This window comes from Balaenoptera musculus, chromosome 4 (genome assembly GCF_009873245.2).
Source record: "Balaenoptera musculus isolate JJ_BM4_2016_0621 chromosome 4, mBalMus1.pri.v3, whole genome shotgun sequence".
Taxonomy (NCBI): domain Eukaryota; kingdom Metazoa; phylum Chordata; class Mammalia; order Artiodactyla; family Balaenopteridae; genus Balaenoptera; species Balaenoptera musculus.
In genome coordinates this window covers 10,220,314-10,363,946 of record NC_045788.1, presented here as the reverse complement: position 1 = coordinate 10,363,946, position 143,633 = coordinate 10,220,314, and the positions used below count along the sequence as shown (strand labels likewise).

The 143,633-nt window shown below is 44.1% G+C and overlaps 3 protein-coding genes across 8 annotated transcripts; 2 read left to right on the top strand and 1 right to left on the bottom strand.

The window, feature by feature from the left end:
- The first annotated feature begins 4,155 nt into the window (after window positions 1–4,155).
- Window positions 4,156–44,493, top strand: GALNT15 (polypeptide N-acetylgalactosaminyltransferase 15). Of its 4 annotated transcripts, none has more exons than XM_036851904.1 (10): window positions 4,156–5,374; window positions 21,382–21,548; window positions 22,948–23,152; window positions 27,515–27,682; window positions 33,634–33,778; window positions 35,070–35,264; window positions 35,997–36,128; window positions 36,498–36,602; window positions 40,492–40,635; window positions 43,220–44,493. In XM_036851904.1, exons 1-10 carry the CDS (start codon window positions 4,683–4,685, stop codon window positions 43,364–43,366), a joined length of 2,100 nt encoding a protein of 699 aa, XP_036707799.1. In that variant the 5' UTR covers window positions 4,156–4,682; the 3' UTR covers window positions 43,367–44,493. The 4 variants fall into 4 exon arrangements, with proteins under 4 accessions (XP_036707799.1, XP_036707800.1, XP_036707802.1 ...); XM_036851905.1 differs by having other exon boundaries at window positions 33,634–33,751; window positions 43,220–43,555; XM_036851907.1 differs by lacking the exon at window positions 43,220–44,493 and having other exon boundaries at window positions 35,997–36,115; window positions 40,492–40,625.
- Window positions 44,494–82,285: 37,792 nt separating this feature from the next.
- DPH3 (diphthamide biosynthesis 3) lies at window positions 82,286–87,389 on the bottom strand. 2 transcript variants are annotated; one of them, XM_036850386.1, is made up of 3 exons: window positions 87,140–87,373; window positions 86,530–86,604; window positions 82,286–84,781 (listed from the first exon to the last, which is right to left on the bottom strand). In XM_036850386.1, the coding sequence occupies exons 1-3, from the start codon at window positions 87,245–87,247 to the stop codon at window positions 84,716–84,718; spliced, it is 249 nt and encodes an 82-aa protein (XP_036706281.1). In that variant the 5' UTR covers window positions 87,248–87,373; the 3' UTR covers window positions 82,286–84,715. The 2 variants fall into 2 exon arrangements, with proteins under 2 accessions (XP_036706281.1, XP_036706282.1); XM_036850387.1 differs by lacking the exon at window positions 86,530–86,604 and having other exon boundaries at window positions 87,140–87,389.
- A 218-nt stretch (window positions 87,390–87,607) lies between these two features.
- Window positions 87,608–143,390, top strand: OXNAD1 (oxidoreductase NAD binding domain containing 1). Of its 2 annotated transcripts, XM_036850384.1 has the most exons (9): window positions 87,608–87,963; window positions 98,357–98,513; window positions 100,329–100,446; window positions 100,758–100,821; window positions 115,787–115,893; window positions 127,730–127,871; window positions 141,164–141,406; window positions 142,154–142,262; window positions 142,936–143,390. In XM_036850384.1, exons 2-9 carry the CDS (start codon window positions 98,501–98,503, stop codon window positions 143,088–143,090), a joined length of 951 nt encoding a protein of 316 aa, XP_036706279.1. In that variant the 5' UTR covers window positions 87,608–87,963; window positions 98,357–98,500; the 3' UTR covers window positions 143,091–143,390. The 2 variants fall into 2 exon arrangements, with proteins under 2 accessions (XP_036706279.1, XP_036706280.1); XM_036850385.1 differs by lacking the exon at window positions 98,357–98,513 and having other exon boundaries at window positions 87,611–87,963.
- Window positions 143,391–143,633: the final 243 nt, after the last annotated feature.

The following is a 143,633-nucleotide window of genomic DNA, read 5'->3' as shown; positions in this document are numbered from 1 at the left end:
GGCTCTAGGTACCCACAGTAACAGCTGCCCTGATGACATGCTCTTCAAAGGCTGCCTTACCTTCCCTATCTCTCTTCCCCTCTCCCCTCCATGAATAAACTACTTGTTCAGTTTTTTTGTACAGTAACAAGACTTCGTAGGAATGATGTTCTACAAAGTTGCTATGAATACTGAATTAGCAAATACAGAACCACTGCTCCCTGGTCTTCTGGTCAACCAATCAATACATAACCTTGTTTTATGTTTATGTTCAAAGACACCTTAATATATTTAATATTTAATATATATTGTGGATTCATTAACATTGAACTCACGGCCAACAGCACTAGAACTTACGCCGGAATGAAGCTCATCTAACAAGTGCATTTTCCCCGTAAGGCTCATCACAGCCTTCTATGCTTACGACCCTAGACAGCACTTCAGCACTAGGCTTGGGGGCCATTTTAAACAGCAAAATCACCAACACAAAGCACAAAAAATGTGTAAACATAGCACTAGATAGAACAGGATACTTGATTATAATACGAGAGCTGGAACAAGGTCAGAGTGTCACCTGTGTGACCTCAGCTGGGAATGTGCACATCACATAAGTCAACATTTTTGCCACTCTGCACTCGTCCACAAATGATTGTGAAAGTGACACAGGTATTAATTTCGAGGTTACAAATAAATGGTAGCAAGTAGGCAAATTCACAAAACCAGAACGCATCAGGATCAACTATACCCCAGAGCCCGCTACTAGGGGACTCCAAATGAAGACAACATCACAGAAGTGCTTTCCCCCTCAAGTAATTCAGAGGCAACTAAAAACCCTGGAAGAAATATAAAACAATAGTTTCAGGAATTGTCGTTAGGTAACAGGGAGAGCGATCCCTGAGAGAGGGGAAACAAATGACGTGAGACCTGTGAGTGTGTTGCCTGGAGACCGTTTCCAGGCTACAGCGCAGGAAGGGGATCCCAGGTGGAGCGGGGTGTGGCCCTGACTTGAGCAGATAGAACTGGGAGACTGGGGAGGCCGAGGGGGTTAGAGCATGCAAAGCAGAGGCCTGGGGAGCAGAGAGCTACACACAGAGAGCTCCGGAGATTTGCAAGGATCCCAAGTCTTCACAGGAGTTCTGATCAGAACATGCCTGTGGGAAAACAACTCAAGGCCAGAGAAAGAACCACCTAAAGGAGCAGAAGGAAGGATCCTCAGAGCTCACACAGGGTGGGGAATAGTCAGTGCTCCCACCGGCGAGAGTGGAAACTCGTAATTCATGGGGCGTCAGGCCGAGTACTCAGAACGTCTTGCTTCAGTAAAGTGGGGGAAAATTGGCCCTTAGCTAAAGACTGCTCAAAGATCAAACCATTTGACCTTCCAGAAAAAAAGCTCAACAATATTTATAGAAATACAAACATATCCAATATCCAGCAAGATAAAATTCACAGCATCTGGCATCAAATTTAAAATGACTAGGCAGGCAAAGAAGCAGTAAAAGGTGACCCATAATGAGGAGCAAAATGAATAGAAACAGATCAAGAAGTGACACGGATGAGCATCTTACTCATCGAGTATTGAGAAGAGCCATGGAGGCACGGAGAAAGCAGAGGGGATGCAGACAGGCAATGCCACATGTGGATGGAGGGGTTCTGATGGGAAAAGGTGGGTTGGGAAGCTCTCCCTGAATAGGCGATCTTGGAGTTGACATCAAAGTGGAGAAGTGAGCCATGTGGCTGGACTTCTGGGGAAAGAGCCATCAAGCAGAGGGAAGGCCAGGTAAAGGCCCTGAGGTGGGACGAGGCTGGCGAGTTGGAGGCCAGTGTTACCGGAGACGGTGGAGGAGGGCGCTCTGCCCGAGGGTGGAGACTGTGCACCCTTAGATCTCCGAAAGCTTCCTGCAATCAAAACTCTCCATCCTATCATTCTCGTTAACCCCCAGATATCCTTACATTCTAAACCACGTCTCCCAGAACACCTACCTCTTAAACCTGGAAGTCATACAGTTCCCACCCCCAGGACATCCCAATGTGGGATTTGGAAAATACAGTCCAATCTGGCAATTCCTATGAGCTGTCCATCGGGCGCCATGCTGGGCTGTCGAGAACAATCGTTTAGGACCCACTCTTTCACCTCTGACTCTGAGTGGCTTCAGGGAAAACAAATGTGAACACACACACACACACACACACACACACACAGGCTGGAAGCAGCAACTGAATCCAAAGGAAAAATACTTTTTCCCATGAGATGTTTATGCTCACAATTTAAGATTAAAATCAAATCAGAAACAATGAGCAATTCATCCAGGAACCCTGCAGTGACAGCCCTCCCCACCCCACTCCTGGTTCCTCGTCAGACATCAGGAGGGTGGCATCTCATGGTGCCAGCTACCCACCCTCCATCAGTCCGGTCCACCTGATGCCCGAGGTCTCTGAGCTTGCTGGCTGCCCTCCTCTCTCCCGTCTCCATCACTCCCTCCAGGATCTTCAGGCATCATCTATGTGCTGCTGGCGTCTGGCTGTTTATCTTCAGGCCAGACCTGTCCTCTGACCTCCAGCTATCATATATCCCCATGTATCCATATATCCAGCTGCCCACCCTTCCCCTCCCCTTGGCTATTGAAACGCCATCTCCAACTATGCGTGTCCCCAATGGAACCACTGCTTTCACTGCCCTCTCCATGCTCCCAGCCTTCCCCATCTCCTTTGATGGCAACTTGATTCTTCCAGCTGCTCAGACCAAAAACTTGTAATCATCCTTGACTCATCTTTCTCTCACACTGGACATTAATTCACCAACCAATCGTATAGGTTCTTCCTTAAAATACGTCCCGAAGCCGAGCACTACCCCACCTCCAGGGATGCCCTTATCATGTCTCACTGCAGTTAACACCTCAGTTGGTCTCCCTGCTTCTGCCCTGTTCTCCCCCACTGTCTAACCTCAGCATAGCAGCCAGAGTGGAGCAGTTAACATCTGAGTTGACTGTGTCTGTCTTCTGCTTACAACCCTCCAAGGGCTCTCATCATACTCAGAGGAAAAGCCAAAATCCAGACCTTAGCCCCCCAAGGTCCTAAGTAATCCCCCCTCTTACCTCTCTCATTCCATTCCCACCCTGCCCACTCTGTTCCAGACACACAAGCCCTCTGCGGGTCCTCAAAAGGCCAGGCATGCTCTTGGCCTCAAGACCTTTGTACTTGCTGTGCTCTCTGCCCCAAATGCTCACCCCACTGAGCTGCCCGGTCCTCCTCCTTCACAAATGCTTCTGAGAGCCCTTCCCTCACTCAGTGTCAATTGTCAACCCCAGTCCCTGTTCCCCAGCCCCCGTCCCTGCTTTATTTTTCTCCTTAGCCCTTATCACTGTCTCTCCCACTGTATATTTTATTTTTTTATTATTATTTTAAAAAAAATATTTATTTATTTATTTGGTTACACCGGCTCCTAGCTGCGGCAGGCAGGCTCCTTAGTTGTGGCTTTTAGGCTCCTTAGTTGAGGCATGGATGTGGGATCTAGTTCCCTGACCAGGGATCGAACCCAGGCCCCCTGCATCGGGAGTGTGGCGTCCTAACCATTGCGCCGCCAGGGAAGTGCCTCCCACTGTATATTTTAATTATCTGTCTGTTTGTTTGTCTTTCCCACTAGAATGTAAGTTCCATGAGGCACACGTTTTGCTGTTTCATTCGTTGCTATACCCCAGTCTCCAGGATAGTTTTGGCACCTAGTGAGTGCTCATCAAAATTCATTGGTTGAATGAAGGACATTTACAACTGAAGGAGCATGCCCCTCTTCTTCCGACTCCCCCCACTGCCCAGCGACCCCCCCCCCCCACCTTCTCAGAGGCCAGTGCAGAGCAGGCATTCAGATGCTGTTGTGGGCAAGAGGGGCTTGTGACAAGAGCATCTCCCCCAGCTCCACTCCTTTTCAGAAGGATGAGGACGGTGGTCCTCAGAAGGGGAGGGAGGGTCCAGCCTAGCTTTACAGCACCACCTGCGGGAGGCTGAGTGTGCAAATAGCCAGCGAGCTCCCTGCATTTCCATCCCAGGTACAGCCTTCCGGAAATTGGGAGGGAATACTCTTTCCCGCCCCTTTGGGTGGGGAAAGAAGCCTTCCTGTGAAGGAGATTCAAATCAGAACTCCTGGGATGTTCCTGTTGGGTTTGGTCCTAGCGGTGACGGCGTTTGTTTTCCCCGGAGTCGTGTTCCTCGGGTTGCACAAAGCCTGGGAACAGTGAGGGCATTAGGACCAGGAGCAGGGCGCATGCCTGCCGCGTCTGGCAGACCTTCTCGGGCCGGCTGAGCGGGGAGCTATGTGTGAAAGGAAATTAGGCTGCTGCCGGCTTCACATCTGTTGAGCTGACCCGACCTGCAGGGTCCAAAAGAGGACGGCTGTCAGCTTTGCCAGACTGAGGACCCACCGGCTACCCCCAGACATCTCATAGCAGCCTGACAATTCGTGCAAGGGGGGGGGAAGCGAAACACGTGGGACTAGACCCCTGAGCAGAAAGGAATCAGTATTTTTCCCAAAGAGGAAAAGGGCATCAAAGGGTGGGGGTGGAGGGAGGCGCAAACAGTTCAGTCTGAAGTCCCTGTGAACGGGCTTTTGGAAGGCAATTAAAGACGTCCGCTCAGAGAGGACCTGGGCTGGGACTTGGGTCCGTGGCTTTCTGACTGTGAGTGGAAGCCGGTCTTACACACGCTGCTGGCAAATGTCAGCCGGGGAAAAAAGGAGCAGGTTAAGTGACCGGCACAAAAAACTTCCAGGTGGACCCAGGAAGCCCGGTTCTGCTGCCAGTTCGGAGGAACCCGGGGCAGGAGGACACAGTGAATTTGAACATGACCTGTTGCGTCTGGCAAGTTCCAGCCACATGCTGGTAAGGAAGCGGTGCAGGCGTGGACCCTGCAGACCGCAATTCCTGCTGCTCCTCCTGCTGCTGGGATGCGCGCTGCTGATGCTGGCCGCGCTGCGCCCTCCCGCGCCGGCCCTGCCCCAGGCTGCCCCAGCTCGGGTCGCCGAGCACAGCCCCGAGGCCGGGTACCGCCTGGACTTCGGGGAATCCCAGGAGTGGGCGCTGGAGTCCAAGGACGAGGACCAAGAGTACGGCCCCCTGGAGGACCTGCCGCCCTTCATCTCGCTGCGGGAGGATCAGCTCCTGGTGGCTGTGGCCTCTCCCAGGGCGAGAGGGAACCAGAGCCAGGGCAGGAGAGGTGGCAGCTACCAGCTCATCAAGCGGCTGAGCAGGAGGCCGGACGAGGACGCCCCAGAGCGGGACTGGGCGGCCGAGGAGGAGGATGCGGCGGAGGCATCTGAAGAAGAGGCGCTGACCTCGCTCAGCCTGGAGGAGGCGCTCAGTGCGCGCATCCCCCTGCAGAGGGCGCTGCCGGAGGTACGGCATCCGCTGTAAGTAGGCCCTTGCTTCTCCTTCCCCCGTTCCTGGAGGGCAACCGGCAAACTCAGGGATGCGGACTTTCTGCATTCTGCTTCCACTGCCTTAGGGCAGCGCTTCTCCACGTGTGGTCCCTGGCCCAGCGGCAGCATCCCCTGAGGACGTGTTAGAGATGCAGAGGCAGAAGCCCTGGGTGGGGTCCAGCGATCTGTCTTTAACCAGCCCTCCAGGGGAGAACCCCCGTCCTAGAGACAGAAAAGGAGGAACTCTTCCTTGTCCCTTCTCACCCCGTCCTGGGTTCTAGTCCTCTGTCTCTGTGGATTGTCAGGTCAAACAGCTTTATCTCTATAACCCAGAGGGGCCTAGAGTGGGTGTTCTCCAAGACACTTCCAGTTCCAGCACATTTTAATATTATGATTGCTGGGTTTACTTTTATTTTGGATGAAGGTAACAATTGCAGCTAACCTTTATGTGGCTCTTGCCATGTGCCCGACTTTAATCAAAGAGCTTTTCATGTATTGACTCAAAAATCCTTACAACTTATAATGATGGGTGCTAGCACTACTATCATGCCTATTTTATGCATATGAAAATGAGGCACAGAGAAGCCAAGTGACTTGCCCACAGTCACACAGCTAGTAGGTGCCAAAGCAGGGATTTGCTCCAAATTGCCTGAGCCCCCCACTCTACGCCCCCTTCCTTAGTCGGCGAAACTAAGGGGACAGGTCCAGGACCCAGGATCTAGAATACTGCACTCATGCAGCCTGACCTGGCGGGGTGGCCCCACCCCCAGGAGGCAAGCTGGGAAGTAGGATGACATACAGGCTGTGCCCAGGGAAACGGTGGGCTCATCCTGGACTCCCTGCCCTCCCCACCATTACCATGGCAGGTCCAGAGGAGGGGTCTGGTTACCAGCATCCAGGGGCAATGCAGCTGGGTAGTTGGGTGACTAGGTCCCTTCCCTATAAGCACAGCTCTTCCCAGAGCCCAGAGTTTCCCGGGAAGCAAAGCCATCCTCCAGCCCTCTGGGTGGGAGGATTGGAGTGAAGCAGCAGTTGGGAGCAGGACCACATACTCCTCAGATCCCTGATGGGGCTCCTCTGAGCCTGGCCACTCAGCCGTTCGCCCTCAGGGGCGTGCAGATGCAGTCGCCTGGAGGGTGAAGCCTCCTTAGACTGTGTACCTCAGGGCCTCACCCATGTCACCATAGCCCCAGCCCTGATGCTCCGACTTCAGGTCTTGGCTGAAACAGCTCTTTTCAGGCAACTCCCAGACCCATCCAGGCCCCGCCCCCTCATCACAGTTTTGTGCTCTCTGCAGCCTTAATTCGTAACACTCATGACAACCGAAGCTAAATGGTCATTGATGTATTGGTTTATTCAGTGCCTGCTTCCCTTGCCATGCAGTGAACCTATAGTCCCAGCACACAGTAAAGAAACGATTGCTGAATGAATCAATATATCATTTCCCAATTCTTTTGATACATCTTTTCATTGGCCTAGAGCAAGGATGTTTTACCAACCAGGCACACGGCCTCGATCAAGAGTCTCTGGCTCCCAAAGCTGTGAGTGTGTGTGTGTGACTCTGTGTGTCTGCATCGTGCAAGTGTGGGTGAATTGTGTTGTGCGTGTGTCAAATGGATGCTGTGCATGTGTGTTGTGTGTAGTGTGTTAGTGGTGCCCGTGTGCCTGGTGCCTGTGTATGCTGTGATGTGATGTGCACGGGTGCGAGCTGTGTGGTGTCTTGTCATGTGTGCATGTGTGTTGTTGATATGTCAATGTTCATGTGTGTATGCATCATGATTGTGTGACACGTGCACGTATCATATATGTTGTGCACATGGCATTGTGCCTGTGTGTTGTCATGTGGTGCTTGGGTTGTATGTTTTTGTGGTGCATGTGTCATGACTGTGTGCACATGTATGATATGTATGATGTGCTTGTGTGTGTGGTGTGTTTTATCCAAGCGTTGCGTGAGTGGTGTGAAGGGCATGGGTGTATTGTGTGTGTGTGATTCATGTGTGTATGTTGTGTATGTTGTGCACGTGGCGTGATGTGCACCCCTACTGTGCTTGTGTGCATGTGTGTGTGCTGTGATGTACGGCTTGTTTGGCGTGTTTGTGTGGTTTGCGTACATGCGTATTTGTTGTGAGTGTGCTGCACGTATGCATTGTGTGGTGTGTGCTCCGTGTGTTATAAATGTGTTGTGCAAGCGGTGCGTGTGTACTTTTGCAAGTGTGTTGTCTGTGTTATGCTTGTGGTGTGAAGTGCATGGGTGAGTGTTGTGCATCTGTGTGCATGTGTGGGTACACTGTGTCATGCATGTGACGTGCACGTGTGTATGTGTGAATGCGCGTGTGTGCACCACTTCTGTGGGTGCCTCTTCCAGCCAGGGTGACCAACTAGTCTCAGTTTGCCTGGACTTTCCCATCGCAGTAACCCCTCGGTCCCAGGCTAACCGGGCCGGTAGGTCTCCCCGCCCAAAGCTTGGCTCTGTCCGGCAGGGTGTGGCGCCCTCTTCTGGCCACAGCCTGTCCCTGCAGCCTGTGTGCCCGGCCTGAGCCCCCAGACTCCCCTCCCCCAGAGGCACACAGGCACTGGCGCCGCCCCTTCCTGGCAGGCTCCAGGATGCACAAGGGATTCTCTGCAAAGTAAGGCAACAACCCTCCCTCCAGGGTGCCAGGACTCTCCTTCTCCCATCACTCTATTTATTTATTTTAAAAAAAAATTTTTTTATTAGAGCATAATTGCTTTACGATGTTGTGTTAGTTTCTGCTGTACAGAAATCCGCTGTATGTATACACATATCCCCTCCCTCTTGGACCTCCCTCCCCCCCATCCCACCCATCTAGGTCATCACAGAGCACCGAGTTGAGCTTCCTGTGCTTTATAGCATGTTCCCACTAGCTATCTATTTTACACATGGTAGTGTATATATTTCAATCCTAATCTCCCAATTCATTCCACCCTCCCCTTCCCTCCCTGTGTCCACATGTCCGTTCTCTACTTCTCCGTCTCTATTCCTGCCCTGCAAATAGGTTCATCTGTACCATTTTCCTAGATTTAAAACTGGGCCCAAAAACAACCCATAAAAGAACAGCCATCTCTTAAGCACCTACCCTTTGTGTCTGAGGACACTCTTTATGCCCACCAGATTGCGTAGAGCCTGTTTCTCAAATTTCAACACGTATGCAAATCGCCCCAGGCATCTTGTGAAAATGCAGAGTATGTTGGTAGTTGGCCAGGGGTGCGGCCCCAGATGCGACATTTCTATCAGGTCCCAGCACTGATGGTCCAGAGACCACAGTTTTAAGCAGCAAGGGACTACATCACTGGTTCCCAAAAGTATGTGCATATTAGATTCCTGCAGATTGTTTGTTTAAAACGTAGATTTTTCAGACTCCATCGCTAGAGACTATCTGTGGCTCTGAGTTGGAACCCAGCGATCTGAATTTTTACAAGCTGATACTAGACAGTTTGGGGAACCACTGGTATAGATGGTGAGTGGAGAGGTAGTAGGGTTCTGGAAGTTTCCATGAAGGAGTTAGTTCTGGGATTGGAGAATAGAGAAGAGAGGCAGAAAGGAACACAGTCCCCTTCATGGCCCAGGGTTTTATACTTAAACACAAATGTCAGGTCAGCTGTAGCTGGCTGCACGCTACCTGCTTGTGCCAACTTACAACTTGTGTTTACCGTTTGGCCCGTGTTTCCCTGGTTTATATGCCCGCAACTGTGACTAAATCATACGCCCATAGAACAGTGGACCTGGGGTTGAATTCTGGACACCACCTCTTACTGTGTGACCTTGTGTAATCACTCAACCTCTCTGAGCCTCGGTTTCTCCAACTGTAAAATGGCGATGATAATAACACCCTTGCGTAGGGTTGTGGATCAAATGAGATGAAGTGTGTGCTGATTCCCCCCCACCAGCGCCCCCCCCCCCACCCAGTGTTCAAGTCCAAACAGAAGATGCCCTTATTGTATTCTCTAGCATAGGACCTAGGAGTGAGTTGGAAAGAGGGAGGAAGATTGGAGCGGGCAGCTGTGGGCCTCACACCACTGTCCTTTCTCTGACCCATGAGTTATTTTCTGCCCCTCCAGCTGCTAAGTCATCACAAATTTGGCAGCACATCAGAATTACCTCGGAAGTCATAAGAAGGACTCCTGCGCGGGTCCCACTTTCAGGGATTCTTATTTAGTTGGTCTGGGGTGAGGCCTGGGTAGTCGCCTGGTAGGTCCAACGTGCAGCCAGGGCTGAGAACCAGGGCTGCGGGGCACCAGGCCCTCCCCCGCCAGTGGGGGCAGGTAGGAAGGAGCATCTCCTCCTCTGCTCCCCCCCTCCCCCACCTCCTGCCCCCAGAGGCCACTTTGGCAGGAGCTTTGGTGTCAAGGAGGAGGGCTGTTGCAGTCCACAGGGTCAGGTCAGTTCCTGGTGGGCAGCAAGACACCCAGGATGGCTTTGGCACCTGGGCTGCAAAAGAGAGGAGAGGCAGCTGACAGGGCATCATCAGTAAATCTGGGAGAGTGGGCATGGCCCCTTGGGGAGGGGTTAGTCGCCTGGGGCAGAGACTGGGGGCTGGCGCCCAGCTCATCCCCTTCCGGCAACAAGAGAGGGAAAACAACCCAGTATGTGTGGGACTTGGCCAGCCAGGTGTCGAAGGGAACCCACAAGCACCAAACCCCCGAGTCCAGCGTAGCCACGGCCGGGAGCGGCGCCTCCCTGGATCTCCACCCTGGATCCGGTCCCCACAGTGGGGTTGTGGTATAGACAGAGCTGAGTGTGACTCTTTGAGATCGATTGCACTTACGGTGCCCAGTGCAGTGGGGTCTTGCCTTGTGCTTCGGGCCAGCCTCGGGGGTTAGATCAGAAGCGATCAACCTGCATCTTATCTTTTTTTAATGACTAGGGAAAGCTGGTGTTATTTGCTGCAGTGCCACTCAAAGTGTGGGCCTCAGACCTGCAGCATCAGAAATGCAGAGTCTCAGGCCCGCTCAGACCTACTGCTTGAAAAACTCTGCTTTTAACAAGATCCGCAGGTGGTTTATGTTCATGTTAAAGTTGAGTGAGCTGATGAGGCCTACGGTTCACAGCCCTGCCTGCATGTGAGGGTTTTGTGAATCATCACGGCCAGGCTCCCCACCCCCAGACCAACCAAGCAAAATACAACTCACCGGGTCTCGCTCCCTAAGTGATTCTTGTGTGCAGTCAGGCCGGGAGCTACTGATCTAGGTTCTCTGAGGTGAAAAGGAACAGAGACACTCATGTGACTGCAGGTGGCAGGGTTACTTCGAGTCTTCCCAGGGAAGTAAGGAGCAGGGACTGTCCAGGGAAGACTGCAGGCAGTGCAGGAAGGGGACAGGAGAGAGACTCACGGGTCACAGTGCTCCTGGGATTGTGCCTTCCTGACGTCCTCCGGCAGCTGGAGGCCCGGCACTCACTCCTGTTGCAACTTCCCTGCTGATGTCCTGCTGATGTCTTGTCCTCTACTCAAGCTGTCGTCTAGCCCCCACCTGTATCAGCATCACCCGGGCGCTTGCTCACTAGAGATGCAGACTCTCGGGCCCCACCCCAGACCTCCTGGACCCAAAATCTGCATTTATGGAGATGCCGGGTGATGTGGGTGCCTGTTAACATCTGAGAAGCGCCGGGCTACCTCTTGGCTTCTGCTGCCTCATCGTTGGCTTACTGCCCATTCTGTGAGCTGCTACCAGCTGCTGACCCTCGCCGTGTGTCTGAATATCACCTTGAGACCAAGGATCGGTCTGGGGCAGCTGGCCATTCTTGGGGCAGCTGTCCCTGTTAGGGGCAGCTCTTGCGCCAGGAGCCTTCAGTGTTCAGACCAGAGACTCCTAGTCGGTACCCATCTTTAGTCCAGGGCTAAGGAGCCAGGATCAGAGCAAAGCCAAGGGTGCCTGGAGCCCCTCAGAAGGAGGCTGGGAGACTTCAGAGGACTCCCACAAAGGGAAGGGGATTGCATGCACCCTGTGTGACTTGTCTCCACTGTGGCGAGTGACAGGCTGCCAGCCTCAGCCTCACCTACAGGCTCCAGCCCTTCCGCATTTCTCTCTCATCTGTAAGCTCCTTTGTCCATCCTTCTAAGGCATCGTCCGTAGGCTGTGTCCCCAGCCGCTCCCTCCCCAGGTCTGGCCTGGAAACTGGTGTCCCCGAGATGAGCTCTACCAATTAGAGACACAATGGGCTGAACACTGGGGTTTTCACAGAATGCAGGAAGTTGGTATTATTGTCCTGTGTCTATAGACAGCCAGCCTATACCCCCCTTGAGAGCAAGAATAGTGTCCATCTTCATTCATTGAATAATTATTTGTTTAGCGACTATTAAAAGTGAGAAGGTGAGCAAGTCCTAGCCCGACCCTCAAAGAGCTCAGGGTACACTGAGGGAAGCAGACAAGTAACCAGCTGTTACATCGCTGGGCTCAGGGCTGAGACAGGGAAGCCCATCTCAGTGCGGGGCCTCTGCTGATTTGGTAGGAGCAGGGGGTCAGTCACTCCAAACCAGCTTTAGAAAACCAGGCAGAAACCTTTCTACTCTGGCCAGGCAAGGGAAGGGCAGGAGAGGGTTTGTGTCCCAGCCAGGCCATCTGGTGCACTGCCGTGACTCATTCTCTTCAGAATCAGCCTCCAAATGCATGTTCTGAGTTCGCGGGGGACCCTGGAGCTGCATGAAGTGAGGGCGTCCATCTGTGTGTAAACACAGACGCAGGCTCTCCTGATCTTGGAGTGTGAAGACATAAAGTTTGCACTCATTGAGCAGCTCTCCTGGGCCTGAATGATCCCTTTTTATCCAGGCAGCAGCCGTGGGCTGGAGAAAGGTCTCAGACTCCCTGTGCTGGCTAATTAAGGGATATAAATAAATAGCAGAGCCAAGATTCAAAGCCACATTGATTTGATTCCAAAGCCCTGATTCAAAGCCACATTGATTTGATTCCAAAGCCCTGGGTCTTTCCTTCCCCACCTGCTGCCACTCAGAAGATGGACAAATGAGGTCAGGGTGGGCTTTTGGACACTTGTGTGATGTATACAAACTGAGACAGTAAAATATTCACCAGGAATATGGTTGAAGGACAAAGAAAATGCCTCCATTATTTAATAGTGAAAACATGCATTTCTTCTTGGATCCCTTCATGAGTACCTGGTGACACTTGGACACTGCTTCACAATGTACAAAAGCTGTTTCTCTGCCCCGCCTCATCCACCCCCCGCCCCCCCCAGCAAAGCCGTGGCACAGACAGAGCAGGAAAAACATCCCCACTTGACAGAAAGAACCCAGGTCACCAGGGGAGGGAAGTGACTTGCCCAGGGCCCCTGCATGGACCACTTACCTTTTGCTCTCTTGTTTGTTTACCTACCTACTTTATTCCCTCAAATGACTTGAAGATATACTATGAAATAGAAAATTGCTATTAATATCATGTTTAGTCAAGATAAAGGGAAGTATACTTTAGAAAATCTTTCCTTCCTTTCCTGGTACAGGCCAAGCCCCTTCCCACCTCCAGGCCTTAGCAGAGGCTGTGACCTCTGCCAGGAACACCTCTCCCCACTCACACACCTTCTCTGACTGTGTCCCACCCACCCTCAGGTCCTGGCTTCAGTTGTTGAATAATTCTTCAGTTTTCTGTTTAATAGGATATAAACTCCATGATATCAGAGGCTATCTGAGTTTGGGTTCCCCCAAAGCAGACCCTAAGGACAAGGAGTTGTTTTGCAGGTGATGCCTGGGAGGCCTGGTAGGGGACAGGGAGGGTGGAGCAGCCAATGAAATGTGGGTTTGCAGGCAGTTACCTCTGCAGGCAGCTAGAGCTCAGCCCTGGGGGGAACCTGGGAGACAGCATCTCGCTGTTACCCACCCCCAACCTTAGGGTCTGGGTTGCTGGATATTAATACACCAACTCATTTTAGTCACTGACTGAGGGCAGCTCCCAGGGGTGGAGGGAGGTTACTCTCCACCTCTTCAGGCAGCTGGTGCTTAAGGAGAGCATCTCTGGCAGTCAGAGAAAATGCTCCAGCAATTGGAAGTCAGGCTGTGCTGTATTATATGATATCCCCAAGGGGATATGGGCAGGGCACCACAGATTCTGCTTCAAGGATTTTATCTACTTAATTCATCTTCCAGTCCTCACACATAGTAGGTTGTCAGTCAATATCAGTTAAATGACTGGATAGAAAGATGGAAGATCAAGATCAAAGAGAAAATTAGAATGAAAATAAGCAACCAATGACTAAATATCCTACTTCCTTACTCTGAGCTTCCTGGCAGCCAAAGTGAAAAAGGAAACATGATAAGTATCATGATCATTGTTGCTCAGGAAGAGGAAACACACCAGGTCCTCAGAGGAGGAAAAGCTTTTCCTGGCACATCTATCTGACAGGAATTTCCCTCCAAAGTTGCGTGGAGGGGATAGAAAGTGCTGGAGGAGACAATTCCCCTCCAAAGGTGTTACAGAGACTGTAATGCAAAGCAGGTGTCCTGAAATGCCTTCATGTACTGTTCTCTGATCAAAGCCGAGAGCATGATGTCAAGCAGAACTCCACAGAAGCAAATTTCCAAGGCAGCCAAGACAGTGGGATCAAAGTAAGTTGCTTTCTGAGGACTTTACTGAATCAGTGTAGACAGTCCAGAGCTTGTGATGAAACCAATGGATTGCATGTTCTTCAAATAACCATCCCCCCCCATCACAGTCACTGTGATCTGGACATCAGAACCCAAGCCTCATGACTCTGAATCCAGAACATTCTGTTAGCACTTCAGTCCAAGATGGTTAAGAGCACAAGGTTTAGAGTCACACTGACCATCAGCAATTTGCTGTGCAACTTTAAACAAGTCACTTAAGCTCTCTGGGCTCTAATTTCCTCATCTTTAAAACGGGACTGTGTATCCATTATCTAGTGCTGCATACACATGACCTCAAAATTTAGTGGCTTGAAAATTGGACGTCATAAAATTTTTAAATTTTGTGCTTGAAGAAAGTGAAGACACAAACCCAGAAATGGTAGAAAATATTTGCAAATCATATATCTGATTAGGGATTTGTATCAGAATATATAAAGGACCCTTACAATAACAATAAAAAGATATCCGACTTAAAAATAGGCAAAGGATTAGAATAGACATTTCTCCAAAGAATACATAGAAAATAGCCAAAAAGCACATGAAATGATGCTCAAATCATTAGTCAGTAGGGAAATGCAAATCAAAATCACAGTGAGGTACCATTTCACCCTCACTGGAATGGCTAAAAAAAACCCCAGACAATAACAAGTGTTGACAGGGATGTGAAGAAGTTGTTGGTGGAACATAGAATGGTGCAGCTACTTTGGAAAACAGTTTGGCAGTTCCTCAAAATATTAAACATAGATTTACCACATGACTCGGCAATGCCAGTCCTAGCTCTATACCCAAGAGAACTGAAAACTTGTTCACACAAAAACTTATACATGAATGTTCGTAGCAGCATTACTCTTAATAGCCAAAAATGGAAATACTCAAATGTCCATCAACTGATGAATGGATAAATAAAATACAGTCTATTCAAACAATGGAACATTATTCTATTCAAACAATGGAACATTATTTGTCAGTAAAAAGAATGAAGTACTGATACAGGCTTCAACACGATGAACCTTGAAAACATTATATTAAGTGAAAGAAGTCAGACACAAAAGGCTGCATATTATATGAAGTTTATAATCTTTAAGTAGTCCTCTAAAATAACTCTACTTCTTATCCTCATTTTACAGATGAAGAAACTGAGGCCTAGAGAGGTATTCAGGCCCTTGGGAGGCTTGCAAGAAATAATAATAACTAGCATGTATTGAACTGTTACTTATGAGTAAGGCACTGGTCTAAGTACTTTGTATGAATTAACTCATTTGATCCTTCCAACAAACCCATTTTACAGATGAAAAATACTGAGGTTAAGTAAAATGCATGCTCAAAAAGGACTTACTGGAATCAAAAGTATTTCAAAAAATAACAATTGATTACTACAGATGTGACTGGTTCTGCAGATCTGGAAATTGTTGAAAGGAAAGATGGTTATCAGAGAGCTTATGTCGCTTGTCCAAGTCACACAAGGACAGATCCAGGATTTGAACCCAATGCCAAAGCTTGATGACACATATGGACTCTTCCTAAGATGCCCTGAACTGTCACGGTGTTTGAGCCCTCAGGGAATCGCATGCCACATCCCCCTTCTCCACGCTGTGCTACCACATGGGCCCATCTGCCCATCCCTATGAGACCCAGTGCTGCCCATGGGCTGATGACCATGGACCGCAGAAGCCCAGGCATGTATCCAGAGCCCTTCCTTCCACAGGGGTCTACACAGCCTGCACTGCCCACAGGCCCCTGTGCCTGCTCACCCCGCCCCCCAGAAACAAAAGAATCAATCCTGGTTCCTCTGAAGAGCATCTCCCTGGCCCCGAGACACAGGCCTCGCCACACCTCTGTTGATGATACTTAGCACTGCGCTCGGACCACGGTGAGAGCACTGGCCTTCCCGCGGGAGCCCACGCCGCTCGGCCCTGAAAGACCACGGTACCGCCACGGCTATTTCCAGTTCACGGCTCCTGGCAGTTCTGCGGTTGCCTGAAGAGGTGTTCCAGCACCACCTGTTTATGTCTTGGAGGCCGTGTGAGCATCTTTCCACGGGGCAGGTGAAGGGTCCTCTCGGAGCTGGTGCCAGGACACCTGCCTCCACGGCTCAGGGAGGTACCGCCCTTGGCCTTGGAAGAGCTTCCAGAAGCCCATTTGCCTTTCAAAGTCCTCGCAGCCTATTTTGCTCATCCCAGCCTTGCCTGTCATCTCTTCACCCACCTCTCTCACCAGGAAGAGAGAACACAGTTCTTTCTATGCATAAAACCTAGAAAACCCTAGTGGAGGGAGAGGAGGGGAGTCCTATGAGATTCTCTTTGAAACCCCTGCTCCCCTGGTTGGTCCCCTTCCCTTCCCCCTCTCCTATGCAAAGAAGAGTCAGGAACACAGAATTTCAAGGCTGGAAGAGCCTTCGTGATCCACCCTGCAGTGATAATACCTCCTCTGATCATGGCAGCGAGTACTTACACAGCGCTCGGTGCCAGCACTGTTCTTAGTGCTTCGTGAAAAAGCCGTCTCATCTTCACAGCAGCCCTGCAACACGGGGGCTACTGTCACCCGCCTGCAGAAACCAAGGCCCCAGGAAGCCACGTTACTTGTCCAGGGTCATTTGCACAGCTAGGAAGTAGCGGGGCTCCCGCGTCCACAGCTGAATCATCTCTGCAGAGAATGTCCTGTGAGGCCAAAGAGAGAAAGTCGGTTGCCCGGGGTCTCCAGCTCTGTAGCCCAGCAGGAAGCTCCCCCATCTCCTGACTTTGAGGAGTGAGATCTTCAGGAACTGGAGCCTCAATCAGATCTTTTCTGGGGATGGGGTTCCTGCTGCACGCCAGACCCTGTGCCAGGCACTTGTTTCTTACAGAAGCTTTGAAGTGGGTGCTGTGGGCGTTCCCAGCAGGCAGAGGAGGAAATCCAAACTTCTGAAACCGTTCAGAAGCGTCTCATGCTATCCTGTGAAGTGATTGTTGAAAGATAGCTGCATCTTACAAAGACTATCATAAATACGGGACACATGCTCATTACGTCCTGTCTTTTTCCAAGATAGCTATAAAAGAGCCACCGTCTATCAGGTGCATAGAATTATTCTTAGATTCTCACAACAGGCCCAAGGGGTAAATATTATTATCCTTATTTTTCAGATGAGGAAACTAAGGCTGATAAATATTGAGTATATTACCCAAAGAAACTCAGGGAGCAGCAGGGGGGAGATTCAAATCAAAATTTGTCTGATTCCGAAGTCCAAGCTCTTTTGACCACCATTCTACAAGGACACATGCATGTACACAGACAAAAACACACAGACACACAGACACAAAGACACACACACACAGAAGTGTTGTTTCCTGTCCCCATATTCTATAGATTGGGGTGGAGAAGGGGCCAGGCCCCGGGGAAGGTATGGCTGTGTTCTGCCCTGAGGTGATGAACTTCAGTCCCTCTGAATCTGCACCCATGGGAATCCCATATGCAGCCCTCCTTGTCCCCAGACTCCTCTGCTGTCTGACTTGGAAAACAGCCAGCCTCTGAGCAATCGCCCAAGTAATGTTTTGGGGTTTTTCTGTACTCACTGAGTCCACTGAGGCAAGATTTCTTTTCAACAGCCGTTGGAGGTCCCCATCTCTAGAACCCCTGGATCTGCCAATACATACAACCACACAGGAAATGCAGAACACACAAAGGAAAATTTGAACCTGTTTGTTTGTGAGCAGATCTAGAGCAGTTCTGGGGGCAGAGTGGAACTTCTCGAACTCAGGTAGGCTGCAGGAGGAAAGCTCCACCAGGGCCTGGGGTGAGAGGAGGGGCTGTGGGGTGGGAGAGAGGGAGGGTAGAGGGGGTCGAAGACTCAGCCGAGAGTGCAGCGTGCGCTGGGGCCTCTCAGTTATCGCCCCAAAACTTCATGGGAACTGGTTCACTTTGGATGTGTTATTTGACCATCCCTGAAATCAAGCTGTCAAGGTTCATGTACAGTGTAGTTCATTATTTTATTCATCTTACGGATGCTTCTAAGGACACTGTCATCTCTTGAGGGACTTCTTTCTAAAGTCCACAGGAATTTCTTTTAGAAATTAGTGCTAGGTGTAAAAACTAGTGAAATCTAAAGGAGGTCTGTATTTGAGTTAATAGTATTGAACGATGTCAAATTCCTGGTTTGGATCATTGTGGATCACTCGGCAAAGCTGGGTGAAAATAACACGGGAACTCTCTATACTATTTTTGCAACTTCTTTTGAGTCTTAAATGATTTCAAATGAAAAAGTTATAAATTGTAAAAAAAAAAAAAACAAACAGTCTAGAAAGAACATGCTTTACCTAAAATATCTGGTATGTAACTTTTCTGATGGTAATAATTCTATTGCAGAATAAACCTCCCATTTTACTTTGGCTACCAGGAAGCTCAGAGTCAAATTTTAACTTCTCTCTAGAAATACCAAGGCCCTTTTGACGTATGAATGTATGTTCTTTCTCCAGATGTTGGCTTTCTACTTGTCAGCTAAAGAAAAATGCACAACCTAAGAGTTGCCAGCTATGTTTTATTTGGGAACCTTACTGAGGACCATAGCCCGGGAGACAGGCTCTCAAATAGCTCTGAGGAACTGCTCCAATGAGGTAGGGGAGGATACATAGGAGGTTTTGCTGAAAACAAACAAACAAACCATGGAGTTGAACATCAAAAGATAACTGCTAATTACAAAACACAGATATCTCAAGTTAATGATTTTAGCGCTTTTCTATGTAAGGGAAGATGCAAAAGTCTGGGCTCATTAAAATTATTCCTTAGATAGGTATCTTAAGTATCCTCTTTTTCTGCATCCTGAATCCCCTCAGGGTGCATTGTGGGTGAGGGAAGCACTGGCTGTTGGCTTGATGACTACATTCTTTTTTTTTTTAGTGGAATGGCAGGCGACATTCTTTGTCCACACACTCTTACTTCTATTTCCCTACTCTTGACTTTTCAGCCTTATTTTTTTCTTTTACCATTATTTTATGGTACATATTTCTTGAGAGTGACTCTAAATACTTTATGAAAAGAAATAGTGTATAAATACAGAAACAATAAGACAATTGTCACAGCTACCTTATGAGATGTTCATGTGCTTTTTTGTTTAATTGTCTAAGATTTCTGTTTTACCATTAAATTAAAGTACTTACCTAGTATCAATCCCCCACCACATAGGATTTTGCCCAGAGAGTCAGGGGCAGGTTTCCAGAGTGTTGAGAGCTCCAGCTTTGGCTGGGACGCACCCGGCAGAGGGATGTCCAGCTGGTGAGCAGCTCGGGCTGACCCTTCAGGTGGCATCTCCCCCGAGCAGGGCCAGCCTCCTCTGGTCATCCCTCCGTGTGCAGCCCCACCAGCACAGAGGCCTTTGGATGCTGGAAGTTTGAGGTCCTTGAGACAACCCCAGTTCAAATGCAAATACTCCTCTGAGGAGGGACCAGTGGTTTCAGCAGCTGCAGCCTAGACAGGAGCGCTCTGGAAGTGCATTTTAGGAAAGTGCCTTTTGTGGACAATGTGAGCCACACACTGCCCCATGGATCAGATTGTTATTAGAGTTCATTCCACTGTGGATTCGCTCAGCGCTCTCAACACACCTGCTGCACAACAAATATAGAGCATCCCATTCACCTGGAGAGGAAAGTGGGACCTGACAGCCTCCGGGCAGAGGCCACACCACGCACCACACCGCCCCACAAGTTAAAAGATAAAAGATAAAGTTTGGGGCTTCCCTGGTGGCGCAGTGGTTGAGAATCTGCCTGCCAATGCAGGGTACACGGGTTCGAGCCCTGGTCTGGGAAGATCCCACATGTCACGGAGCAACTGGGCCCGTGAGTCACAACTACTGAGCCTGCGCGTCTGGAGCCTGTGCTCCATAACAAGAGAGGCCGCGATAGTGAGAGGCCCGCGCACCGCGATGAAGAGTGGCCCCCGCTCGCACAACTAGAGAAAGCCCTCGCACAGAAACAAAGACCCAACACAGCCAAAAATAAATAAATTAATTAATTAATTTTTTAAAAAAAAGATAAAGAGAGGATTCTAAAGGCAGCAAGAGAAAAACAAAGAGTTCCTTACAAGGGAACCCCCATAAGGCTGTCAGTTGATTTCTCTACAGAAACGTTGCAGGCCAGAAGGGAGTGGCAAGATATATTCAGAGTCCTCAAAGGGAAAAATCTGCAACCTAGGATACTCTTCCCAGCAATATTATCATTTAGAATAGAGAGAGAGAGAAAGAATTTCTCAGGCAAGCAAAAACTAAAAGAATACAGCAATACTAAACCTATCCTAAAGGAAATATTGAAAGGTCTTCTCTAAATAGAAAAGAAGTAAGAATCTATAGGAAAGAGAAAATCACAGTTGGAAAGTAAATCACTTAAATAAGCCAGTACACAGATTTTTTAAAAATTAAAAATTTTCTGTTAAAGCAATAATAACCACAATGAACAGCAAAAGAATGAAAATGAAGATGTAAAATCATAAAATCATCAAAATCATAAAATATGAAGGAGGAGAGTAAAGAAATATAGATTTTTTTTTCTAGAATGTGTTTGAGTCTATATCACTACCAGTCTAAAGCAATTAGATATAGGAAGATGAGTTAACATACTTGAAAAACAGGGTAACCACAAATCAAAAATATACAATAGAGTCACAAAAACCAAAAAGAAAAGAACATAAGCATAATACAAAGAAAATCATCAAACCAGAAAAGGAAAAAGAAAAAGAAAGGGACAAAGAAGAAATTTAAAATCAATGGGAAAACAAGGTTAAAATTGGCAATAAATACATATCTATGAATAATTACCTTAAATGTCAATGGATTAAATGCTCCAATCAAAAGACACAGAGTGGGAAAAAAAAAAAAAAAGACACAGAGTGGCAGATTGGATTTAAAAAAACAAGAACCTACAGTATGCTGCCAACAAGAGACCCACTTTAGGGCAAAGGACACACATAGATTGAAATATTGATTAACATGTATTATGTGTCAGATGCTGTACTAGATTATAGGAATATAAAAATAAAGAAAATAGTTTCCCTGCTCCTAAACGGATGATCTTTCACGTTCACAGGACACTTACCATGTACCTCGTTTAATCCTCACAACAGCTCTAAGAGGTTGGTAATATTATCATTCATTCCCACTTTACAGATTAGGACAGTCATCTGCTGAGAATGGTGGTAATAGCTCTCAACTGTTATGGGAGAGGCATGGGTGAACACTGTAAAGAAGCTCTCGGAACCCGAGTCCTGGGAGATAGTGGACAGCACTTCTGTCAGGGTGTAATGGGTTCTCTTTATGTGGAAATTCTGAGAAAACCCAGAGAGAGCCGGTGAGTTGGGAGGACAGCCATTGGCTGAAGAAGCCCCAGCCAGGGCCTGCTGTTCCCCTCAGCGCCCTGCTTCTCTTCCCTGCAGGTGTCTGCAGCAGCATCCTGGAGACAGCCTGCCCACAGCCAGCGTCATCCTCTGTTTCCACGACGAGGCCTGGTCCACCCTCCTGAGAACCGTGCATAGCATCCTGGACACAGCGCCCAGGGCCTACCTGAAGGAGATCATCCTGGTGGACGACCTCAGCCAGCAAGGTGCCCGCGGGCTTCCTCCAGGTCCCCCGGGGAGTGCCTGGACCCTGGGGGGTTCCCATGCACAGACTGGGGTTTGGAACCTGTGCAGGGAAGGTTCCCCAAAGCAGACCTGCAGATGGGATGCAGGCGCAGGTAACTCATTAGTGAAGAGCCCCAGGGGCACTGCTTCTCTGTGAATACCAAAGACGTATTCTGCTGGTTGAATCCTCAGATGCAGAACCCTCAGATACAAAGGGCTGACTGCACTGTCCTTTTATATAAGGCACTTGAGCATCTGCAGATTTTGGTATCTATGGGGGGTCCTGGAACCAATCCCCTCACCCAGATACTGAGGAACGACCATACATTGTTCTTTCCATCTCCACTAGTTTGCTTATCTGGGTGCACTCAGCATGCCCATACACATAGCGTTTCTGATCTTGAATACAAAGCCTAACAAGCTTGCCTCATCCTGTCAGCTCTATAGATTGTCATTCCTAAAAGGATGTTCAGACTTTTGGTCTCAATTTCTTACCTCCCATTTTCTCTTTGACCCACTGCATTGCCCCAGTCACCGCTACCACTGCAGTGAGACCGCTTTGGCCAGTGCCACCAATGACCTACCGGCAGTCACATGAAATGGACCCTCTGTCTTTGACTTCCTTGACCACTGTGTCTTAGGTCAGGTACCCTAGAAGCAGAGCCTGAGATGGGGAATCATGTGCATGTGATTTGGCGGGGGCGGTGCTCTCAGGGGAACACTGTAGGGGAGTGGGGAAAGCAGGAGAGGCAGAGGAAGGAGCTGAACTTAGATGTAGTGTCAGATGAAGTTCAGCCACAGCCTGATCCCAGGGGGAGCTCTGCAGTGTAAACTGCACCTCGGCATCTGTCTTGCCTTGAGGCAAGGGAGCGGGCTTGGTACCCCGGCAATGGTGGGTCATTGACTCTGGCACCTGGGGTGAGGGGTATCATTCTGCATGACTCCCTGCCACTCGCAGGAGAGGTGGTTCCAGTACTCTAGGGCACATCTCCAGGGAAGGCTGCTGATTGCCATTAGCAGCCAACCCACAGCAGCTGGGCACATGCAAAGCAAACCAAATCAGTAAAAGGGATCTCAGGGCTTCTGAGTAGGGCACCAGCAGTATCTGCTTCAACCTCATTGCTGCATTTAGAGAATGTGAGCGAGTTCTCTCCTCTCTTAGTTTTACGACACCATGTCTTTTGGTGTTTACTGGAGAGAATCCTGACCCACCGAAACTAAGGAAGCATTTTACACCTTAGCAACCACCACAATGTCCGTGCTGCTCGGGACTCTTATGCTCACCACAGCTCCCAAGATAGACTGACAATGATCCTAGTGACGGTCATCGCCATCTCGCGGGCTGTGGCATCTGTGACCCCACTGCCCTGTCGATTCCAGGACAGCTCAAGTCGGCTCTCAGCGAGTATGTGGCCCGGCTGGAGGGGGTGAAGTTGCTCAGGAGCAACAGGAGGCTGGGCGCCGCCAGGGCCCGGATGCTGGGGGCCGCCAGGGCCACCGGGGACGTGCTGGTCTTCATGGACGCCCACTGCGAGTGCCACCCGGGCTGGCTGGAGCCCCTCCTGGCCAGAATAGCTGGTGACAGGTAACTCACCCCCGGGGGCTGCAGAGCAGGAGGTGGGAGAGGGAGAAACAGTCCACAGCCTCAGCCACTCGGAGAACACCCGCCCACCGCTGCCTGTGCTGACTGCCAGCTCTAGTAGCCAAGCCAAGGAGTAAGAGTCATGGCCAGAGAAAAAGGAAAATTTCCAAGGGGAAATGGGCAACACCCCCTTAGAGGTATTCGTGGCTCCAGAGGCTGTCAAGAGGCTCAAGAGCTGTTTCCCACTTGAAGACTGGTCTGGGCTCCTGTCTTAGGAACACCTAGTTCTTAAGGTTACTTAGTTCTCAGCCGGGGCTGGGCCTGCTCCACAGGGAGAAGCAAGGTGGGGCAGGGAACAGAGCACCTCCATTCGAGGGCGTAAGTGATGGAAGGCAGTCTGAGGAATCCTGTATATGTGTGTGTGTGTGTGTGTGTGTGTGTGTGTGTGTGTGTGTGTGTGTGTGTGTGCGTGTGTGTGTGCGTGTGTGTGTATGTGTGCGTGTATGTGTGTGTATGTGTGTGCGTGTGCGTGTGTGTGCGTGTGTGCGTGTGTGCATGTGTGTGCGTGTGTGTGCGTGTGTGTGCGTGCGTGTGTGTGTGCGTGTGTATGTGTGTGTATGTGTGTGTGTGTGTGTGCGTGTGTGCGGTGTGTGTGTGTGCGTGTGTGTGTGCGTGTGTGTGTGTGTATGTGTGTGTGTGTGTGTGTGTGTGTGCGTGTGTTGAAAAGCAGCGAGGGGATCAAGGTGCCTCCAGCCCTGCAGAGGGAGCAGCCTTCCTCCTGTCTGATGCCCACAGGAAGCTCTCCAGCCTCCGTCCTTCTCCACACCCCTCAGCAGGCAGAGTCCTGGAAGGGCCAGCGTCAGTCTTGGGGTCGCACCTGAGCAGCAGAGCTCTGGGAAGAGGGAATTCCGAGCTTTTTGCTTCTCAGTATAAGATACTTCTCACAAACACGGAGAATTTGTGTGAACTTCCAAAGTGACTTTACACATTGTAGAGCTGGAGGAACATCCAGGCCTGGGAAAAATAAAGAGGGGTGAGATGAACTAGGGTTCATTCTTCCTTGCGGTAAAAAGTTTGGTGGGTAAGTTTGCAACTGCAGGTAGCTTTTGGCTCTCTGGACAGTGTTGCCTTGGTTGACCTCACATATTTCAGTTAGCTGGTGTTTGTTGATGGCTCCATTGAAACCCAAACGCTTGACCTCCTGGAGCTTAGAAAGGCTTGAGAGAGGATCGATCTCGTGTCTGCCTGAGAGTTAAAACTCAGTTCACAAGTGACAGGATGATGGAGTGAGCCCTCTCCTAGCTCCTTCCAGGTCAGACAGGGAAGCTTTGCTATTTTGTTTTAAGTGAAGTCCAAGAACACCAGCTACATCTGTAGATTCGAAACACAAAGCTAAATATAAGATTTTTTTTAACCACATTTTATCGAGTCCCTAGACTGTAGTTACTTCCTAATTCAGCCCTGGTTGGGCAGCTGCTATGGTCCATGGGAATGAAAACCAAAACAAGGAAACATCTTTCACTTCATTCATTGACATTTTATTCTTTATCTCTATCCAAAATGTACTCAAAGAGGCTTATGATGAATCACTTATGTATCTGGCTAAAATAGAAGGGAAAGGAGATTTCAGAAAGGAAAAGATAGTGTTAGAAATCGGGGATAGGGACTTCCCTGGTGGCGCAGTGGTTAAGAACCCGCCTGCCAATGCAGGGACACCGGTTCGAGCCCGGGTCTGGGAAGATCCCACATGTCATGAGGCAACTAAGCCCGTGCACCACAACTACTGAGCCTGCGCTCTAGAGCCCCCGAGCCACAGCTACCAAGCCCGCGCGCCACAACTACCGAAGCCTGCGCGCCTAGAGCCCGTGCTCCGCAACAAGAGAAGCCACTGCAATGAGAAGCCCGCGCACTGCAACGAAGAGTAGCCCCTGCTCACCCCAACTAGAGAAAGCCTGTGCGCAGCAACAAAGACCCAACACAGCCAAAAATAAATAAATAAGTAAATTTATTTAAAAAAATAAAACATACAGGGAAATCTAGCAAATTTAAGTTTAAAAAGAAAAGAAAGAAATTGGGGATAATACAGTTATTAGAAGTGAGCTTTACCTATGACTGAGCCTCCAGCAAGACAGAGTAAAAAGAGAAATTTGATGAATTTTAGGGTGATTGTTTTCTGATGAAAAGGGATGTACACCTTTGATCAAGAAGGACACAGCTCAAAGGTCTGGGACGAATTGATTGTGTGGACACTTGAATGCAGTTTCCTTTCTTGTCCTGTTACCATTACTAAGATGGCACAAACTTGATGGGGTTCTTTAGAATTCAGCCACACAGCTTCCCTGGCTCTTGATTCTGAAATTCCACAAAATGCTTTGCCCAGTAGCCAAATACATCTCGTCTGCTCAGCTCATTCCACAGTAAGTGGAGACTTGGGAGGGCACCCTCCTTTCTTCCTTGACCTTGCTTCTCCCTTTTCTTAGGTCAGCGCGAGATGCCCCAAAATAGCGGAGGCCAGAGAGATTAAGTTCCCCTTACCTTCCAGAGGGAACAATGCGAAAAGCGCAGGAAAAGCATATCAAGATCCTTGCTGTAAATATAAACCCCATGACTCTTCACGCCAAGGCCAGTCACTTGAGGCCACAGATTAAAGCAGATCATTGAATCCCAGGACCACCTTGGCCCTCTCCATATGGGCTGGGCTCGTGCCAGCCCTGGCTGTCTCTGAGGTGGATGGAAATTGATGGGAGTATAAAAAGCATGGCTGGCATCTCTTTTCCAGGAATCTTCCTTTTCTTAGACTGGTAACTTCCAGCCACCCCTGAGTTCAGGCCTGATTCATTCCATGGTACGGATTTTAGAAGAAACTATTGTGAGAGGCCAGAAAAAAAAATGTGAGTGAGATACTGACTAGGTAGAGGGCAGCTACTGGTATACCTAAGTGATTACTTGTTTAATTAAAAGGCAGAGTTTCCAACCTGTACCAATTTCCCACATCACCCTCTCTGAGGTCACGTAATCCCAGGCTGTGCAAAAAAATTGGGATAAAATACAATTACCAACAGCAACAGTAAATGAGCAAATCAACCTAGACTCACGACTTTGCTGAGAGACACCACGTACTCATACATACACACACTTTAACAATGAGGACCCTTTTGGGGCTTGACAATCCTGATTCCTCAAGCCAATGATGTTTTATGATCCAGGGAGGAACAAGAACTAGACCCTAGAGCAGGGGCCATGAACCCTCTGCAGCTGTGCATGATATTTTGTATATGTGCGTACGATTATTTTTCTGGGGAGGGGGTCCATAGATTTCCCCTGATTCTCAAAGGGATCAAAGACCCCCAAAGAAGTCAAGAGCCACAGTCCTAGAGCATTACAGCTGAGAAAGACCTTTGTGAGAAGTAGTTCAACTTCCCATTTTATGAATGAGGCAGCTGAGGCCCAGAGAGGTGCAACAGCTATCTCAAGATCATACAGCACATTAGTGGCAGAGCTGAGCCTAGGTCCCTATTCCCCTGTCTCTCAGTTTTATCCTGAGAGGTTTTTAAAGAAAGGGGGGGCTTCTCTGGTGGCGCAGTGGTTGAGAATCTGCCTGCTAATGCAGGGGACACGGGTTCGAGCCCTGGTCTGGGAAGATACCACATGCCGCGGAGCAACTGGGCCCGTGAGCCACAACTGCTGAGCCTGCGCGCCTGGAGCCTGTGCCCCGCAACGGGAGGGGCCGCGATAGTGAGAGGCCCGCGCACCGCGATGAAGAGTGGCCCCCGCACCACGATGAAGAGTGGCCCCCGCTTGCCGCAACCAGAGAAAGCCCTCGCACGAAACGAAGACCCAACACAGCTAAAAATAAATAAATAAATAAATAAATAAATAAATAAATAGAGTAGCTATTAATTAAAAAAAAAAAAAAAGAAAGGGGCAGGCATGCTTTTTAATGAAATGGGCCCCCGATTCCTTATGGAAAAATATATTTTCTAGGAGAGTACTGTTCAGTAGAAATAGAACATGAGCCACAGATATAATTTAAACATTTCTAGTAGTCCCATTACAAAAGAAAAAGAGACAGATGAAATTAATTTTAACAAAATATTTTAGTAAACCCAATCTGTCCAAAATATTAGCATTTCAATACGTAATCTGAGGTTTGTACATCTTTTTTCTTTCAAACTAAGTCTTCTAAATGCAGTGCATATTTTACCCTTACACCACATCTCAGTTCGGACAGATGCTGTTTTAGGTGCCGAGTAACCGCGGGTGGCTGATGTCTGCCATATTGGGCAGCACGTGTCTGGATTACGTTTCTGTCCCCCAGCAAGTGGAGGGTGTGTATCCCTTATCTGATTCCTCGATTCTTTCCAGGAGCAGGGTGGTGTCTCCAGTCCTAGACGCGATTGACTGGAAGACTTTCCAGTATTACCCCTCCAAGGACCTGCAGCGCGGGGTATTGGACTGGAAACTGGATTTCCACTGGGAGCCTTTGCCGGAGCGAGAGAGGAAGGCCCTGCTGTCCCCCATCAGCCCCATCAGGTGAGGCTCCTTCACTCAGCCTGCTTTGCTTTTACTGCCTCAGGGTGGACTCAGCACCAGGCTGCCTGGGCTAATCCTGGTTCTCCTAGTTTCCTAGCAAGTGACTTAATCAGTAAATTGGGGATAGTCACGGTACTTACCTTATAGGGTTGTTGTGAGGTTTGAATGAGCTAATATATGAAAAACATTTCAGAAAGGGCCAGACACGCAGCTATAGGTGTTATTATTCTTACATTGTTATATGAACGGAGTCCAGCGAAGCTTCCAGATACTGGAGTGGAAAGCGGAAGCACCTTGTCTGGGGCCTCAACCCAGCTCTGTCTTACCGGGTAACACTGGAGTTTCCCTGCCTGGGGTGCTTTCTTGATAAAAAGGAAGAATTCAGCCAGGTGAATGCTAGGACACCGTAAGTCTCAAAATATGTCCAACTTTATGGTTTGCTTCTCATGTGTTTGGCCTTTGGACAACTATTCTATTTAAGTCAATGTTCTAGATATCTTCTGCTTTATAACAAACCGTCCAAACTTAAAGGCGTGAAACAGCTGTTTTATTAAGAGCATGGACTCTGGGTTGTGAATTCTGAAAGGGAGCATTGGCGTTGGCTGTCTCTGCTCTGTGGTGTCTGGGGCCTCAGCAGGACTATCCCTTACTAGACTAGACTGGCTGGAAATGACTCAACAGCTCTGGGCAGGAATCCCCTGGAGTTTGATGCTGGCCGTCACTGGGACCCAGCGGGAGTTTCTTCCCCATTCTCTCCATGAAGTCACTGCAGGCAGGTTAGTTGGGGTTTCCTACACCCTGGCATTGGGTTCGGAGAGCAAGTATCCAAAAGAGCCAGGCAAAGCAAGCTGTATCCCCCTACTAATTAAAAAAATAATTTATTGAGGTGAAATTCATATAACATAAAATGAACTATTTCAAAGTGAACAGTTCAGTAGCATTCAGTACATTCACAATATTGGGCAACCACCACCTCTTTTTAGTTCCAAAACATTTCCATTATTCCAAAGGAAAATCCCTTACTTAGTGTCTCCGGCTGTCCCCTTTCCCCAGACTCTGGCAATGCCCAATCTACTGTCTGTCTCTATGGATTTATCAATTCTGGGTATTTCATATCAATGGAATCGTACAATAGGTAACCTTTATGTGTCCTCCCTCACTTACTGTGATGTCTTAGAGTATGTATCCCCTTTTATAACTAAGTCTCAGAAGTCACCTAAGGTCACTTCCTCCAAAGTCACAGGCCCACCCAGGTTCACAGGAAGGAGACGTGGACCCACCTCTCAGGGGGGTCAATGTCAATGTCACGTTGTAAGAAGAGCCCGTGGGATAAGGAATCTGCCACAGCTGACCTGCCCAGTGCCAAGCAATTACCCAAGTTGTTTCCAAATGCCTAGGCCAGGGACACGAAGTGAAGGCATTAGGCACAAACAGGACTTCCAAGGGTCTGCCCGAGGGTGTGCAACTCTAACAGCTGACACGTGATAAACCATGAGCTTAGATACGCAAAAAATATTTCTTTTTATTTTCTACTAACTGGACTTAGGCAATTTCTATCTTGACCCCTGCTTCCTTATGGCAGAAACCTTCCAGACAAATTAGACAAATTCAGTGATAGCTTAGTCATCTCATCTTTAAATCTGTCATCCATCCTTCTCCACCCTCCCATCCCCCTGGGGTTGATTTTGAGCTCCAGGCTTCTGTCGGGGAGGTGGGTGGGGAGGGAGTGCCCCACCTTGGGCTTTAGCTGTCCTGCGTCGGTGTTCACCACGATGCACCTTCACTGGTCATGGCCTCTGATGCGGGGCTGGCACGCTGTCCCCAGTGGCCTGCACCTTCCACGTGGCATCTGCTGAAGTCCCACATCTTCTCCTGGCCCCCAAGGCACAGCACGCACTGGTGTGCTGATGGTCCAGGGGCCTCCATGGAACTGCACCCACCACCTTCTGCCTGGATCCCCAGGGCCCCCATGACCTTCTGCCTGGGTCCCCAGGGTACCACCTAGACCCATCTCCCGGGACCAAAGGTGGTCAGGGGGTTCCTGAACTCCCAGGGCAGCCAGATGGGAGGTGGGCAACATGCCCCCTGCTCTCTGATTCCCAGACAACAAGCATGGGATCCTCCTCTTCCAGGAATTAACCCCGAAGACGTAAAGGTGGACACGAGGTCCTTCTCAGGGATCTACCTGCATCTTTGTCTCTTGGTCTCCCCACAGGCTCTCTCTTCTCTCCTCAGGGTGGAGGATCTTCTCTAGTTTGGACATAGAAAATGCTGGCTCTGTGAGGCTGATCCCTCATCTTAGGCATAGGTGGCGGCTTTGTCATTCAAACTTTAAAGCTCAGAGTCTGGTGTCTTCGTTCTTGGCTCTTGGGCCATGTTGCCGTCAGCTCAGTGGTCATAAGAAAATACTGCATGTTGGGTGGCTTAACCCACATTAAATTTATTTTCTCACAGTCCTGGAGGGTAGAAGCCCAAGATCAAGTTTCTGGCCAATTTGGCTTTTGGTGAGACTTCTCTTCCTGACTTGCACACAGCCCCCTCTTCCTGTGTCCCCACATGACAGAGAGGGGGCCCTGGGGTCTCTTCCTCTTCTAAGGGCACCGAGTCTATCAGATCAAGGCTCCCCCCTTATGACCTCATGTATCCTTAATTACCTCCTCAGAGGCCCCATCTCCAAATACAATATACACTGGGAGTTAGGGCTTTGCCATGTGAATTTGGGAGGGACACATACATTCAGTCTGTACCAGGCCAATACCAACCTTGGACCTTGTATACCCAATGGGGAAGTTTCATGGTATTAAGATGCAACTATGAGGGGTCGGGGTGCAGAGCCAGATAGATTTCACCTCCTTCCATCACAGGTATGCAGCCTGAAAGTGCAGAGAGCTTTGAATGCTTTCTAACCTCTTTACTGGTCCATCAGCCTCTTCTGAGCACCTGTTTCATGCCAGACACTCTGCTAAGGGCTGTGGACACAAAGAATTGAAAGGGAAGTTTCCAGACCTCTTCGATTTATGGCGTGGGGAGGGTAGTAGATCGGTCAGCAGTATGAGGGGTACCGGACAGAGGGGCCCACAGGGAGTTAAGAGGGGTGCTCGCTTGAGGGGACAATTTATTCTGCTCCAGCCGAAGCAAAGGGATTCTACTGAAGAGAGCAGACTTCTCAGAGGACCTTTACCCAACCTGAAGCAAAGGCACTTTGACCCCAGGCATCAATCCTCTCTGGAACCTTCTTCTAAGCCTCAGGGCCTCTCTGATGTCCAAGGTCACCGTAGGTCACCTTGACCTACCATCGGCCAAAGTCAGCACCAGAGAGAGCCCAGCCACCTTTGCCCTCAGCAGCCGGTCCTTCCCTGAGACCCGGCTGCTACCTGGGGCCCCATGGAAGCCTCAGGCTCCCTATCCAGGGCCCAGGGCCCTCCTCACACACATTCATACTTTTCTACCCATGTCTTCCCCACCCTGAATACTCTGACTTCATGGCTTCCCTCATCAGTCTGGTGAGAGAGCACGAAATGAGGAATTAGGACAAGGTTTGGTACAGACTCTATACAGATGCTAAGAAAATTCCAGAAAGGGTATCATCATTTGTATACTTGCAAATGATAGTATTAAGGAATATTTACTGAACATATATTATGTGCTTAGCTAATGCTGTAAACATAGTATACGTATTAACTCAAACCTTACCATAATTCTGTAAAGCAGTTATTGTTACTAATTACTGTTATTAATCCCATTTTACATATGTGAAAACTGAGGTATATAGAGATTAAATTACAGATGAAACCCCCAGAGGTTGCCCAGCTCCATAAGTTTGTTAAGCGGTAGATCCAGGGTTAAAACCCTTATGGCCAGCCTCCTGACACAACGCTCTTCACGGCTCTGATCTGCTGTGTTTTTCTGTTTTTTAAAAAATTTATTTACTTATTTATTTATTTTTGGTTGTATTGGTCTTCGTTGCTGTGCGTGGGTTTTCTCTAGTTGTAGCGAGTGGGGGCTACTCTTCATTGCGGTGCGCGGGCTTCTCATTGCGGTGGCTTCTCTTGTTGCAGAGCACAGGCTCTAGGCACACCGGCTTCAGTAGTTGCAGTGCATGGGCTCAATAGTTGTGGCTCGTGGGCTCTAGAGCACAGGCTCAGTAGTGGTGGCACACGGGCTTAGTTACTCCACAGCACATGGGATCTTCCTGGACCAGGGCTCGAACCCGTGTCCCCTGCACTGGCAGGTGTATTCTTAACCACTATGCCACCAGGGAAGTCCCCTCTGCTGTGTTTTAAATACAAGTTTTAAATACAGTCTGTCATCCCCAGATACCCATGTCAGTTCAGGACATGGTTTACTGCCAGATGCATCATGAAAAAGCACTTGATTTTCAGAGATCTTTGGATTTTGGCATGCACATGTGCTTTACATGACATTTCTTTTAATCCCCACAAAACCCTATTATGAAACACTATTACTGTACCCGATTAGAGGTAAGGAAATTGAGACCAGACAGGTTATCTCTCTCATCCAAGATCTTACAAATTGTGAGTGGTAGAATTGGAAATTGTATCAAGTAATAACTACACTACTGGTTTTTAGTATTGTGGTATAACTTAGTATTTTTAATAACCTAAAGGTCAGTAGTTTTGTTAATGTAAGACTATTTTCTTAGTAATTAAAAAAAAATCTGAACTCTGAGTCATTCACTCCTTAAGCCATACCCAGAGTTTGGCTGCATTAAAATTTGTTCTCATATGAAGGTTCTTTAAAAAACTAAAAATAGAACTACCATATGACCCAGCAATCCCACTACTGGGCATATACCCAGAGAAAACCATAATTCAAAAAGACACATGCACCCCAATGTTCATTGCAGCACTATTTACAATAGCCAGGTCATGGAAGCAACCTAAATGCCCATCGACAGACAAATGAATAAAGAAGATGTGGTACATATATACAGTGGAGTATTACTCAGCCATAAAAAGGAACGAAATTGGGTCATTTGTAGAGATGTGGATGGATCTAGAGACTGTCATACAGAGTGAAGTAAGTCAGAAAGAGAAAAACAAATATCGTATATTAACGCATATATGTGGAACCTAGAAAAATGGTACAGATGAACCCGTTTGCAGGGCAGAAGTTGAGACACAGATGTAGAGAACATACGTATGTACACCAAGGGGGGGAAAGTGGTGGGGAGGCGGGTGGTTGTGCGATGGATTGGGAGATTGGGATTGACATATATACACTAATATGTATAAAATGGATAACTAATAAGAACCTGCTGTATAAAAAAATTTAAAAAATAAAATTTTTTAAAAAACCAAAAAAACCCAAAAAACAACAACAATGAAAATTTGTTCTCTTTTGAATAAAGAGATTGTTGTTCAAAAGCCTCTGGTTCTCTCCTCCCCAGTTAACCCTTCTGAGGTATGTTTTTGTCATCTTCATTCCCTCACTCGGGATTCCAGCTTTCTGTGTTTTTAAGTCATGTGTATTTCCCCAAGAGCAGATGGGGACCTATCTACTTCCAGAGCCCCTGGGGGATTCATCTTAGAATTGGGGAGGGGGTGAATGGTCACGAAGCAAACAAGAGGGTGAGGTCAGGGGTGAGGGAAGAAAGAGGACTGCCGGTTCCCTTGGTCCATGCCTGGTGCTGCTGGCCTTAGGGCATCTTATTTAACCAAGGTCTTCTTCCCAAAATCTCGCCAGAGGGGCCTCTCCCTAAAGGAGCAGTACCGGAGGATAGGGTATAAAAGGCCCAGGCAACCAGACCTCTCTTTTCATGAAATACTGGGATTTCTGACATGCTTGCTTGGCTCCAGTCTTGAGATCTGTCGGAGCCCTGAGTCCGCTCTCTGGGCCACTGGAGCGCCCCCTACCTGCCATCCCCTGACCGCTCCCCAGATGCTCCAGGTTCTGAACCTTCTCTACATAGTCTCACCTTCTCTCTCCAGGAGCCCTGTGGTGCCCGGCGGGGTCGTGGCCATGGACAGACATTACTTCCAAAACACTGGAGCTTATGACCCTCTCATGTCACTGAGGGGTGGCGAAAACCTCGAACTGTCTCTCAAGGTACTTCCTTGGCCAAGGGAGGCCCAGGTGGGTTCTTTGGAGCCCTGTGTCCGGTCACAGTCAGGGATAAGGCTTCGGGCAAATTACAAAGTCATTATACGTAGTGTGTCAAACCCTCATTTCTCCCCCTTTTTCATCTCTCTTGATTTCACCCCAGCCTCCTTCCTGAACTCACCTGTCAAACCTGCCCTTAGGAAAGGGCAAGTTTTCAGTCATCTCCACCTGAGTGCAAAGCTTCCCGTACGTTCTCCATTCCCGGCACCCTTAGCATCTTGATAGTTTTCACAGCACCCATTGGCCAAAGCAAATACCATGCAGTTCTGTGCATTGAGTAGTTTGGTCCAAACAACTTAATAAGTATTTGTCCGAACAGCTTAGCACCCACTGGGCGCCAGACAGTTTCTCAAACCTTGGAATCAGATTGGACCCACCACCCTCATTTCCTGTTCCATGCTGATTTTTAGCCTGATGCTTGCTTTTTCATCACAGCAACCACTGAAAACCCAACCCAACAAAGACATATATCATTAAAAGGGCAGTGATCTAAGGTTGAAACCATGAATTGCCTTGAACTTGTACTTTTCAGAACACAGATGTCACTATGTTTCTCCTGAACAATGAAAATATCCCACGTGGCCTTTTGAGTTTGCTGCAGCACCCTGGGGTACCTTGGCACCCAGTTTGGGAACCCCATCGGTTTGGGTTCTTGGTGTGTTTTGGTTTATGTACTGCCTATCCTAGGCATGTTTTCACTTTCCTCTTTATTCCCAAGTGGGGAATAAAAGGCTTCCTGTCAAATGAACTTCAGGCATTTGGGAGTAGGAGTGAGTGGAGAGTAGAGAAATTTCCAAAAGTAGAAAGACTCTGTTTGAGGAAAGCTTGCTTTGACCTCCACACAGATGGCTTCTGGTGCCTGTGCAGCAGGAGACTTCACAAGCTTTTAGAAATCCCCCGGCCACTAGGGCTACCCTCTTCCCCGAGGAAGCAGCCGTGGGAGAATCCAGACGCTCACGGCATGGCAGCATCCTCTAAGTGCTGAATCTGGTCACGTGTTTCAGTGGGGTTGGGGAACCACAGGTAGTGGCAGGGGTGTGAGCCCCTCTCACCACGGGTTCTGACCCAGGACAACCGCCCTCATTCTCCCCACCTTGTCCCTCCCCAGCCCAGAACCCTCAGATCTGGAAACTCTGCTCCATCCTGAGAACCGGAACCATCTTTCTCTTTTGTGCTCATGATTTCCGGTGCATTTTGCCAGCCCCTCACTCCCCACGTTGCTGGAGAGGAGTACAGAGGTGTTGGTCTTCTCCTTTCACTGCAGACCTGGCTCTGTGGGGGCTCCGTCGAAATCCTTCCCTGCTCTCGGGTGGGGCATGTCTATCGAAATCAGGATGCCCACTCCTCTCTTGACTGGGAGGCCACCCTGCGGAACAAGGTCCGCATTGCTGAGACCTGGCTGGGCGCGTTCAAAGAAACCTTCTACAGGCACAGCCCAGAGGCCTTCTCCTTGAGCAAGGTAAGAGGAGAGCCTGGCAGGGTCTTCTGTGCCCACCCAGGGCCACCAGGTGCTGGCTGCGCAGGACCACCTCCCCTCCCACCTGGAAGGGCAGATAGAAGCTTCTGGCTAGTACTTCCATGAGTGGCCCCTGTCAAGTGGCTCCTCTACCTGGCGGGGTTGTCCTCTGTCTCTTCCAGCGTCTCCCAGGGGCATCATGGCCTGGAACCCCCTGATGTCTGTAGGGGTTCTGTCATCACATCTAAGGGGTGTGACCCTTCATCCCGTGGCCAGAGGAGAGTCTGGGTGGGGAGTGAGCACTGCAGTGGGTCTCCGAGGGCCCTTTCATCCCAGGCAAAGTGCTCAAGGCTGTGAAATTACCTAAGACATGAAACAAATATAACATTGATTTACAATGTTGTGTAAAATTACTCAAGACATGAAACAAATATAAGTATTTTTTATTATAAAAAATAAACATAAAGGACATCCCCAAAAAGGCACAGAAAAATAAACATTTTAAACATTTAATGAAATGTCTGCAAGCAGTGCATTTTCACCTGGTCCACTACCACTCAGCGCCGTTATGATGGCGGGACAGGTAAATGCTATTTAATGTGGGACGTGGTTCACAGTGAGGTTTGCTGTCCCCCTCCTTCAGCTTGCTCCGACACCTCTGTGCCTCCCAGCACATGAACTGTGATGTAACACCAGCTTTCTCTGTCCTGCCGCCTGTGTCTCTCTCCTCCCCAGGCTGGGAAGCCGGACTGCACTGAACGCCAGCAGCTGCAAAGGAGGCTGGGCTGTCGGACCTTCCACTGGTTTCTGGCCAACATCTATCCCGAGCTGTACCCATCTGAACGCAGGCCCAGGTTCTCTGGAAAGGCAAGGCATGATAAAAACAAAGTGCAGAGAGAGAGGAAGAGAAGGGGCTGGGCGGTCTCCCAAGATAGAAGCTGAAGTTCAGACGCTCTTCCATGACCCCGGCCACCCAGTCCCAGCTCAGCAGGGCCTCCTTGCGGGGGGGTGGCTGAGCTGCCCCCTAACCCATCCCAGGGCCCCTCACCAGGACAGGTGCTGCCCCCTCCTTCAGGAGGCCTGTCCTTAGGCTCACTGGCTTCAGCTTGACCGCAAACATTTTTATGACCTGAGCATGCGACCTTGAGCTACACTGCAGAGAGTGAAGGAGTGGCCGACAGAGGGTGTCTTTGCAGCAGAGGGCGGGATTCACTTCTGTGTGAACGTTGCTTACAGCTCCACAACACCGGACTTGGCTTCTGTGCAGACTGCCAGGCAGAAGGGGACATCCTGGGCTGTGCCATGATGCTAGCTCCTTGCAGTGACAGCCAGCAGCAGCAGGTGGGTGGTCAGTGTTCTCAGACCTGCAAGGGGGGCTTTGCTCGGATGGCCCTCCCTTCCCTTTGGGGCATCTCCTTTCAGTGGTCCTATGTCCCTTGACTGTGCATGGTCCCCCACTCTGATGACCCATTCCCTAACCTGCCCCAGCCCCAAGCCCAGAGGTGGACCCATCAGAGAATATGAGCATCTGAGCTTGAGGGACATGGCGAGGCTGTTTAGCCAATATTTTCATCTGACAGATGAGGAAACTGAGGCTTGGAGAGTGGCTAGCCCAGGGGCTTCAAACTCAGGTGTGTCTCCAGGGTTTAAGTGGATAAAGGAAATAAACACGGGGAGCTGGGCGGAGGCTGTGGTCACAGAGGAGTGCCTGCCCCAGCCTCAGTAAATGTCTTTTGTTTCGTATGAAAGCAGATCCAGTATTACAAGGTCATCCACAAATTTAAAAGACACTGGAAATCCAGAGTTTATAGAAAAGATCCCCATTTTTTTCTTTTCTTTTTTTTTTATCGAAATATAGTTGATTTACAATGTTGTGTTAGTTTCTGGTGTACAGCACAGTGATTCAGTTATACATATATAAATATATATAAAATCTTTCTCAGATTCTTTTCCATTATACCTTATTACTGGATATTGAATATAGTTCCCTGTGCTATACAGTAGGACCTTGTTGTTTATCTATTTTATATATAGTAGTTTGTATCTGCTAATCCCAAACTCCTAATTTATCCCTCCCCCCTTTTCCCCTTTGGTAACCATAAGTTTGTTTTCTATCTCTGAGTTTGTTTCTGTTCCGTAAATATACTAAGTGAATTAAGTCAGACAGAGAAAGACAAATATCATAAGATATCTCTTATATGTGGAATCTAAAAAAATGGTACAAATTAACTTATTTACAAAATGGAAAAGCTCCCCATTTAAATTAAAAATCTATAATCAGAGGTCAAGGAAAACCTGTGTGCAGGCAAATTTCCACCAGGGCACCTTTCTGAAACATCTGGAACAGCTCAAGATCATTAGCCAACTAGAACCAGAGATGGAGAAAGTGGCTCACTGAGCGGGCACTCTAGGTACAGAAACACTGAGGAATTGAGGGGACCCCGGAAAATGTTCCCCATTTGCAGCAGTGCCTCAAACCCATAACTCATGACTGTGGTCCTAAGACTCCAGGCTTCTGACGCTGAGTCCTGCCCAGAGTAGATATGCTGTGTCTTTCAGGCATTTAATGGGGATCTATGGGGACCAATACTTCTGGGCCACAGGGGGAACTTTAGGGCATCACAGGAGCCTGGGGTGTGTGTGTGTGTGTGTGTGTGAAGTGGGGAGAGGGCTGGATCTGGGTAGACAAGGCTCATGGCCTCTGGTGACCCTCTGCCTCACTTGCCAGAGGAGACCTTACACACAGATGGGGTCATCGGGTTTCAGAGCTGTGGCCTCATTCGGAACGTTTCCCACACACAGAGCAATGTGGTTTGTGAAACTCCTTCCACAGGGAGAAAGACTTCCACTGCATGGTCAGGAGGAAGGCAGAGGGTGCAAACGCCCCTGGGGATGGGAGGGAAAGAGCACACGAGCTCTCCTGGGGCGCACTGGAGACCAACTCCACGGATTTCCCGGGGCCTCACTCTGCAGCTTGGCTGGACCCTTCGGTACCAAGGAAGGGTGGGGTTGCCCTGTGGCAACAAAAGTTTATGGCCCAAAGGGCGACACTGAAAGTGACTGGCAGGCACTGACCACAGGGAGAGTCTCTCCTTGAGCCAGAGGCCCTGCTCGTGGGTACATAAGGCCAGAAGGGACCTGAATCAGGTCTGAAATACACACTGAGTCAGGGGAAGAATCTAGAGACAGAGGGTCCTTCCAGCATCATATGGGTTCCTTGGATACCAGGAAGGTCTCCTTCTATGTTAGGGTATTTCTTCTCTTCAAATTTCCATCTCAGGAATAACTGCCCAGGTCGTGGGACGTCCCCATGACACTGGAGGAAGGTTGGTGCATCCACTTCTTATCACAACTTGGATGACAACCTGGAAAGTCTAGCCCGCCCCCCAAACCTCTCTCTTTTCAGCCTGTGACAGGGCCTTTGCATAAACTGTCCTACCCCAAAGGCCTGTATTAAAAAACAAACAACAAAGTGTAACTTCCTGGAGATATTGCTCAAACGAGCCAGGTGAGGCCCCAAGAGCCTGGGGCGAAAGGCAGAACAAGTCTTGGAGGGTCCTGCCCTGCAGGCAGGACTGGCGGGGCTCTGGGACCCCAGGGGAAGGCCCTGGGCCTGGAGGACACCTGGGGAAGCAAGTGCTCAATATCCATTTGTCCCCTTTCAGTTTTGCCCTTTACCAATGTTCTAGAACACCCCAATAGGCACTCACACCTGGCACAGGAGGGCAGAGAGAAAGCTCTGTGATGGTGGAAATAGCTCACCTTCTAGCTGTGTGACATCAAGCAGGCTTCTTAACCTCTCTGAGTCTTGGTTTCCTCATCTGCAACTGGGGATAATGGCGCAAAAAGAATGTTAGCTTTTGGATTTATTTATTTATTTATATTCTTGGTGGGGAGGTGGGGATTAGCAAGGGCTTCTGTATCCAGAAAAATTGTGAACTTGCTAAGCTGAAAGCACCATATGCCATATAGAAGAAACACCCTCTTTTATGCATAAGTAACTAAGTTTATAACAAAGGGAAATCTCCAGGGGCCCCGAATCCAGAGGCAACTGAAATAGAGTCATAGGGCCATGGCCAAGCTCTCCTGCAGGATGAAGGGGACAGTTTCTGTCAAACCTCAGGAACCCAGAGGCATTGGTTCCAGGCAGGAGATAGTGATGAAAGCCCATCTTCAGCCCATGAGAGATGAGGGGTTGGAAATGGGACGCCCGTACAAAGCCAGCTTTGACCTTCACAGAGTAACCTATCTGTGAAAACCTGGACTAGAAAAGACTACCTACTGCCACCGGAAGATGACAAGGAAGCAGGTCTGTAGACAGGTCTTTGCGTCGGAGAAAATGACTCTTCCCTGAAGATTTTTAACCACAAGCTTGTGTCCAACGTGGGTTTAGGGTTCAAATTTATAGGAACTGTGTTGTCTGGGAATCCTCAGGTGGGACTGGCTACCTAACTTGTGGGGCTCAGTGCAAATGAAGACGGTGAGACCTATCACTCAACAATTATTAAGAATTCCCAGACAGTATCAGCATGAAACCAAATATATTAGACCAAGAACATTAAACCCTTCTAAGCATGAGGCCACTGCAGTTACACAGGTCACATGCCCGTGAAGCCAACCCCATCTCCCAACCACAAAGTTAGCGTAAAAATTAGTTCAGGCTGCATTTGGCAGGAACAAACGGAAAATGGTTTTATCAGGATGTGTTTACAAACAGGCCCCACAAGCTTCCCGCAGCTAAAGCCCCTCTGCAAAGGAATGCATAATCTAGTCCTACAGAACCCAGGAGGAAATGAAAACCATGAGCAAGAGTCAGCAGATACAAAAGACAGCAAGAAAATTACTTGCAGGGCCAGCACAGATGTCTCCAGAAAGAGATCACCTCGGGCCTCAGGAGTTTCCTCATCTGCCCTTCCAACTGTACCCTCACAAAACACACAGCATCCTTTATGGCCTCATCTATGATACAGTAAATAGAATAATGGAGGAACTTGCCAGAATGTATAAATATGAATGCAAAAGTAGATGGAATGTGGAGATTTCAGAGGCCAGGGCTAGTCCAGCATCATATTTGTGGACTTGACTATGAGATAGGGTCTTGCTGACCCCAGTAGAATCTGAGGATTGCCCCCAGACCTCAGCCCTATTGCAGTGAGCTCTCCTTCCTTTACCTCCAGCTTTGGAGAGGATCTCCTTCTAGCTGTGCTAACAGCCATTGCCTCTGTCCCAGCACCTGGATCACATGGGCAGGAAGGAGATCCACTATGGCAGCCCCCAGCACCTGTGTTTCGATGTCAGGCGAGAGCAGGTGATTCTGCAGAACTGCACCAGGGAAGGCCCTGACATCCATCAGCAGCACTGGGACTACCAGGAGGTAAGTAACCCACCTAGGCAGGATTCAGCAGGATTCAGGATTCACGTGCTGCTGGCTGGCACGTGTCTCAGGCTTTTCCAAGAGGCCAAGTATTACCATACAAGCCTGTGTCCCTGCTGTTGAACTTAGTGACTTGGCACTAAGGCCTCATGGGGAGATGAAGCCAACCTTGCAGCAAGGTTAACCATCAGCATCTTGAAATGTACTAATTTGCCAGCTCTGGTCTTGATACGGTGGAGAGAGGAGACAGCCTCTTTTTAAAGTTTATTAGCTTAGATCACAAGTAGGACCATGGAGCGTGTTACAGAAGCAGTCAACCACGTTGGTGGTGTGGTTTTAGGGGCAATGGAAAGGCCTGCCTCCTGTTCCACAACCAGATAGGTGAGGATGTAGATCGTACTTTCTTCCTTTGCAAATTCCACTCTGAGCATTTCATCATTTTAGTAAGACTTTGATTCCCAGGACTCCAGAGAGAAGCTTGAGATCCTTTCCAGAGGTTATGCATCAATAAAGAGGAAATAGGAGTGTAAGTATTAGCAAATAGGCAGAGTGTAAGTATTTAGGGAGAGTGAGCCGTTTACAGGATTTGGATTGGAAGGTGACAGTATCAACAATAACTGTCCATACATAGTGTTTCCTTCACCTCAAATCCCTTCTGAAATGAGTTAGGGTACAAGTATACAAACAAACAGATTAATACACATATCTTTTAAACATGCCTTTGTTCAACTTTTGCTTGGGAATAAGGGGGGGAGGTGTTAAATAACTAAGCAGAACTCCATGCATTGGTACTCTTAAAGCAGGCTGTGAAAGAGGAAAATCGTATAGTGTAAAACTTAAGCTGAACTCACGATAAACAGTTGAGAACAAAGCTCTTGGGGCTTTGGTGACAAGTGAACCTAGGACTCAGGGGGCCCACACATGTGCAAAGAATTCTCTGAAACCAAGTTAAGGCCCTTTATGAATGATCACAAAGGATCATTCTAAGCAAGTCCTCTGGATAAGATAGATTTAGAAACAGCATTTAAAAAGAATATGTAAAAGATTAGTGACTAAGATACACCCAGCATCTTTCAGGCATTAAAAAATAAGGCTTTAAAAAAGTATTCTCATTCAGCCATAAAAAGGAACAAGATACTGTTCATAGCAGCAGTATTCACAATAGCCAATAGGTGGAAGCAACTCAAGGGTCTAGTGATTGATGAACGAATAAACAAAATATGCTATATACATACAATGGAATATTTTCCCGCCTTAAGAAAGAAGGAAATCCTGTCATTTGCTTCAACATGGATGAAGCTTGAGGACATTATGCTAAGTGAAATAAGCCAGTCACAAAAAGACAAATACTGTATGATTAAACTTATATGACATATATAGAGAAGTCATATTCATACAAACAGAAAATAGAATGGTGGTTACAAGGCACGAGGGGAAGTGGGGAGAGGGAAGTTGTTGTTTAATGGGTATAGAGTTTGTTTTGAAAGAAGAAAAAGTTCTGGAGATCTGTTTCACAACAAAGTGAATATACTTAACATTACTAAATTTTACACTTAAACATGGTTAAGGTAGAAAGTTTTATGCTACATATTTTTACCACTACAAAGAAAGAAAGAAAGAAAGAAAGAAATTAGGTACTATTTTGTGCTACAACATGGATGAAACTTGAAAATACCATGCAAAGTGAAAGAAGCCAGTCACAAAAGGCCAAATATTATATGATTCCATTTATATGAAATGTCAAGAAGAGACAAATCCATAAACACAGAAACTAGATAAATGATCTCCAGTGGCTGGAAGGAAGGAGGAATGGGAAGTGCCTGCTAATGGATAGTACATTTCTTTTTACAGTGATGAAATGTTCTGCAATTAGATAGAGGTGATGGTTGCATATACTTTGTGAATATACTAAAACCCACTGAGTTGTATTTAGGGCATGTGAATTATATCTATAAATAAATAAATTAATGGACATTATCAGCACTGTTGGTTAAGGTTGTTTAACTTTTCATAAAGAAATTGGTTTTTTTCTTGAAAAGGGGATGGCTACATTCAGTATTAAGTTTGGTACATTTTGAGCAGGAAGCAGCTATGGTCTTCCATACATGGCTGACTCAGGCCTTCAGTGTATCCTTAAAGTCTTACTCAGAACTGCAACCTGGTGGCAGCAGTACTAAATTGCAGGATTAACAGAGGGCAGAGATTAAACTAAATCCTTTTGAAAGCAGAAATTTACAAGTACAGTGATAACGATGAATGTCAACAATACAGTATAACGATTGAACATGATCTTTACACTGGCATTTTACTAGCCAGAACTCTCCAAGAAATGGCATAATTACCCAACCAGAATAATAATAATTGAATTAATGATGCCAAGGCTCTGTATGATGTTTAAATTTTAGGGTTACCTAAATTATATTATATAGTAACCAAAATACTCCAATTCCTTACCAGGCCAGTTCATATCACCTTTATTATTCTCTGAATGATTAGCACAAATCTTAGAAATTTCCTTCTTTGCTGACTGATTGTGGGGAACCACCTCGTTTTTTTTTTTTTTCATTTTCTTCTCTCTTTTCAGAATGGAATGATTGTTCACATTCTTTCTGGGAAATGCATAGAAGCTGTGTTGCAGGAAAACAATAAAGATTTGTATTTACGTGAGTGTGATGGAAAAGCCAGCCAGCTGTGGCGATTTGACAACGTCAGCACCGTGGATGAACAATGAATGCCACCATCAGAAGGAAAAGAGAAATGTGGCCATAGAGGTTCAACTCAAGGGAACGACAGGAGCATGTGCATATCATGAAGGAGACCCTTTGTGTTTGTGCAGTGGTGATAGTAGAAACAAAAACTCCACAAATGAATATGGGAAGTCTTTCCTTCCCGTACCTTACTTCATTGACCACTGGCTGTTTTAGAAAAAGAAAAACATGGACCCATTGTCTCAATGTCTTCATCACTGGTAGATGATCATTACATGGTACATAAGATTCTTGGGGTTTTTAAAAATAATTTTAAAGCAGTAAATAATTGCTTTTATCTCTGACTAAGGAAAGAGGCCTGGCAACACCTTCAGGATACACAATTCTGATTGATCAATTTATTTCAAATGGCCTAATCTTGGATTGTCTGTGTCACCAGCCATGAAAATTAAAGCGTGAAGAAAGTGCAAAGTCCTGACATCCAAAAAACGTTGCAATAGGCTTATGAGAACAAATTTCATGTTCATTGATTGAGGCATAGCTCAGAGGAAGGAAAGGAAGTAAGCTACTGCGAGAAAATAGGGTTGGAGAGAGCTTTGACCCAATTCTTCAGCTCAGACTAGTAGCTGAAAAGAGTCAGTAGACCTGGAATAAGATGTTCTCCTGTTAATGAGAATTTCCTCAGAACTTTCTGTCTCCATTCACCTTGCCCTTGCCGTTCTCTATCTAGATTAACCACAATCAGATTCTCATGCAATATTCTTTTCTTTAATCATTGGTGTTGGGTCAGCTTAGATTGAACACTCCCACTAACAGAAGTGTGTACAGTTGAGAAACTCTCCTGATGCCCTGTTACAGGGTTTACACTGATTGGATCAGAATGAGCAACATTTGCAAAGAGGCAAACCTCCCTGGGAGGGAAATGCCAGCGTCTGAGCCAAAATTCTTATGAGAGGAACGAGAGGTGGGTGTTAATGTCCATGAGGGTTGAAAGGGCTGTCTATGAGCCAGTAGGAAATGTCTGGAACCCTCAAATATGCCCACACCTGAACATTCAGTCATAGAAGAACACATCTCCATCAGGGCAGAGACAATGCTAGCAAAAGCTGAATGGCTCTCTTGTTGTGACTTGGCCCACCCAGTTGGGCTGTAAGAGTTGCTAAGTGGGGGTTGTTCTGTGATTAAGAAGAGATGGTGCTGGGTGGGGGACCCTGACACCCAAGGAGATGGGAAGAACCCCCAAGCGAACCAGTAGGACATGGGGGGACTGAGAGGGGAGGAGAAGTGGATGCTGGACAGGACTGGCACCCCTGAGGGGTGGCTGAGAGGGGGGAGAGTTTCCCATGCTGGAGGGACCCTCAGGGGCTCCGATCAGGGGCCCAGCATTTCCTCTGCCCAATCAGCTGGGGAAGTCTGCCAGGCTCTCAGGCTGGGTCCTATGCCCTCAGAGGTCCCCTCTGGGCTGAGTTGGTCCTGGGGGCATAGGAGCAAGGTCAGGAGAGAACAGGAGAGTCAGACGGTAGGGACCCTCCAGGACCAGAGGGGCAGGAAAGGAGCAGAGAGGGTTTGCCCCACCCACTCAGGCACAGGGAGCCTGCTGAGCTCCCAGGCCAGTCCCCCAACCTCCAAAGTCCCCTTTGGGTGTTTGGGTCCTGGGGGCATAGGAGGGAGGCTGGGGAGATCAGGAGAGGCAGGCAGGAGGAGCCTTCTGGGACCGGAGGAGTGGTAGAGGAGTGGAGGGCCTTTGCCCCTCCCACTCAAGCCCAGGAAGTCTGCTGGGTTCCCAGGTGAGGTCCCCCACCCTCTGAGACCAGAGGCAGGGGCACACCTGGGCCCTTCTGTTCTGTTGAGCCTAAGCCCCACCCCAAACACCACCCGCCTTTTCCAGCCCTGTGGGTCCTAAGCATAGGCCCCACTCACTGCTCAAACCTCAACCCTGCTTAGGCCCTGCCCTCCATAGCCAAGGCCTTTTCCACCTTTTTTTTTTTCTCCTCCTATTTTTTACTATTGTGGTTCTGTTTTCTCTTCCAGTTGTTGTTTCATCTATATTTTTATTTTTAGACTAGGAAACTAACACAGCTGTTAGTTTCCTAGCCTAATTTTATTTTTTACTTTGTTATTGTTCTCCTTTTTTTTTTTTTTTACCACCCCACACAGCTTGCAGGATCTTGGTTCATGAGCCGGGGTTTAGGCCAAAGCTCCTGTGGTGGGAGCTCCAAGTCCAAACCACTGGACTAACAGAGAACCTCAGAATCCAGGGAATATTCGTTGGAGTGAGGTCTCCCTGAGGTCCTCATCTCAGCACCAAGATCCAACTCTACCCAACAGCCTACAAACTCCAGTGTTGGAAGCCTCAGGCCAAACAACCAGTAAGACAGGAACACAACCCCACTCATAAAAAAAGAAGAAAAAATGAGATGGGAAAAAAATATGTCACAGATGAAGGAGCAAGGTAAAAATCTACAAGACCAAAATAATGAAGAGGAAATAGTCAATCTACCTGAAAAAGAATTCAGAGTAATGATGGTAAAGATGATCCAGAATCTGAGAAATAGAATGGAGGCACAGATTGAGAAAATACAAGAAATATTTAACAAAGATCTAGAATAACTAAAGAACAAACAAACAGAGATGAACAACACAATAACTGAAATGAAAAATACACTAGAAGGAATCAGTAACAGAATAACTGAGGCAGAAGAATGAATGAGTGAGCTGGAAGACAGAATGGTGGAAATAACTGCTGAGGAGCAGAATAAAGAAAAAAGACTGAAAAGAATTGAAGACAATCTCAGAGACCATTGGGACAACACTAAATGCAACAACATTCGAATAATAGGGGTCCCAGAGGAAGAAGAGAAAAACAAAGGGTCTGAGAAAATATTTTAAGAGATTATAGTGGAAAACTTCCCTAACATGGGAAAGGAAATAGTTACCCAAGTCCAGGAAGCACAGAGAGTCCCATACAGGATAAACCCTAGGAGAAATACACAAAGACACATATTAATCAAACTAACAAAAATTAAATTCAAAGAAATAATATTAAAAGCAGCAAGGGAAAACCAAAAAATAACATACAAAGGAATTCCCATAAGGTTATCACCTGATTTTTCAGCAGAAACTCTGCAGGCCAGAAGGGAGTGGCAGGATATACTTAAAGTGATGAAAGAGAAAAACCTACAACCAACATTACTCTACCCAGCAGGGATCTCATTCAGATTCGATGGAGAAATCAAAAGCTTTTCAGACCAGCAAAAGCTAAGAGAATTCAGCACCACAAAACCAGCTTTACAACAAATGTTAAAGAAATTTCTCTAAGCGGGAAACACAAGAGGAGAAAAAGACCCACAAAAACATACCCCAGACAATTACGAAAATGGTAATGGGAACATACATATCGATAATAGCCTTGAATGTAAATCGATTAAATGTCCCAACCAAAAGACACAGACAGGCTGAATGGATACAAAAACAAGACCCATATGTATGCTGTCTACAAGAGACCCACTTCAGACCTAGGGACACATACAGACTGAAAGTGAAGGGATAGAAAAAGATATTCCATGCAAATGGAAATCAAAAGAAAGCTGGAGTAGCAATATTTGTATCAGATAAAATAGACTTTAAAATAAAGACTGCTACAAGAGATAAAGAAGGACACTACATAATGATCAAGGGATCAATCCAAGAAGAAGATATAACAATTATAAATGTTTATGGACCCAACATAGGAGCACTTCAGTACATGAGGCAAATGCTAACAACCATGAAAGGGGAAATCGACAGTAACACAATAATAGTAGGGGACTTTAACATCCCACTTACACCAAAGGACAGATCATCCAAAGAGAAAATAAATAAGGAAACACAAGCTTTAAATGACACAATAGACCAGTTAGATTTAATTGATATTTATGGAACATTCCACCCAAAAGTGGCAGAATACACTTTTTCCTTTTCAAGTGCACATGGAAATTTCTTCAGGATAGATCACATCTTGGGTCACAAATCAAGCCTCAGAAAATTTAAGAAAATTGAAATCATATCAAGCAGCTTTTCTGACCACAATGCTATGAGATTGGAAATCAATTACAGGAAAAAAAAACTGTAAAAACCACAAGTACATGGAGGCTAACAGTGCGCTACTAAATAACCAAGAGGTCACTGAAGAAAGCAAAGAAGGAATTAAAAATACCATAGAAACAAATGACAATGAAAACACAACAACCCAAAACCTATGGGATGCAGCAAAAGCAGTTCTAAGAGGGAAGTTTATAGCAATTCAACCTCACCTGAAGAAACAAGAAAAATCTTAAATAAATAATCTAACTGTACACCTAAAGCAACTAGAGAAAGAAGAATAAAGAAAACCCAAAGTCAGTAGAAGGAAAGAAATCATAAAGATCAGAGCAGAAATAAATGAAATAGAATACGAAGAAAACAATAGCAAAGATCAATAAGTCTAAAAGCTGGTTCTTTGAGAAGATAAACAAAATTGATATACCCTTAGCCAGCCTCATCAAGAAAAAAATGGAGAGGACGCAAATCAATAAAATTGGAAATGAAAAAGGAGAAATCACAACTGACACTGCAGAACTACAAAGGATTACAAGAGACTACTACAAACAACTATATGCTAATAAAATGGACAACCACGAAGAAATGGACAAATTCTTGGAAAGGTGCAATTTCCCAAGGCTGAACCAGGAAGAATTAGAAAATATAAACGGACCTATCACTAGTAATGAAATTGAAACTGTAATTAAAAATCTTCCAACAAACCAAAGTCCAGGACCAGATGGCTTCACAGATGAATTCTATTAAATATTTAGAGAAGAGTTAACACCACTCCTTCTCAAACTCATCCAAAAAATTGCAGAGGGAGGAACACTCCCAAATTCATTCTACAAAGCCACCGTCACCCTGATACCAAAACCAGAAAAAGATACCACAAAAAAAGAAAATTATAGACCAATATCACTGATGAACATAGATGCAAAAATCCTGAACAAATACTAGCAAACAGAATCCAACAACATATTAAAAGGATCATACACCATGATCAAGTGGGATTTATCCCAGGAATGCAAGGATTCTTCAATATATGCAAATCAATCAATGTGATACACCATGTTAATAAATTGAAGGAGAAAAACCATATGATCATCTCAATAGATGCAGAAAAAGCTTTCAACAAAATTCAACACCCATTTATGATAAAAACTATCCAGAAAATGGGAATAGAGGGAACCTACCTCAACACAATAAAGGCCATATATGACAAACCCACAGCAAACATCATACTCAATGGTGAAAAATTGAAAGCATTTCCACTAAGATCAGGAACAAGACAAGGATGTCCACTCACCACTCTTATTCAACATGGCTTTGGAAGTCCTAGCCATGGCAATCAGAGAAGAAAAGGAAATAAAAGGAACACAAATTGGAAAAGAAGAAGTAAAACTGTCACTGTTTGCAGATGACATGATACTATATATAGAAAATCCTAAAGATGCCACCAGAAAACTACTAGAACTAATCAATGAATTTGGTAAGGTTGCAGGATACAAAATTAACACACAGAAATCTCTTGCATTCCTATACACTAACAATGAAAAATCAGAAAGAGAAATTAAGGAAACAATCCCATTTACCATTGCAACAAAAAGAATAAAATACCTAGGGATAAACCTACCTAAGGGGACGAAAGGTTTGTACTCAGAAAACTATAAAACACTGGTGAAAGGAATCAAAGATGACATAAACAGACGGAGAAATACACCATGTTCTTGGATTGGAAGAATCAATACTATGAAAATGACTATACTACCCAAAGCAATCTACAGATACAATGCAATCCCTATCTAACTACCAATGGCACTCTTCACAGAATTAGAACAAAAAATTTTACACTTCATATGGAAACACAAAAGACCCCAAAAAGCCAAAACAATCTTGAGAAAGGAAAACGGAATGGAGGAATCAGTCTCCCTGACTTCAAACTATACTACAAAGCTACAGTAATCAAGACAGTATGGTACTGGCACAAAAAACAGAAACATAGGTCAATGGAACAGGATAGAAAGCCCAGAGATAAACCCAGTCACCTATGGTCAACTAATCTATGACAAAGGAAGGCAAGGATATACAATGGAGAAAAGACAGTCTCTTCAATAATGGTGCTGGGAAAACTGGACAGCTACATGTAAAAGAATGAAATTAGAACACTCCCTAACACCATACACAAAAATAAACTCAAAATGGATTACAGACCTAAATGTAAGACTGGACACTATAAAACTCTTAGAGGAAAACATAGGAAGAACACTCTTTGACGTAAATCACAGCAAGATCTTTTTTGATCCACCTCCTACAGTAATGGAAATAAAAACAAAAATAAACAAATGGGACCTAATGAAACTTAAAAGCTTTTGCAAAGCAAAGGAAACTACAAACAAGACGAAAAGACAACCCTCAGAATGGGAGAAAATATTTACAAATGAATCAATGGACAAAGGATTAATCTCCAAAATATATAAACAGCTCCTGCAGCTCAATACTAAAAAAACAAAAACCCAATCCAAAAATGGGCAGAAGACCTAAATAGACATTTCTCCAAAGAAGACATGCAGATGGCCAAGAAGCACATGAAAAGATGCTCAACGTCACTAATTAGTAGAGAAATGCAAATCAAAACTACAATGAGGTATCACCTCACACCAGTTCGAATGGGCATCATGAGAAAATCTACAAAGAACAAATGCTGGAGAGGGTGTGGAGAAAAGGGAACGCTCTTGCACTGTTGGTGGGAATGTAAATTGATACAACCACTATGGAGAACAGTATGGAGGTTCCTTAAAAAACTAAAAATAGAATTACCATATGACCCAGCAATCCCACTACTGGGCATACACCCAGAGAAAACCATAATTCAAAAAGACACATGCACCCCAATGTTCATTGCGCTCTATTTACAATAACCAGGTCATGGAAGCAACCTCAATGCCCATCAACAGACGAATGGATAAAGAAGTTGTGGTACATGTATACAATGGAACATTACTCAGCCATAAAAAGGAACGAAACTGGTCATTTATAGAGATGTGGATGGATCTAGAGATTGTCATACAGAGTGAAGTAAGTCAGAAAGAGAAAAACAAATATTGTATATTAACACATATATGTGGAACCTAGAAAAATGGTACAGATGAACTGGTTTGCAGAGCAGAAATAGAGACACAGATGTAGAGAAGAAACGTATGGACACCAAGGGGGGAAAGTGGTGGTGGGGGTGGGGGGGGTGGTGTGATGAATTGGGAGATTGGGATTGACATGTATACACTGATGTGTATAAAATTGATGACTAATAAGAACTTGCTGTATAAAAAGATAAGTAAAATTCAAAAATTCAAAAAAAAGTAGTAAAGAGAAAAAAAAAAAAGAAAAGATGCTCAACATCAATAATTATTAGAGAAATACAAATCAAAACTACAATGAGGTATCACCTCACACCAGTCAGAATGGTCATTATCAAAAAATCTACAAACAATAAATGCTGGAGAGTGTGTGGTGAAAAGGGAACCCTCCTACACTGTTGGTGGGAATGTAAATTGATACAACCACTATGGAGAACAGTATGGAGGTTCCTTAAAAAACTAAAAATCAAACTACCATATGACCCAGCAATCACACTACTGGGCATATACCCTGAGAAAACCATAATTCAAAAAGACATGTACTACAGTGTTCATTGCAGCACTATTTGCAATAGCCAGGACACGGAAGCAACCTAAGTGTCCATCGACAGATGAATGGATAAAGAAGATGTGGCACATATATACGATGGAATATTAGCCATAAAGAGAAACGAAATTGAGTTATTTGTAGTGAAGTGGATGGACCTAGAGTCTGTCATACAGAGTGAAGTAAGTCAGAAAGAGAAAAACAAATACCGTATGCTAACGCACATATGTGGAATCTAAAAAAGAAAAAAAAAAGGTACTGATGAACCTAGTGGCCGGGCAGAAATAAAGACGTAAACATAGAGAATGGACTTGAGGACACAGGAGGTGGGGAGGGGGAAGCTGGGGCAAAGTGTATGAGTACATACACTACTGAATGCAAGATAGATAGCTAGTGGAAAGCAGCAGCATAGCACAGGGAGGTCAGCTTGGTGCTTTGTGATGACCTAGAGGGGTGGAGCAGGGATGGTGGGAGGGAGGCTCAAGAGGGAGGGGATATGGGGATATATGTCAGCATATGCCTGATTCACCTTGCTGTACAACAGAAACTAACACAGTATTGTGAAGCAATTATATTCCAATAAAGATCTATTTAAAAAAAAAAAAGATCTGGTATCCATCTCTCTTCCAGGTGGATTTCCCTCTTCACATGATCAGCTTAAAACCTCCCCTCAAAGATGCTGATCTTCTTTGGGCTGTCTCAGGATACAGTATGTCTCAAATAACAAACACTAAGCAGGAGGTAAGGGTTTCTAAACAGTACACATCATAACTATGCATTTCTTCACCTGTGGAAGTCAATGGAACACTGCATTTTTCCTTCCTCAGAATACACTCTAGACCTGGGCAAGGAGCCACTGGCCACATGTGGTTATCTAAATGTAAATTCATTAAAATTAAAGAAAATTTAAACTCAGTTCCTCAGTTGTACTGGCCACATTTCTAGTGCTCAATAGCCACTGTGTTGCAAAGCACAGAGAATAGAACATTCCATCAGTGCAAACAGGTCTATTGGATAGCATTGACCTAGACAGATTTATCACCCCATTGAGAGAAGAGATTCAGCCACCCTTCTTGCTTCAGACTTGTCTATATTCAACACAAATTCCCCTAACATCCTGAGGCTGAGACAGAGCTAAAAATTCTCAGATGGCAACCTTGTAAAGGGTATTATGGTTGAAAAATAAAAATTAAACAAGACCTCTATTTTTAAAATGAACTTTGTTATTGGCATTGTTGGTATTTGAAGTTGCTGGAATAAATTAATATAATTAAATAAAAGGCTGAATTCAATTGTATAAGTTGTGTTTGACAGTAATTAACAAAAGGACCCAGAAGGCTTATTGCTTAATTGGTTGAACAAAGCAAGAATGTGGTGTTTCTTTAACCATCCCCATGATTTATTACTTTATTACAGAAATAGCGGTGAGCTCAGTCTCTGGCTGGTACTTAAAGACCCTTAATTTAAACAAAACAGATGCCTCCATTTAGTTCTAAAATAATTCAACCTTCTTCTCCTCATAGAGTAACAGAGTATTCAAATTCTCTTCTCTATGGGCTCATCTCTGATTTTATCCACAATGATCAATTTAAAAGTAGAGAAACTTGGCAGTCAGAAGATTTGATTCCCAAGAGTTTCACTTGTCTGCCTGAATTTTATGATTGAGTTTATTGTTTGGGTTGTAAGACTGAATTCATCAGCACCCCCAACAAGCTCACCATCATTAGTAAGTATCCCACTGAGGGGACAGACAGAAGTATTCAGCCAACAATCTAGAGTCAACACTCTTTGTGTTATTACACAATGAAAGCAGATGTCATCCCTGGAGGGACCCTGATGTATTTCCTCTTTGGTCTCAATGCCATCAATCTCACTGACCAACTTAGAATCCCAACTCCCACAAACATCAAAAATTCCCCCAGGTCCACGAGATGGTGCTGCCACTGCACCAGAATTTGACATCATTAGAGCTTGTGTTATTGTGCCCACCTCAAGAGGACCCTTCCATTTTCCACTGAAAGGCCATGAAAAACCAGTTGGACACCAAGTGATCTGCGACCAGTCACCAAATCTGGACATTGACATGGGCTGCCTTGATGGGCACAACTCTACACACTGTGTACACTGTTTATGCTGTTCTTTAAAAGCTCTGTTCAGAATGCAACTTCTTTGGCCAAAGCCCAAAGCACCTACAAGTCCGGCCCTGATTCTTCAAACACCTTGATTTGGGCATATCTCCAGTGATTATATTAAGCGCAAATAGCCAAGGAGGTGATATTTCCAGGATTCTAGAATCCTCTCTTATTTCTGTGTTAATAACAGTCCCTCCAATCTCCAAACTCTTTGCAGTTTCAACCTCTTCCTCCATGAAATGTGCTCTTTAAATATGGAAGTGTGTCCTTAGCATTGTTTTAATATTGTGAGGATCTTTGCTGGTGTGGTAATTCTTTCCACAGGACTGGGATGGTGATGTTTTCTCAACACTGAAGTCTCTACATGATATCAATACACTATGCTATAGTGACATAAAAGCAGCTCACCCGATTTTATTTGGCTCAAAAACAGAGTCGGCATGGTTACTTCACTCCTAGGGTGATAGTTTGCAAGCTGAGCCCAAACAGATTAGATTCATGTTTGAAAATTAAAGTTTCCCAACAATTCCTAAACCGTACAGCTAACACACAGTTAACTGATATTCCAGAACCCTTGACAAATGCTAAATGAAGATGACAGGGCCAATTCTGCTGCAACTTGGGCTTATGAAAGCCTTTTAGCTTTACAGTAAAATGTGACCAGAGGGTAGGGCAACTTTACTTCACTGGGCAACCTTCACGAAGGCACTGCTGACCCCTCTCCTTTAGGAATTGGCCAAGGGTGGCATTGCTTAATGTTTTATTTAAATAAGACCCAGGAGAGCATGAGAAGCTGTTTTTAAAGTCATGACCTGTCCAAATACACCAATGCTAACCCTGTTCAGAGGGCGGAGAATATCTGTTGTGTGGGAGGAGAGCAACAAATGGATTATCCAACCAGCACAGTTCTCCAACTCTAGCCATGTGGCTTCAGTGGGACCTGCCTGTTACCTCCACAGGATTCCACCCCCTGATTGGTTCCAGGGAGGACACTTGACCTAATTGAGTCAACCAGCACATTCACCAATAATTTTGTTACTGAGACTAAGAAATTAGTTTCTCTAGCAGAAATGCAAGAGATAAAGTAAGAATTTATGAGCACTGAACAAATCAATTAACTGCTCAAATTTTCAGCTGTTCCAGCCTCAGCTCCTCTCCTGGAAGAGCCCACAGTATGAAGGCACAGAAATACTATTTACTGTGAACATAGGATGAGAGGCTAATAGAGGTCCTGCTGATAGTGGTGGGGATACGGCCCTTGTCTCGAGGAGGCAGCTGGGGCCCTGGAAAGCAGGTAGCCCCATCTAAGTAGAGGCTCTATAGGAACCCTCTGGAGATGATCCAGGACCTGTGGCCTCTGAAAATAGCCACATCTAACAGCCAAACATGAGATTATATGATCAGAAAACAAATCATGCCGAAACCCCAAATTTGATTCTCTTAATCCTGAATCCCACAGTAAAGTTAAAGCACCATTAAGAAAGAGATGCCAAATTCAGCATTCAACACCAGAGTCTGTAATAGTGACATAGAGTGTTCTGGCCCCGCCCACCTCCCTCTGGTCTTACAGCTTCAGTGAGCTCCTGAAGAACTTACAACAGTGAGCATCTGCATTTCTTTGCCTGAGGGTTTTCCTCAAAGATAAAGAAAGCTTCTTTATGATGTGGGGAAGCCCAGCCATGCCTTGGAAGTCACCCCCAGGAGCAACCGTCAATCACTGACTGACAGGAGTTGGAGTATAAGCACCTCAGCTCCCTCACCTCTCCAGCAGGACAACTCTGAGGTGCATGTTCTACACATTTCCCAGCGTTTACTGTGGGATTAAGCTCTGATCACCCAAGTGGTAAATGGCTTGATGGTGCATCTGTAATTGGCTGCATTCCCGTCCACACACCCCAACTGGTACTTCCTAGGCTCACCTTCCAGATAGACCACTTGCTCTCGAATCCTTATCTCCTAATAGGGAAACCCACCCTAGAATACATGGCCTGGCCCACCAGAAGCTTCCATCTACAAGAGTTAGTTTGTTCATCAAATTCCATTCTTCATTCATTTATCAATAGTCCCACCCCATGCACCAAATACCCCTATTCCCCTGAACTGAAATTATCCCACCAAACAGCAAGAGCAGAGTATGGGCTTCCGGGAAGCTGTGTCCCGAGAGAAAGAGACTGAGGAAGGGGCACATGGTCAGTCCTTATGCCAAGCTTATCAATAATATTAGAAGTCCTTCCTCCCCGGGGAAGAATGAGTGAGGAGTAGAGAGAGGCCACTCATGTTCCACTAGCTGGCGTCCCTCCTTGTGGAAACCTGAAGCCTAGGGAAGCAAGGTTCCTCCTGCATCACACAACATTTCCCTCTCATATTCCAGTTATTTTCCAGTAACTGGTACATACCAGTATTAGAGGATGTACAGGTATACTGTGTAAGTCAGTAGTGGAGAGCATGATAGCTTTCCAGGATAAAGTGAGGGGGATTTAGATATGAGGCGGGTATTGGGGAGGAGAAGCGCAAAACAACATGATGAAGATCTAAAGAGCAAGATGGTCAGAAAGGTAATCCTAGTGGGGGCAGGAGGGGTTGCCAGAGGGATTTTCAGAGTGAGGTGTTCTAGTCCTCAGTCTAAAGTTGTGTGCTTTATTTCCATCACTCCACACTTTCAGCCAAGCCTTCCACACTGACCGTGTCCTGTTTTGGAGAACGGGAATCAAGGAATTGGGTTGAGCTCACTGTCCAGGACAGAGCCGGCAAAAAGCAGCCTTTGCAGTCAGATAGATCCAGCAAGCCTGGGCTCTCAGGAAGCAGAGCAGCATTGGTATAGAAAAGAACGGACACCCATCCTAGCCACACGCCACCACACAGTGCCGATCAAGATAAATTCACTTAGGTCAGACAGTATTTTAAAATTTTATTTGACTGTGAACTAAAGCAGGGGTCAGCAAACTTTTTCTATAAAGGGCTACATAGTAAATATTTTTGGCTTTGCAGCCCCACAGTCTCTGTCACAACTATACAACTCTGCCATTGTAGCACAAAAGTAATCAGGGTCAATAATAAACAGATGCCCGTGCCTGTGTTCCAATAAAACTTTATTTACAAAAACAGGTGGCAGGGGCTTCCCTGGTGGCGCAGTGGTTAAGAATCCACCTGCCAATGCAGAGGACACGGGTTCAAGCCCTGGTCCAGAAAGATCTCACAGGCTGCGGAGCAACTAAGCCCATGCACCACAACTACTGAGACTGCATGCCACAGCTACTGAAACCCGTGCACCTAGAGCCCGTGCTCCGCAACAAGAGAAGCCACCGCAATGAGAAGCCCATGCACCGCAATGAAGAGCAGCCCCTGCTCGCCGCAACTGGAGAAAGCCTGCGCGCAGCAACAAAAACCCAACACAGCCAAAAATAAATAAATTAATAAATTAATAAATAAATAAATTAATTAAAAAAAGAAAAGAAAGAAAAAGAAAGTCGGGACTGTTTAAAAAAAACAAAAACAAAAACAAAACAGGTGGCAGGCAACTAGAGAAAGCCCACACGTAGCAACGAAGACCCAATGCAGCCAAAAATAAATAATAAATAAATAAATTAGTTAAAAATACCCCAGGTGGTGGGGCAGATGTGGCTCACAGGCATCATTTACCACCACCTGGACTAGAGTTTTTTGTCTCATTCCAGCTGCAGAAGGAGACAAATGACAGATCCTTTAAAAACAAACAGAGAAATATTCCCAAAGAAGTTGTAAGTAAGCTTGAAAAACATAAAAATAGGGTGTTTTTATAGTATAAATAACCAAAAAAGCAAAGAAAACAGAAGAGGGGAAATATTAGATCTTATTGTAAGCAGACTCCAATCCTTTTCAGAAAAAAATAGAAATAAACAAATGAATCATTTTTGTAAATGAAAATATAAAACATTGACACTGTAGCCCTCAGCCGCCTTTCTTTTGGACACCCAGATGCCACGGGCCCTCACTGTTGACAGAGCTTGGGCAGGACCAGCTTTCCTTACGTGACCACAGGCTGCAGTAAGAACATCAACGGGAAAGGGAGGGCTGCTAATAAGCAAAGCAACTCTCAGCAATGCAGCCAAGCCAACGGGATTCAGTTGCAGTAACAGATGAAATCTGACACTCGAGGTTTTATGTTACAGTGGTGAAGAGACTCACAAAGCACAATGCACACACTCCCTGCCTTCCCCCGACACAATTCCCTTGCAGTTGGGATGTGAGGACAATCAGATATAAGCTCTTGCGTGGAGCAAGAGCCATAGCCTCTGTGTATTTATATAAACTCCGATCCTTGGCATCCAATTCAGCCAGACTTCAAAACACCAACAGGAGGAGTCAAGCCAAGTAGAGGGACCCCCAATAGCAAGGCTTGAGACCAGGCTGTACGAGGCCAGCAAACCTTCCTCCCTGTGCTCCTAAGCCAACATGGGCCCACGGAACATGTTTAAAGTCCAGACCCAGGGGTGCCTCCTGCCTGTTACAACCCACGTTCGGGGCTGCCAGCCCATCACGCCCTTGGAGTGTGTCAGTGCTGGCACATCCAAGTCTGGCTCCTGATAAAACGAACAGCCTGAGCACCACCTCCACCCCACATGCACAGACAGTCCAAAGCTGTCCGGCCCCATCTCTACTCTCCACACCGCTGACCCCACTTGTCATTGTCCAGCGAGCCTTCACCAAGCACAAGGGCCAGGCAGCTCCATCACTCTGGCCACGCAGTTGGGAGGCACAGCTGAGGCCTCTTGTCTTCTGCTGTGGCGAGATCTTGGTTTGTTCCTCCATGTTGGTCAGATGCCTCATATAACAGAAGGATGAGAATCCCTTATTCTTACTCTTTGTTGGGAATGCTATTTTCTTCTCCAGTCGACTCTTTGAGAATATCCTCGACTGCTCTCCATGGGAGGCCTTTGCACATGGCTCTAGGTGGTGGTTGGTTTGCTTGGTGGTGGAACTCCTACCATCTCCCTGAGGCTCCAGCTCCTGACAATGATGTCTCCTCACGGATTGGTTTGAGCAATGGCCCTCCCAGCTGGTCAGGTCTCCAGTGCCCTCCTCCAACCCTCAGGCTACATCCTTGCATTGCCTCCCTACGCATCTGGCCTTAGGCTAACAGGTGGGATCCAGATGGAAACATGATATATGTTGCCTTAAGACGGCCTTTGTCCGACATTTCTATTCAATACAGTAAGTCTCCTACATACGAACATTCAAGTTGGGAAATTTCAAAGATGCGTATGTGCCCCTGTATGCCAGCTGTTGTACTGCACTACTGTAATTTTCAAGGTGCTATACTGTAAGATTAAAAATGTTTTCGGGCTTCCCTGGTGGCGCAGAGGTTGAGAATCTGCCTGCTAATGCAGGGGACACGGGTTTGAGCCCTGGTCTGGGAAGATCCCACATGCCGCAGAGCAGCTGGGCCCGTGAGCCACAATTACTGAGCCTGCGCATCTGGAGCCTGTGCTCCGTAACAAGAGAGGCCGCGATAGTGAGAGGCCCACGCACCACGATGAAGAGTGGCTCCCGCTTGCCACAACTAGAGAAAGCCCTCGCACAGAAACGAAGACCCAACACAGCCATAAATAAATAAATAAATAAATTTTAAAAAAAGATGTTTTCTTTATTTTTTGTGTTTGTTTGTTTTTTATGTATTATTTGTGTGAAAAGTATTATAAACTTATTACAGTACAGTACTACATAGCCAATTGTGTTAGTTGGGTACCTAGGCTAACTTTGTTGGACTTACGAATAAATTGGACTTACGTACGCACTTTCGGAATGGAACTCGTTCATCTGTAGAGGACTTACTGTGTAGCTCATGGTGGAATTCTATCCCAGACTAAGCAATTGGCTTTTTTAAGCAAAGAGTCATGGTCCATACTTCCTTGTTCTCCTTCACCACTTACCAAAGGGCTGGATGCTCGACTCCATGGATTCTATCACGGAGGAGAGAAAACCAGGAGCTGGGGTACAGATGAATGACATTTCAAGAATTGGGAGAAAAATCAAGTAGAAAAAACTTTGGACACTAACTGGGCAAGAGACAATACGACCTCTGTGAATAAACATATGTACCCATCATCAGAAATAATAGTAATAACTGCCACAGGTGTTAAGCCTGTGCCTAGCCCTTTACTCACATTATCTCTTGTTGTATTTACAATAGGCCAACAAAGTAGGTACCATTATAATCCTCATTTTATATTATCCCATTCTATAGTTGAAGAAAGTGAGGCTTACATGGATGAAGAAATTTTCCCAAGTCCACACAACAAGAAAGGGATGCAGCTGGATCACAAACCCAGGTTCATCTGGTTCCAAGGCCTTTACTTTTTATTCATTTATTTATTATTATTATTTTTTTTTATACAGCAGGTTCTTATTAGTTTTCCATTTTATACATGTTGGTGTATATATGTCAATCCCAATCTCCCAATCCATCACACCAACCCCCCTGCAACTTTCCCCCCTTGGTGTCCATACATTTGTTCTCTGCATCTGTGTCTCAATTTCTGCCCTGCAAACTGGTTCATCTGTACCATTTTTCTAGGTTCCACATATATATGTTAATATATGATATTTGTTTTTCTCTTTCTGGCTTACTTCACTCAGTATGACAGTCTCTAGATCCATCCACGTCTCTACAAATGGCCCAATTTCGTTCCTTTTTATGACTGAGTAATATTCCATTGTATATATGTACCACTTCTTCTTTATCCATTCATCTGTCAATGGGCATTTAGGTTGATTCCATGACCTGGCTATTGTAAATAGTGCTGCAATGAACATTGGGGTGCATGTGTCTTTTTGAATTATGGTTTTCTCAGGGTATATGCCCAGTAGTGGGATTGCTGGGTCATATGGTAATTCTATTTTTAGTTTTTTAAGGAACCTCCATACTGTTCTCCATAGTGGCTGTATCAATTTACATTCCCACCAACAGTGCAAGAGGGTTCCCTTTTCTCCACACCCTCTCCAGAATTTGTTCTTTGTAGATTTTCTCATGATGCCCATTTGAACTGGTGTGAGGTGATATCTCATTGTAGTTTTGATTTGCATTTCTCTACTAATTAGTGATGTTGAGCATCTTTTCATGTGCTTCTTGGCCATCTGTATGTCTTCTTTGGAGAAATGTCTATTTAGGTCTTCTGCCCATTTTTGGATTGGGTTGTTTGTTTTTTTAATATTGAGCTGCGTGAGCTGTTTATATATTTTGGAGATTAATCTTTTGTCCGTTGACTCGTTTGTAAATATTTTCTCCCATTCTGAGTGTTGTCTTTTCGTCTTGTTTGTAGTTTCCTTTGCTGTGCAAAAACTTTTAAGTTTCATTAGGTCCCATTTGTTTATTTTTGTTTTTATTTCGATTACTCTAGGAGGTGGATCAAAAAAGATCTTGCTGTGATTTATGTCAAAGAGTGTTCTTCCTATGTTTTCCTCTAAAAGTTTTATAGTGTATGGTCTTACATTTAGGTCTGTAATCCATTTTGAGTTTATTTTTGTGTATGGTGTTAGGGAGTATTCTAATTTCATTCTTTTACATGTAGCTGTCCAGTTCTCCCAGCACCACTTATTAAAGAGACTGTCTTTTCTCCATTGTATATCCTTGCCTTCCTTTGTCATAGATTAGTTGACCATAGGTGTGTGGGTTTATCTCTGGGCTCTCTATCCTGCTCCATTGATCCATATCTCTTTTTTTTGTGCCAGTACCATATTGTCTTGATTACTGTAGCTTTGTACTATAGTCTGAAGTCAGGGAGTCTGATTCCTCCAGCTCCGTTTTTTTCTGTCAAGACTGCTTTGGCTATTCGGGGTCTTTTGTGTCTCCATACAAATTTTAAGATTTTTTTGTTCTAGTTCTGTAAAAAATGCCATTGGTAATTTGATAGGGATTGCACTGAATCTGTAGATTGTTTTGGGTAGTATAATCATTTTCACAATATTGATTCTTCCAATCCAAGAACATGGTATATCTCTCCCTCTGTTGGTATCATTTTAATTTCTTTCATCAGTGTCTTATAGTTTTCTGCATACAGGTCTTTTGTCTCCCTAGGTAGGTTTATTCCTAGGTATTATTTTCTTTTCGTTGCAATGGTAAATGGGAGGGTTTCCTTAATTTCTCTTTCAGAATTTTCATCATTAGTGTATAGGAATGCAAGAGATTTCTGTGCATTAATTTTGTATCCTGCTACTTTACCAAATTCATTGATTAGTTCTAGTAGTTTTCTGGTGGCATCTTTAGGATTCTCTATGTATAGTATCATGTCATCTGCAAACAGTGACAGTTTTACTTCTTCTTTTCCAATTTGTATTCCTTTTCTTTTTCTTCTCTGATTGCCATGGCTAGGACTTCCAAAACTATGTTGAATAATAGTGGTGAGAGTGGACATCCTTGCTTTGTTCCTGATCTTAGAGGAAATGCTTTCAGTTTTTCACCATTGAGAATGATGTTTGCTGTGGGTTTGTCATATATGGCCTTTATTATGTTGAGAAAGGTTCCCTCTATGTCCACTTTCTGGAGAGTTTTTATCATAAATGTGTGTTGAATTTTGTTGAAAGTTTTTTCTGCATCTATTGAGATGATCATATGGTTTTTCTTCTTCAGTTTGTTAATGTGGTGTATCACATTGATTGATTTGCATATATTGAAGAATCCTTGCATTCCTGGGATAAATCCCACTTGATCGTTGTGTATGATCCTCATTTCTTTTCATTCTTTTTTCTTTATTCTGTTCCGAGCAGTGAATTCCACCATTCTGTCTTCCAGGTCACTTATCCATTCTTCCGCCTCAGTTATTCTGCTATTGATTCCTTCTAGTGTATTTTTCATTTCAGTTATTGTATTGTTCATCTCTGTTCGTTTGTTCTTTAATTCTTCTAGGTCTTTGTTAAACATTTCTTGCATCTTCTCGATCTTTGCCTCCATTCTTTTTCTGAGGTCCTGGATCATCTTCATTATCATTATTCTGAATTCTTTTTCTGGAAGGTTGCCTATCTCTACTTCATTTAGTTGTTTTTCTCCGGGTTTATCTTGTTACTTCATCTGGTACACAGCCCTCTGCCTTTTCATCTTGTCTATCTTTCTGTGAATGGGTTTTTGTTCTACAGGCTGCAGGATTGTAGCTCTTCTTGCTTCTGCTGTCTCAAGGCCTTTACTTTTAACCTCTACATTTTATTGCCTCCCAGTGTTTGTGACAATGACCTTCCAAATGGGAATGGTTGAAAACAAAGGTCAAGTTGTTTTAGCATCTGCAAATATTAGATGCATCAGTTCAATGAGTTCAGGTGCAAGTAAAAGAATAACCAACTCCCAGAGGCTGAAGAAATAAAGATCTTCAGTTATTTCACACTCCTGATTCAAAGGTAGGTTCCCCATTGGCTGCAATAGCTCACAGACAGCATTCATCAACAGGCTCTTTTTAACCTTCTGTTCACCATCCCTGTTGGCTTTTGATTCTGGTCTCTATCGCTTCGTGGTTACAGGATGTCCATCACAGCCCCAAACATGACATCCTTGTCCTAGCATCCCAGTTAGGAAGGAAGAGATGCTACACAAGGAAGCTTTCCTCTAGCATCTTTGTCTCTGTTGAGAAAGGGGGTCTTTCCCAGAGACACCCCCCCACTTCCCATCAGTGGACTTCCCTCTGCCCCAGTGGCCAGAACCATGCCACATGGTCATGGAAAGTACTCCACAGGGAGGAAAGGGCTGGGCACACTGCCACCCAGACCTCACTGGGGTTCTGTGGGCTGGGAAGATGGGAGGTTGACTGGTGCAGGGCCAGTGTCTGCAGCTGGAGATGACTCCTCTCTCAGGTAAGACTGGGCTCTGCTTCTGTTCTTTATCATTATGAAATGAAAATTGCCAGACCCTGAGTCCAAGACCTATACAGTTCTGTGCTCACAACTCCAGGGTGTTATCCAATCAGCTCCTGCCCCATCCCAAGGTAGGGATCTTCCAGCACCCCCCCCAAACCAGCTTGGTTTTCTCAGTTTGGGGGTGTGGGGAAGGCACTGTGTGCCTGCCATCCAGATCCCACCCTCCACCACCAGGGCTGCTCAGACATGCTGAGAGGCAAAGGTGTTTTGATCTCTTTTCTTACACACCTTCTGGAAAGCATTGTGGCCCAAAGCACCATCCCATAAAACTCTTCCTTTATTCCCATCTCTGAGAGGCAGGTTTCTATTTGCTTTCTAAAAAAAACCATGAACAGCAAGTAAGTACGGATTCTGAAAGTGAGAAGGGAACTTCCTTTGGTATTTATAATGAATTTCTTCCTGTTTTGTGTATCATATGGGAGTATATGATATAGAAAGTTGTTTGGGGATTTTATATAAAACAACAGTTTCAGCCTGTTAACTCCATCTGCTTCCCATGAGCGGGAGAAGTCATTACACAGCAGTGCCAAGGGGCCTCTGGATTTCCTCAAGGCTTTCTCATAATGCGAGTGCTTAAGACAAAATCCTTCAACGCTTTGGTCCTAATCCTCGCCTTCTTTGTCCAGTCATTACCACAGAGGTATGGCATCTGGTGAAAATCTTTCTGTGCTCTGAAAAATTTCAATGGCTGGGCTTTCAGAGGCCAGCAAAACACAAAGTTAAGCTTCTGATGATGTTTACTAATAGCAACCAAGACTATATTGCTCTTTCCAGAGTGAATTCTAGACACTTAGGGTCACTTTCCAAATTCAAAAACTACAAATATTTCTTGAATCTCCATTAAGTACCAAGGACACAGTTAGGTCCTGTCCCACGTGTTTTGGGAATGCTAAGCTTGGATGACCTTGATGAGTCACCCATGAATCAGAAAATTGCAAAACATCATCTTTAATGCATATTATGTCACCACAGACTCAGATGGAGTTGGATATGTACCCTCAGGTTTCTGGGAAGGCAGAGCTATTTATTTCAAAAACAATTCCAGGAAAGTAAATGAATATACTTTTTTTTTTTAATACATTTGCCAAGTGGGACACAAAATAGACTTACATTTGTAAATAATTATTTGTCAAAAATTGCCATGGCAACAGGCCCAGCATCAAGTGACCCTTTAAATACCTATTTGTGATGTAATAATCCACCTATGTTAGGATAATTCCCAGGTGTTTCTCCAGCCTTGACACCTCCTTTGAAGGATTCACTCATTCAAGCACCGTCAGTCTTCCCTAAAGGTCAAGTGATCTCGCCAAAATGCTCCCCTGATGGAATCCCCTCCATGGCTCCCCATCATTTTCAGAATAATGCTCTAGGTCCCCGACACGGCCTGCCTACAAGCTCCTTCCTTGCCTAGCCTTCAGCCTCTGCACTCACCTCCTGCCACTCATCCCACTGTCCCCTAATACATCACTCTTTCTTTTGTCCCTGGTTTTGCCACGCTGTTCCCTCTGCTGAGAATGCCCTTTTCTAGAGAACCCTCCTACACTGTTGGTGGGAATGTAAGCCGGTGCGGTCACTATGGAGAGCAGCATGGAGGTTCCTCAGGAAACTAAACGTAGCCTGGCTCTAGGAGTCTCGGCCTCTCTCGTGGTCCCTGCAGCAGGGCTGTAAGCTCTCTTACCCAGCGGCTCAGCACACCCAGACCAACACAGAAGCTGCTGGTCCTCTTAAAGACCAGACTTGGAACTTGTATAGCACCCCTTCCGCTGTTCTCCTTGCTCAATGCAACCGAGATCAGCCCACATTCAAGAGGAGGGCAAACAGACCCCACCCAACGAAGGGAGGAGTGAAAAAATGCAGCCATCGGTAAAGAACCATCCCCACAGGCCGAGCGGCAGAGACCGGGTTCGTGTCCCAGAATCTCCAGCAAGAGCTCTGAGGGTCACTCTGGTTAAACTGGCTTGGGGAATGCGCATGCCCCTGAACCAAACTCTGTGACCAGGGGCTTGGGAATTTTGATTGGAGCTGTGGTGGGGCAAACAACCCCAGCCAACATTACGGCTAGGAAATTCTGCAGGCAGGAGCTGGGGGTGGGTGGGTCCTAGGGAGGCGTGTTACTTTGGGGTAACTTAAGAGCAGACGGAACAAGGCCTTGGATGTGGGTGACCCCAGGGAGCAGGAGTCAGGGAGTCAGGAGAGTGGGGCAGAGAGGGAGGAAGAGCCAATGCAAGGGGGTCGTGAGCTTGGTTCTTCCTACTCTGAGATGCCTGCAGAACATGTTCCAGAACACTCCACTGGAAGGGCAGAGGCCGGGACGTTTTTCCACCAATTTTTCTCCCTTCCTGGTTGACATGACCTCTGGGGACATCAGCTCTCTCCAGGGCACCTTGCAGGCTGCAAGGGCAGAGCAGCTCCCAGGCTTCAGAGAAGGCCCCCAGGCAGGAAAGCAGAGAGGCCTGGGCTTGACCGTCACACGGTGCAAGATGAGTCCGAGCCCGCATGGAAAGGCGCCCTAGAGCTGAAATCTGGAGGTGGCCAGGGACAAGACACTGGGCACCAAAATGTCTGCCACAGGAGACGATCAAATGTCCCCCGCGGGGCCAGAGCCCCAGTCGCCTCACCCAGTGGCTGCCAGGGGCACTTCTGCACCTGAGGAGGGGGCACAGGAGCTCCTGCCGGGCAGCAGGTCAGCACTGGCCTTCTCCCAGCCAGCCAACACCACCAGGAATACACCTGTGGCCGCGGAACTTGGGGTTATTGCCCAGGGAGACCACACACCGTGCGGAACCATGGGGATCTCAGCAAGAGGGTGCAAAGGGGCTTGGAGATCAGAGCCTGGGCAAGGGGACTTTGGAAAGGGTGCTAGGAAGCATGGTCTTGCTCTATACTGGATGCTATCAGAAAATGGTGCAATTTTATGATTGCGCATCTCACTTTTTTTTATTTTTATTTTTTTATATATTTATTTATTTTATTTTTGTCTGCATTGAGTCTTCGTTGCTGCGCGTGCTTTCTCTAATTGTGGTGAGCAGGGGCTACTCTTCGTTGTGGTGCTCAGGCTTCTCATTGAGGTGGCTTCTCTTGTTGCAGAGCATGGGCTCTAGGCACATGGGCTTCAGTAGTTGTGACTCGCGGGCTCTAGAGCGCAGGCTCAGCAGTTGTGGCGCACGGGTTTAGTTGCTCCACGGCATGTGGGATCTTCCTGGACCAGGGCTCGAACCCGTGTCCCCTGCATTGGCAGGCAGATTCTTAACCACTGCGCCACCAGGGAAGCCCCTGGGCCTCTCACTTTTATATAGAAGGTGATGGGAGGAACAGAGCGGGGCTAACGCTATCACTGGTGGACGGGCAACCACTCCTGTTCTCCAGGAGAGGGCCTCTCTGGTCATTTGTAATGTGCCCAGCGTTCTTGCTTTGTCTTAGCTCACACTGATGACAGTGTGGCTCTGTTTTTGTCTCGCTCCATCACAACAGGCACAGAGCAGCCTTGTCTGATGATGTTGGTGTCGGGGAAATTGTGTGCTGAGGAAGAAGGGGGCTCCACAGCCTGGGGGTGGGTTTCCTTTCTCAGGTCTCACATGACACAGGCTCTGTGCCCTCTTAGGAGTGGCAGGTGCCCCATTAGCCCAGCTGTGTGAGTCTAGGCAACAATCAGCTCATGGAGAACAAGGGCAGACAATAGACACGGCTGAAGAGGGCTCTTCCGTCTCTCGAAGAGCTCTTTCTAAGTGTGGCTGCAGATGTTTGAGTGGATGCTCTCCACCTCCGCAGTGACTCACAGCCGGGATGCTCACGGTTGAACCCAGGAATGATGCCAGCGGCAAGGACACTGACAGGGCTCGCCGACCCATTTCCTGCCATCCGTTTCGGGGTGACAGAGCACGACGGTGACAGCTCAGGTAACACTCTGGGCCACAAAGTCCGAAGCTTAAACGGAGCCGAGCGCTGTCAGGGGGAGAGTGACAGGCGCTCCCCGTGTTGCAGTCTCTGCAGCTGGCTGCAGCCACCACAGGAGAACTTGAACGTGATTTGGAGCCTGCAGAGCAGTTTTGGAAGCAGAGTTTGTGCACGGCCACTCTGTTGACCAATGCCAAGGTGGACCAGTCAGGGCAGTGCAGTCAGGCATCCTAACACCATTGGGCAAATCAAAGGCTTAAGGAAGTCGGCATAACTGGGGTACACCATAGAGAATGCTACATGTTCCGGACGAGGTGCAGACTCTTGATCCCCAAATTAGCCTCACCAATGGCACTTAAACTGTGCAAAGTCAAATAAAGATCTCGTCAGAATTTCTGGAAGCTCAATTCTTTCCTGCCAGGCCCATGCTTAGACTGGAGTTCTGCACAGAGGTTACATTCTAGAGATAAGCCAGAGACTATCTCATCTGGGGCAGCTACACCTCCTGCAGCCTGGAGTTAGGTCAGGGGTCCCCAACCTAACCGATCCGGTTAGGTACCCGTCCATGACCTGTTAGGTACTGGTCTGTGGCCTGTTAGGAACCGGGCTGCACAGCAGGAGGTGAGCGGTGGGCAAGCGATCAAAGCTTCATCTGTATTTACAGCCGCTCCCCATCACTCACATTACCACCTGAGCTCCACCTCCTGTCAGATCAGCGGCAGCATTAGATTTTCATAGGAGCTCAAACCCTACTGTGAACTGCCCATGTGAGGGATCTAGGTTGCGTGCTCCTTACGAGAATCTAATGCCTGATGATCTGAGGTGGAGCTGAGGTGGTGATGCTAGCGCTGGGGTGCAGCTGCAAATACAGATCATCATTAGCAGAGAGGTTTGACTGCACAGAGACCATAATAAATCAACTGCTTGCAGACTCATATCAAAACCCTATCAGTGAGTGGCAAGTGAAAACAAGCTCAGGGCTCCCACTCATTCTGCATTATGGTGAGTTGTATAATTATTTCATTATATACTACAATGTAATAATAATAGAAATAAAGTGCACAATAAATGTAATGCCCTTGAATCATCCCAAAACCATCCCCCGCCCCTGGTCCGTGGAAAAACTGTCTCCCACGAAACTGGTCCTTGGTGCCAAAAAGGTTGGGGACCACTGGGTTAGGTAACTTACAATATGCTGCAAAGTTCAGTAAGGCTCTGTTGGTGACACCTCCCGTGCCTGCATCACATGCCCTCAGGCTGACTCTGCTTCAGCCCCAGTTCCTGGTCAGCTCCATGTGGCTCTGATTCCTTTAGCCCCATGCCAAGGGTCTTCTGCCCCAGGGTCTTCTCTGAAGGCAGAGACCGGAAATGAGCATCCCTAAGAGTTAGCACCCCAGGCAACTCTCAGTCATTGAGGGGGTAGGACCCAATGGAAGATTGCTCCAGCCTCCACCTTTCAGGAGGTAATTCTGAATGGAGGCATTCTGTTCACCTCTCAGAATCAAGCAGCAGCTGGGAGAATGTGCCCTTATATTCACCTTTCCTTCTTCCCCATCTTACTTCCTCGCTCACACTCCCCTGCTTCCCAAGCTCACCTCCCACATCAACCACCTGCACCCAATCCTTGCCTCAGGCTCTGCTTGCAGGGGAAGCCAAACAAAACCACACATGAACACAGCCTTCCTTTATGATGTGGCTGGTCCTGGCTAACACAGCTGATGCTAAGTAGGTCTTCAGGCTAATCCTGCCTACAGGGCTGGCCCTGCATCCTAACACAATCAAGAAAGTCTTATCAGTTTTCTTCAGTGGCTCTGCCTTTCTAGCAGGCACCTTTAGGTGGCAGGTGACAGAAATGCAAATTACACAAGCTTAGTCCTGCAGAGGCCGGGGAGATTCGTAGGAGAATAACAAAGCATCTCATGTAATTGAAGGAAAGGTTGCACAACCAAACCATGGGAAGGGCAAGGGCATGGCAGGGCCTCAGAGGACAAGCTATGATGCTGGCTTTTTCACACGGGGAGGCAGGTGGCCCCCAACTGCTCAGGTGGCCCATAGAAGACAGGTGCATATATAAATATTGTAACATGAATGGGTTTCTGTAAGTTCCAGGAAGAAGCTTTGTTGCTGTTGTTCACTGATTAACCCTAGTGCCTAAAACATATCTGCAATATGATATATATGGTTAATAGATCTTTGCTGAATGAATGAATGAGTAAATAGAAGGAGGAGAGGACAGGAGAGAGAGGAGGAGGGGTGGAAGAAGAGGTTCGGGTGGGATTAAGGATGAAATTATCTAGCCCCCAGCTTTAGACAGACACTGCTCTTTCTAGGGTATGGGGCTGGTAATGTTGCCCTGTCATTCCTCAACTCAGAAGGCAGCTGTGGCTCCCCAGTGCCTGTGACAAAAACGGACGTGCTTAGTGTTACATGCAATCCCCCCCAACACAGCCCTAACAACCTCCCTTCACAACGCTGCACTCAGGGCAGATTGGCCCACAAGCCCAGGGCTGTCCTGAGCCTGCGTCACTGTCCCTCCTCTGGGGAAAACATCATACATGTTTTGAAAGGGATTTTAAGTTGGTTGTCTGGGGCAACATATTATCTTGTTTGTATAATACTCTACAGTGGAACCCAGTGGAGAATAGTAGGTTCTGAACACATAGTAACACTCTTCTAGGGTTGCTACGTCTTTTACCATTATTTTAGCTCTTCAGAATGAGGCTTTTTGTACCCAAATGCATTTGAACAAGAGGAAATTTTGGATGACTAGGAACTGGAAGGTAGAGGGTATGTCTTGTATTCCAGTAACTACAGTAGTGTGTGTGTGTGTGTGTGTGTGTGTGTTGTGTGTGTAAGACACTCTGCGTCTTTATGAGCCATCGCACAGAAACACCGGTCGATAAATGTGCACTGAATGAATGAAAGAGGAAAGAGAAGGGCCGGGATTACAGAGCATCCACTGTGCGTCTGAACTGTGCAAGGCGCTTAGCCTTTGTCATCTTATTTAATCCGCACAGCTGCCCTGCAAGGTGATTTTCACCATTCCTCATTTGCAGAAGGGGAAACTGGCTTTCCCAAGGTCACAATGCAACAAAGGACTCAAATCCAGGAGCGTCAGAGCTCAATCCTACGCGGCGCTGCGGCGCTGAGAAGCGAAACTGCGCCATCTGGTGGCCGGACTGGATCAGGCACAGGCCAACGCGCCGGAACACTTAGCACGCCTCCTCTTCACAAAACGGCTTGTGAAACCAGGGGAAGCAAACCCTCGCTCCCAAACCCACTATCCAAAAAAGGCAAAGGCAACGAAAGCTACTGGGACCGTCAAAAGAAGAGCAAATAGCGCCAGGATGTTTCAGGACAATTAACAACCGCTGGGCTGCTGGTCCTGCCCTGATGAGGTGAAATGATTCAGAGAGGAAACTCCCATTTCCTTGTAAGCATCACCAGGCTTGGATAGCTCAAGTCACCCCCCTGAAGATTCCAGCTACGATTTTAAATACCCATTACGTGGAAGATGAGGTGTCAGGCAGGGGCTGTTGTGAGCGTCTAGTTTTTAACTCTGAAACCTCTACTATGGGACTTACCACATTTCATATTTTCTTTTTTTAATTTAAACATAACTTTTTAAACTTTTATTTTATATTGGAGTATAGTTGATTATCAATATTGTGATAGTTTCAGGTGTACAGCAAAGTGATTCAGTTATACATATACATGTATCTATTCTTTTTTAAATTCTTTTCCCATTTAGGTTGCTACATAATATTGAGCAGAGTTCCCAGTGCTATACAGTAGGTGCTTGTTGGGACTGACATGTACACACTGCTATATTTAAAATGGATAACCAACAAAACTTTTAATAAGTGACTCTTCTTTACTTAAATGAGCTGGAAGAGTCTTTGTAAATCCAACAAACTGATAAGACACCAATATATCACCCCATCTAAAGCTTACGGTTATAGCCCAGCCACTCAGAGGGGCCTTTTGACATAGGTACCAACTATCTCTGTAAATTCCACAGCAATGCCCTCCCGCTCTCTTCATCTACCAACTGGGGAACTGAGACCAGTGAGAACTGACAACCAGATCCATATGTAACCACAAGGGACCCAGGTTATCACCTGAATCTGCACTCCCCAACATCCTCTACCCACACCTCCCCAGATCAGCTACCTACTCAGGAAACTCAGTCTTAGTAAAGCTCTCATTTATCAGATTCCCTGGGTCAAACAGAACCAAGAAGATGGACCTAGATAGGATTTATCAACCTCAGCACTATTAACATTTGAGGCCAGATAACTCTTTGCTTGAGGGCTGCCATGTGCATTGCAGAACTTTCCGGAGCATCCCTGGCCTGTACCTACTACACAGATGCCAGGAGCACTGCTCACCACCCAATTATGAAAACTAAAAATGTCTCCAGACATTATCAAGTGTCTTGTAGAGGCAAAATCACGAGTGCTTTAACATTAATTCTATGATTTAACCTCACACCAACTCTTTAAAGCTCAGAGAGTAAATCTGGGATAAGATTTCCAAACTGAGACTAGAGCAAAGAACTTCCATTTCCATGACCAAGGTCCTCTCCACCAATTCACAGGTACCCAAAATGAGTGCTAAAATGCGAATGGGCCAAGGTTCATTGGATTTTTTCTGTTCAGTACTAATCCTGCTTTTTAGGAACCAGAAGGCACACTCACAACCTTCCAGATTGCTCTCTTCTTGATTTGCTTATTGCTTTAGTAACTCAGCTTCACCTCAGATAACCCAATTCATTCACCAACAGATATCACTCCTACTTATTAGATTTTTGGATGGATTTCACAACAGACTTTCTTTAGGATAAGCTGTTCCAATTAGTTTTTCTCATTTAACACAGAAGCATCTAATGCCTGGACACTGGAGTCTTGTGAGGTGCGAGGATGCTCCTAGCCAGGAAGAAGACAATGCTGACTACTGAGCTGGAACTTAACGATTCCCTGTGGAAAAGGGAAAAGAGAGCAAGAGCAAGGCCCGCATAATGGGGATCTGACCTTTCCTTCCATCCACGCTGGCTCTAGAGCACTGCCACCTCTAAGCCAGCAGTTATCACATTTCATTTCAATTGCTGATTTAAGAAACAAACCAACAACTTTTCTCTGGCCACAGGTGTGAATTTCTTGAGCCTGTCTGCTTCCATTTCCCCTAACTTCAGCACCTGCCACCGTGCCAGGCACAGGACAGGTTCTCCGTGCATGATAAGAGAATGCAGATTCCACTGTTCTGTTCTGTGGGGCGACCTTGGGACAGGATCATGCAGACCACAAGCTGGCAACTAGATGGTCGATGTATACATTTCAGAAAGTTAAAAACTATGATCCTCTTTCATAGTAGAATAAGCATGTGGCAAAGATTTATTTAACTCATTAATGAGAGAATCAGCAGATTGGTAAAGCTAGTTCAAAGAATAGGGAAGATCAATATAATGTTAGTGAAAAAAAGAATGTTGCCTTCCAACAAAGAAAAACAAAAAAGTAAGTAAACAAAGCAAAATAAAGCCAAGAAGAAGAAGGGGGGGGGGAGGGAGGAGGAGAAGAAGAATAAAAGATGTTGAAATAGATTGCAAAATTAGATAATGTCTTCTTACAGGACAATAAATCCTTTGGGAGTTATATTTTTTGGTGGATAGAAATCATTTGCATCTGTAGCAGGCTAAAATCACTTGGAACTTTTACTACTCTTCTACACATTAATATCTGACTTCTTAGAGTCTGAGCCCAAATCAGTAATACATAGTAAGCCAAACAGAGGTGCATTTCTATAGCGATTTAGATGACCTGGGTGCCTTGACCCCATCACCCACTTCCTTTCGTGCCCAGAGGTGTACAGGTCACTCACCCCTTCCCCCCTTCACTTTCCAGCTGACCTCTCCTCAGTCCTCGGAAAACTGTTCAAAAATAATTCTCAACAAAGTGGTAAAATCATGACTCTCATACAGATGTAAAAATGAACACATGTTAAAGATTTTATTGATTTCATGAGGGACCAGTAGAGACTATAACCAGTTCCAAAGAGACACCTTATACAGGAGGAATATTGACATGAATACGTACATAAATGGAGGCAGAACGGGTCTTGTCACACGGTGGGAGGGTGAACAACTGAGCCTTTCCTGGGCAGTAGAGTACATGCACGCTTAGAGACAAGAGCGATCTCGCGTTGCTGTCAGCTGCCCTCAACTACAGAGTTAAAACAGCTCAGAGACAGTCAGAGTCTAGAAGCAGATAAATTGGAGGTGATCTAACCTCTAGATGAAACATTGTTTCCCATTGAAATACACTTTTTTCTCTACCCTGGGAACATAGAAGGCCCTCACCATCCTCTTACCCCTTCCAAATTTCCAGGGCTTCCCTTGACCTCAATCTGTAGATCTTTTAACACCAAAGATCTACCTTGTGTCTCTCTCTGTCTCTGTCTCTGTCCCTGTCTCTCTGTCTCTGTCTCTTTCTCTCTCTCTCTTTCCTTCCCTCCCTCAGTTGCTGTATCTGTACCTCTCTTTCATACACACACACACACACCTGATAGAAGATCATATATAAAATTACATTTAAGGGGACTTCCCTAGTGGCACAGTGGTTAAGAATTCGCCTGCCAATGCAGGGGACACGGGTTCGAGCCCTGGTCCGGGAAGATCCCTCATGCTGCGGAGCAACTAAGCCCGTGCGCCACAACTACTGAGCCCATGTGCCACAACTACTGAAGCCTGCGCACCTAGAGCCCATGCTCCGCAACAAGAGAAGCCACCACACCGCAACAAATAGTAGCCCCCGCTCGCCGCAACTAGAGAAAGCCCGCGTGCAGCAACGAAGACCCAACGCAGCCAAAAATAAATAAATAAAATAAATAAACTAAAAAACAATCACATTTAAGGATTTTGAAGTATAATACAAAGTGAGTGTAGCAAAGTGCAGACAAGCTGCAGGTGTCCGGGGAGAGGCTCCGGGGCCCGGTACTGAGGGCAGGAGGCCTCCTGAACTTGGTCTGGGGCGGGGGGAATGAGGAGCTGCCAGTCTGAGGGCCGTTGTGCCTTCAACTCCTAGGAGAAAAAAAAGAATCCCCCTGGGAGGAACAGAAATGGAATGAGGCAAGGGAAGTCGGAATTATAGGAGCTCTTGTTCTTTATTTTCTTTTGTTTGTGTTTTGTGATTTTCCTATAATGTGGCTGCATTACTTATAGAATGAGACAAAACAATAAAATAAACAATAAAACTATTGTTGAACATTTAATTTGTACCAGTGGAGCCCCTATTTTTCAACATTTCTGTCCTTCCTGCCCTCAGTACCCGGCCCCGGAGCCTCTCCCCTGTAATTATAAACAATGTGGAACCAAGCATATTGGCAGAATATGAATAAGAAATAAACAGAAAATAATGGAGAATTCTGAAAATTGTCCAAAAGTGTATACATGTGCAAAGCAGTTGTCGAATGTCCCGTGATGTAGCAAAATTACTAATCCTTGAAGGAATATTGACTGGAATATATGTATTGTAGATATTTGTTTTGACCAAATTCTTCCTTGAAATTGTCAGCTGACTTACTTTTTGGCCCCAAATGTGAACCCCAGGTTTGTGGGCAGGGCTGGTCCCTCCCTTGTCTGCCCCTGGGCTCCTTCATTCTTACAGCCCCCGGGCCCCTCGCCCCCATGCTCTGTCCTTTGCAGCCCATTTGATCGCCAACTACCCTTTTGCAAAAGGCACACAGGCTCCCAGAATCTGCCACATGCTTCCCCAACTAATTCACAGTAGGGCTTGGGGCTCCTTCCCAGCTTCTAGGAAACTGAAAGGACTTTTTTTTTAGTTGCCATTGAAGTTAGAGTGATTTGAAATCTCATGCAAGACAAAGCTCCATAGCACTTAAAATAGAAATTTCACTTCATGGACTTTTATAGGAGAAATCACAGGATTAGGGTTATCAGTGAGTCTGCCACACACTTACCAAGCTAACCCTCTCCCTTCCTGGGCTACGTCCCTACTGGGCCCCTGGAAACCAGAGCACCTTCTCTCTTCTGGGTGGGTCTCAAATGCTGGCGTCCCAGGAGGGGAAATCCGCCAGAAACCCAGCCTTTCCCTCCAATCTGAGCCCATCACCCCCAGAGGGGGGCTTTCCCCTCACCACCTCCACTCCACATGGCAAACTCAAGTCTCCTTTGGTCCTGTTGGAGAAATAAAACAATCCTGCCAACACAAAGTCCCCTTCGTACTAACGCAGAAGAGAGCGAACATGACTCATTACTGGTAAGCACTAACAGACTCACGTGCATTAAGGTAACACGAAAGTGACTTCAGAGTCTGGACAGAATTTCCCATGAATTTATGCAGTGAAGTAGAAGAAGGAACGATGAAGACGTCTCTCATCCCTTTGAGAGACAGATGGGTGGACCATGTGATTGTCTCCTGTCCACCTCCAGAGGCTCTGAGGTCATTTGCACAATGTGTGTCTACGGTTGTAAGGGTCAGAAGGCCCTTGACCTTGCATTATAAAATCAAAAGGTTGGGCTTCTTATCAGGCCTATTAATGTTTTCAAAAAGACCCACTAAGGAGAGGGGAGTGGGAAGGAGTTGCCTCTCTTCTCAGAGAAAGTATCATTATTTTACCTTTACAGTCCCTTCTGAAAAACCACCAATATTATTCCAAAATCCACCTCTTTTTTTTTTTTTTTTTTTTTAATTTTTATTTATTTATTTATTTATTTATGGCTGTGTTGGGTCTTCGTTTCTGTGTGAGGGCTCTCTCTAGTTGCAGCAAGCGGGGGCCACTCTTCATCGCGGTGCGCGGGCCTCTCACCATCGCGGCCTCTCTTGTTGCGGAGCACAGGCTCCAGACGCGCAAGCTCAGTAATTGTGGCTCACGGGCCCAGCCGCTCCGCGGCATGTGGGATCTTCCCAGACCAGGGCTCGAACCCATGTCCCCTGCATTGGCAGGCAGACTCTCAACCACTGCGCCACCAGGGAAGCCCCCACCTCTTTTTTTGACAGAACTTTAATGGCTATCACCCCTCCCTTTTCTCTTTGTGCATCGCTTGGTAAGAATATGTACAGTGCATAGGGCTTAACAGCAACTTCCTGTTTATTATCCCATCTGATTTTCCCAACCCAGGGAGGTGGTTAATTATCCTCGTTTTATTGACACAGAAACAGACTAAGTAACTCTCGTAAACTTGATGTGGGGAAGCTGAGGCCTGAACCCAGGTCTTTGATATCAAATGTCTCTAAGAATCTATGGGGACTTCCCTGGTGGCGCAGTGATTAAGAATCTGCCTGCTAATGCAGGGGACACGGGTTCGAGCCCTGGTCCGGGAAGATCCCACATGCCGCAGAGCAACTAAGCCCGTGTGCCACAACTACTGAGCCTGTACTCTAGAGCCCGCGAGCCACAACTACTGAAGCCCGCATGCCTAGAGCCTGTGCTCCACAACAAGAGAAGCCACTGCAATGAGAAGCCGGCGCACCGCAACAAAGAGTAGCCCCCACTCGCCGCAACTAGAGAAAGCCTGCGTGCAGCAACAAAGACCCAATGCAGCCAATAAATAAATAAATAAATTTATTAAAAAAAAAAAAGAATCTATGGCCAAGATATTCCAATGCAAGCAAAGAAAGAAACATAATAGAAGAAGAAGAGGAAGTCCAGAGAGGTGTTTTATGTTTCTTCAGTATATGAGCACTCTGGAGAATTCTGGAACAGAGCTCTCCAGTAGAACCTCCTGTGATGATGGAAATGTTCTTTACTTGGACCGTCCAATATGGTAGCCACAGGCCACAGCAGCATGTGTACATGAGTACTTGAAATATGGTAGTATGGCTGAGGAATTGACTTCTTAATTTTATTTCCTCTTAATTGAAATGTGAATTTTAAAAGCCCCATGTGGCTAGTGGCTACCATGTTGGACAGGGCAGCCCTGGAACTCAAAGGCCTAGCTAAGTGTGTCTTGAGATGCTGAGGCCAGTAGCCAGCGGGCGAGTTTGCCCCAGACCTGGGCTGAAGGTCCCGCAGGTGGCATTTGCATTAAGTAGGCTGCCCCCTGGGAAAGAGGACACGAGAGACAGGGAGGTTTTGGCCGCACATGTCCTTCTGCAAGCTGGCGGGGCTTGGGCTACCCACACTCGTGTCCAGTGGGGCTCTGGCTCCCCCAACAGGCCCTGGCCGCTGTCATTCACAGTCATTCCTGCGAGGGCTGCTCTCCTCCACTCCTCTCTTCCTGCCCCCGCTCCCCAGCCCAAAGCATGGCTGTCACCTCAAGGTGGCCCCTTCAGGCTCGAGAGGACAACTTCATCGGAGACTGGAAATAGTCATTCACCCACCCAATGTCACGTCAGAACAGAGCTGAGATATCTGAAATCATTCCTTCAACTCCCCCCCTCCCTGTGTTACAGTGGAGAGACCAAGGCTTGCCCAGGTGACCAGTACTGTCCTTGGCCACTTTGCCCAGGGCCCTGCCCCACTGAGCCCACAGATGGGGAGGAACACGTGTGCAAGCGAGGAAAACAGGAGCCATCTGGTCGAGGTCAGGCCCCCTTCTGCCTCATGATATCCAGATGGTACTTAACTGCTTAAAATTCCTGATGAGTAAGGGGTGTGTTCGGCAAAGAGAACAAAGTTTCCAATCATTTAACTACCAACACGTACATCTGTGTCACTTATTGGTAAAAAGCATTTCCATCCTGTTCTTAAAGTTTCTCTGTAATATAATTCTGTTTTTTTTAAATCTCCCCTTGGCACAGAGATTAGGCCCAACTCATAAACAGAAAATGCTTGCAGCATCTTTATTGGTTGAATGACACTGCTTATCCATTTTGGTGGGTAACTACTAATAACCTTAACACTTCTACAAGCAGAGAGTCATTTTTTATGTCTAACTTCATGGATTTTTTTCCCCTTGACCTCAGCATCATGTGACGAGTGCTTAGCCAAGCCAGATGGACAAGTCCTGAGTGGGCTGTATTTTGCCAGGAATATAAAAACTATATCTGGCAGATTCTGTTCAAGGTCCAAAGTTCAAGTTTTCAGGCCTGGCCATACAGATCATGTCAGACTTGAAGTGTGAGCTTCTCACCCGATGTGAAACGGTCTGGATAACAAACTGTTGGGCACCACTGAAATGTATCAGGGAATTTGTTGCAATAAAAACACTCAGAACGAATCATCCCCCAATTCCGGCAACCAGGAAACAGGTCCATCAGTAAGGAGGGGGTGTAGTCTAGGTTCCCAGGGGTATTACATCTCACTTTGAATGACATTGTATGAACATATGTCCCATTTCTCTCTAGAATTAGAGCTAATGAATCCCTTCATGTGGATATACAGAGCAGACTTTGGAAATATTAACCTATTATTACTAGAATGACGTTGCTCTAAATTTGAATACAGAAAACACGGCCAAAACCTTGCTCATCTCACAACGCAAGTGTAGCAAAAATTAATCTCATGGGACTGTTGTCTGATGTCTGGCCAGCAAGAGAGGCTGACTTGATCTAACGTTTCAGTTAACATGGGGATAATGAAATCAACACCACAGTGTGATCTAAATGACGTCATGCTATTATCACTTTACCTGTTTAAAAACAAAAAGGGTGTCCCACCCCTGCCTCGGCTTCCCCAACATTGTGTTATGGTGGCAATCGGCTAAACTGGGACGATAGGACTACATTTCGCAGAATTCCCTTCTCTGTACGGTCCTGGGTGAGCATCGACCACCAGAGAAATTTTGTGCAAGATTTGGAAATGAGGGAATTCCCTGGCGGTCCAGTGGTTAGGACTCGGCGCTTTCACTGCCAGGGCTCGGGTTCGATCCCTGGTCAGGGAACTAAGATCCTGCAAGCTGCACGGCCAAAAAAAAAAAAAAAAAAAAAAATTGGAAGCGAGAAGGAAAGCAGCAGACGTATTTTTATGCTCGGAAGGTTGGAGCAGGGCAGCAGGGCAGTGGGTGCTCACACGCACCGTTGCCATCTTTGCCTTGTTCTGCGCCAACTACTTACGCAGCTCCCTGGGGAAGGGTGCCAGCCTCCTGCAGACATCACCCACTGAGTCAAGGTTGGCGGTGGGGAGAGACAGATGTAGCTCCAGTTTATATTTTCTTTTGTTCACACCAAGTTTGGCTGACCCGTAGCTACTTTAGTCTCAACACCAGACGCAGAGATAACAGCCTTGATGCCTCCTTCTCGCTCGCACAACCACATAAAGCCTAACCCTCAAACAAATCCCTCGTTCTCTACTGCTCATGGCTCTTCTGCTTCTCTGGGTTGACTCCTGATACATCATGGTTGAGTTCCGTGCTGTCTTAACCTTTAAATTCAGGCAAGTTCCTCAGACCATAAGTCTTGGGTCATTTCTGATAGAGCAAAAAATAAGTACGATTAAACTATATTTTATTGAGCCCTTACTATGTGCAAACACTGTGCTCACTATTTTACATGTATTATTTCACTTAATCTCATTAAAGGGTCCAAAGCCCCCATCCTTGCCAGTTCGCTCTCTCATCATCACCAGTTGGTAGTTCACAGATACCTGCTGGCTCCAGTAATAGTCCAGGTTCTGCCATCTGGGATTGTAGACTGGGACCCAATGCCCTCTGGGGTGACCCTGGGTGCCCGGTCCTGCCCTCATGGAAAGAGCCTAGAACACAGGTGGTGCCCATTAAGAGTTTGTTTCCCCTCTTCTGCACCCTCGGTCTTGGCGTTAATCTTTGCCCAAACGTACAGGAAAGAGCTCAATTCCCCTCTAAGAATGAAGTCTGACCCCAAATCTTTGCCTAGTGACTGGGTCCTGCTTGCCTGTCTCAGTCCCAAGTGTTGACCCCCTGAAGCAGTGCCTGGGCTCTGTGCCACATACTGAGATGCCCCACCCCTTACTAGATATTCACCTCTATTTGGGAGTCACTTCATGTGGAAGCCCTTGCCCCATCAAATACCCCTCGTTTGCCAGGACCAAGGTGGCTGCCTTCCTCGGATATCCCTCCCCCATTTTAAGCATTTTGTGAGCTAGGGGATAGTAGTTTTAACTGTGATTTCTTTTTTACGTGTCCTTTTTTTAAATATATAAATTATTTTCTTATTTATTTATTTATTTGTTTATTTATTTTTGGCTGCGTTGGGTCTTCGTTGCTGCGTGTGGGCTTTCTCTAGTTGTGGTGAGCGGGGGCTACTCTTGGTTGTGGTGTGCGGGCTTCTCATTGCAGTGGCTTCTCTTCTTGCTGAGCACAGGCTCTAGGCACACGGGTTTCAGTAGTTGTGGCATGTGGGCTCAGTAGTTGTGGCTCCCGGGCTCTAGAGTGTAGGCTCAGTAGTTGTGGTGCACGGGCTTAGCTGATCCGCGGCACGTGGTATCTTCCTGGACCAGGGCTCTAACCACTGCGCCACCAGGGAAGTCCCTTTCATGTGTCCTTTGTTTAAAACTCTTAAGAAGGAATAATTTGTAAAATGGTTTCCCAATGTAGTATGTAATCATGAGCAATTTGCTTTGTAGGAAGTAGGGAATGGAGTTAAAGCAATCCTAATTACTTACACATGCAGAAGCTGTCACTTCTGTAAGGTGTGTAATTAGCAGCCAGAGTGTGTTCTGGGAAAATGTGACTGTTTAAGCGGGGGGGCGCAGCTAGGGGGCTACCCAGATTGGGGCTCTCCCACTGAGGTCATTAGCCCAGCTTGGGCTCTGCGGTCACTTGTTAAGGTTGATTGTATGTCTGGACACAAAGCAAGTGGCCGACTGAGCCCACTCCTGTTTCACGTGCAAACAAGGTGTGACCATTGAAAAAACTGGATCCTTCTTACTTTGTGATTACGAATTTTCTTTTCCAGCTGAGTCTAGTGGTTCTCAGCTTGGGCTGCGCGTTAGAATCACAAGGGAGACTGTACTAATCCTGACGTTCAAGCTGCACCTAGACCAAATAAATCAGCCTCTCTCGGGCAGCACGGTTTTTAAAAGCTCCTCAGGTGGTTCTAGTGCACTGCCGAGTTCGAACACCGGTGCTCAACCAATGCTTCTCAAACGTTAGCTGCATCAGAACCACCTGGAGGGTTTGTCAAAACCCAAGCCCAGAGAGATTCAGTAAGTGTGGGGGAAGGGTGTCCAATACTTTGCACTTTTTGTGTTTATTCTAATAATACTGTCAATGTTCAAAACAATGAATTCCTTTCGGTATTAGAGTAGGTAACTTTTTGTTTTTGCACATATGACAGGCATTGTGCTAAATGTTTTAGTCATTAGCTAATGTAATCATTTTCACAAGGCTGCTTCATTCTCATCCTTCAGGTCTCAGAAAAGGTGCCAGGGGCTTCCCTGGTGGCGCAGTGTTTGAGAATCTGCCTGCCAATGCAGGGGACACGGGTTCGAGCCCTGGTCTGGGAAGATCCCACATGCCGCGGAGCAACTAGGCCCGTGAGCCACAACTACTGAGCCTGCGCGTCTGGAGCCTGTGCTCCGCAACAAGAGAGGCCGCGATAGTGAGAGGCCCGAGCACCGCAATGAACAGTGGCCCCCGCTTGCCGCAACTAGAGAAAGCCCTCGCACAGAAACGAAGACCCAACACAGCTAAAAATAATAAATAAATAAATTTAACAACAACAAAAAAGGTGCCAGACCTGAGAAGCCTTTCCTCTCTTCTTTAGAAAGGCACCTGTTATCACATCACGTGGTTTGTTTCCTCCTGGGTCCTAAACACAGCGTGTTCTCTTATTTCCTCTCTTCTAGTTGCAAGGAAGCTCCGCGATGGCAGAAACCTACCTGTCTTCCTCACTTAGTGCCCACCGTGCGGCAAGCACTCCACAGACGCTTGCTGAACGAATGAATCCACAGAGCAACCCTGGGGAAAAGGTACTATTATGGTCTACATTTCACAGACCAGGACACAGAGATACTAGAAGAAACTTGTCCAAGATCACAGTGGAGGAACTGAGATTCAAACTGTGCCCTAACTAGAGCTGGGCTCTCAAACCACTGTAAGAACTGATCATCAGTCTTAAATATCAGCCTTCCTTCCCAGCAATAAACTGAATTACTTACAGTCAACTATATCTGCCTTTCTGCCACTTAATTCAAAGCTATTTTTTTTCCAAATAACAATAAAAATCCAGAACTGAAACCCATGTGGTCAAACTGTAGAAACAGTGGCAATTTCTTTCCTACTTAAAAACAGTACTGTCCACAACAGAAACCTTACAAAGTTCTAAAGCGGGTTAAAGATTTCTACCTCATATAAAAATCACATTATAACCTTTTAATACATGATGTTGGTATTTAGGGGAAGAAAAACTACATGAAAACAAATGGATGTAAATAATCTGGCTTTATTTAGCATGCCAATACAATTTACTCTGGTAATAAATTAATACATAGTTATCAAAAATGTTGGGTGCTTTCCAATAAAAAGGTTTCTGACTGTGTACACTAAAGTATATGCAGAATCCTTTGACATGGAGTTACTGAAGAATGGAGTGTCTTTCTCTGTAATTCATCTTCAGATCGTGTTTAGTTTAAAAAGGTTTCAATTACCATTCTGGCTCCTGCAAACTATGAAGCCTGAAATTATAGTACTGAGTTTCAAAATACCCTGATCCAGTCTCCTAATTGTATGGATGAGGAATCCACTGGCCTTGCCAAAGATTACAAAGCTAGCAAGAGACAGAGCCTAGATTACAACTCAGTCCTCAGAGGGGCTCTGAAATGTCTGTGAAGCTAAACAAGGCATATACACCACACCGAACTCGAGTCATATCTGCAAGACCCTGGTTTTACTTTCTGCTTAACACAGGATTAAATCCTGATGTGTTCTTTTGCGGTTAACAGATTTAGCAACTCAGGTGCTTTGGAAATGAAATCACTCCCGTTATCAGATTATCACCGATCGCCAGTGCCGTTGGCTTTTCTCCTGGGACGTTAGGACTTGGGCAACTTTTCTTCCTGCTCTTCTACGCTCACAGTAGAAGTGACATCAGGGATGTCTGTTCTTGTTTGAAATTCATCATCAGTTATCAGTATCTACAAAAGCATCAGATCTGAGTAAGGGACAGTTCGTTTCTCTCTGTAGCTCATCCCCACCGGTCAGCACACACCCTGCTCTGTTCACCTGAGCCATCACTCGTTCCAAAGCAACTGTGGATTACTTCTGGGGTGTCAGTGTCCCAAATAGCGATGAGATTTCTCAACACATCAATGTGCCGTATGCTTCACATAATGTACCAAGCAGTTCTGGCATACAGTTTTTGGTGATTTATGTCTCAGCCTAATGGCTTCACATAGCCATGCTGTTGGCAGGGGAAAAAAGGCCACTGGCCTGTTTTAATTTAAACCCCCAATGAGTGTGCTGCACATTTATCAGTTAGTAATGAAATGCTCACACACTGGCAAGCTATTTTTCTCTCTAATTGCAGAAGCCATTCACAGAGCAACCCACCAGACATAGGTGAGTTTAACTTTATGTACACACAGCAGAGGTGTGTATATAAAGGGAATTTTGGAATTTCCGTGCAAGTGGTTCTATTTCTTGTTATTCTCAGGGCTGTAGCAAAGGAAGACCCATAGCCTATCTTTGTATGTTTCTTTTTCTCCAGGGCAAGAGTGAATGTCTGATGTGGCTGCAGCTTATAGAGGCTTATTAGATGTGCCCTCAGGGGCATATCTAATTGGAACAGGCATCTCGTTTTTAAGTTCCTCCTCAGCAAATACAAGAGTTGCTGTCGAAGCTTCACCTTTTAGGACTAGTAACTCGATTTGGTGGTAATGCTGAAAGCAGGTACGCTAGCCATGAAGACTTGACATTAACCCCTACCTAGAGTGAAATTTCATTAGCCTTATCTAAAAACAAATACACACACAAGAACCCAGATACAGAAATGTTACTTGCTCTGTTCTCACAAAACCACTCGAGCAGTTAATCTACTAAAAGTAGGCATATTTTTCTCCTCTCCTTCTGCTACCAATTTCACTTTCTTTGGCTGTTTTTCTTTTTATCTTGTCCTGATTTTCAAGGAACATGCAGAATATTGATAAGGAAATTCCATATTCTTTGACCATTTCACTTTTTGACTTTTCTTCTTAACTCACTAATTTTTAACTCTGGAAAAATTGTGAGCTCAGTATATTTTCTCTTTAACACCATGACCAGAACCCAGTGTATGAAGTATAATGGAAATGACATGCTTAACAGAACACAGACATCTGACTCATGGCCAGCTCTTGAAAACTGGCCTGGCCAACTGAAGGTACAGTCCCAACCTACTAAAGGCAACTGATTTCCTTCAGTTTAGAACAGCAGAGCTGATGTCAAACTACAAAGAAAGGGCTGATTTTAATAATCTTAATAACCAACTAAAAAATAAAATCTTTTTTTAAATTAAAGAATCCTAATGACTTTGAGGTAGATGAAGCTGTTGTCAGATAATGAAGTAATTAGGTGTAAGATACAAAAATAACAAAACTGAGCAAAAGAAAGCACTGATTTGAAATTATCTTCTTTTAAGTTTGGATGGAAAATTAAGAGCCCATCCAATTCAAAGTTCTAGGCACAAAATCCGGGTATGTCATGTGGTGGACTTGCTTCTTCAACTGGAGATGAACTTGGCAGCTGATGGAAAGAATCCACACTCTATGGAACAGCAAACTACAAAATGACTGTCCCCATGAAGAAGCCAGTGACTTTGCATTTTTCCAATTTGGCTCATTCCCCAAAGTTCAGGCTTTGGAATCCTAAAGTCTTCTTCAGCATTTAACTAGCTCTTTGTTGGTGGAAGGGGCCGAGACTGTCTCTCCACACATAAACTGATCCTAAGACAGAACAAGAAATTATATTAATCACGGAGTGTCTGTGTCACAGATGCATCAATGGTAAACTCATTTTGTTACAGGATCAATCCAGCTCTGTTAATCTAAGTTTTTCCTTTGCTCTATCACTTCATTCTTGTTCAATGAGTCAATGCCAGCACCAGAATCATAATCTTAAAAGTGTATCAGTTTTTAGTCCTGAATTCATATTTAATGCACCTTATCTTATAAACAAACATGTCCCTCGTCACTACAGAGCACCCACTTCTCAGAAATCACATTTATAAAACAGACATCGCACCTTTTAAGTTTCTGTATTAATTACTATTTGCACTACTACTTCTCCACTTCAATATTTGGTCACTCACATACCTGCCCTCTTCAAAGTAATTACATTTTTCAACTAAAGGGATAGCTCTTTATGTTTCCCAACATAGATAACCTGCAAATTAGCTATTTTGTAAATGAAGTTCAATCTCTGATGATTTAGCCTGGCTTACGCCAGCCAGCCCAGGAAACCTCTGTCTCCCAGGTCACCCCTCATCTCCTGCAGTCTGATCCCCGTAAGGATCAGCCTGTATTCTGTCCCTATCGATCTCTGACTCCTGCCCAGCACCTGGAGCCCTCCCACTGTGTTCTTTGGAGTTTATGGTCCACCACCAACACGATGCTCCATATTCTTTAAAATGGCCCTGTGCCTTCTTGCTCTAACACAAGGTTCTCAAGGGGTAGCGGGGAGGAGGCGTTGCTTTTGTCTCTGGGGATATTTGATAATGTGTGGAGACATTCTGGGTTGACATACTGCGGGGTGCTACTGGCATCTAATGGGTAGAGGTCAGGGATGCTACTAAACAGCCTACAGTACGTGATCACCCGATTTAAAATTGCAATCTCTTCTCATACCAGCACTCCTGCTCACCCTTACCCTGTTTTCTTTTTGTTCCAGAACACATTTAAATGCAAGAATAAATCAGTAAACCTCTTAAGTGTAGTCTAAATTATAGCCTGCTTATGTCATGAGGCTAAGTGCCTTGTTCCCCCACCTTGCCTATACTCATTTTAGAGTTCATCCTTAAGAATGTTAAGCTCTGTTATATGACAATTATATCTCAAAAACAACAACAACAAAAACAAAAAACAAAACCCAGAAAAAAGAATGTTAAGCTTCTTACTTATGATGTTAAGATTCCATTCAAAGTACTGATCAAAAGTTGGGGTGGAGGTGGGTATTTATTTTGTTTTCTATTGTCAATATCCTTGGGTGAAAACAGCAGGACAACTAAAGACTAAAACGAAAATTGTAAAATTGCAACTATGACTTACATCTCAAACAAGATAATGCAGAGTTCAATGTATAAACCAGGTAAGAGATACTATACAAATGTTCCCTCAAAATAAGTCCAAGAGCTCTAAACAATTTTAATTACTTATTAAGTAAGGGAGGAATAAAGACTGTCAATTAAATAATCTTTATAATTATTTTCCTCTATTTAATAAGTAATCATAATATTCACTAGATACAGAACAGTTTTCTTTATTGCCTTCTCCAAAGCTAAAAGAGTTAATCAATTTGAGCTTTTAAAATTTTAATTTACTACACACCTGCTTATTAATGGTTTTTAAAATTTGTTTTAAAAAACATAGCATTTACCTAACACAAGATTAGAAAACATTCTACACCTACCTATCACAGGCAGACTACTCTAGGTCCCTGCAACCCTCCCCCCACCTTTTAAAATCTGACTCCTTACTTTGTCATAAATCACTTTTATAATGAGAGAGCAGCTAGGGCACGTTGCCACGTCTTCCCCATTCTCCAAATCTTCCTATAACAAAATCGAACACCGCATGGTCAGCACAGTCTTCTCTTGGCGATCTCCTTCTCCCAAACCCTCCCACCTCTGTGGGCAAGCTCCTTTGAGGCTGACCTCCCCACAAGGCACGTGAGGACCAAAAGCATCTTCCAAGAGAAATGCCAGCCCCACTCTTCCCTGGAAGCGTCACTTGGGATAAACACCCAGGAGGGTGAGTCAAGGTTCAGTCGCCTCAAAACCCCCGGGAACACAAAAACACATACCTTCCTCCAAAGGAGTATCCCAGGAAGTGGAAGCTTAAGTTGGGGAGGATGGCGCCATCCACACCCTCCCCTCCCCGCTCCGGCCCGACTAAAGGCCAGAACTAAGTGCCCGCCGACAGCGCAGAGTATCAACTTTGGGGGGATTCAGAAACGGATAAAAAAGGGCGTGGATAACTGTGAGCCGTGTGGATCGGCGGCAGGAACTCGGCAAAGCGAAAGCGCGCCTGCTCCGAGGAGTCGCCGGGCGGGGCTCCGAGGAGTCGCCGGGAGGGACCCCGAGTTACCTTGGTGATACAGAAGTTATCTCCACACGGGCAGGGATAGAAGTACGTCTCCGAGTCCTCGTCATATTGGAAGTCCTCGATCTCCACCTCGTCGTGAAACACCGCCATCGTTACTGGGGCCAGCAGAGGTCTGTCACCTCCACCGTCCGACCCAGGCCGGGGCCGGTCCAACTTCTAGGGCGCCGGCCCAGCCGGGCGTCGTAACCGTGCACCGGCGCAGGAATGACCGCTTCCGGCTCAGAGACATTGACGCAACTCAGGGTTTCAGGCCAAATGGGTGACCGGGTAGCGGTCACCATGGAGATGGAGGAGCTAGGGGGAGGAGACACGGGCGGACGGCGGTGGCTGCTCCGCGAGGTCGCGCCCCGCCCCGCCCATCGGACGGCAGCGACCAATAATATGTGGAGTTCGCTCGCGCGGCTGCTGCGTCACGTGGGGGAACACCGGAAGCTCTCCGGCGCCGGGGGCGGAGCTTGTACCTATTCTGAGAGCTGAGTCCCAGTGGCGGCGGCGGCCTGGAGGTAGCTTGTTGAGGGGGTTGTTACCTGCCTCACGTCCGCGGGCCTTAGAGAGGCCTTAACTAGACCCCGCAGCGGGCGGCGGCCGGCCTAGGTAGCGTCGACCCTGCCCCTCGGCGACGCTGCGGAAAAGCAGGCGCGCTTTGTGAGTCTGAGGCGGCGGCGGGAACTGCTCAGACTCCGGAACGTCCCTCCCTGCCTCCCCGGTGACTGACGAAAAGCTCCCTTGGAATAGTGATTTCACCGAGTGACCGTGAGCTCTGGGCGACGCGTAGCTTGTAGTTCTGGCTGCACTCGGCTATTCAGGTACATCCCCGCCTCTTCCTCACCCTAGATTGTCTTCAAATGCCCTAAATTGTGTTGTCGAAAGGACCAAGCAAGATCTGTTACGCAGGTTGAGTTCTAGTTCTGTGTTTGCCAAGCATGTATTGATAATATTATATGACTACGATCAGGTGTTTCGCTAAGTATAATTCTTCCATCAACCCTGGGTCTTTAGATGTTATTCCATATTATTAATCTTTAAACTGAGATACAGAGAGTCAGGTATCTTGACCAAAATCACACAACTAGGAAATGAAGAGCCTGTCTGTCCCCAAGCCTATGAACAAATTACTTAACTTGCGTGAACCACAGTTTCTTCTTTGTAAAAGAAATGGCATCAGCATGCAGAGTTACTACCATGAGGCCTTTGTATACCTTAATGGGAAATGCAGATAAAACGTGATTTGTCTCGAAAGCAGCACTAGTGCCTGTCTTGGTAAAACGGGGTTTCATGGGAGTATGTCTCCATTACTAGGCATTTATTCAAATCTTGGTAGAGAAGGAATGCAGTGAGAAAACCACTATTTAGAAGCAGATCTGAGCTCAGAAGATGACCGTTGGGAACTAACTCTGGGGCTGGACATTTACATTCTTTGGGCCTTATTTACTCTTCTGACTAAAAGAGGGTTGGATTAGAGATGATTTACAAGATTCCTTTCAGATCCAACATTCTACTTTTGCGTGGAAATTATGAGTTTTACTTGGTTCAGCAATCACATATACGATATTCGGTTTATATTTATATAATACATATGCATAATATACACATGTACACATCCTTATGCTTATTTATGTACACGTGCTCCGACGTTTGCATGAAGTTATCAATTTTGTGCACGCTGAAGTTCCACCTGGTTTAGCCCTTTTAAAGCTTGAAAACCTAAAGGCAGAGGGGTCTTTGGGAGAAAATTTAGAAATTATGTTAAAGGGATTTGTAGAAGATTATTTCAGAGGCTTCACCAACATTCTATTTTACCTAATTGGAGATCTACCCAGGAGTTAGGAAACATTTGCTAAACTTGTTGAGGGTTAACTGGGATGGTTCTGCTCTGAGCAAAGGAGAAAGCCCACATAGCTCAGAGCCCACATAGCTCAGAGGCTGCTCCCTGAATCTTTGCAGACACGGATACTTCCCAGGTAGCCTCTTGGAGACAGGAGGACAGAGAGTCTCCAGTGTTTATTCTGTAGTCCCAGTGATCATTTTGAGGTTGGGAACTTTCTTTAGTTCTTCAGTGCTTCTGAGCATAAGTACCTACAAAATAAAGGTGAGCCATTTTTGAATGTACAGAAATGGGTGCAGTCATATTTGGTTCATGGAACTATAAATTGGTAGACCTTTTAGAAAACAGTTTGGATCTATCAAAAACAATTTGCTGGGGAATCTTAAAATCTGAGGTTTGTGATCCTAAAAGTTTCAGGAGTCGTTGGGTAATTTTTCTTCATAATTTCCTTGTAATTTTCCAACTTTTCTTTGAGTGTGTATTACCTCAAATGGAAAAAGAAAAATGAATGAACCACTTATTAATAGTAATTGACACTGTGTGCCAGGCCCTGTACCAAATGGTTTACATGCATCATGTCATTGAAACAGCCCAGTGAGGTATAGGTATCATTAATCCCATCTTCAACATTGGGAAACCTGAGCTTTAGGGGCTTAGGTTTAGGAACTTACCAAAAGGGGCAAAGCTGGTAAGTGACATTAAGCTATGGTGATCACTCAGACCTGTCTGACCCCAGAAACTAGGCTCTTAATTACCTTCAGTGCCATCTGTGATATGATGTGCCTGAAGCAGAGCTAGATTAAACAAACAGCCCTGGCACTCTGTAGACTGCTGAGATTTTCTGCTAGAGCAGTGCTGGTTCCCTTGAGGCCTAGATTTGGGGGTCTCCTTGGCCTTCCATACCACTTTCAGCCTGCCGTCTGTTGCCATATCCCTTGTCTGGGCAGAGGTGGTTCCCCATATCGTTCTGCCAGTTTGAGTTCATCTTGTGCTGAGGAAAGTAAAACTAGCCAATCCTGTGAGGCATTATTTTACGCCACCCAGCATTTTTTAATAAAACATCACAATGACTACTAAACTTTACATTTATTCCTAAAAGGGAATAGACATTTTATAATATAATGAGATATCTTTGGACTCTGAGAGCGTGACAAAAGCAAGTTTACTAGTTGCTATACAGTCATTTGAGATCACAAATTTATGGTTTAAAAATAATTTTTTTTAATTGTAACACTGCTGATTTGGAAAATAACAGTGACCAAAATTCTTAGCGTGAGATTGAATTTAGAACTAGATCATACTTATGTCATAGCAGCTGTTTTTTATGAGTGCTGTTGTAGATCAGGCTAAGGAGTTGTCTATTGGCAATATCAACCCACTGCCTCTCTAGATTGTTTGGCAGGGATAACATATTTGGGTTGATTATTAGTGACACTCCTGCTTGCCAGGTATTTCCCCGGACGTTTATTCCTTTCAGCAGTCTAGTGAGGTAGTGTTGTCATTCCCATTTATAAATGGGAAGAGGTGACTGGCCTAAGGTCAGAAAGCAGAAAGGAGTCAGATCTGAGCCCAGTTCCGCTGATTGTGAGTCGAGCACCCTGTTATAACTTGTATTCCACTTGGGTGCCCTCACCAATGCCAGGGTCCCCTGTGCTTGCTCGCTGGCTCCTAGGATTATAAATCAGCAGGTGCCATGCTAGCTCTGTGCGTTTGTCTCAGTGCATTCATGCTCTTTGAGGCATTCTTGGTTTTTCTTTCTCTCTCTGCTTGCTCACACCTCATCCAGTCTATCAGCAAGTGATAGGGCTCTAATTCCAAAATCTATTCCATGTTCATCTGCTTCTGTCTGAGTTTTATCCGATCTACGCTTAGCCTGGTGCCTTCTAACTGAACTTCCTGCTTCACCTCTTGCCCCTCTGCGATCTGTTCTTTACAGGGCAGCCTGAGTGATCCTCTAATGTAAATTAGATCACCTTCCTCCCCTGGTTTATTTAAACCCTTCAGTTGTTGCCCATCGCCTTTAGAAGAAAGCCCACACCCTTCCTGTGGCCTGCTGTGACCTGGCACGTGTCTCCCTGCTTGACCTCATCTCCTGTCACTGTCCTGGGCTCACTGCTCTCCAGTCACGCTGGCTGTGCTTCCTCTACCGCACCAGGCTTGTTTCTGTGATGGGGCCTCGCTCCAGGGCTCTGCACTTAACGCCTGCTTGGCTGCCTCTTCCCCCTCATTCGGGTCTCAGCTCTGGTGACTCTTGAGAGAGACCTTTCCTGATATTCCCCCACCTACCCCGTCACTCTTATTTCCTTTATCACACTCACTGTACTCTGTGTCTTGTTAATTATCTGTTTATTATTATCTGTTGTAGACATTGCGATAAAAGCCTCATGATGGCAAAGGCCTTGTGTCTGGTTGTTTATTGTGTCTCCACGACCTAAAATAGTGCCTGGTGCCTCAGTAATTGTTAAAGAATTTGAATGTAGTTATTGAACAGAAACTAGTATCATTCATTTTAAATCTTAATCTGTTGCTTGCAGTTCATTGCTTAAATGGATATCTGTTTTATTTAGCATTTATGATACTTTTCTCTGTTTTAAAAATAAAATAACTTTTTGGTGCGATAAGGCGCATGAGGATACAAATATTGATGGAATATTCTTTCTTGTATGGTTTTGAAAATTACTTAATATGTTAATTTTATATAGTTAATTAATACATTGAATATATAAAACCATTGGACATAAATTTCAAAATATGAGTAGTTTTTTTTCTTTTTTTTGTATTTCTTTGAATTTTTTGAATGTGACTTTGTTTTTTAAAAAAATTTTTATTGAAGTATAGTTGATTTGCAGTGTTGGTTAGTTTCAGGTGTATAGCATAGCGATTCAGTTATACATACATAAGTATATATGTTCTTCAGATTTTCCTCCCTTATAGGTTATTACAAAATATTGAGTATAGTTCCCTGTGCTCTACAGTAGGTCATTGTTGGTTATCTATTTTATATATAGTAGTGTGTATCTGTTAATCCCAAACATGTATTCCTCCCCTTCTTTCCCCTTTGGTAACCATAAGTTCATTTTCTATGTCTGTGTGTCTGTTTCTGTTTCATAGATAAGTTCATTTGTATCATATTTTGGATTCCACATATAAGTGATATCATGTGGTTATTTGTCTTTCTTTGTCTGACTTCACTTAGTGTGAAAATCACTAGGTCCATCCATGTTGCTGCAAATGGCATTATTTCATTCTTTTTTATGGCTGAGTAATATTCCATTGTATATATATACCACATCTTTATCCATTCATCTGTCAATGGCCATTTAAGTTGCTTCCATGTCTTGGCTATTGTAAATAGTGCTGCAGTGAATATTGGGGTGCATGTATCTTTTCGAATTATGGTTTTCTCTGGATATATGTCCAGGAGTTGGATTGTAGGATCATATGGTAGCTTTATTTTTAGTTTTTTAAGGAACGTCCATACTGTTCTACATAGAGGCTGCACCAGTTTACATTCCCACCAACAGGGTAGGAGGGTTCCTTTTTCTCCACACCCTTTCCAGCATTTATTATTTGTAGACTTTTTGATAATGGCCATTCTGACTAGTGTAAGGTGATACATCATTTTAGTTTTGATTTGCATTTCTCGAATAATTAGCAATGCTGAGCATCTTTTCATGTGTCTTTGGCCATCTGTATGTCTTTGGAAAAATGTCTATTTAGATCTTCTGTCCATTCTTTGATTGGGTTGTTTGATTTTTTGATATTGCGCTGTATGAGCCGTTTGTATATTTTGGAGATGAACCCCTTGTTGGTTGCATCGTTTGCAAATTTTTTATTCCATTCGGTAGGTTGTCTTTTCGTTTTGTTCATGGTTTCCTCTGCTGTGCAAAAGCTTTTAAGTTTAATTAGGTCCCATTTGTTTGTTTTTATTTCCGTTACTCTAGGACAGCGGCCCCAACCTTTTTGGCACCAGGGACCGGTTTCGTGGACGACAATTTTTCCACAGACCGGGGTGGGGTGGGGGGGATGGTTTCAGGATGATTCAAGCGCATTACATTTATTGTGCACTTTATTTCTATTATTATTACATCGTAATATATAATGAAATAATTATACAACTCACGGTAATGCAGAATCAGTGGGAGCCCTGAGCTTGTTTTCCTGCAACTAGATGGTCCCATCTGGGGGTGATGGGAGGCAGGGGACACCTGAAGTGTGTGGCTTATGTCCACTCTACTCTGTGATCTCGTTTTGGTTGCTGTCCCTGCAGAAAACCCTGCTTCACGAGGACAGGATGTTGGAAAGGGAAGCAGGCTTTTCAGTGCTTTTGTGGCGATCTCAGAATATCCCGCCTTGACTTTAATCCAGAATGTATGGAGATTTGAAGTTGACTCAAACGTACTTTTAAGGCCACCATCATTTGTGATCTCAAGCAGTTGATTCTCTTCTAGCACGGACGAAGTTGATTCACCTGGCTTATTCACAAATGGGTCACGGATCCATACCTTCCCAGTTCAGGGGTCTTTTGTGGTTGGGAAGTAATGCTCAGACTCTTTTGAAAGCTGAGATAGGTGATCATGCACTAGCTGGGAGAAAGAAGGCCCTGGCTTAGTCTCTTTCAAAATCTCTGCTAATGTTTGAAACGTGTCAAAATTCCCAATGTTGGGCTTCCCTGGTGGCGCAGTGGTTGAGAATCCGCCTGCCAACGCAGGGGACACGGGTTCCAGCCCTGGTCCGGGAAGATCCCACATGCCGCGGAGCAACTGGGCCCGAGAGCCACGATTACTGAGCCTGCGCGTCTGGAGCCTGTGCTCCGCGACAGAAGCCCGTGCACCGCGATGAAGAGTGGCCCCCGCTTGCCGCAACTAGAGAAAGCCCTCGCACAGAAACAAAGACCCAACACAGCCAAAAATAAATAAATAAATAAATAATTTAAAAAAAAAATTCCCAATGTTCACTTGTCATCCCCATAATTCCAGTTTGGCTTTGAATGCAGCCACTTTATCTGCCAACTTGAACACAGTTGTCGTTCTCCTGTGAAGTGACAGATTGAGTTCGCTGAGCAGGTTGAATATGTCACACAAGTAAGCAAGTTTTGTGACCCATTCTGTGTCACTGAAATGTAGTGCCAGTGGTGACTGTTTTTCTAAAAGAAATCTCTGGAGCGGCTCTTGTAACTCAAAAACTGTGGCCAGTGATCTACCTTTAGAAAGCCATCTCACTTCTGTGTATAAGAGAAGACGTGTATGCTCTGTGTCCATCTCACAGAGCTGCACAAACAGACGTGAGTTAAGGGCATGTACTTTAATGTGGTTGATAATTTTAATCACATCCTGCAAAACGTTAAGTTCAGCTGACATTTTTCGGCTAACCAGCCTTTCTCTACAGATGACACAGTGCGTAGACTCACATTCATAAGCGACCTCTTTGACCCAAGTAGTGAAACCAGAAAGCTGTCCAGTTGTGGCAGGTGCTCCGTCTGCGCATATACTGATACAAAATGACCAATTCAGGGCTTCCCTGCTGGTGCAGTGGTTAAGAATCCGCCTGCCAATGCAGGGGACACGGGTTCAAGCCCTAGTCCGGGAAGATCCCACATGCCCATGTACCACAACTACTGAGCCTGTGATCTAGAGCCTGCGAGCCACAACTACTGAGCCCGTGTGCCACAACTACTGAAGCCTGTGCGCCTAGAGCCCGTTCTCCACAGCAAGAGAAGCCACCACAATGAGAAGCCCATGCACTGCAATGAAGAGTAGCCCCCACTCGCCACAACTAGAGAAAGCCCGCGCACAGCAGTGAAGACCCAATGCAGCCAAAAGTAAATAAATTAATTAATTTTAAAAAAATGACCAATTCAGTTTTCCTGATTTGTCCTGATAAGTCCAAAGAGTTGAATAGTTCTGCAGCTGTGGTGTTGGTTGGCAACAAAAGTGCGCATAACTTATCCTCATGCATATCCTTCTGAAAAATATATTGCACAAAAAACAAGCGTTGTTGCCTTATTGTCAACATCAGTAGACTCGTCAACGTGGATTGCATACCACGGTGACTTATTAATCCTCTTGAACAATTGTCTCTCAGTATCCTCTGCTGCTATTTCATCAGTTCGTCTAGTTACGGTGCTAGCTGCAAGAGGAACACATGCCACCTTTTGAACTGCAGCCTCTCCTAAAAGTTCACGACAAATGTCCTTAGCAGCAGGCAGGATCAGCTCTTCACCAATAGTAAAGGGCTTCTTAGCTTTAGCAATGTGGTTGGGCACTAAGAATGATGCTCTCAGTGCAGACACATTTGATGAAGTGGTGGCCTTCAATAATTGCTTCTGTTCTTCGTGTTCATGTTTTTTTCTTTTGAAAAACTCCAAAGGCTTGTCTTTTAATGCAGGGTGCTTGGTCTCCATGTGGCGAAGCAGTTGAAGGTTTCATGGCTTTGTTGGATAGCCGGTTGCCACATATTATACAAAGCAGGCTTGGAGAATGTGAATAACCTGTTGCAATGAACCCGTAATTATGTAAGACTCTTGGTATTTTCTTTTAAATCCAGCTTTCTTTCTGTTGGCAGTCTTAGAGTCTTCTGCTGTCTCATCATTGGGTCTTTCCCCATTTTCAAAGAAGCTCTCCAGCGATGTTTGTTTTTTATGCATTTTGGCTAGGGTTAGCTTGTGGGCTTACCAAAACTCTGACTGAGACAAGTGCGCAGTGCGGGAAAGAGGCACAATGGAAGTGGTAAATAAAATAATGGGTGGGCCACGCATGGACTAAATAAGTGTCGGATTCTGACTCAAAGCCTGCCACTAGATGCAGCTGTACAATTGAAGTACAGCAACTCACTTGCCACTATAAAGCCTGCCACCAGATGCAGCTTAATTGTCACTTGTCACTCACTGATAGGGTTTTGATATGAGTCTGCAAGCAGTTGATTTATTATGGTCTCTGTGCAGTCAGACCTCTCTGCTAATGATCTGTATTTGCAGCCGCTCCCCAGCGCTAGCATCACCACCTCAGCTTCACCTCAGGTCATCAGGCATTAGATTCTCATAAGGAGCATGCAGCTTAGATCCCTTGCGTGCATAGTTCACAGTAGGGTTTGTGCTCCTATGAGAATCTAATGCTGCTGCTGATCTAACAGGAGGCGGAGCTCAGGTGGTAATGTGAGCGATGGGGAGCGGCTGTAAATACAGATGAAGCTTCGCTCACTTGTCCGCTGCTCACCTCCTGCTGTGCGACCCGGTTCCCCCTTGCTGTGTGACCCGGGGTTGGGGACCCGTGCTCTAGGAGACAGATCCAAAAAGATATAGCTGCAATTTATGTCAAAGAGTGTCCTGCTTATGTTTTCCTTTAGGAGTTTTATGGTACCTGGTCTTACATTTAGGTCTTTAATCCATTTTGAATTTATTTTTGTGCATGGTGTTAGAGAACGTTCTAATTTCATTCTTTTACATGTAGCTGTCCAGTTTTCCCAGCACCACTTACTGAAGAGACTGTCTTTTCTCCATTGTATATTCCTGCCTCCTTTGTCATAGGTTAATTGAGCATAGGTGTGTGGGTTTATTTCTGGGCTTTCTATCCTGTTCCATTGATCTACATGTCTGTTTTTGTGCCAGTACCATACTGTTTTGATGACCATAGCTTTGTAGTATAGTCTGAAGTCAGGGAGCCTGATTCCTCCAGCTCCGTTTTTCTTTCTCAAGATTGCTTTGGCTACTCAAGGTCTTTTGTATTTCCATACAGATTTAAAAATTTTTTGTTCTAGTTCTGTGCAAAATGCCATTGGTAATTTGATAAGGATTGCATTGAATCTGTAGATAGCCTTGGGTAATATAGTCTTTTTTTTTTTTTTAAAGCCTTATTTTTTTTTAATTAATTAATTAATTAATTAATTTTTGGGTGTGTTGGGTCTTCGTTTCTGTGCGAGGGCTTTCTCTAGTTCCGGCAAGCAGGGGCCACTCTTCATCGCGGTGCGCGGGCCTCTCACCGTCGGCCTCTTGTTGCGGAGCACAGGCTCCAGACGCACAGGCTCAGTAGCTGTGGCACACGGGCCCATTTGCTCCGCGGCATGTGGGATCTTCCCAGACCAGGGCTGGAACCCGTGTCCCCTGCATTGGCAGGCAGATTCTCAACCACTGCGCCACCAGGGAAGCCCTAGTCATTTTGACAATATTGATTTTTCCAATCCAAGAACATGATGTATCTTTCCATCTGTTTGTGTCATCTTTGATTTCTTTCATCAGCATCTTATAGTTTTTGGAGTACAGGTCTTTTATCTCCTTAGGTAGTTTTATTGCTAGGTGTTTTTTTTTTTTTTTTGATGTGATGTTAAATGGGATTGTTTCCTTAATTTCTCTTTCTGATCTTTTGTTGCTAGTGTATAGAAATGCAACGAATTTCTGTGTATAATTTTGTATCCTGCGACTTTACCAAATTCATTGATGAGCTCTAGTAGTTTTTTGGTAGCATCTTCAGGATTTTATATATATAGTGTCATAATTATCTGTTGCTTGCAGTTCACTGTTTAAATGGATATATGTTTTATTTAGCATTTATGATACTTTTCTCTGTTTTAGAAATAAAATAACTTTGGTGAGGTAAGGCCCATGAGGATACAAACATTGATGGAATATTCTTTTTTGTATGGTTTTGAAAATTACTTAATATATGTTAATTTTCCATAGTTAATTAATACTTACAATGAATATGTAAAACCATTGGACATATTTCAAAATATGGGTAGGTTTTTTTTCTTTAAATACCTATTGCTTTGGAAGACACATTGAACACAATTTGATGAAATACCCTTTATTTACCAGTAGGTGGTGCTCTTGGTCATGGTTACTATTGTTACAAAACAAGATTTTAGAATTTTAAAGAGAACAGCTTTTAAAAATTAACATTTCTTTGTTTTCCAGTTCAGTTGAGCAGTAGACTGTTCAAACAGCATAATCACTAAAATATGTGTCTTAGATGAGGACAACTTATTGTAGTTGTCCAAACACATTTGTAGTTGTCCAAAACATTGAGCAGAACAGGGTGTCCGTATGTACCTACATATCAGTTAAATTTTATCAGGGAAGTTGACCCCAAGTGACGTGTAACTATATCATTCCAGCCATTGAGCGGGTTGTTCATGGGGTGGATACCCTAAGCAGCAGGAGTTACAGACAGGCCAGGGACGATGAAAGAGAGAAGCAGCAAGACAATCAGACAAGAAAAGTGGAAACAGGAGGAGGAATGAATGGAAAGGGGGTCTTTGAGAGTCGGCTTGCTCTGCAGTGATGCTTGCTGATTGCAATGAGCCTTTCCTTTTGCCACTAAGAGACAGTGCTTTTTAATTTTCCCAAATATCGTTCTTATATGTTGTCTCTGCCATTGCAGGCACTTTGTGAGAATTTCAGTATATGGAAACACTGTCTGTGTTCCAACCGGTGTATATTCCAAAGGTCTCAGTGTAAATGCAGGACCAGAATATTGCATGTCAGTCAGTCAGCCAGCCATACTCTTAATGACTCCTGAACTCTCATGGACTTCCAAAGTAAGTTTTGCCTTCTTTCTTTCAATGATTTATGTGCCATTTTTGGTTTAGTACATTCAAAGGAGAAAAACTATGTGTAGTAGTCTTACATGAGGTGAAAGAGGCCTTATACTTATTTCATTTACTAGAGAGAAAAATAGCGAGTAGCATGTTTATCCACAGTGATGCTGCATGGCAAGAAGTAGATCTTTTACTTGTCTAAAGACTAGTTATGAAACAGTGGCTTTTTGATATGATTTGGTTATAACTGAATAAATTACATGTAACTGACATCACTTTTCAATTTATTTACTTTTATTTATTTCTTGTCTCTGTCTTTTAAATGTAGGCTCCCTAAGGTCTTTGTTTTGTTCATGTTTGTATCCCCAGGACCTGCCATGTGATGGGCTTTAATAAATATTTGTCAAATGAAGGACTAAATCAATGAATGTGGAGTAGGAATGCAGCACACCTCACTTGAATATTTTTCTAACACTGTATTTGTTACAATTAATTTATGTAGTACCTTCCAAAGAGCTCAGGAAATAGAGTGTTCACATACATTTTAATTTATTTCCAAGCCAACTAAGATAGTAAAGGACAGATATATATGGCAATATAACGTGTTAAAAGTGGCCATCTTAGGCAAAGAAATATTTAAAAATTGGCAGAGGAAAACAGAGTGATAGGAAGCAAAAAAAAGTATCATTTGACTTCCAATCAGTGCTTTTCCCTGATAGGCCAGTAGTTTTTAGAATTTGAAATGTTGGAGAATCTTTCTGGCTTTTTTTTTTAACTTGTTATTGAAGTGTAACATGTAAACAGAAGTACATAAATCCTAAGAGAACTGCTTCATTGAATTTTTAAGACTTGATTTTTTTTTTAGAGCAGTTTTGGGTTCACAGCAAAACTGAGGGCTAGTAGAGGGATTCCCCATACACTCCCTGCCCCTCATACGTGCACAGCCTCCCCCATCATCCACATCCCCCACCAGAGTGGGACAGTTGTTATAAGTGATGAACCTGCACTGATACATCATAATCACCCCAAGTCTAACACCACGGCTCACCCTTGGTTGTATGTTCTGTGGATTTGGACATACGTTTAATGACATTTGTCATTATGGTACCATGCAGAGTATTTTTACTGCCCCAAAATTCCTCTGTGATTTGATGAATTTTTTTCAAAATGAAAATACCCATGCAATCAGCATTCATATTAAGAAACGACATTGTCATTGGCACCTCACCAGGAGTAATTACTAACTTGATTTCTAACTGCGTAGATTCTTTTTTTCTGTTTTTGTACTCTGTATGACTGACTTCTTTGAGTTTGGCTTCTTTCATTCTTTTCATTTACTGTGATATTTGTGATACTCACCTATGTTACTGCATGTAGTTGGAGTTTGTTTATTCTCATTGCCGTGAACCTCAGAAAATTTGTCTGCCCCTTTCACTTTATCTAACAAGATATATTAAAGACTTATGTGGTGCTCTGGGCAGAATATAATTATTAGGCAGTTATAAAATCTACTGTCCTCTTCTGTGATAGCAGAAGATTAGTCCCATGAGTTTGGTCAGAGATTTTGGAAACTAATAGAGAACACGAATATTTGACAACACCAATAATTACATACATATGTACTGTGGAGATCAGTTGAATCAGTTGTATGTAGTAGCAGAAATTTTGTCAGGGTGAAGTTAATTGCTTTGCTGTTATATCAGCTCATAATATCAGCAACAAAAATCCAAACTCTTCTTCACTGGCCCCTAAGATAGTCTGATATTTCCCTACTTTTCCTTAAAATATTTTAACTTTCAGTTTGTTGTTTCCCAGGAAGCACCATGGCTGTCATGATTCCTGCGTTGCTGCGAGGCTTTGTGGGGGCCATCTGCGCTCAGGCTGCTTTGAGGAGACTGACACCCAGCGCTTTGCGCCACCTTACTCTAAGCAGGTGAGTTGTCACCTTCAGTGTCATTTGAGGTTGATTTTCAAAAAGACCCGACCTGCTGATGATCATGGGAGGCATATCGTAACGTCTTGCTTACATGTGCATGCTATCAGTGGATCGTTAAGCTTTAGTTAGATGTGCAGATTTTCATGGGCCACTTTCTGGGGTCCATGATGTTATATTGTATTGTGGATAGTCATGCTGTTGCTTTCCAGCTACAGGTATGACAGGTATTGGATAGTCACGATAATTACTAGTGTAATTAATTTTCAGGAGGATAGTACTTAATAACCTAATTTTACTTTCTATTTAAGCGTAATGAAATCCAAAAGGAAAACTGATCACTTGGAGAGAACTGCAGATGTCGTTCGCCGGGAGGTTTGTATCTTGGGCCAGGGCAGGTTCTCCTCGCTGGCAGTTTGCACGCGGTTAGGACTGGCTTACTGAGAGGGCATTACGTGAGCGTGATCCCTGTGAGGACAGTCAGGGCAAGTTTGTTATTTTTCTCTTCAGAACTTTTCTGAACAGAGCATATGACAACTGATTTGAAAAGATAACAGCAAAATACTCAAATTGTTCCCTTTAAACTTGGAATGGATGGATATTTTTTTCTTAAATAAATTTATTTATTTATTTATTTATTTTTGGCTGTGTTGGGTCTTTGTTGCAGCATGTGGGCTTTCTCTAGTTGTGAGCGGGGGCTACACTTCGTTGCAGTGCGCGGGCTTCTCATTGCGGTGGCTTCTCTTGTTGCGGAGCACAGGCTCTAGGCACGTGGGCTTCAGTAGTTGTGGCACGTAGGCTCAGTAGTTGTGGCTCATGGGCTTTAGAGTGTGGGCTCAGTAGTTGTGGCGCACAGGCTTAGTTGCTCTGTGGCATGTGGTATCTTCCTGGACCAGGGATTGAACCCGTGTCCCTGAATTGGCAGGCAGATTCTTAATGACTGCACCACCAGGGAAGTCCTGATGGATTTGTTTTTGATGAAGGGAGTGTAGCAGCAATGGAGGGAACTATCCTCACAGGCATAAGGTTTAAGGTTCTATTTTAGCGATAGAACTTCTTTTAGAGCCTACATTTTATGAGCAGCTTGCTTTTTCTTTCCTTTTTTTTTTTGGCACCATGTCTCAGAGTCCTTGTTCTTATCCCTACTTTAGAACAACTTCCTATTTCATCAAAAGGGAGAAAGCACTAACATCTGAGAAAGGAAGGTGGACGAGCTCTTGTTACCCTTCCCACGTGCAGATATTTTCCTCCATATTCAGACCATAGAAGGGCTAATCCACCAACCCGAAGGGGTGTCGAGGGCTGGGAAATAAAGGATCCTCACCCTTGAGCTCCGTGAGTAACCCCATTTTCTTTTAAAACCATCAGTTGGATATTTGATTTTGCTTTTGAATGATTCTTCACGTATTTGGAAATACTTAGCTTAGTTTTGTAAGTGTATTTAAACTAACAGTTAAAAAACTATTTCATATAAGGAAGGATTATACACTTCTAGAAACATGGTCAGAAATTGCATTGTCGCAGTAGTTTAATTTTTAGTGTTAATAATAGAATATACTTTAATGTAAAAGAGTATTATTTAGGCCCCACCCTCAAGCTTATTCTACTTTCAGAAAATTGCTTTGGGACCAAGAGTGGTGTGTTTGTGGATTCAGCTTTAAGCCAATGTGTTTTTGAGGAGTTTATGTAAAGTAGTTCAGCATAATAGACGTATGACTGTGTGAGAAAATATGCTTTTCCCGCTGATGATAAATCTGAAAACGCTTTTTTTTGGTTTTTTCAACACGCAAAAGTGCTGACTCTGTAAAAGTGAGATTTGTTAGAATTTTTTTTTAAAAGTGAAACCTTGCCAGCTTTGAAGAAAAAGCAGTTTATTTAACAGGTTTGGACTATACTCTCTTCTGTTGTATTTTGAGGCAGGTAGAATTACGAGTCGAGTTTGGCAAACTTTTCATAAGGAGCCAGATAGTATTTTAGGCTTCCAGGGCCACCCTGTCTCAGTTACAACTACAAAACTCTGCCTTTGTAGTGTGAAGATAGCCCTGGACAACATGTAAACAGATTGTTGTGGCTGTGTTCCAATAAGACGGCATTCACCAGAACACTCAGATTTGGCCTGTGGGTCGATTGTAATTTGCCAATTCCTGAATTCAAATTTTACAGGACAGAATTTCTGAGACTTCTGAGAGGTTATTTTGAGCCAAGTTTAAGAAAACTGCACAGAAAGTTAATGTAAACTCCAGTAGTGTGATTGAACAGTTGAGAGTTGTAATGCCTGGAAGTCAGAGATTACAGGGTAATTCCAGCCGTGGTATCAGCTAGGCGGGAGATTTTCCAGTTGCAGCTCCCCTCCTTCTCTGTTTCTCATTTCTGCTCCTCCACCACACAGAATGAGAGTGGGGTGCTGCGGGGGAGCTGGATAAGCTGGTGGTGTCTGGAACCACGACCTTAGTGGTGTAAGGTCATCAGGGGCTCACCTGCATCCCTCCAGAGTGCAGCTCCTAGCCATGGAACAGGCGCTCAGCTTGGACTTGTGGAAACGACCAGCACCTGTGGTCAGGCCGGACCACCTTCTCCTCTCTTGTCTGCAGACCCTGCCTTCCCTTTGTACGGCTAGCATACTGCACAGAACTCCCCACATGTCATTTGCCCTTCAGTTCCAGCCTGTGAGACAGCCTAAGGGTAGCTTGGCATCTACATGTTACAGCAGAGGCAGCAGAGCCTGGGGCCAGAGGGAAGCTCCAGGTCTCTGATTCCTAGGCCAGAGGACCCTGCTGCTTCCTGGAGTGGGTCCGGAATGGAGCACTCACCCGCCCGGAAGTGTCCTTTCCTTACTAGGCCTGGGGTTCCCTCTGGAGAATTTACTGAATGACCATATTATGATATTAATACCTCTTACTTGGGGCTGTAACTGTAAGCTGTCTGGAGTCCTGCTGATGAGGGAAACTGAGCTCTGAACTGAATGACATTTGACTGTGATGCTGTGGCTAGGACTTACAAAACTATGTTGAATAAAAGTGGCAAGAGAGGACATCCTTGTCTTGTTCCTGATCTTAGAGGAAATGCTTTTAGTTTTTCACTGTTGAGTATGTTTGCTGTGGGTTTGTCGTATATGGCCTTTATTATGTTGAGGTAGGTTCCCTCTATGCCCACTTTCTGGAGAGTATTTTATCATAAATGGATGTTGAATTTTATCAAAAGCTTTTTCTGCATCTAATGAGATGATCATATGGTTTTTATTCTTCAGTTTGTTAATGTGGTGTATCACACTGTTTGCTGTGCCGATATTGAAAGATCCTTGCATCCCTGGGGTAAATCCCACTTGGTCATCGTGTATGATCCTTTTAATATATTGTTGGATTTGGTTTGCTAGTATTTTGTTGAGGATTTCTGCATCTCTGTTCATCAGTGATATTGACCTGTAATTTTCTTTTTTTGTGGTATCTTTGTCTGGTTTTGGTAGCAGAGTGATGGTGGCTTCATAGAATGAGTTTGGAAGTGTTTCTTCCTCTGCAGTTTTTTGGAATAGTTTCAGAAGGATAGGTGTTAATGCTTCCCTATCTTAATTTAATTTAATTTAATTTTTTTATTGGCATATAATTGCTTTACAGTGTTGTGTTAGTTTCTGCTGTACAGTGAAGTGAATCAGATATATGTATACATATATCCCCTCCCTCTTGGACCTTTTCTCTAAATGTTTGATAGAATTCACCTGTGAAGTCATCTGGTCCTGGACTTTTGTGTTCTGGAGTTTTTAAATCATAGATTCAATTTCAGTACTTGTAATTGATCTGTTCATATTTTCTATTTCTTTCTGGTTCAGTCTTGGGAGATTGTACCTTTTTAAGAATTTGTCCATTTCTTCTAGGTTGTCCGTTTTATTGGCATGTAGTTGCTTGTAGTAGTCTCTTGTGATCCTTTGTATTTCTGTGGTGTCTGTTGTAAATTCTCCTTTTTCGTTTCAAATTTTATTGATTTGGGCCCTCTCCCTTTTTTTCTTAATGTGTCTTGCTAAACGTTTATCAATTTTGTTTATCTTTTCAAAGAAGCAGCTTTTAATTTCATTGATCTTTTCTGTTTTCTTCATCTCTATTTCATTTATTTCTGCTCTGCTCTTTATGATTTCTTTCCTTCTTGGGGTTTTGTTCTTCTTTCTCTAGTTGCTTTAGGTGTAAGGTTAGGTTGTTTGAGACTTTTCTTGTTTCCTGAGGGAAGCTTGTATTGCTATAAACTTCCCTTTTAGAATGGCTTTTGCTGTGTCCCACAGGTTTTGGATCATTGTGTTTTTGTTTTCATTTGTGTTTAGGTATTTTTTGATTTCCTCTTTGATTTCTTTGGTGATCTATTGGTTGTTTAGTAGCATATTGTTTAGCCTCCACATGTTTGTGTTTTTTGCAGTTTTTTTCTTGTTGATTTCTAATCTCATAGCATTGTGGTTGGAAAAGATACTTGATATGATTTCAGTTTTCTTAAATTTACTGAGGCTTGCCTTGTGGCCCAGCATGTGATCTGTCCTGGAGAATGTTCCATTGCACTTGAAAAGAATGTGTATTCTGCTGCTTTCAGATGGAATGCTCTGTAAATATCAGTTAAGTCCGTCTGGTCTAATGTGTCATTTAAGGCCTGTGTTCCCTTATTGATTTTCTGTCTGGTTGATCTGTCCATTGATGTAAGTGGGGTGTTAAAGTCCCCCACTATTATTATGTGACTGTCAATTTCTTTTATGTCTGTTAACATTTGCCTTATATATTGAGGTGCTCGTGTGTTGGGTGCATATATATTTACAGTTGTTATATCTTCTTCTTGGATTGATCCCTTGATCATTATGTAGTGTATTTCTTTGTCTCTTGTAACAGTCTTTATTTAAAAGTCTATTTTGTCTGATATGAGTATTGCTACTCCAGCTGTCTTTTGATTTCCATTCGCATGAAATACCTTTCTCCATCCCCTCACTTTCAGTCTGTATGTGTCTCTAGATCTGAAGTGGGTCTCTTGTAGACAGCATATATATGGGCCTTGTTTCTGTATCCATTCAGCCAGTCTGTGTCTTTTGGTTGGAGCATTTAATGTGTTTACATTTAAGGTAATTATCCATATGTATGTTCTTATTGCCATTTTATTAATTTTGGATTTGTTTTTTTAGGTCTTTTTTCTTCCTTTCCTCTTTTGTTCTCTTCTCGTGTGATTGATTATCTTTTGTGTTGTTCTTGGATTCCTTTTTCTTTTTCGTGTGTATATCTATTACAGATTTTTCATTTGTGGTTACCATGAGGTTTTGATATAGCAGTCTATATATATACATGATTGTTTTCAATTGCTGGTCTCTTAATTTCAAGTGCATTTCAAATATCCTGCCCTTGTACTCTCCTCCTCTCATGATTACTGGTTTTAATACCATATTTGTGTGTGGATGATTTTCTACTTTTACTATATGTTTGCCTTTACTGGTGAGCTTTCCCCTTTCATAATTTTCTTGTTTCTAGTTGTGGCCTTTTCTTTTCCACTTGGAGAAATTCCTGCAGTATTTGTTATAAAGCTGGTTTGGTGGTGCTGAATTCTTTTAGCTTTTACTTGTTTGTAAACTTTTGATTTCTCCATCAGATCTGATGAGAGCCTTGCTGGGTAGCATATTCTTGGTTGTAGGTTTTTCCCTTTCATCACTTTAAATATATTACATCACTCCCTTCTGGCCTGCGGAGTTTCTGCTGAAAGATCAGCTGATAGTCTTATGGGGATTCCCTTGTATGTTATTTGTTGCTTTTCCCTTATTGCTTTTTTTTTTTAATTTTTATTTATTTATTTTTTTGGGTGTGTCGTGTCTTCGTTTCTGTGCGAGGGCTTTCTCTGGTTGCGGTGAGCGGTGGCCACTCTTCATCGCGGTGCGCGGGCCTCTCACTATCGCGGCCTCTCTTGTTGCGGAGCACAGGCTCCAGACACGCAGGCTCAGTAGTTGTGGCTCACGGGCCCAGTTGCTCCGCGGCATGTGGGATCTTCCCAGACCAGGGCTCGAACCTGTGTCCCCTGCATTGGCAGGCAGATTCTCAACCACTGGGCCACCAGGGAAGCCCCCTTATTGCTTTTAATATTTTCTCTTTGTCTTTAATTTTTGTCAGTTTGGTTACTGTGTGTCTAGGTATGTTCCTCCTTGGGATTAATACTTTTTTAATTGTACTAGTGTACTTCTTTTAGAAGCCTATGCCTTATCCTACAAATGCCTTATGTGTATTGTTGCCTGTTGTTTACAAAGCCCTCGATTAGACAATAAGTTGTTACTTGATTCTCACAGCCACCCTGGTGCTTATCCCCATTTCACAGATGAGGAAATTAAGGTTTCAGAGATTTAGATAGGATGACCCTGCTTTCTGTTTGCCTGGGGTAGTCCTGGCTTATGACTCTTCCTCTGGTACAATTGTCAGTAGCACCCCCTTTCACTCTCGCAAGGGCCCTGTTTTGGGTGATAAATTACATTGTTGGCCTAAGTTTAAGGGACTTGTTCAAGTAAATGGAGAACTCAGCCCTTGAACTCAGATCTTTGTTATCAAATTGGTCTTTCTTTCTAATATAGCAGAGGATTGTGACACTTGATTTAGACAAAGTTCAATTGAGCAACAAAATGGGAGGTAAATGTCACACAGCCTTATCTCTGTTCCAGATCAAAACTTCACTTAGTGTTACTGGGCATAACAAACGGGGGAGTTACTGCTGTCACAATAAAACCAAATGACTGGGCTCCTGGGTCAGAGACATTTGGGGATCCTGTGAGTCCCATTGCTGGTTATTGAGTGCTGAGAATCTGCTTGACTTTGGGTTTTGCTGAGGCTTGGATTTGAGTGGAATAGGCTGCTTAGTTGGAGAGCTGGATGGTGTTCTGAGTTTAACTCTTACACTTCTCTGCTAGTCATCACCTGTACATTTGGGGAAGATTGTGTGCTGGAGTGGCCTTCTTCAAGTTGGGAGGTGGGGGGGGCATCTTTTTAATATGGAATGTTTCCCAGCAGTTGGACAGCTAATTTGCTTCGACCGATGGTCAGAGAGCCTTTTAGAGATTATCCAGATTGAGATGAACAGTACTTGGCATTCACGGCACTGTCAGCTCTGACAGAGCAGAGAGTGGTGGGGAGACCTCAGGCACCAGCCACCTAGAGGCAGCTGGGGGATTGTGGGGGGTCTGGGCCCAAGTCTCTTGGAGAATCTCCCAGGGGGGTGCAGTCTGATGGCCCTGGCAGCTGGCCTCCAGCTCCTCAGGTACCCAGCACCCTGCTGTGAGTGGAGGCCTATGAAGAGGGAAGCCACTGTAGCCACAGTACCTGGCATAGTGCTGACATGACATAGGCACTCAGTTACCTGTTTCACTGAGTAGAATAAACAAGTGTTACTCCCACTGTGGACAAAGAATGTCGCCTGCCCATTTCAGTAAACAAAGGATATTGGGGCCATCAAGCCATCAGCCACTGTAGCCACCGCCCCCCCATGGTGCACCCTGAGGGGATTCAGGATGGAGAAAAGCAGGATACTGGCCCTAGATAGCCAAGGTGCATATCAAAGGAATGATTTCAATAAGCTCAGACTCTTGCATCTTCCCATACATAGGGAAGCACTAAATTCATTAACTTGAGATGTCTGGTTTTTCTTTAATTAGTAGTAATCTTTTGATGGTCGATTACCTGGGTTTTTTTCTTTTTTGCAGAAACTCCTATATATCCTGGCTCCTCCCTTACCTCTTTGGAACAGTATCTCAGAGCTATCTGAGAGGCTGTATCCTAGACTTAAGTCCTCAGTTAGTCCACGGAATAAAGCATAATTCTCAACTTTTAGGTTGTGTATTTTTTTTTCACTTGACACTTCTTCTGTGGCTGGTTACCTGTACTGCCTTGGATGAGTCCCTTTGTAAAGTAGGGACAGTGATGATACACAGATAAGGCCTGTGAAAATGAGAACTTGCCTCATCTGCTACTTCTTAACTAGACCCAGAACTTACTTGTTAGTGTCTAAAATGTATAGTGTCATTGCTTTTCACCGACACACTTTTTTTCAACAAATTAAGTAATCTAAGAGGTGGCTCTTTTCCATTTTTCCCTTAGGGGATCCAATCAAATGAAATGGATTTCATTTTAAATCCAGCAGACATGCATTGAGTGCCTGCTGTAACCTAGCCCCGTTCCAGGTGTGGGGAATACAGCAGTGCATGAGGCAGGTAAAGCCCCTGAGGTATATGGGGCAGGTAAACCAGAGAATGTCAGATGTGATAAACACTACGAAGGAAATAAAACAGGGTAATGGGGTCATGGGGGGTGGGAGGGTTATTTCCTATTGGTTTGTAACGTTTGGGCTGAGACTCGAATAAGGAGAAAAGCCAGCCAGCCTAGTGCACAGCATTCCTGGCAGAGAGACTGGAGAGTGCGGAGACTTTGAGGCAGGAACGAGCTCCGCATGTTCAGAGAAGGTGATAGATGAGGGGTAGGCAGGGCCCAGGTCATAGAAACTGCTGTGGCCTTGGACAAGGAGTTAGGGTTTTATTCTCAGGACGATACAAGGTTTAAAGCAGGGAAATGACGTGTGGTTTACATTGTAAGTGGGTCATCTATTGGCTCGGTAGAGCTCTGGGCTTCTGCGGTGCTTTGACACCAAGTTGGAGGCTACTGACATAGTCCGGGGAGAGATGACGGTGGCTTAGAGTAGCGCTTAGAGTAGCGTGGTGGGGTTGTGGGTGGGGCTGATGGGATTCACAGGTGGGGCGGGGGGCGTACAGCTAGTGAGAGGACAGGAGACCAAGAGACTTCTAGTTTGGGATTTGAATCATTGGGGTAGATGATGATGGTGGCACATATTTACTAAAATAGAGAAGAACAAGTATGGAGGGGGGGATAAAGAGCTCAGTTTGGGGATAATCTGGGGTGGGAGGTAGATGGAGTTACAGATGAGACAAGATCAGCCATGAGCTTTGTCAACTCACATCAACTGTTGAATGTGGGTCATGGCTGCATGGAGATTCATTATACTATTTTTACTAGTTTTGTGTATGTTTGACGTTTTCCATAATAAAAAGGAAGAAGCTTCGAGAGATAAAAGAGTTCTATGTTGGATGTTTTGTTTGAAATGGAAATTGAAGTCAGCAGTTGGGTATACGAGATTGGAGTTCACTGCTGGAGATGAAAAGTTTAAGCCACGTAGAGAGGAGAGGGAGAGGGCCCGGCACTCAGCCTGGGGCGTGTCGACATCTAGAGGTCAAGCAGGGGAGGAAGGGCGAGCGGAGGAGATGGGGGAGCAGGGGCCGACGAGGCAGGCAGGCGATCAGCAGGTGTTGGTGAAGCCGGGAGGAAAAGCGTTTCCGGGAGGGAGCAGCCAACCACGTGGACGTCGGCTGAGAGGCCGTCACTGGATATAGCAGAGTGGATAGCGGGCCACCGGCGTGGCTGGCTTCAGTGCCAGTGCATTGCTGAGCGTGAACGCCTCATGGATGTGTTGGGGAGAGGGTGGGAAATAAGGAAGTGGAGCCGGGACCATATATCCCTCTGAAATTTTTTATGTGGATGTTAGCAGAGAAATGGGGTAACAGCCGGGTTAAGGGAGAGGCTTGTTTTAATTATTGTATTTTGAGAAGCAGCAAAGCACAGTGGTCAATTGCCTGGATTCAGATCTCGGCTTTGCCACTTACTAGCTCTGGGACCTCAGTTTTCTCACGTATGAAATGGGGATGATAGCAATACCCACCTGTTCGGGTTGTTGTGATGGTGGAATGAATGCTGTATGTGGAGTGGCTAGCCCGTGGTGAGCGCCGTGTGTAGGCGTTTGCTGCCGGTGTCCTTATGTGAGGCGGCAGACCCGAACGCTTGCGTGTGTTGTCATGGAGACAGGGGAGCGAGGCGTGATGCATGAGAGAGTGAAGGCTTGAGGGGGCAGAGAGCAGACTCAGCCCAGGTGGACGGGTGGGTCTTTGGGAGGAGCAGGGACAGCGCATTGTCACAGCAGGCCGTGGTGTTGACGGCACACACCGCTGAAGAGGTTATACAGTTGACAGAGTTGTGTGGTCTTTCCTTGTCAGTAAGTTACTTCAGTAAAACCATTTTCTTTTAATCAGATTCCTACTCATCAGATTGGTGTTCAGCCACAGTTGAAATCATGTCTCTGGGCCTTGGTGTCTATGTGTAAGATGACGCACTATTCTGGATGATGACTAAATTTTCCTTCACCTCTGAAATGCTCTGTGCCCCACCTGTGTTTTTGTTTCAGGTCATCTCTACTCCTGACTTTGTCTAAATTTTTAAGCCAGCAAATGAATGAATGGGAGTGAACAGGGGAAGGCAGCCAGGTTTCCCAGAGAAAGGCCCATTTCCTGAACAGAGACTTTTGTAGCAGCAGTAACATCAAAATATTGTCCATAAAACCCTTTCAGTCAGTATGATGGCATTTCCTTTTAGATGCTGACTCTGACAAAGCATTAAAAAAGTGTGCTAGTAAAAGTTGGCAAATGTATTGTTATTTTACTGAACAGTAGAAGAGTCTAGATGTTATTTTATGGAAAACTTCATTTCCTGCCATGTGTTTTAACTTAGGACGTGGCTAGTTGAGGTTTCAATTGCGAAATCTTTTGATCCATTAAATATGAGAACAAGTACAAATGTTAAAACATACAGTTTCTCCATCATGTTTTGCTTATTCACTAAAAGTAGAGAAAGAATGGCATATAACCAGAGCCATAATCATGGCTTAATTATATGAAATAGCTTCAGAATAAAATAAAAGACATGGCCTTCAAAAAGATTTTGCTAATGGTTTTAATCCCCATTGCTAGAAATCTTTGTATAGTGAACAGTATTTATATTAAGAAAATAAAGTGTTAAGAGGGAGGCATGTCTTTAAAAATCATGAATTCTGCAAGGTATTTTGTGTGACCGGTTATAGCATTTTGCCCAGATTATTTGGACTAATAGCAACAGGTATGGTGCCTTTTGTATTAATACCAGTAGGCGTAAAGCATCTGGGATCATTTTTGGTCCTGGGGGCTATCCAGATGAAAATAGGACTTTTTCAATGGAAAGTATAACTTCTTTCCCTTCTTCATTGAATTTTTTATTTGGACATTGGCAGATGATTGTTGAATTCATTTTATGTAGTCTAGCATTTGCTGGTCAAGCATGCTCATGTTTCAGCTGAAATTCTCTGTGCCTTTCCCCACCTCCCCTGTGATTATGAATGTCATTTCCCTGTGACCAGGTGACTCTTTGGGATGTGTTTAAAGCTTATACATATCTAGTTTTTAATGAATCTGACAGATGCCCATTAAACTGTTACAAATGAAATAATCTAGCTCTTGGCTGTGTTTTTGCAGATTATTGTATTGAAAGAAAATAATGACTGTTTACAAAAACAAATGTTTCTTTTTTGTAAACCTAAAAAAAATGAGAGTAATAATGTCATGGAGAGTCCTCTGCTGATCGTTAGTACTTTGTCTTTGTAATAAGATATTTAAAACAGAGTGTGTGGCAAACAAAGGAAGATTCCTATTCTACTGAAGAAATCCCTGCCTTCCCTGACTTTTCCACAGTTTTGAACATGAATTTAGATTTTCTTTAGTGGTCCCCCACTTGCTTTTTTTTTCTTTTCTTCTCTTTTTTTTTTGTTTTTTTGTTTTTTTGAGCAACAAATAGCTCCTGAATTTCTACTAACCTTTGTTTTGGAAACGAATTTTAAGTCACTTTAAGTTAGAGTTTTCATTCATTCTGCAGATATTTACTGAATCTTAACTATGTGTTTGGCCCCATGCTTGAGGCAGGGAAGTGATCTAGATGTAAATTTTATCCAGTACCTGACCTCAGGAGGCTTGTGGGCTGTGTGTGGAAAAGATCTGTTCATGAGTATTTATATTTACATTACATGTGCTAAGTATGATAAGACAGGCGGAAAAATTTTATTGGCAGAGTTGAGAGGATGGAGAGGAGAGGGAGGACCTGGGCGGGGGCGTGGTGTTTGAGCAGGGCCCAGAGGCCTGGGTGGGAGGGTGACAGGACTGAGGGCGGGTGCCTGCCCAAAGACCTCAGCAGGGCTTTGAGAGGTAGGCAGGTGTCAGGTGCCTTTAAGGACTGGCAAGTCGTCCAGTTTGGCTGGTAAACCAGGAGGAGCTCAGGCTGGTATGAGTTACCAAGGCCTCTGAGCATTTTGTTTGTAGTTGAGAGTTAGGGAGCCCTTGGAGGGTTTTGGGCTGGTGAGTAACTCGGTGAGGTCAGAACATTAGGAATATTCGCCTGTTGGCTGTTTTGAGAGAGATAAGAAGGAGGCTGAGGCAGAAATTAAAGTGAGAAGAACAGAGTTCTTGGCTTAGGATGGTGGTGGGTGAGCAAGGAGAGGAAGAGGCGTGAGCTGAATTCGTGGAACTGGCCTGTGTTAGCGATGAACCAAAGACTGTGTGTGCGGGTACCAGTCGATCATGGATTTGACTTGCTGACTCCAAGGTCGATCCAGAATCGAAACCCTGGTCGTGAAAGGCGGCTGCTTTTGCGGGGCCCTCTGAGGGCAGGAGCAGCCTTCTCCACCTCTGCACCTCCAGCGCCAGGCACCAAGCTCAAGAAAGGTTTGTGGAAGGAATGAATATGCTGGGTTTAGTTGTGCACATCAGCGAGTTTGCCATTGGATCAGGACTTTCAGGTGGTCAAGGGCCAAGCAGACCTGGGTGTGAATCCTGACACGGCCATTCCTGAGTGATCTTGAGCAAGTTACTGAACCTTTCCATTTCCTCATCTGCAGAATGGAGGGTAACAATACTGTCTCTCGGGATAGAACATGGTTATTCATATTAGCTGAATGAATTAATGCACATAAAACATTTAGCTCAGCACCTGGCATACACCTGGGATAAACGCTCCTCAGACGTTGGCTGTTTTTACAGGGGCGTGTAGATGTGAGCCTGTGATTGGCAGGAAAGTAATGGTGAATTGGGGTGGAGGGTTCGTAGCTTTGGCAGTGCTTGAGGGCCTCAGCCCGGAGGTGAAGAGGGAGCAGGAGTGAGGCAGTTCAGAGGAAGCGCCTGGTAAGGAAGTGGGAGGAGGAGCGGAGAAGGGGCAGGAGGACCAGGTCAGAGAGGCAGGAGGGCACCGGGAGAGTTCAGTGTCAGCTGTCCCAGGCAAGGAGGGTGCTTCAGGATGGAAAGGAAGTAGGAAGCATCAAATTCAGAGAGACCAGGGAGGCTCAGAAGGGAGGCTGAGAACTGAGGCTGGATGTTGAGTTTGGTTGTTCGGCAAGACATCCACCAAGCTTGGGAGAAGTCACAGGAGAGCGGAAGCCAGGTTTCCCATGGGTGCAGAGAGCATCAAGGGAACAGGGAAGGTTCTGTCGGATAAAGAAGTATAAATAGAGGCCAGTGTTAAAGGCAAGATTTCCAGAATAGCTTTTAAAGACAGTATGGCTTTTAAGTTTGTTCTAGCAAAACAATGAATAGGCTGTGGTACCAAGACCACCATGCTTTATAGTCTGTATTGTCGTCCATGAGATGTTCTCCCTGGGGTGTGCGGTGCTTGGTCTGCGAGGCCCTGCATGGCGGCACTGGTGAGGTGGCATGTGCGATCGTAAATGGATAAAGTGTGAGATTTGTAATAACAAATAAATACTGATAAATTCATTATAATTAATGCAATAAGATACATTAAAACAGACACTTAATAAGCACTTACTATGGGCCAGCAGCGTTATGTGCGCTTTGCATATGTTGTCTCCTTTAATCCTCCCACCAACTCTGTGAGATACAGGTGCTGTTTTTCTCATCTCCCAGCTGAGGCAGCCTAGGGTCACACATGTGCCCAGGGTCACACGGCTGGTAAGTGGTGGCACCAGGCTTCAATACCGAGCAGTCTAGCTGTAGAGCCTGTGCTGTTAAAAGCCGTACTCTGCTGCTTCCTTTTTGCTGCTGAATTGTTGAGGATGAGCAGTTAGCATTAGACATCATGTCTGATGAGTCAGGGGGTCTAGAGGGGCAGGTTGAACGTGGAGGAAAGGCTGGTGGGAGCTGGTGAAGCAGCGTTTCATGCAGGGCGGGGGTGGGGCCAGGCTCAGAGCTCCAGAGCGGATATTCACCCCACTTGCTCTCAGGGAGAGGAGGAGAGAGAGGACTGGCAAAAATACAGAGAAAGAGAGGCAGGGGATTTTACAGGAGCAAGAGAAAGGGAGAACATTTTAAGAGGTTTGTTGAGGTAACGAGAGAGACCATCATCATCTGGAGAATTTTCCTGTGGATTTTTAAGAATTGTCTCCCACTGATAGTTTGACTGGACTTGGTCCTATTGGAAAAAAGGGGCTAGGGGAGCTAGCATTAGGGTGGGAGGCTCACTGACCTCCACAGATTCCCAAGGCGCCCCCTAATGGAGCTGTGAAGGTAACACAGTCAAGGAGAAGGACTGTGTTTGGTCACCTGCTACTGATTTGGTTTGCTGCCAGAAGTGGAGCTGAAGGGCAGTAGGTGGAGGAAAGAGTCATATTGTCTTTTCTCTCCTGTTGTGAAGAAATCCCAGGTTTGGGAGGAAGAGAAACCCACAGGCGGAAGAAACAAGGAATGTAGGAAGTAGAGGCCTTTGGAATTTGAGGGGTGTTGGAGGCATGGATGTCACTGAACTGAAGAGTACCTGACTCAGACCTTTTTAGGATTTCCTAGAAATCAGATACATCGTTTAAAATAGTGTTTCTCCAATGATCTGTAGCAAAGGGCCGTTTTTGTTGTTTGAAGGTTGTGAACTGTTTATATCTTGTAAAATATAATAAAAAATGAATTAGAAAAAATAAATGAAGAAAACAAAAGCACAAGGAGTACAAACCCAATTTGTTGTCTGTTATTAGATTAAACAGGCACACAATTTACTCTGTGAAAATTGCTTAAAAAAAAAAAGTTTTCTAAGTGCTTGCTTTTAATTTCTGAAGTCAGCCTGGCGTGGGCTTCTGGTGGGCTCAGAACAAACACAGGCTTGTGGCTGACGGTCTCATTTGCGTGCATAGCGCCGACAGAGCAGTCAGGCTCCAGGCAGGGCTGCACGGGGCTCCGGTGCCCCGGCTCTTCCCCAGAGCACCCAGCCTCGTGCGTGGCACACACCGCACGCTCCACAAATACACGCTTGTTAAACGGTCCCTTTCAGAGGTGAGTTTTGTATGCAGAATAAAATTCTCCCAAAATAATTAAAATTTGTTCACCTGGTGGTAGGCAGAATTCTAAAGCAAAGTGTGCTTTACCTTGTTGTGCAATTTTCAAAACCCACATCTTTGTAGATTTAAAAAAAAACCAAAAACCTACCTACCAGAAAGCCACAGTTTGTTCCTGAGTTGTGGGCACCTAACCTCAGCCACTGTGGTCTTTTGGCTCCAGGTCGTGTCAGCAGCTAAGGTGTGTGGAGCAGCTGATGAGTCCCCGTCTGTGAAGAGACTCCGCCTGCTTGTCGCTGATAAAGACTTTTCTTTTAAAGCCGGCCAGTGGTAAGTGGCTCTTCTGTTTCCTAAGTGTGTGTGTGTTCAAGGTGCCATCAGATACAAGAGCTTGTTTTTCCTTCTGGAAAGGACTTCTATGGCTACTGTTTCTCCCAGGGAGTAGGAATTCTAGAGCGTCTCCATTCGGCCTGAGCCTCTTTTTGGCATGGAGAATCTGATTCATTTCCTATCCTCAGCTCACCTTGGTTTTGAACCCATGACCCTCTCAGTCATAGATGAAAATTGCTGCCTTGAGTTTTCCAGATTGAAACAAAGCAGCTAGTTGTGGTCCGAGGACCCGACGGCTCTGATAATTACATTCTGCAGAAATGGCTGCTAATAGAATGCATTACAATAATCTAATCTGCTTCAGTTATGTGTTGCTGGGGGTTGATACCCTTTTTAAAATATTTTTATTTTATTTATTTATTTTTTATACAGCAGGTTTTTATTAGTTATCTATTTTATACATGTTGGTGTATATATGTCAATCCCAATGTCCCAGTTCATCCCCCCTCCCCCCCCTTGTTGTCTACATCGTTTGTTCTCTACATCTGTGTCTCTATTTCTGCCTTGCAAACCAGGTCATCTGTACCATTTTTCTAGATTCCACATGTATGCGTTAATATACAATATTTGTTTTTCTGACTTACTTCACTCTGTATGACAGTCTCTACGTCCATCCACATCTCTACAAATGATCCAGTTTCGTTCCTTTTTTATGGCTGAGTAATATTCCGTTGTATATCTGTACCAGATCTTCTTTATCCATTTGTCTGTTGATAGGCATTTAGGTTGCTCCCATGACTTGGCTATTGTAAATAGTGCTGCAAGGAACATTGGGGTGCATGTGTCTTTTTGAATTATGGTTTTCTCTGGGTATATGCCCAGTAGTGGGATTGCTGGGTCATATGATAATTCTATTTTTAGTTTTTTAAGGAACCTCCATATTGTTCTCCATAGTGGCTGTATCAATTTACATTCCCACCAACAGTGCAAGAGGGTTCCCTTTTCTCCACACCCTCTCCAGCATTTGTCGTTTGTAGATTTTCTGATGATGCCTATTCTAACCGGTGTGAGGTGATACCTCGCTGTGGTTTTGATTTACATTTCTCTAATAATTAGTGATATTGAGCAGTTTTTCATTTGCCTCTTGGCCATCTGTATGTCTTCATTGGAGAGATGTCTAGGTCTTCTGCCCATTTTTGGATTGGGTTGTTTGTTTTTTTAATATTGAGCTGCATGAGCTGTTTATGTGTTTTGGAGATTAATTCTTTGTCCGTTGATTCGTTTGCAAATATTTTCTCCCATTCTGAGGGTTGCATTTTGTCTTGTTTATAGGTTCCTTTGCTGTGCAAAAGCTTTTAAGTTTAATTAGGTCCCATTTGTTTATTTTTGTTTTTATTTCCATTACTCTAGGATGTGGGTCAAAAAAGGTCTTGCTGTGATTTATGTCAAAGAGTGTTCTCCCTATATTTTTCCCTAAGAGTTTTATAGTGTCTCATCTTACATTTAGGTCTTTAATCCGTTTTGAGCTTGTTTTTGTGTATGGTGTCAGGGAGTGTTCTAATTTCATTCTTTTCCATGGAGCTGTCCAGTTTTCCCAGCACCACTTATTGAAGAGAGTGTCTTTTCTCCATTGTATATCCTTGCCTCCTTTGTCACAGATTAGTTGACCATGGGTGTGTGGGTTTATCTCTGGTCTTTCTATCCTGTTCCATTGGTCTATGTTTCTGTTTTTGTGCCAGTACCATGTTGTCTTGATTACTGTAGCTTTGTAGTATAGTCTGAAGTCAGGGAGCCTGATTCCTCCAGCTCCGTTTTTTTCCCTCAAGATTCCTTTGGCTATTCGGGGTCTTTTGTGTCTCCATACAAATTTTAAGATTTTTTTGTTCTAGTTCCGTAAAAAATGCTATTGGTAATTTGATAAGGATTGCATTGAATCTGTAGATTGCTTTGGGTAGTGGAGTCATTTTCACAATATTGATTCTTCCACTCCAAGAACTTGGTATATCTCTCCATCTGTTTGTGTCATCTTTGATTTCTTTCATCAGTGTTTTATAGTTTTCTGAGTACAGGTCTTTTACCTCCTTAGGTAGGTTTATTCCTAGATATTTTATTCTTTTTGTTGCAGTGGTGAATGGGATTGTTTCCTTAATTTCTCTTTCTGATCTTTCATTGTTAGTGTATAGGAATGCCAGAAATTTCTGTGCATTAATTTTATATCCTGCAACTTTACCAAATTCATTGATTAGCTCTAGTAGTTTTCTGGTGGCATCTTTAGGATTAATTATGTATAGTATCATGTCATCTGCAAGCAGTGACAGTTTTACTTCTTCTTTTCCAGTTTGTATTCCTTTTATTTCTTTTTCTTCTCTGATTGCCATGGCTAGGACTTCCAAAATTGTGTTGAATAATAGTGGCGAGTGCAGACATCCTTGTCTTGTTCCTGATCTTAGAAGAAATGGCTTTCAGTTTTTCACCATTGAGAATGATGTTTGCTGTTGGTTTGTCGTATATGGCCTTTATTATGTTGAGGAAGTTTCCCTCTATGTCCACTTTCTGGAGAGTTTTTATCGTAAATGGGTGTTGGATTTTGTCAAAAGCTTTTTCTGCATCTATTGAGAGGATCATATTCAGTGATCTCTTGGTTATTTAGTAACGTATTGTTTAGCCTCCACGTGTTTGTGTTTTTTATGTTTTCTCCCCCTGTAATTGATTTCTAATCTCATAGCCTTGTGGTCGGAAAAGATGCTTGATATGATTTCAGCTTTCTTAAATTTACCGAGGCTTAGTTTGTGACCCAAGATGTGATCTGTCCTGGAGAATGTTCTGTGTTCACTTGAGAAGAAAGTGTAATCTGCTGTTTTCGGATGGAATGTCCTATCAATATCAAATCTATCTGGTCTGTCGTGTCACTTAAAGCTTGTGTTTCCTTATTAATTTTCTGTTTGGATGATCTGTCCTTTGGTGTAAGTGAGGTGTTAAAGTCCCCCACTATTATTGTGTTACTGTTGATTTCCTCTTTTACAGCTGTTAGCATTTGCCTTATGTATTGAGGTGCTCCTATGTGGGGTGCATATATATTTATAATCATTACAACTTCTTCTTGGATTGATCCTTTGATCATTATGTAGTGTCCTTCCTTGTCTCTTGTAACATTCTTTATTTTAAAGTCTGTTTTATCTGATATGAGTATTGCTACTTCAGTTTTCTTTTGATTTCCATTTGCATGGAATATCTTTTTCCATCCCCTCGCTTTCAGTCTGTATGTGTCCCTAGCTCTGAAGTGGCTCTCTTGTAGGCAGCATACATATGGGTTTTTTTTTTTGTATCCATTCAGCGAGCCTGTGTCTTTTGGTTGGAGCATTTAATGCATTCATGTTTGAGGTAATTATCGATATGTATGTTCCTATTACTATTTTCTTAATGTTTGGGGTTTGTTTTTGTAGATCCTTTTCTTGTCTTGTGTTTCCCACTTAGAGAAGTTCCTTTAGCATTTGTTGTAGAGCTGGTTTGGTGGTGCTGAATTCTCTTAGCTTTTGCTTGTCTGTAAAGCTTTTGACTTCTCCATTGAATCTGAATGAGATCCTTGCCAGGTAGAGTAATCTTGGTTGTAGGTTCTTCCCTTTCATCACTTTAAATATATCGTGCCACTCTCTTCTGGCTTGTAGAGTTTCTGCTGAGAGATCAGCTGTTAACTTCATGGGAGTTCCCTTGTATGTTATTTGACGTTTTTCCCTTGTTGCTTTTTTTAAAAATAAATAAATTTATTTATTTATTTATTTATTTATTTATTTATTTATTTATTTATTTATTTATTTATTTATTTATTTTGGGTTGCGCTGCGTCTTCATTGCTGCACGTGGACTTTCTCTAGTTGCGGTGAGCTGGGACTCCTCTTCGTTGCGGTGCACAGGCTTCTCATTGCGGTGGCTTCTCTTGTTGCAGAGCACGGGCTCTAGGCACTTGGGCTTCAGTAGTTGTGGCTTGCGGACTCTAGAGTGCAGGCTCAGTAGCTGTGGTGCATGGGCTTAGTTGCTCCGCAGCATGTGGGATCTTTCCGGACCAGGGCTTGAACCCACGTCCCCTGCATTGGCAGGTGGATCCTCAACCACTGCGCCAGCAGGGAAGCCCCTCCCTTGTTGCTTTTAATAATTTTTCTTTGCCTTTAATTTTTGTCAGTTTGATTACTATGTGTCTTGGCATGTTTGTCCTTGGTTTATCCTGCCTGTGACTCTCTGTGCTTCCTGGACTTGGGTGGCTATTTCCTTTCCCATGTTAGGGAAGTTTTTGTGTATAATCTCTTCAGATATTTTCTCGGGTCCTTTCTCTCTCTCTTCTTCTTCTGGGACCCCTATAATGCGAATGTTGGTACGTTTAATGTTGTCCCAGAGGTCTCTTAGGCTGTCTTCATTTCTTTTCATTCTCTTTTCTTTATTCTGTTCTGTGGCAGTGAATTCCACCATTCTGTCTTCCGGATCACTTATCCTTTTTTCTGCCTCAGTTATTCTGCTATTGATTCCTTCTAGTGTATTTTTCATTTCAGTTATTGTATTGTTCATCTCTATTTGTTTGTTCTTTAATTCTTCTAGGTCTTTGTTAAACGTTTCTTGCATCTTCTTGATCTTTGCCTCCATTCTTTTTCCGAGATCCTGGATCATCTTCACTATCTTTATTCTGAATTCTTGTTCTGGAAGGTTGCCTGTCTCCACTTCATTGTTTTTCTGGGGTTTTATCTTGTTCCTTCATCTGGTACATAGCCCTCTGCCTTTTCATCTTGTCTATCTTTCTGTGAATGTGGTTTTCGTTCCACAGGCTGCAGAATTGTAGTTCTTCTTGCCTTGCTTCTGCTGTCTGCCTTCTGGTGGATGAGGCTATCTAAGAGGCTTATGCAAGCTTCCTGATGGGAGGGACTGTTGGTGGGTATAGCTGGGTGTTGCTCTGGTGGGCAGAGCTCAGTAAAACTTTAATCTGCTTGTCTGCTGATGGGTGGGGTGAGTGCCCTCCCTGTTGGTTGTTTGGCCTGAGGCGACCCAGCACTGGAGCCTACCTGGCTTTTTGGTGGGGCTAATGGTGGACTCTGGGAGGGCTCATGCCAAGGAGTACCTTCCAGAACTTCTTGAGTTTTCCAGATTGAAATAGAGCAGCTAGTTGTGGTCTGAGGACCTGACAACTCTGATTACATTCTGCAGGAATGGCTGCTAATAGATTGCACTGCAATAATCTAATGTGCTTCAGTTATGTGTTGCTGGGGGTTGATCCATTTTTAAAAGTCGGTCTTCTTTATGTTAAATGCAGAGTAAACACAGCAGTCTGAAACTGGTTATTCTAACCAGGTATGTCACAGAGCTTCCCATCCTCTCGTCTGAATTCCTGTGTCCCTCATAACTTGTCTGGGTTGAGTTGAAATATTTTGCTGAATTCATTATCAGGATCCCCCATGGGGCCCAGCCCACATCACATTCAGGACTCCGAGAGCTGGTCAGTGTGCTGACAGGGTAACAGCCCAGCTGTCCCACTGTTGCCACAAATGGCCTCACTGAGCTGGGATTCAAGTTGAATTGTAAATAAAAACTTGTATTTCCTTAGGAAAGGTGTGTTTGGGTGTCTGTTTCCTTTATTTAAATAAAGGATTCATTTCTAAATGAATTTCTGGCATGTCAATCTTGGTCGTCTTTCTTAGGAGTCACTTGACTAATTTTGGCAGTCCATCTGGAAATGTGGTTTTGTTAGAAGGAGGATGTGTGATAATAGCAAATGTGATAATAGCAAGAGTTAGCAGTCTTGTGTTAATAGTTTGCCTTTGAATTTAGAACTAGAAAACAAGATGCTGATTGCAATAATTTGCGTTTGTGAAGCAATTTACTGCAATCTTTGCACATGTTCAGTGATACATATTAAGTGAATTTGGGCTGTTTTAGGGGGGAGGGCAGCGTTTTTACCCTTCCAAACTAGTTGAGCAGTTATTACATTGAAAAGTGCAAACTTTAATTGTAATGATCTATCTTTCCACATTTCCCTTCTGGGGAAGTGTTTGTGTCCTGTGCACACCATTATCTCCCTGCCTCCAACTCAGAATTGTGCCAAGACTCTGACCCCAGCGTCCTGATTAGAAAAAGCCTATGCCTTTGTTACACTGCTGCTCCCATGGTGTGCATGCGAGTGTGTTAGCACTTGCAAACTGTAAGTTTGCAAACTGTTATCTGATAAGAAAAATGTCATCGTTCTCTGGTGATATACATAGAAATAGGGTCTCCCTGTGAGCCTCAAGATAAAATCACTCAGGGTGGGTGTCACATACACTGTATCAGTGAATGGATTTGGTAATATCACCAATGTTGGGTCTGTCCCCCTGGGAGGCTGTATCATAGCGTCACACGCCTTGTGGTCCGCAGACCGCCTGGCCCAAAGGCTCGCTTTTCTACCTGCTGGCTCTGTGATGTGGGCGGCTTCCTTCTTGCTCTGGGCTTCCGTTTCCATGTCTTTAAACAGGGAATAGTAATATTTTTGTGTCTTGGGGTATGTCAGGCAGAGTTTGTTTTGTTTTTTGTTGTAGCCAGTGCTTCACAGTCAGTTAGATCATCTGTGTTGGTGAGGCCCAAGGGACAGATTGTAACTCTTAGCTCCTCTGCCAGTTCCCCTGCAGTGAGGCTGTTGTTGGAAGAGCAGCAGACGTGCAAGGAGTGGGCGAGTGCACAGCTCCACTCTCTGTGATGCTGCCCCTCGTGTACAGTCAGTGCGAGCTCCACACCTGGGCTGTGCACAGAACACACCCCGGGGAGCAAGGCCCAAGCGTTTTTGGAGGGAGAAAGGTGTGTCTCTGACTTCGTACAAGATAACACAAGGTCTTATGCTTGCAAGTGACAGGGCTGTACTAAGAGGAGGAGGACACTGAGAAGAAAGTGATTAGAGGAGCAAGATTAGAGAAATAGGACTCTTCCCCCCGCCACCCGCTGGCAGGGCAGCTGCGCTGTAGACGGTTATAGACGGCCTCGCAGCGCTGACTCACAGGGCCACACTGAGGAAGTGCTGCGTTCCTCGGCGTCTTTGTTCACATGGTGTCCTCCTCCACTGCTTGTCTGATGAGCACTGTCCTTCAGGACTCCTCTGTGAAGTCCTTCCTAATTCCTCCACCCCTAGTGGAACTGACTACTTCTTCCTCGCCTCCCCTCCCCACGCCCCACCCCCCAAGCAAGTTTTTTTTTTTAAATAAAGCAGCGGTTTTATTAGTATTTTCCTGAGAAAATCAGGATCACATATGTTGGAGCTAAGAAGAAACCTGTACTAAGTACAGGTACTTCCAGACAGATCTCAAATGATGAGCATTTTCTCTCTGCCAAGCAGATTTTTTCAGAGCCCCATTAATCGTGTTTATTTGTTAATTTTCCTCCCATTTGGGAGTTTTTTGAGGGCAGGAACCAAGACATAGTTGCATCTTTACCTGCAACACCAACCCCAGTGCCTGTTCATGGTGGGCAGATGCCGTCCGTCACGTTTGCCGAGTACGGTAGCTGACGGCTAAAGAGTTTTGGGATCTCGGGGTAAAGCATTCTCATTCGGCTGTGGTTTGTGTGCCTGCTCTGTGCTGGGCCCTGGGGCAGGACGGGGCTGCCTGGTGTGTCACATTGGATGTGGATATGTGCGCTTCACTACAGAACTAGGTCCTTTCTCTCTGCTCTTCATGTACTCACTCATCTGGGTGCTAATCCTGCAGAGGGCATTTTTAAAGGGGTGCATGTGCGCGCGCACACTTGTGTGTTTAAAACTTAATTCTTTCTTGGAATGATGTTTTATTATTGTTTTATGTTTTATGTATTGTACATATTTTCTTAAGTCCATTCAGATGAGGTTCTTCTGTAGCATTTCCTGAAGGAGTCCTTTTAAAGGCAAAGGGTTTCCAGAGTTACTAGAGAAGAGGGATTCCCTTTCACTCACCTGAGAGAAAGGTCTTTATCACCATCAAGCAGCAGAGGGTGCTATAGTTCAGGAGATAAAGCAGCAAAAGTAGCTCAGAGATTAATTTTTTTAAACACAGAAGCTATGGAGATGCCATTTACCTCTTCTCTGAAAGCACATAGCAACTGTGTTAATAAATGTTAGCTATAGTCTTTTAAAATTTGTATCTTGTCTGAAATGGAAGGGAAATTAGAGTATTCATGGGAAAGAAGGAAGTGAATAAATGCGAAAACAGCCTGGGGGCCTTTTCTGGAGCACTTCCAGTCCAGAACTGGTTTTCTAAGACTATAAAAAAATGACCAGATATCTAAGGCCAGAGATGAGAAGAGAACATCTTTTAAGGCCATACATAGATCAAATCAGGAGAGAACATCAAGTGCTTTTCGTGTAAGCCTGCTGGTAGGGAAGCAACTGGAGGGAAATGATACTCTTGCTTTGTTTTAATACTATCGCTCTTTGATGGCTGAGAAACAGCTATATTGGATATTTGAGTTTCCTGGACATGGAGATGAGAATTTCCTGTGGTCCCAGTTTCTAATAAGTTTCTCTTTCCTTGTTATGTGACCAGATTTGTTGCATTTCCTAGAATCCGCCCCCCCCAAAAGTTTCTGTGGCGTAGAATTCAATTCAGTAGGAGGCTTGAGACTCACAAGAGTTCTCGACTACAGGAGAATGGTTAGAAGAGGAGGAAAATGAGACTCTTGGGACTTAGGAGCCCGCATCAGCCTGTTTAGTTTTTCAAATGCCAGTGAGAGAGTGTTTGTTGCCATTTTTTTCCCCACACTTGTTAAAAACTTTCATTGAGATATACTTTACACATCGTAAAATTCACGCATTTAAAGTGTACAGTTCAGTGATTTCTCGTATATTCACAGAACTGTACAGTGATCAATCAGCCCAGACAAATTTTACAACGTTCTCATCATCCCAGAAAGAAACTCTGTACTGATTATCATTCAGTCCCCATCCTCACCCTCTTAGGCAACCACTGTTCTACTTTCTGTCTTTTCAGATTTGCCTATTCTGGACATTTAATATCTATCAATAGAAATATACAATATGTGATCTTTTTTTGTGACTGGTTTCTTTAACTTAACGTAATTTCATTGTCCATCGATGTGGTGGCATGTGATCAGTATTTAATTCCGTCGTGTGGGTGTACCACATTTTGTTTATGCATTTATCAGTTGACAGATGTTTAGATTATTTTGAAACTTTTAGACTATTATCAATAATGCTGCTATGAACATTCATGTACATGTTTTTGAGTGGACATATATATTTTTTTCTCTTCGGTATATACCTAGGAGTGGAATTGCTGGTCACATATGTTTAACATTTTCAGGCACTGCCAAATTGTTTTCTAAAGTGGCAAGACCATTTTACATTCCCATCAGCGATGTGTAAGGGTTCTGATTTCTCTGATCCTCACTCACACTTGGGATTGTCTTTTTGATTAGCCATCCATCCTAGTGAGTGTGAAGTGATAGCCCATGGTGATTTTGATTTGCCTTTCCCTAATAACTAATGATGTTGAGGATTTTTCATGTACTTATTAACCATTTGTATATCTTCATTTTTCATGTATTTATTAACCATTTGTATATCTTCTTTGGAGAAACGTTTGTACAAATCCTTTGCCCATTTTTTACTTGAGTTGTCTTTTTATTACTGACTTGTTAAGAGTTCTTTATATAATGTGTATCCAAGTCCCTTATTAGATACAAGATTTGAAAATATTTTCTCCCATTCTGAGGGTCATCTTTTCTTGATGGTATCATTTGTGGCACAAAGTTTTTCATTTTATGCAGTCTAGTTTCTCCATTTTTTCTTTGACCTTTGTGTTTTAGTGTCATTTCTAAGTATCTGTTGCCATGAAGAGTTACTCCTGTGTAAGTCTTCTAAGAGTTTATAATTTTAGCTTTTATATTTAAGTCTGTGATCTGAGTTAATATTTGTATATGGTGTGAGGTAGGGGGTCCAACTTTATTCTTTTTGTGTGGCTATTCAGTTGTCACAGCACCACTTGTTGTTTGTTTGTTTTAATTGAAGTATAGTTGATTTACGATGGTGTGTTAGTTGCAGGTGTACAGCAAAGTGATTCAGTTATTTATATATATATACGTGTGTGTGTGTGTGTGTGTGTGTGTGTGTGTGTGTATATATACACACACACACACACACACACACACACGTATATATATATATATATATTCTTTTTAAGGTTCTTTTCCCTTATAGATTACTACAAAACCAGCACGATTTGTTGAAAAGACTATTCTTTTGCCATTGAATTGTGTTGGTATTGTTGTTGAAAATCAACCATAAATCTAAGAGTTTATTTCTGGATTCTCAGTTCTTTGCCATTGATATATACGCCTGTCCTTACACCAGTACACAGTGTCCTCATTACTGTAGATTTATAATAAGTTTTGAAATCAGAAGGTATGAATCCTCCAAATTTATTCTTCTATGATTCTGGTTTCCTTGAATTTCATATCAGTTTTATGATCAACTTGTCAGTTTCTACAAAGAAACCAGCTAGGGTTTGATAGGTATTGTATTGAATCTGTAGATCACTTTGGGCACTAATGCCATCTTAACAGTGTTAGGTCTTCTAGTCCATGAGCATGAGAAGCCTTTCTGTTTATTTAGATCGTCTTTGATTTTTTTCAACAATGTTTTGTAGTTTTCAGTGTACAAATCTTAAACTTCTTTTAAGATTATTCCCAGTTATTTTATTATTTTATTCTATTATAAATAGAATTATTTTTCTTAATTTCACATTTAGATTGTTCATTGCTAGTGTGTAGAAGTAAAATTGGTTTTTATTACTGATTTTAAATCCTGCAGCCTTATTTGAACTTATTAGTCTAATATATTTATAGTAAATTCCTTGGAATTTTCTATATACAATATTAAGTCATCTGCAACTTCTTTCCCTCCAATCTGGATGCCTTTTATTTCATTTTCTTGCTTAATTGCCTTGGCTAGAACCTTTAGTACAATGTTGAGTAGAAGTGGTCAGAGCAGACATCTTTGTCTTGTTTCTGTTCTTAGTGGGGGAGTTTTTGGCCTTTCAAGGTTAAATATGATGTTGGCTGTAGATATTTTATAGTTGCCTTTATCATGTTGAGGAAGTTCACATTTATTCCTGGTTTGTTGAGTATTTTTATTATGTAAGGGTATTGAATTTTGTCAGATGCCATTTTTGCATCTGTTGAGATGATCACATGGGTTTTGTCCTTTATTCTGTTAAATGGGTTTATTTCATTGGATTGATTTCTGTATGTTAAACCAATCTTGTATTCCTGGGATTTTTGCGTCTATATTCACAAGGGATGTTGATCTATAGTTTCTTTTCTTGTGATAGCTTTGTCTGGTTTTGCTATCAGGGTAACTGACCTCATAGAATAAGTTGGGAAATGTTCTTTTCTGGTTTTTTTGGAAGTACTGTGAAAGATTAGCATTAATTCTTCTTTAAATGTTTGGTAGAGTTCACCAGTGCTGCCATCTGGACCTATTCTTTTCTTGTGGGAAGTTTTAAAATTACTAATTCAATCCATTTACTTATTATGGGTCTGTTCAGATTTTCAGTTTCTTCTGAGTCCAGTTAGGTAATTTGTGTCTTTCAAGGAATGCGTCCATTTCATCTGAGTTAACTAATTTTTTATCTTATTCATAGAATTCCTTTGTAATCTTTTTTTTTTTTTTTTTTTTTTTGGTGAGGTTGGTGATTATGTCCCATCATTCATTCTTGATTTTAGTAATTTTATTTTTTTCTCCTTTTTTCTTAGTCTAGCTAAAAGTTTGTCAGTTTTGTTTACCTTACTACCCACTTTTAAAATTGCTTCAACAATAGTCATTTACTTGCCTTTCCTTTTAGGGTTGACTTCTTTATCCCAGGAGTCTCTGTGGTTGGTGGGTTCTCAATATGCTCCAGCCCCAGACTGCTAGAACAAGAGAGAATGATAGAATTGGCAGTGAAATACACAAACCACCCTCCTGCTCTCTGGATTCACAATCAGGTGAGCAAACCTTTGTTTAAACTTGGAGATCTGGGATCTCTGTCTCCCACAGAATTTGTGTTCAGCTCACTTAATCCACCTAAGAAACCTAGGCTTGCGTGAAAAGGGTAGAAGCTCAAAAAGAGCTCCCCTCCATCCAGAATTCAGACTGTAGCAAGGTTAAAGAAGCAGAACCTTTTTGATGCACTAAGGATGATGCAAAGATACTTTGGGGTCTTGAAATACCTTCTGGGTCACCAAACAGTATTCAGTTGAATGCTGCTTTAGGATTAAAACATTTTACTTCATATGTACGTTTTTGAAAATTGGCTCTGTGTGTGTCTTGTAGTTGGTAAATCTATAAATCAGATTATTTTGTCCTAACCATCTTAAATGAAGGGAATTAAGCTAATCATTCTCTCATTATTTGGAGAGGAAACAATCTCTGATTACATACTTCTTGTGCCCAGTTGAGCACTGCTAAACCTGTGGTGCCACTGCCTCTCCATTTCAGTCTCTGGAGAGCTCTTCACATGTGATTTTGAGAAGGAGTCCACATTTGCTGCTAATAATTCATGGTTCACCATGGACCTCAACACAACCCTATGCTGCTGTTCATTACCTACTAGAACTGTGATAACAAAGAGTGGGCTCAGAACAGATCAGTTATTTGTCTTCTTAGTTTTTGACCTTTGTCTTTTTTTTAACTGCCATCCCCTTCACTTCTAGAGTGTGCCTTCTATATTTACCAACAACCTCCATCCCATCTCAGGCACTTGCTTATCCCCTTTACCAAAAAGGAATGTGCTATATTGCAAATATTATAGATACAAATAAACTGATTTTAAAATTTATATGGAAGGGCAAAGGAACTAGGGTAGCAAAAACAGTTTTGAAAAAGAAGACTAACAGGGGAGGAATCACATTACTCAAATTTAAGATTAAAATAAAGCTACAGTAATAAAAACAGTGTGGTATTGGTGAAGGGATAGACATATAGATCAATGGAACAGATTAAAGAGTTCAATAGACCGACACACATACGGCCTTTTGATTTTTGACAGAGCTGCTAAAGAAATTCAATGGAGAAAGGACAACCTTTTCAACAAATAGTGCTGGAATAGTTGTCTATCCATATGCAAAAAAAAAGGAACATTAACCTAAATCTCGTACGTTATATTCAAAATTAACTCAAAATATATTGTAGGTCTAAGTAAAGGTTTTAGAAGAAAACACAGGATATATTCTGAACATCAGGGTAGGCAGATAGTTCTTAGACATGACACCAAAAGCAAGATCCCTAAGAGGAAAGATTTATATATCGGACTTAATCAAAATTAAAAATTTTTTTCTGCAAAATACACTATAACAGAATTTTCAAAAAGAAGCCACAGCCTAGGAGAAAGTATTTGCAAATTAGATATCCAACAAAGGACTCATATCCCGAATATATAAAGAACTTGCAAAAGGCAGCAAAAATAAAACAAACATAATTTTTAAATGGGCAAAGGATTGAACAGACACTTCCCTAAAAAAGGACATAAGGATGGCAAATAAGCAATGAAACAATGGTCAGCGTCATTAACCATTAGGGAAATGCAGATTAAAACCGTATATAGTGGGATACCTCTACAGACCTATTAGAATGACTAAAATTTAAAATACCGACAATACCAAGTGCTGCCAATGATGTGGAGCAACTGGAACTTTTATATTGCTTATATTGTTAGATGGAAAGCAAGATACTACAGCCATCCTGGAAAATATTTTGGCAGTTCCATATGAAACTAAGTATACACTTACCATAATACCCAGCAGTACCACTCCTGGGTATTCATCCTAGAGAAACAAAAGAATTGTCCATATAAAAACCTGTACATGAATGTTTATAGTGGTTCTATTCATAATTGTCAAAAACTAGAAACAACCAAAACATCCCTCAGCAGGTGAATGGATAAATAAACTGTGATATCAATACATTCATACAGTATACAGGCAGACCTTGTTTTACTGCACCTTACGTTACTGCACTTTGCAGATAATTGTGTTCTTTTACAAATTGAATGTTTGTGGCAACCCTGCATTGTCAGATGATTGTTAGCATTTTTTTAACAATAAAGGTTTTCTTTATATGAAGAAATTTTTAAAATTATAGTTAATTTACAATGTTATGTTAGTTTCAGATGTACAGCAAAGTGACTCAGCTATACATATATATGTGTGTGTATATATATATATATACACACACACATATATATATATTCTTTTTCAGATTCTTTCCCGTTATAGGTTATTACAAGATATTGAATATAGTTCCCTGTACTATATAGTAGGTCCTTGTTGTTTATCTGTCTTATATATAGTAGTAGTATATGTATGTTAATCCCAAACTCTTAATTTATCCCTTCCCTAGCTTTCCCCTTTGGTGGCCGTAAGTTTGTTTTCTATGTCTGTGAGTCTATTTCTGTTTTGTAAATAGTTTTTTTTTGTATTATTTTTTTAGATTCCACATACAAGTGATATCATATGATATTTGTCTTTGTCTGGTTTACTTCACTTACTATGATAATCTCTAGGTCTATCCATGTAGCTTCAAATGGCATTATTTCATTCTTTTTTATGTCTGAGTAGTATTCCATCATATATATGTACCACATCTTCTTTATCCATTCATCTGTTGATGGACATTTAGGTTGTTTCCATGTCTTGGCTATTGTGAATAGTTCTGCTATGAACTTTGCGGTGCATGTATCTTTTCAAATTAGAGTTTTCTCTAGATATATGCCCAGGAGTGGGATTGATGGATCATATGCTAACTCTATTTTTAGTTTTTTAAGGAACCTCCATACTGTTCTTCATAGTGGCTGCACCAATTTACCTTTCTACCAACAGTTTGGAAGGTTGCCTTTCCCCACACCCTGTCCACCATTTATTATTTGTAGATTTTTTGATGATGGCCATTCTGACTGGAGTGAGGTGGTACCTCATAGTAGTTTTGATTTGCATTTCTCTAATAATTAACGACATTGAGCATCATTTCATATGCCTGTTGGCCATCTGTATGTCTTCTTTGGAGAAATGTCTGTTTAGGTCTTCTACCCATTTTTTAATTGGGTTTTTTTTTTGATATTAAGCTGTATGAGCTGTTTGTATATTTTGGACATTAATCCCTTGTTGGTAGCATCGTTTGCAAATATTTTCTCCCAGTCCATAGGTTGTCTTTTCTTTTTGTTTATGCTTTCCTTTGTTGTGAAGCTTTTAAGTTTAACTAGGTCCCATTTGTTTATTTTTGTTTTTATTTCCATTACTCTACGAGATGGATCCAAAAAAAATATTGCTGAAATTTATGTCAAAGAGTGTCCTGCCTATGTTTTTCTCTAGGAGTTTAATAGTATCTGGTCTTACATTTAGGTCTTTAATCCATTTTGAATTTGTTTTTCTATATGGTGTTAGAGAATGTTCTAATTTTATTCTTTTACATGTAGCTGTCCAGTTTTCCCAGTACCACTTAGTGAAGAGACTGTCTTTTCTCCATTGTCTATTCTTGCCTCCTTTGTCATAGATTAATTGACCATAAGTGTGTGGGTTTATTTCTGGGCTTTCTATCCTGTTCCATTGATCTGTATGTCTGTTTTTGTGCCAGTACCATACTGTTTTGATTACTGTAGCTTTGTAGTATAAAGTATTTTTTAATTAAGGTATGTACATGTTTTTTTAGACATAATGCTACTGCACACTTAATAGACTAAAGTATAATGTGAACATAACTTTTATATGCATTATAAACATAACTATTATATGCACAACAACCAAACAATGGCTGTGACTCGCTTGATTGCAGTACTTGCTGTATTGCAGTGTTCTGGAACTGAACCTGCAGTATCTCCCAGGTCCGCCTGTATTTGTTAATTAAGCAGTAGAAACAGATCAACTGTTGATGCACACCACAACTCAGGTGAATCTCAGGGGTGTTATGTTGAGTGAAAGAAGCCAGTCTCAAAGGGTCCCATACTCTATAATCTCATTTATGCCACAATCTGGAAGGCAGAAATACAGTGATGGAAATGTGGTTGACAAGGGATAGGGTGGGGAAGGGTGTGAGCAGAAAGGGATAGCATAGGGGAGTTTTGGGGGGTGATGGAACTGTTCAGTATCGATTTTGGTGCTACACTTCGCTATGTTTGTGTTAAAATTCATAGAACTGTACAACAACAAAAAACTGTTACTGTAAGATAATTTAAAAAATAAAAGATTTCTAAATCTACAGCAGCATAAAAAAATATTCTTCCTATGGTTTACATGTCAGGTTGTATCTGTTTAGACACATTTCTAGCTGCTTGCCTTAGCATTTCCATTGTAAATGTATCCTGTCACATTTCTACCCTGCGACCTTCTGAGTCCTTTGGTGTGGCCTCGGCAACCTCATTCCTTTTTATATTCTCTTTGGATTTTCCTCCATCACTATCTCCAGGTTGCATCCTGAGTTGTTAAAGTATGCCCTGAGGGTGGGACCAGCAAGGGGTCCATGTGCCCCGAGCTCAGTGCTAAAAGGAGCTTAGCCATCCGGGCTCCTAGTGCCACGTGCCCCCTCCAGTTGTTGGCCGCCTACATGACCTGGACCTGTTCCTGGTCCATAGCTCCCTGCTTGGTTTCATGGCTCATTGGCATTTCAGTGAAGGAACTTATTCCAAGAGGCTGTAGAAAATCTCCAAGTGGCATTGCTTGAGTGCACATCCTAATTGTAGTGCCTGCTCCACTCTGCCCAGTGGGAGTTGCAAACAGCCTTTATGAAGTCAGATTTTTCTTGGAACCATTCTCAGGTGCCTGTTTTCCCCCTGAGGATTCGTCTTATTAGCTATTAGAGTGGACAATAGAGGCACGTGAGTGTCTTGGTGGCAGCAGGCTGCTGTGTTGGGACGTGGAAGAAAGTGCCATAAACGTCTTCCTTTATTTTCTCTGCTTTGGCTCAAGCTCCTGGTAGGGCAAAGGGTTGTAGACAGCTATTGTGTGCTGGGCTCCAGTTGCTGTGGAAAAGTTGTTTATTTCAAAAGTAGAAAATCTATATCCAAATTAGATACATTGCATGTATTGAAGGTAATGTCCCTTTACTCCCTTCCATTTTATACTCTACAGCACTTTGAGTCTCCTGTTCATGCTACCCTGGCAGTTTTTATTGATCAACAAAGGACAAAGATGGCTTTTGATTCTTTCCAGATGCTAGCAAATTAGGAGATAGATCTACTGAAGATTATTTTGTCACTAAGGAGACGACAGGCTTCTTGATTATTATCTTCTCTGGAGCATATTTTCTTGACAACTAAGGGTTGAAAATGCTCTGGTTTCTAAAACAATAACCTAAAGGTTTGTTTGTTTCATTACTAAGCACTCTGAAGGTGACCATTGGAGGCAATTATTTCTGTCTGTTTCTTAGTCTCTTTACTCTTAGATCTTAGAGATAAGAGAAATGTACAGGCAAGAAGGAGAGGAGGGGAGAGAGATTAACTCTGCTGTCATCATTAGACAGAGCCTCCACAGATTTCTATTTCAAGACTTTGAAAGGAAAGAGCATTTTAAAGCACTTGGTAGCCAGTGTAGCAATTCCTAGATTTTAGTTATTCCTAAAAGAATGCACCCTTGCTGCTAATTTCTTCTGTCAAAAATGAAAACCCACGTACCGTCCTTCATGTAAAAATCTCCTGCATCTTTAAAATAGTTAAGTTCAGATGGGTTTTTTTTTTTCCCCCTCAGAGAAAGGATTTCCATTCATTTAACAGTTCTTGACCAAAAAGGACCTGTTCTGTGAATTCACGTAATTTTCATTTTTTCTTAGATTTTCTCTAAGTTTAGCTCTTTAAGTTGTAGAGCCCCAAATTAAATTCATATCAGAAGTACTTACTGTGTACCTGTCAGGCAAGGCACCAGGTGAGGGCTCAGGGTTGGTCTTCAGAAAGCGCCTGAACTGAGGGAGTCTACTCAGTAGATTTGTGTCAAGAATGCTCCTGATATAAATGATTTCTTTATTCCTAAGTTCTGTTTTTTGGTGACAGGGAAGAAGGAAGCAGGCACCCCCTACGTTTTTTCTTCTGTGACAGCCACATGACCAGAATACCCTCCACGTAGTGCTTGATGCCAGCAGAGGTTCCCCCACAGTGTCATGCAATGCCCACCGTGGCCCTGGGGGGTGAGCAGGACAGGGGCTAGAACCCATTTTCCAGGTGTGGCAGCAGAGGCTCAGAGGAGTGAAGGGACTTCCTGGATTTCATAGGGGCTGTGATTAAAAGTTAGCTTTCTGACTCCTAGATCAATGTGTTTTTCTCCAAACTAGGGGTTCTCAACACTGCCAGATCCAATGCCCCTTTCATTTCTGAAATGAAATTCAAAGTTAGTATATACACAAGTACATACATTAAATAAATACATTTAAAATATAACATAATTCTCTAAATACAATACAAAGGAGAAATAAAGGAAAGTGATCCATAATCAAAGACTGTATTTCAGTGTATAAATGGTGGGACATGTCTAAACTAGAAGGTAGAATGAGGTAGGCAGGTTGCTGTTCCTCAGTGTAGGATCGCCGTGAATACACGTCTACAGATGCAGATGGTGCAGGTGTTTCGTGGTGACAGAAGGACCACACATGCGTGCTGTACACTGGGATGTGGTTCTCCAGAATAATGAACATGTTTGATAAATTTCTGGACACAACAGCATACAATCTACATGGCAGTGACATTCTGGAAAATTCAGACTACGTTAGATCCATGCAAACAATACTTTGAGTTGTTTTTGTTTCTGTTTTTGTTTTTTATACAGCAGGTTCTTATTAGTTATCCATTTTGTACACATCAGTGTATACATGTCAATCCCAATTCATCCCACCACCACCCTCCCCGCCACTTTCCCCCCTTGGTGTCCATATGTTTGTTCTCTACATCTGTGTCTCAATTTCTGCCCTGCAAACCAGTTCATCTGTACCATTTTTCTAGGTTCCACATTTATGTGTTAATATATGATATTTGTTTTTCTATTTCTGACTGACTTCACTTTGTATGACAGTCTCTAGATCTTACCATGTCTCTACAAATGACCCAATTTTGTTCCTTTTTATGGCTGAGTAATATTCCATCGTATATATGTACCACATCTTCTTTATCCGTTCGTCTGTTGATGGGCATTTAGGTTGCTTCCATGACTGGGATATTGTAAATAGTACTGCAATGAACATTGGGGTGCATGTGTCTTTTTGAATTATGGTTTTCTCTAGGTATATGCCCAGTAGTGGGATTGCTGGGTCATATGGTAATTCTATTTTTAGTTTCTTAAGGAACCTCCATACTGTTCTCCATAGTGGCTGTATCAATTTACATTCCCACCAACAGTGCAAGAGAGTTCCCTTTTCTACACACCCTCTCCAGCATTTGTTTTTTGTCGATTTTCTCATGATGCCCATTCTAACTGGTGTGAGGTGATACCTCGTTGTAGTTTTGACTTGCATTTCTCTAATAATTAGTGATGTTGAGCAGCTTTTCATGTGCTTCTTCGCCATCTGTATGTCTTCTTTGGAGAATTGTCTATTTAGGTCTTCTGCCCATTTTTGGATTGGGTTGTTTGTTTTTTTAATATTGAGCTGCATGAGCTGTTTATATATTTTGGAGATTAATCCTTTGTCCGTTGATTCGTTTGCACATATTTCTGAGGCTTGTCTTTTTGTCTTGTTTGCAGTTTCCTTTGCTGTGCAAAAGCTTTTAATTTCATTAGGTCCCATTTGTTTATTTTTGTTTTTATTTCCATTACTCTAGGAGGTGGATCAAAAAAGATCTTGCTGTGATTTATGTCAAAGAGTGTTCTTCCTATGTTTTCCTCTAAGAGTTTTATAGCGTCCGGTCTTACATTTAGGTCTGTAATCCATTTTGAGTTTATTTTTGTGTATGGTGTTAGGGAGTGTTCTAATTTCATTCTTTTACATGTAGCTGTCCAGTTTTCCCGGCACCACTTACTGAAGAGACTGTTTTTTCTCTTGTATATCCTTGTCTCCTTTGTCATAGATTAGTTGACCATAGGTGCGTGGTTATATCTCTAGGCTTTCTATCCTGTTCCATAGATCTATGTGTCTGTTTTTGTGCCAGTACCATATTGTCTTGATTACTGTAGCTTTGTAGTATAGTCTGAAGTCAGGGAGTCTGATTCTTCCAGCTCCATTTTTCTCCCTGAAGACTGCTTTGGCTATTCGGGGTCTTTTGTGTCTCCATACAAATGTTAAGATGTTTTCTAGTTCTGTAAAAAATGCCATTGGTAATTTGATAGGGATTGCATCGAATCTGTAGATTGCTTTGGGAAGTATAGTCATTTTCATAATGTTGATTCTTCCAATCCAAGAACATGGTATATCTCTCCATCTACTGGTGTCATCTTTAATTTCTTTCATCAGTGTCTTATAGTTTTCTGCATACAGGTCTTTTTTCTCCCTAGGTAGGTTTATTCCTAGGTATTTTATTCTTTTTGTTGCAGTGGGAAATGGGAGTGTTTCCTTAATTTCTCTTTCAGGTGTTTCATCATTAGTGTATAGGAATGCCAGAGATTTCTGTGTATTAATTTTATATCCTGCTACTTTACCAAATTCATTGATTAGCTCTAGTAGTTTTCTGGTGGCATCTTTAGGATTCTCTATGTATAGCATCATGTCATCTGCAAACAGTGACAATTTTACTTCTTCTTCTCCAATTTGTATTCCTTTTATTTCTTTTTCTTCCCTGATTGCCATGGCTAGGACTTCCAAAACTATGATGGAATATTACTATTGATGGAATATTACTCAGCCATAAAAAGGAACAAAATTGGGTCATTTGTAGAGACATGATGAGATCTAGAGACTGTCATACAGAGTGAAGTAAGTCAGAAATAGAAAAACAAATATCATATATTAACACATATATTTGGAACCTAGAAAAATGGTACAGATGAACTGGTTTGCGGGGCAGAAATTGAGACACAGATGTAGAGGAAACTATGTTTCCTCTTTTATAGCTGTTAACAGTTGCCTTACGTATTGAGGTGCTCCTGTGTTGGGTGCATATATATTTTTAATTGTTATATCTTCTTGGATTAATCCCTTGATCATTATGTAGTGTCCTTCCTTGTCTCTTGTAACATTCTTTATTTTAAAGTCTATTTTACCTGGTATGAGTATTGCTACTCCAGTTTTCTTTTGATTTTTCTTCAGTTTTTCGCCATTGAGAATGATGTTTGCTGTGGACTTGTCATATATGGTCTTTATTATGTTGAGGAACGTTCCCTCTGTGCCTACTTTCTGGAGAGTGTTTATCATAAATGGGTGTTGAATTTTGTCAAAAGCTTTTTCTGCATCTATTGAGATGATCATATGGTTTTTATTCTTCAATTTGTTAATATGGTGTATCACATTGATTGATTTGCGTATATTGAAGAATCCTTGCATCCCTGGGATAAATCCCACTTGATCATGGTGTATGATCCTTTTAATGTGTTGTTGGATTCTGTTTGCTAGTATTTTGTTGAGGATTTTTGCATCTATATTCATCAGTGATATTGGTCTGTAATTTTATATTTTTGTAGTATCTTTGGTTTTGGTATCAGGGTGATGGTGACCTCATAGAATGAGTTTGGGACTGTTCCTTCCTCTGGAATTTTTTTAAGAGTTTGAGAAGGATGGGTGTTAGCTCTTCTCTAAATGTTTGATAGAATTCACCTGTGAAGCCATATCTGGTCCTGGACTTTTGTTTGTTGGAAGATTTTTAATCACAGTTTCAATTTCATTGCTTGTGATTGGTCTGTTCATATTTTCTATTTCTTCCTGGTGCAGTCTTGGAAGGTTATACCTTTCTAAGAATTTGTCCATTTCTTCCAGGTTGTCCATTTTACTGGCATAGAGTTGCTTGTAGTAGTCTCTTAGGATGCTTTGTATTTCTGCGGTGTCTGTTGTAACTTCTCCTTTTTCATTTCTAATTTTATTGATTTGAGTCCTCTCGCTCTTTTTCTTGATGGGTCTGGCTAATGGTTTATCAATTTTGTTTATCTTCTCAAAGAACCAGCTTTTAGTTTTATTGATCTTTGCTGTTGTTTTCTTTGTTTCTATTTCATTTATTTCTGCTCTGATCTTTATGATTTCTTTCCTTCTACTAACTTTGGGTTTTGTTTGTTCTTCTTTCTCTAGTTCCTTTAGGTGTAAGGTTAGATTGTTTATTTGAGATTTTTCTTGTTTCTTGAGGTAGGCTTGTATTGCTATAAACTTACCTCTTAGAACTGCTTTTGCTGCATCCCATAGGTTTTGGATCATTCTGTTTTCATTGTCATTTGTCTATAGGTATTTTTTTATTTCCTTTGATTTCTTCAGTGATCTCTTGGTTACTTAGTAACGTATTGTGTAGCCTCCATATGTTTGTGGTTTTTAATGGGTTTTTTCCCTGTAATTGATTTCTAATCGCATAGCATTGTGGTCAGAAAAGATGCTTGATATGATTTCAATATTCTTAAATATTTATTAAGGCTTGATTTGTGACCCAAGATGTGATCTATCCTGGAGAATGTTCCGTGTGCACTTGAAAAGAAAGTGTAATCTGCTGTTTTTGCATGGAATGTCCTGTAAATATCAAATCTGTCTGGCCTATTGTGTCATTTAAATCCTGTGTTTCCTTATTAATTTTCTGTTTGGATGATCTGTCCATTGGTGTAAGTGAGGTGCTGAAGTCCCCCACTATTATTGTGTTACTGTTGATTTCCTCTTTTATAGCTGTTAACAGTTGCCTTATGTATTGAGGTGCTCCTATGTTGGGTGCATATGTATTTTTAATTGTTATATCTTCTTCTTGGATTGATCCCTTGATCATTATGTAGTGTCCTTCCTTGTCTCTTGTAACATTCTTTATTTTAAAGTCGATTTTACCTGGTATGAGTATTGCTACTCCAGTTTTCTTTTGATTTCCATTTGCATGGAATATCTTTTTCCATCCCCTCACTTTCAGTCTCTGTGTGTCCCTAGGTCTGAAGTGGGTCTCTTGTAGACAGCATTTATATAGGGTCTTGTTTTTGTATCCATTCAGCAAGCTTGTGTCTTTTGGTTGGAGCATTTAATCCATTCACGTTTAAGGTAATTATCGATACATATGTTCCTATGACCATTTTCTTAATTGTTTTGGGTTTGTTTTTGTAGGTCCTTTTCTTCTCTTGTGTTTCCCACTTAGGGAAGTTCCTTTAGCATTTGTTGTAGAGCTGGTTTGGTGATGCTGAATTCTCTTAGCTTTTGCTTGTCTGTAAAGCTTTTGATTTCTCCATCGAATCTGAATGAGATACTTGCCGGGTAGAGTAATCTTGGTTGTAGGTTCTTCCCTTTCATTACTTTATATATGTCATGCCACTACCTTCTGGCTTGTAGAGTTTCTGCTGAGAAATCAGCTGTAACCTTATGGGAGTTCCCTTGTATGTTATTTGTCATTTTTCCCTTGCTGCTTTCACTAATTTTTCTTTGTCTTTAATTTTTGCCAATTTGATTACTGTGTGTCTTGGCGGGTTTCTCCTTCAGTTTATCCTGTATGGGACTCTCTGCACTTCCTGGACATGGGTGGCTATTTCCTTTCCCATGTTAGGGAAGTTTTCGACTATAATCTCTTCAAATATTTTCTCTGGTCCTTTCTCTCTCTCTTCTCCTTCTGGGACCCCTATAATGCAAATGTTGTTGCGTTTAATGTTGTCCCAGGGGTCTCTTAGGCTATCTTCATTTCTTTTCATTCTTTTATCTTTATTCTGTTCCATAGCAGTGAGCTCCACCATTGTGTCTTCCAGGTCACTTATCCATTCTTCTGCCTCAGTTATTCTGCTGTTGATTCATTCTAGTGTAGTTTTCATTTCAGTTATTGTATTGTTCATCTCTGTTTGTTTGTTCTTTAATTCTTCTAGGTCTTTGTTAAACATTTCATGCATCTTCTCGATCTTTGCCTCCATTCTTTTTCCGAGGTCCTGGATCATCTTCACTATCATTATTCTGAATTCTTTTTCTGGAAGGTTGCCTATCTCCACTTCATGTAGTTGTTTTTCTGGGGTTTTATCTTGTTCCTTCATCTGGTACATAGCCCTCTGCCTTTTCATCTTGTCTGTCTTCCTGTGAATGTGGTTTTTGTTCCACAGGCTGCAGGATTGTCGTTCTTCTTGCTTCTGCTATCTGCCATCTGGTCGAGTTTTTTTGTAAAATGATTTAGGGTCTAGTCTCAGATCGTTGCAAACCAGTTTTCACCTGCATGTACGTCCCATGGGTCACTTAGAAGTCTGTGCAGGGCAGCCCTGTGCATCACAGAGACTGGTGTGCCGCCAGACCAGCTCTCTGACCTAAAAGCCCTCGTTTGCCTCATTTGCTGATTGCTGTGCTGTAAATACTCCCAAAGTGGCTGGCATCAAACTACCAGTAGAAACTGGCCCACAAAATTCCTGCAGATTTAACCATCCGCTTAGTAGGAGCCTGCTTCGGGGCACCAATGACTTCACAGGACATCTGGCGTCTCTGGCCCTGCCCTCTAAATGCCAGTTGGATTCCCCAAATCATCATGACCTGAAAAAAGTGTCACCGCAGATTTCCAAAACAGCTCCCTCAGGGGCAGTATCACCCCCATGGAGAACCAGTGCATTCAGCTCTGATGGTATCTGTGGTGTAAGTGACCTCACCCAGTTGTAGCTGCTTTACCTGGGTGGGTGTAAGTGGTACTCGCCCCCTAGGCCGGAACCTCTGGCTGCCTGTCCTGCTCCAGGGAGAAGCTGGCAGCCCTGAGCAGGAGCGCGGTGCTGGCCTCAGCCTGTGGAGCAGCCTGGCCGTTCCCTGCTGGCGGTCAGGAGGGAGCCCGCGGACCCGCACGCCCCAGCCCTGAGGAGCCCAGGGTAGCCCCGTCCCGCCTCTCAGCTCCGAGGCTTGAATCGGAACACAGGAGCACAGCTCAGAAGAGGACACTCATACTTCAGGGCTGTCCCCTGGGCCCAGTGCCTCTTTGCACAACCCAGTTAGTTCAGCACCTGAGAAGTTAACAAATGGCAGGATTCCTGAAGCGAGCCTCCGTTTCTCAATACCAGAGTGGCTGTGCAGCCTGCATCATGAAGGTGGAGGGGCATATGGCCTGTATAAGGCACAGGTGGGATCAATTCACGGGCCCTGCGAGAACTGAGAGCAAGCTGTAAAAATGGCCCTAAAAACTGACCAAAATATAGGAGGTGGATGCACTCTGCTTTCCGAAGGAAGAACATGGTTTAAGACCTTTGCTACAAAGCATTAAAGACTCATTTCTCTCCCCCCTCAGTGTACACTGGACTCGGAAGTGGCCGTGAGAGTGGGTGGAGAGTTCTTCTTTGACCCTCAGCCTGCAGACACCTCTAGAAACCTTGTGTTGATTGCCGGAGGAGTTGGAATTAACCCTCTGCTTTCCATCCTGCGGCATGCAGCAGACCTCCACAGAGAACGGGCGAACAAGGGACGTGGGTACGAGATTGGGACAATCAGACTGTTCTACAGTGCAAAAAACACCGGCGAGCTCCTGTTCAAGGTAAGGGGGGAGTGTGTGTCCCATAGCTTGCTGTGAGCAGACTCGCATTGTGGTGTTAGTGTCCACGGACCTCTCTTGTCTCCATTCCGTCTTCTTAGCAACAGTTCAGAGGCTTGAAAGGCTGAATCATGTTCAGATGAGGCCCAGGACAATTTAAAAAGCTAGTGCTGAGGAGGTTCCCAGTGCGGTGACAGGGAGAGGGCAGGGCTGGCAGCTTGAACCAGGAGGTGGATGAGCAGAAAAGTCAGCGTGGCCCTGGGGTTCCCCAGAGAGTCACGAGGACTACGGGTGGGCTCAGATGGCACAGGAGTAGGTGAGACCCAGCTGGGTATATGAAACCCCCATCGGTTGCATCTGTGGAAACTAAGTCCATTTGACGGGAGAAGGGTTTCACTCTGGGTTGCTTTGCAGCTGCAAGGAGGAACAAAAGAACAGAAACAGTTAAAAGACACAACTGTGGTCAGTGAAACTGCTGCTTAATTGCCCACGCCTGAGAAAAAGGAAAAAGAAAAAACTCCCGGAGAGTTAGTAACATGCTTGTTAGCATATTCAGATTTCAATTAAAGCCAAATAGCCCTCTGTACTCTGAATACTCTGGCCTGCTCGGCTGCAAACAATATCTCTCTAAGTAGAGAGCGGAGCGGCAGACGTGTGCAGAATGGCAGTGGTGGTTCAGCGTCCCTGGGGGTGCACATCTGTTTTGATTTTTTTAAATTGTAGTGTGACCAAATATGTTTGACATTCCAGAAAAATATCCTTGATTTAGTAAATGAATTTCCTGAGAAGATTGCATGCAGTTTGCATGTTACAAAACAGACTACACAAATCAGTGCAGACCTCAAGCCATACATCACGGGTGAGTCCCCTAAGATGTTTTGACTGTATCCACACCGTTATTTTGTGGATGTGCCAGTTGGTTGAGTGTAGATGCTTTATTGCTGGGAGTTGCTGTCTGGGAATGTCACTACTTGGGGAATTGAGAGACAATTCATCATGGAAAAATACGGAGAGGTTAGTTGGATTTACTTATTATATACAGATCTCCTGCTGCCCATATTAAAATTTTATTTTCTGCATTTTTTAGGGGACCTTTGCGTCATCGCCGTAGTATGCATACAAAGAATTATACTCCGGCTTTGACTGAATCAATTCCATTTGCCATTAATAGTAATTTAAATTTCTCGTGGTTTCCCCTCCCTGGAAGGAGTTCTCACAAAGCAGTTTATTTACTTTGCTGAAGGCAGTTTTGAATCTCTCCCAAAGATCAGTATACTCCCTGGCCCCGTCTGGAGAGTGCATTATGATCAGCTGCCCTCATTGCTTGCCGTGGATTCAGGAAACCTGGAGACGCGCTCTCTGCTTGGGTCCGGCCTGGACACCAGCAGGAGCCGGCACACTGATGACTCAGGACGCGACCCACTGAGCTTAGTTACTGAAAATAAACACTGTTGCCGAGTTGTGGTTAGTCCTTCCTCTTTTCAGTACAGACACGTCTGGCTTAAATTGGTGTTTATTCTGTTTTTTGGTAGAAGGAAGAATAACGGAGAAGGAGATAAGATATCATATTTCGAAAGAGACCTTGTTCTACATTTGTGGCCCACCTCCCATGACAGACTTCTTCTCCAAGGAACTGGAGAGCAGCCACGTTCCCAAAGAACACATCTACTTTGAGAAGTGGTGGTAGGGGGCAGGCGGAGGTGCAGAAGGGTGGGATGGAGGTCCACAAGGACAGGGACAGACAGTACACTCTGTGATTCGTGGTGGATGAATTTACCTCTACCCAGTCTTAGTTTTTAAGGCTGTGAACTCAGTGACCAGTTGGAGAAACAAGAAAAACCAGCTGACAGACTTAAATGATAAACTTTTTGCAAAAACTTCATTGATTAAACTGATTTTCACAACGTTGACTTTCTTTTATGAGTAACTGCTTGATTATCTCATGATGTACCTCGAATTGGTCAATAGGGATTTTCTTTCCCCTTAAGGGAAAAAAAGACATAGACTTTTATTCAGTCATATGAAAATATGGTTTTGTGTGTGAAATGTAAGCTATCTTTAAATTATTTGATAACAAACTATATATCTTATGTTGAATAAATTTAAACGTAATTTCATTTGAAATGCTTTATTATATTTAATGTCTTAGGGACTTCCCTGGTGGCACGGTGGTTAAGAATCCACCTGCCAATGCAGGGGACACGGGTTCAAGCCCTGGTCCGGGAAGATC

Excerpts from the sequence above, each read along its gene's own strand:
- GALNT15 (XM_036851904.1), top strand. The coding sequence starts at position 4,683 with ATGTCAGCCGGGGAAAAAAGGAGCAGGTTAAGTGACCGGCACAAAAAA. Across the intron at positions 27,683-33,633 it reads TCCCCCATCAGCCCCATCAG|GAGCCCTGTGGTGCCCGGCG; the intron begins GTGAGGCTCCTT and ends TTCTCTCTCCAG. Across the intron at positions 36,129-36,497 it reads GGCCCAGGTTCTCTGGAAAG|CTCCACAACACCGGACTTGG; the intron begins GCAAGGCATGAT and ends CGTTGCTTACAG.
- DPH3 (XM_036850386.1), bottom strand. The coding sequence starts at position 87,247 with ATGGCGGTGTTTCACGACGAGGTGGAGATCGAGGACTTCCAATATGAC. Across the intron at positions 86,605-87,139 it reads ATAACTTCTGTATCACCAAG|GAAGATTTGGAGAATGGGGA; the intron begins GTAACTCGGGGT and ends ATTTTGTTATAG. Across the intron at positions 84,782-86,529 it reads TAAAAGTGATTTATGACAAA|GATCAGTTTATGTGTGGAGA; the intron begins GTAAGGAGTCAG and ends GTTCTGTCTTAG.
- OXNAD1 (XM_036850384.1), top strand. Across the intron at positions 100,822-115,786 it reads CAGATGTCGTTCGCCGGGAG|GTCGTGTCAGCAGCTAAGGT; the intron begins GTTTGTATCTTG and ends TTTTGGCTCCAG. Across the intron at positions 127,872-141,163 it reads CTCTCTGGATTCACAATCAG|TGTACACTGGACTCGGAAGT; the intron begins GTGAGCAAACCT and ends CTCCCCCCTCAG.